Here is a 144,179-nt window from a genome sequence, read left to right on the forward strand (position 1 = left end):
GTATACAAACACGTTTACAGTGATGATAATCTGTAAGGAATCATCATACACAGTGTAACTTATTACTACACATACAACACACAAATACATGGACAATAAGCTCGTTCATTAACTATCATAAGTGTATCCAATCGTTACGAACTTTAATTAAGACTTTGTTGTTTTGACTAACATAGTACTGTCCAATACATTGACATCACAAACCACTTATGTTAACACTTTTTCCAGACATTTTTTACTATAGAATGGACAGGTGGTTACTTCATCATCACTTTATGTTCTTCTACACATTAGATTTTCACATATTTTACTCATCTTCCGGTGTTAACTTGCTTACATTGTCATCACATCCGGGCATCCTGCTGGACGTCGGCCACCTTCACTCATTAATCTGTAGATAAAATTCTACTTGGTCAACAAACGACACCTATGTAAATCTCCCTAACAGAGATGACGGCATCGCAAGGCCTTGTACCGTCTTATATAAAAATATAAAGAAATTGGTAGATGCCTTATAAAATATGATTCCCTGTCACCCAATGGTACAATCGATCTATAGAGTGAGAAAGACGTGTTTATGTAATGTACAATACACACTCTGTTATTTGACTAGTATAGGTAGAGTAAGAAGTATCATATATGGATAGCAATCCACGTAATTTTCCTACTATGAGGTAAAAATCGGGATATCAGGCTACCCCGGTCATTAAGTTATAGAGATTATGTGGACTTTCGGTAAATCTCATTTTAAAGACTTTGTAAATAATCTACATGTTAGATAGCAAGAAATGGCTACTGAGGTTTAGTCCTTAATTCTAACCGACTTTGCATACATCACACGAACACACAAACAGATTGGCATGAAGTAAAAAAATCTTCACAATAAGATAACACGATAAAATTGTGAATCCTAAGTTCAATATGATTATCAGTGTGCTTTGGTACTGGGTATATCATGTGTACAGTCATCTTTCTGCTTAGAGCAGTTTAGATTGTAAATCTTTGAGGAATGAAATAAGCATGGACAATGACTAACGCCATGATTGATAAATAGATATGTTCTAATTGTTGTTACTGACGATAAGGACAGAAGAAAAGTTTACTGAAATCCGACATTGATTGATGTCATACCATGTAACTTACACCTCCGTATATACAACACAATGAGTCACCGACAGGTGATACGGTTGAGTAACTTTACGTAAGTGGACGACAAAGAAAGGAAGAGTTTACATAAGTCACTCATCAGGATACCTAATCTGTCTGGTCTGCTCACATGTAAAACCAATTAAAGAATACTCAAGTAATTCTTATAGAATTTTACAAACGATTCACACAAAACTTGAAAAGCGGTCAAGGTTATTTATTTGAGCTAATTTTGATAGCTCTTCATCCCAAGCATTTTGACACCAAATTATTGGTCATTTATAGAAAGAGTGTTAACAAAATTGACTCGTAATAGCCCTTCACTACAACATGCTACTGGTAACATATATCCTTTACATTTTAATTGGAAAATACTTGGCATTATTTCAAATTCAATTAAGTATCAATCGTACACATTATATATATAAGATATTATCTTAGGTTCTCTGATGAAGTATGACCGATAGTAGAACTCTCTACACCAAACTAATACACGTTAACGTGACAAGGTAGCTTGGTAATCCGGATCGTTAGAACTCTCTACACCAAACTATTACACGTTAACGTGACAAGGTAGCTTGGTAATCCGGATCGTTAGAACTCTCTACACCAAACTATTACACGTTAACGTGACAAGGTAGCTTGGTAATCCGGATCGTTAGCACTCTCTACACCAAACTATTACACGTTAACGTGACAAGGTAGCCAGGTAACCCGGATCGTTAGAACTCTCCACGCCAAACTATTACACGTTAACGTGACAAGGTAGCTTGGTATTACGGATCGTTAGCACTCTCTACACCAAACTATTACACGTTAACGTGACAAGGTAGCTTGGTTATACGGATCGGATCGTTAGAACGCTCTACACCAAACTATTACACGTTAACAAGGTAGCTTGTTATACTCTCTACACCAAAATTACACGTTAACGTGACAAGGTAGCCAGGTAACCCGGATCGTTAGAACTCTCCACGCCAAACTATTACACGTTAACGTGACAAGGTAGCTTGGTATTACGGATCGTTAGCACTCTCTACACCAAACTATTACACGTTAACGTGACAAGGTAGCTTGGTTATACGGATCGTTAGAACGCTCTACACCAAACTATTACACGTTAACGGGACAAGGTAGCTTGGTAATCCGGATCGTTAGAACTCTCTACACCAAACTATTACACGTTAACGTGACAAGGTAGCTTGGTAATCCGGATCGTTAGAACGCTCTACACCAAACTATTACACGTTAACGTGACAAGGTAGCTTGGTAATCCGGGTCGATCAGGAAAGAATTCCCCGCCAAAATTATTGTTTCTCTTTCAACAGAATGAATAATGGTTTACTAGAAGACCTTCGGAGTGGCCCATTTCTAACCTCGATAAAAAATCTTCTTCCTACAATATCTGTTAAAAAAGGTTAAAACCTAAGTAATCATGAACGTCAAGGTGGGATATAATCTGCCCGGTAATTCATCTAATTCATACCAGCACGTGTTTACCATTCATGGTTTAGAGCTCTGGTCTGATCTACCAGAGGGTACCAACTGCGCGCGAGACTAGCACCCGCTCAGCACGCGCCTAATAGACAACGATAGACAGGGAAACCTGTTGTCCAGTAATGGTGTACAGGTCGCTCCCTGCCAACAGGATGCCGTGGTTCTCTCCGAAAATCAAAGCCTCCGACCTTGTGAGCCATTTTGGTAGATGGAAAGACAACATTGACGCTGTATTTAGGATTTAGTAGGAATAGATACGGATTCTCGCTACAAACAACATCAAAGACTGAGTGGCCATGTGTCATGCATATGCAGAGAAAGTCTAATCACTACGGATGTCCTTCTGTGATGGTAGACAGGGAAGATAATTACTGCTCGATACCACAACATCAAAGGCCTTGTCAAATGAATTCTTCGGGAGGACTTGCTCCCTATTAAACGGTGTTAATTATGCGAAGGAACTGTGAGACATGACCTTTCTGCCTCTGTAAAGATAACGCATGTTTGCACTTCATATCTACCGTATTTTAATCCAAATCTCCAATATTCGCTTCTATTAGTGTACGTCATCCGTTCATTTGTTTTGTTTCTAAGGAAATGTATTTTCCAATGATGCTGATTTTCAAGCACACTTTAATCATATCATTTAAAGGTTTTTAGTTATTATATGAAATGTCAATAAAGGACTGTATAAGGATGAAAGACATAAAAAACAAACCCCCAAAAAACGTTAACATCCCTGTCAATGATTCATTTGCATGATGACACGAGCAAACGAGCAGTGACCAATGTCTCAATGTAGACAAACGTGATAATATCTAACAGATTCAATGTCAGATGTCAATGTCTGATAGGCTTTTAACTTCAGAACCACTGCTGAACTTTCCCTTCTGGTAGGAGTCCACTAAACTGAACTGTAGACGAACTAATGAAATAGCATTGCTACAGGGTCGGATGTCATGGCGGCCAGCCGAACGTGTAACGGATCACATTCATGTATAACGGCTGCAATATGTACACATTTCCGTTTTAGCGAGGAAAGGTTACCTCCGCATAAATGTAAATATGACTGTTAAATTATCTGTGGGCCATAATTCTTGATTGAACTATGCCAATAATTGAGAAAACTGTGAACGGTGTGGTCTGCACAGACAACGACACCCTGCCATTAGTGATATTCGTACGGTATGAACATAAATAATTGATATATACTCTAGAAAATGTCCTACAAAAACGTATGTGTTTTCCTATTCCGCTGTGGATGTGGAATTCTACGAATGTAAATTAGTGAAAATGATATGCTTTCTTGGTGGTAATAAAGTACATAGCCTATTAATTTCTGGAAAACATATTGTCATGTAGCCAGTATATGTAGTAACCGGTGTTAAGGAGAGCATATTCTGGTAAATCAGTACATTTTGTATGTCTCTCATAGACAAACAAACATACAGTCATACAAACAAACATCGTTTTCCGTTAAGTCATTCATTTGAACAAATCCATGTGATGTGTAGGACACACAGTACACCGCAGTTAACAACATCATTAGATACGAACTTAGTTCTGGTTTGGTATACCTTTTCTACTGAATAACGAATACAGCTGTTTTGTAGAACATTTCAGTGATGCTAGGGACAAATTTATTGGAAACTGGACAAGAAAGTAATAGACCTATAATATTCAGACGTGGAGATGCAAAGCTAACATTATCATTTAATCAATATTGTAAATTCAGGATATTGAATAATGTTTTCACGAGAGTCAAGTACAGATGCATACCATGAATGTCAATGATTGATTGTAATCGTACTGATAAGAAGGTATAAACTTACACAATCTGATACGTTTTGCTTTTAAATCTGGAATTTGTTATATCGTACATGCCTTCTTTGTTATATCTATGGAAATCATACATTATAGAACATGCGGGACATCTATAGAGGTAGCCATTATATAAATAGGCCCGACTGTGTAACTGGATATGTTTATCACCGGCATCTAATTAAAATAATCGACTATTAGGGATGTTTAAGACAACCACCAGTCATCAGACGCATTGTTCTAAACTTTTCATAAATGGTTCAAAATATGTATATTTATAAAATATTCTAACGAGCTAATAATATAGTTTGTTGTTCATAACATGATAGCGATTATAAAAATGATGTTCATCAACACAACAATATACAGCATGTTTAAAAAAAACCCAAGAAAATATCAACATGTCAACATAATCAGAAACCAAACTCAAATCCAATAAAACTAGGACTAGGTGTCTTCAGCAACAACACCCATCACGTGATCTTAACTAATCAAAGTAAGTAATGCCACGTTCTTAAGTGAGAACAATGTATACAACAACAATGTAGAATATGTATTCACTACAGTGTACACTATGACGATCACAACAATGTAGAATAACACAACATATGTACATATGACGATCACAACAATGTAGAATATGTATCACTACAGTGTACACTATGACGATCACAACAATGTAGAATATGTACACTATGACGATCACAACAATGTAGAATATGTATCACTTCAGTGTACACTATGACGATCACAACAATGTAGAATATGTATCACAACAATGTAACGATCACAACAATGTAGAATATGTATCACTACAGTGTACACTATGACGATCACAACAATGTAGAATATGTATCACTACAGTGTACACTATGACGATCACAACAATGTAGAATATGTATCACTACAGTGTACACTATGACGATCACAACAATGTAGAATATGTATCACTACAGTGTACACTATGACGATCACAACAATGTAGAATATGCATCACGACAGTGTACACTATGACGATCACAACAATGTAGAATATGTATCACTACAGTGTACACTATGACGATCACAACAATGTAGAATATGTATCACTATCACTACAGTGTACACTATGACGATCACAACAATGTAGAATATGTATCACTACAGTGTACACTATGACGATCACAACAATGTAGAATATGTATCACTACAGTGTACACTATGACGATCACAACAATGTAGAATATGTATCACTACAGTGTACACTATGACGATCACAACAGTGTAGAATATGTATCACTACAGTGTACACTATGACGATCACAACAATGTAGAATATGTATCACTGCAGTGTACACTATGATCACGATAGAATATGTACTACAACAATGTAGAATATGTATCACTACAGTGTACACTATGACGATCACAACAATGTAGAATATGTATCACTACAGTGTACACTATGACGATCACAACAATGTAGAATATGTATCACTACAGTGTACACTATGACGATCACAACAATGTAGAATATGTATCACTACAGTGTACACTATGACGATCACAACAATGTAGAATATGTATCACTACAGTGTACACTATGACGATCACTACAGTGTAGAATATGTATCACTACAGTGTACACTATGACGATCACAACAATTAAAATATGTATCACTACAGTGTACACTATGACGATCACAACAATGTAGAATATGTATCACTACAGTGTACACTATGACGATCACAACAATGTAGAATATGTATCACTACAGTGTACACTATGACGATCACAACAATGTAGAATATGTATCACTACAGTGTACACTATGACGATCACAACAATGTAGAATATGTATCACTACAGTGTACACTATGACGATCACAACAATGTAGAATATGTATCACTACAGTGTACACTATGACGATCACAACAATGTAGAATATGTATCACTATCACTACAGTGTACACTATGACGATCACAACAATGTAGAATATGTATCACTACAGTGTACACTATGACGATCACAACAATGTAGAATATGTATCACTACAGTGTACACTATGACGATCACAACAATGTAGAATATGTATCACTACAGTGTACACTATGACGATCACAACAATGTATGTATCACTACAGTGTACACTATGACGATCTCAACAATGTAGAATATGTATCACTACAGTGTACACTATGACGATCACAACAATGTAGAATATGCATCACTACAGTGCACACTATGACGATCACAACAATGTAGAATATATATCACTATCACTACAGTGTACACTATGACGATCACAACAATGTAGAATATGTATCACTACAGTGTACACTATGACGATCACAACAATGTAGAATATGTATCACTACAGTGTACACTATGACGATCACAACAATGTAGAATATGTATCACTACAGTGTACACTATGACGATCACAACAATGTAGAATATGTATCACTACAGTGTACACTATGACGATCACAACAGTGTAGAATATGTATCACTACAGTGTACACTATGACGATCACAACAATGTAGAATATGTATCACTACAGTGTACACTATGACGATCACAACAATGTAGAATGTGTATCACTATCACTACAGTGTACACTATGACGATCACAACAATGTAGAATATGTATCACTACAGTGTACACTATGACGATCACACAACAATGTCACTACAGTGTACACTATATCACACAACATGTATCACTACAGTGTACACTATGACGATCACAACAATGTAGAATATGTATCACTACAGTGTACACTATGACGATCACAACAATGTAGAATATGTATCACTACAGTGTACACTATGACGATCACAACAATGTAGAATATGTATCACTACAGTGTACACTATGACGATCACAACAATGTAGAATATGTATCACTACAGTGTACACTATGACGATCACAACAATGTAGAATATGTATCACTACAGTGTACACTATGACGATCACAACAATGTAGAATATGTATCACTACAGTGTACACTATGACGATCACAACAATGTAGAATATGTATCACTACAGTGTACACTATGACGATCTCAACAATGTAGAATATGTATCACTACAGTGTACACTATGACGATCACAACAATGTAGAATATGTATCACTACAGTGTACACTATGACGATCACAACAATGTAGAATATGTATCACTACAGTGTACACTATGACGATCACAACAATGTAGAATATGTATCACTACAGTGTACACTATGACGATCACAACAATGTATGTAATATGTATCACTACAGTGTACACTATGACGATCACAACAATGTAGAATATGTATCACTATGTATCACTACAGTGTACACTATGACGATCACAACAATGTAGAATATGTATCACTACAGTGTACACTATGACGATCACAACAATGTAGAATATGTATCACTACAGTGTACACTATGACGATCACAACAATGTAGAATATGTATCACTACAGTGTACACTATGACGATCACAACAATGTAGAATATGTATCACTACAGTGTACACTATACACTATATCACAACAGTGTACACTATGACGAATGTAGAATATGTATCACTACAGTGTACACTATGACGATCACAACAATGTAGAATATGTATCACTACAGTGTACACTATGACGATCACAACAATGTAGAATATGTATCACTACAGTGTACACTATGACGATCACAACAATGTAGAATATGTATCACTACAGTGTACACTATGACGATCACAACAATGTAGAATATGTATCACTACAGTGTACACTATGACGATCACAACAATGTAGAATATGTATCACTACAGTGTACACTATGACGATCACAACAATGTAGAATATGTATCACTACAGTGTACACTATGACGATCACAACAATGTAGAATATGTATCACTACAGTGTACACTATGACGATCACAACAATGTAGAATATGTATCACTACAGTGTACACTATGACGATCACAACAATGTAGAATATGTATCACTACAGTGTACACTATGACGATCACAACAATGTAGAATATGTATCACTACAGTGTACACTATGACGATCACAACAATGTAGAATATAAACACATATGATAACAACAGTGTTGAGATATTATACAATATACAACGATCGCCATAACATAAAAACAAAAGCGACAACGCCCACATGAAAATACAAAGTTGGTACAAAACATCACATAGTGTCTACAACTATCACAGCAATATATACATTTTGTACAACAATCACATCATGTATCAGTAGTACAACAATGTACAATATATACAACGATAACAACATTGTATAATGTACAGAAAAATATTCATAACATTACAGTGGTCACATGAAATGTAAATTACTGTTTTATTGGCATATAACAAGCATGGTTAATATATAATGTACGTAATTACCATAAGGTATATGTTCTTTTTCTGCACTGGAGCAATCTGAAAGAGTCACAACAGTGTTATCTATATGAGTAAATCATATTATGTTAATATGGATAAACCAACTATCGAACTAACTGAAACCATGTGTGGAGTTGTTAATTACTGTGGGAAGATAACAATAGGAATAGACTTGAAACAAACTAAGACTTATTTGTAAATTATCAGCGGTAGCAGGCCTGCGTTGTCTGGTGAATTAGACCCACTTGTACACATACTTAGGATGAGTGCCCGCTCTCTTGAATATACATCTCAACCTGTTCCTCGCCCTATAGGAATTTTGCACATACAAGCCGAGACATGTAAATTGTTTCTCTCTACACAAACTATAGAAGAATGGCTAAAACATTTCCTCGCTCGTCATTAATCATCAGGTGAGATACCCCTGGCAAGCCCTGTATTCCTGGATGGCAGCAACAAAGCAATGTTTCAATGGTGGATTGAGGAAGGAAATAAATATGTTTTGTTGATGTATATTCATTATTTGTCAATAACTTCAAGAAAATGAACACGTTGTGAGATGAAATGAGTACATTATACACACACTTCCGTTTGCGGTTACCTTATATTTGGCATGTACATAATTTTTTCAGGGAAAACAATGTGTGATTCTACTCAAAGATAAATATTCCACAATGACAAATTACAGCAATACAGTATTTAAGACCCCGATAAAGAAATGTTGTGTAAGTTTTAGACAATTTTATAAGATCTAAAAACAGCAATGCAATTTATTGTCGGGAGAAAGTTAGCTACACAATAATACAATACGATGTATATGTGAGTAAACTGCTGCTTCCATGTATAAAACGATTTGTCATTATTAATACCTCGTCAGGAAAAAGAATGCGCTGATCAGGTGTTACTGATTAAAGTGAAATGGAGTTACATACACGTCTGAAATATGATCATAGTTTATCGACAACTGTTCTTCAAATATATTTTTGTAAGACATTAGCCATTTTTTCTAAGCAATATGCAAATCAGTTTTGTTTTCAATAACATTATCTTTTTATTTTAAAAAAATCCGACGTGTATTCGATGAATACAGGTAAGTTTGTAGAAAAGAATATTTTAAAACGAGATGATGGAAATTTTTTTGCGGACGTCAGGTCAAATATCAATATCATCAAGTCGAAACTATAAATAGTACACAGCATTAAGTAAAAGATTGGCATGGATTTATATAAGTGTTGCAATTTAATGTGTTTATCATACAGTTTACCAATATCAACATTAGGTTATTCAGAGTGATCGTTGATCATGGTTAACAAATTTGCGTTCTTAAATCAATAATTTCAAATTACTATTAATAATCTTAGATATCTAAATCTTCCATTCCATCATTTAAAGTGAAGTGATTAAAAACAAAATCGAACGCAAACCACGAATTGACAGAAGGTTTTACATCAGTCAAGAGCTAAATGGATTTATGTCATGGTACAGCTTCTGTTGTCAACATTCTCTTTTAAAAGACTTAGCAATAACCAGTCAAGTGAATAAAAGACAACTTAGCTGCTTGGATGAAGCCCAACAAAGTCTTGGAAAAGAGATAAGTTTGGCCCATATTCAAGGTAACAGATATCAGATATGTTAAAACATTTATACTTCTTCTGATTGTCTTTACTTGTCTTTACAGATTCCAGAGAATAAGCTTGACATTGTAAATGAACAAAACACTAGATTGGATTGATTAAAATTAATGGCCTAGTGCAGTACCACAGCTGGTTTAAGATATTGATTTCGACCAATAAAGGCCCTCAGCCTCACTGTCCTAGAAGTACGAAACAGCTTTATGATTCAGTTTTGAATGTACCCTGCCTGATTCTAAATTTGAATTGGAAGGCGACATTCCTTTGTGGGTCTTTTGAACTTACCAAAATATCACATTTTCCAGTGAAAAAACAGACATACTTGTTAAAAGTAAAGAGCTATACCCATGTTCATTGTAGACATAATTTAATTATTAACAAAAAGACCTAGAATGATGATATTTGGCTTGTAAGTTCCCAGTTGTGAAATGAAATGACTTTCTCTCTTATTCAAGGCCTCACAGCGGTCAAATTTACTACGTGTAGTTATAACACTTTAACTTTTTTTTCGATTAACCGAAAGTCCTCGAATCATGATATGTTTCTAATAGGTTTCTGATATTAAGCGAAAAACATTTAGCTCTACTCGTCAAATTCATTAATACATATAAATTAACTACCTACAAACCTGCAACGTAAGCATGCTAGAGTTCAATGTTTGTCTAAATTTATCAGACACAATTTGAACGTTAATGACGCATAATGTTAATATTTTTTTAGAAACCATTAACAACATTTAAGCAACACAGGCCCATTTGACATCTCCTTTTATTTGTTCCCTATGCGTCAGTATATATATATATACACTTCTTATAAGGACCAATTTGGATATAATAGTTTTGTTCACTGTTAACGAATCGTATTATTCATCTTTTCTGTACAACAGGGAAAACTCATCTATGCCATATTTTCAAATAAAAGTTTGCCTCGAATGCATGTTGAAAATTTCTTTCAATGGTTGATGTAGATGTATAGTCAGACAAAACAAAACACGGAGTCTGGAGCAACACTTTATTTTCCCTTTACAGACACGCATGTCGATTTAAAGCAAAGAATGGTTACAGTTGAAATGTACGACTGATTTCTATCACCTGCATTTATGTACATGCAACAATACCACAATAATGAATGAATGAATAAAAAAAATTAATATAAATCTAAAATACATAACAGTCGATATCCTACAGTGATATTAAGAAATGAATTATTGATATACTAAACTTTTGTTATTTCTAACTAATTTGAAATAAAAATCACATATTAAACGTCCTACCGAATCATATAATCAGTAAACAATGGCTTAAAAGTAATGAATGATTGGGCAAATGAACAATATTCTTCTAGGGCAACAAAACCTTTACATGAATCTGAAAAAGCAGTTGCTTGATAAACACAGTAATTGCGATGGTTATGATACACCAATGTAAATTGTTAAGGATCAAATAACGTTACATTTTTTCGACTTTGAACTAAACTTTGTAGGCTAAACTTTTCTTAGACATGTGAGGTTTTCGTACCATCACTTTTCTATTATATCTAGCACCAATACGCTTCAGGTGGTCACAGAAGTAAACCAAAATGTAGAGAAGTAATCATTTCATATCTAATATAATCACTGTATAACATAACCTGGACCTGAATATCTAAATGAAATATTTTCCGTGTCTTAAAAAGGAGGGGGGAAATGTGAAAATCAAAAACACGTCTAACGTCTGAAAAACTCCACCAAATTATTACTTCTTAGAACATGCTTTATTTCTACCGGATATGTATGAATGTTCACATTTCAGGAAATATGTAGAAACATACTGAAAACATTCCTGTCAACGACAGTCTGCAGAGGGAGACAATTCTTATATATATTCAATTAAATGCGTGTATGGTTCTGAAGATGGATTTCAACTGCGTGAACACCAGAATGATTTTTTTTCTTTCATCTATGGTTATCACGATGACACTTTGAGATACAATATCAAATACATTACGCGGACTCTTGTGTTCTTTTGTACTCATAAACACTGCCGCGCCCCACGACACTAGATGGTACGTCCACCTTCCTCCTTTTCCTTCTGCCTTCGTCCTCATCAATAGAATCAGCACTTTCTTGGGTACCATACCCTCCTCCGCCGGGAGTCTGCAGCAGGAACACGTCCTGAAATATACATGAGCAGTTTGTAAACCATAGGAGCTGATATCAATTCACTCTGATTCTTACTGTCAAGATAAAATGGATATTATGTATTCTTTTCTGCCAGTTTTAATCTGTAACAAAGTCATCGTTGGAGGGAAATTGTGGGAGCAGTGTATAACATCTATAAATGAGGACAATTATGCAAAGAGGTCTATCTTGTAAAGCCCATAAGGTATATACATGTTTCTGAAAAACGTGCAGGAAAAATAAATATTCAAGTAAGCATTATGTATTCTTTAATAATATACACAATTCATCACCAGTATTTCCTTGACATTCTTAGCTAGATATAAAATCACAAGAATGATAGATGCTTAAATAAGTAAAGACAGCGTTTTCAGCACCTATAATGCCGTCAGATAGATATTCTTACGAGCAAAAGTTACATGGTAGGACAAATGGTATGATGCCCAACTAGAAAAGTGTGACGCCCGATCTTACCTGTAGAAAGTAAAAGTAAGAAATAGAACTCTCGCAATGCCTAACATGCTTAGTTATCTGCTTTATGAAAAGATAATCTCACTTTTGTGAGATTCACAACCAACGGAAGAAGGTAAAGAACGAGTTTTACCTGAAAACAACGACAACTAGAAAGACGAGACAACCATATATATCAGAATTCCATCTATCGTATAATTTATGATAAAACCACGACGGTAATAACACAAAAGCCCTTTATCACGACGACCTGAGTTCGATTTTCCGACGGGCTTGAATATGTATTAGGTCACCTATCTGACTCCGTGGAACTTCCCCGTTTGTACAGTAAGCCTACATGTGAACTTCCATCGGGAACAAAATGTGATAATGCGTAACGGATGCGAGAAAAAGTTAAATTTAATGACAAGTAACCATTATAGAATGTTCGCAGCCAACAGCAATCCGTGTAAAGGAACATGTACACGTGTTACTATAATAACCTGCCAATTTAAAGGCACTTCCACCGTAAACGTAAACAAATTTAAATTGCCTGTTTCTGCTATATGTAGCTTGGTGTGACCGATTCCATCCTGTCTGATGTTTCAATCAAACATGAGTGCCGCGCAATGCATGTGATTTTTGGGCAATGGTAACATGGATGGAATACTTGTAAATCTGGCGAAATGTAAATTTGCACGGAACGTGAATTTACATTTGTGTATTGGTTTTACATGTGCCCGTGTATAAAAGAACATGCAATGCTCTGCAAAATATCACAGCCATTCCAAAGTGGTCTTGTAAACCAAATGTGCAGATGTGATAAAAATATTTGTAATGCACGTAATTTTGTATAAATAGCAGAAGAAACCTGAACATGTCATGAAAATTTCAGCAACGAACATATAATGCATGTTAACTATTTTACCTGACAAAACTTGACGGCTTGGAATCTGATTTTTAATATCTCATGAGAGTTTTCTTTATAATTTACATTGATAAAAATGTTATGCTTTAATTAATTCCCATATGCTCGTTATAGAGCTCAGGTATAAAGTAGTTGAACGGTTGCCAAATGTAAATCATAAATCTGGTACAACCGCAAGCGCATGTGTGCATACAGCATAAAGATATAATTAAGACGCTGAACAGATGTCAGAAAAAATACGTTCTTGAGCATCTGTAAATTGGTTGTGGCTATTAAACCTACACGTGAACAATGACACGGTGATACTGACTTGGCAGTAGAGGGCGCCTCATGTACCTCTTATCAGTCAATTGTACCTGTTAGTGTGCAGCAATACAAACGCAAAGAAGATACAGAAGTAAAAAAATGGTGGTGATGGTACAAGACGACACGTGCCATTTGCAGTTGAAGCTTATAAATTATCTTTTCCTTCTGCAACTTTCGAGGACCACATATGACTTTCTTAAATTTGAAAATATAAAATCATGCAGCTTGTGAAAAAACAGCAAAACAAGTAAACGAAAAGGCCACTTGGTTTACATGATTCTATAGAGGACCGATGTAAGAAATCATGTAGTAATGGTGTCAATTTGAAATATTTTCCGTTTCACTTCATATTTTTTTCATCACAAGCAAAGTGACCCAACTCGTATAAAAAGTGACCCAACTCGTATCAAAGCCAAGCTCGTTGCAGATATAAGCTGAACAAAACATAAAATCATAGTTTTTTCCGCGTATTAACTCTACTAAATATGATATTTCTATTTCAATCTGGTATGACTCTACTCATACGCCGTAAAATTGAATCGAATTTTAAGTAGATTAAATAAAACTAAGAACATTCTCTATAGCGCTCTAGCTCGTAATAAGAAATAAGATCATTATCAAAGCTCCCCTATCTATAAATAGAACTAAGGTGAATCCCTATAGTAGCCCGTTGTACCAGTAGCATAAGGACAGTTCCCTTCCGTTGCCGGTTATGCAAGTAGTACTACAATTTCCTTTCGTAGCCCGTTTTACTAGTAGAATTTAGACAATTCCCTATCGTGGCCTCTTATACCATTTGAACTAAGACAGTATCCTATCGTGACCTGACCTGATATATCAACAGAAGTTGGACAATTCTCGACCATGGCCTGTTATACCAGTAAATGAAGACAATTCTTTATCGTGGCCCCGGTATGTGAGAAGATTGCTGTATAAAAGACACACACGCGAATTATATCTTCTAAATAACACATATTTAGAATAAGATTCACCCGCGCCAAATCGTGTATGAACTGCTTAATACAGTTGTGTGGTCCTTCTAGAACTCGTCAGTGATGCTAAGGGCCTAAACCTTTTAAACCTAAGGCAATTCCCTAACATGGGCCGCTACACCAGTTGAATTAAGATATCCCAGTATACAAGTACAACCCAGGCCGTTCCCAAAAGATGCCTCGGTTTACAAACAGAACTAAGATCGTTACTCTTTCCTTCCATTTGAAAGATTGTTTATGAGTTCCAGTTAATGATTTCGCTCGTCATTTATGTTGTACCTTCAACTAATTTGTCAAAGCACCAAGCACCAATTGAAGCTACTGATGGACAAAGAGGAAAGTGCTTCTCGGTAATTGTTATGGAAGTGCTTTCCACTCATATGTTTTATAAATGTGTCCGTATTGCCATGTTCCGTTCTGAACACGCCAGTGTGTCTCTAAGGAAGCTGCGTGTGCCAGACTTACGGTAATCATGTAAACAGCCAGAACAATAGTTTTATACACGCCGATCTGGAACAAGTTGGAAAATCCCTTTTTCTTAACAAATGTAAAAAAAAAATATAAGAAATAATCTTTATAAACAATACCATAGAAATGTTATGGAATATTTTATTACGTCATTACTAATGCGTGAGAATCCCGCTGATAGATAATATGCCACCATAAAACATCAACCATCATGGATGTACCAAATACAGAAAGCAAATGTTATATGCCTTAAATAATCTAGTTTTAGTGCGATATTCAGTTAGACGTAGTTGCTGCTCGTTAATATGATCGGTGGTTATGCCTAAGTTTTTATATCGACTAATTATGTATTCTTTTCTCTTGTCCTCGCTGTCGTTATATATTATTTTGAATAACCAGTACACAACTAAGGAAGTGATTAAACATCACCTAGCCACTGTTGTCACAGTGACGTCATACTCAGTACGACTGTTAAACACCGTGAATCAAGCCTAATGAAAACCCCATCTGTAATGAATTAATATGTTATGATGAACGATATCAAGAGTTCCTGGTATCACCATCTAGCTGGCATTCCCCATTTCAGATCCACCTGCTCATAAAAGATGGATGCACGTGTTTTTCTGATATATGCCTCACAGAACAGACGACCCGACAGGTAATAACCCCACTTCCTCCTTTAAAACATGCGCTCTTTAACAGAGTTAGCTTAACACATCTTAAAAATTTAAAGCTAAAAATCCCAGTTATTAATAATGTTGCCACATGAAAATATGAACCTCAGCTCCCATTTTCCTTTTGAAATAAAACAAGTTTTGGATAATGCCAGTTTACTATAGTTTTCAGACCAGTCAATCTTTTTGTAAATGTTTAAAACAGCTTACGTTCAGAGGTAGGTTCCAGTTAGTGTCTGGATTAAATTTGTATCAATCAAGTGTTAAATAATGAGGAACATGTTTGGCTTTGAAAACTGATACAGATTCGTTTCGCCATCTTACACTTAAAACTTCCATTACTCTTCAGTAGTCTGTTGGATGTGTTACCAGGCAAAGCTTTTTAATGTAATTTTATCATCGACAATTATCGAAACAAATAATGATTCTACTGAGGATCATTTCTAAAAACCCAGCACTCATTATGTTGTTCATGTCAAGGTCTTAAATCTTATTTCAAGAGAAATGTTGTAGACCTTATCTAGAATTTACAAATGCCATATTTTATAGGGTTTTTAAAAAATCGTTTTTGTTAAATTTCCTTCAAAACTTATTCTTACAACCTGAAATTAAGTGCAATGGATTTAGAAAAGTATTTATATCATGTATACATAGAACTATGACTAACACCAGTACGTAGAAATACCAATGTCGTACGGCATGCATAAAACAAATCCAGATCAAACTGCAGTTTAGATATAAAGAAATGAGCATAAGTATATACTGTTCTGAACATGAGTAAATAACGCTCTGAACATAAGTAAAATGTTCTGAACATAAGTAAAATGTTCTGAACATAAGTATATAATGTTCTGAACATAAGTATGTACTGCTCTGAACATAAGTATATAATGTTCTGAACATAAGTATGTACTGCTCTGAACATAAGTATATAATGTTCTGAACATAAGTATATACTGCTCTGAACATACGTATAATGCTGTGAACATAAGTAAATAACGCTCTGACATAAGTATATACTGCTCTGAACATACGTATAATGCTGTGAACATAAGTAAATAACGCTCTGACATAAGTATATACTGCTCTGAACATAAGTATGTACTGCTCTGAACATACGTATATACTGCTCTGAACATACGTATATACTGCTCTGAACATAAGTATATACTGCTCTGAACATACGTATATACTGCTCTGAACATACGTATAATGCTCTAAACATAACTATATAATGCTCTGAACATACGTATAATGCTCTGAACATACGTATATACTGCTCTGAACATAAGTATATACTGCTCTGAACATACGTATATACTGCTCTGAACATACGTATATACTGCTCTGAACATAACTATATACTGCTCTGAACATAACTATATACTGCTCTGAACATAAGTATATACTGCTCTGAACATAAGTATATACTGCTCTGAACATACGTATATACTGCTCTGAACATAAGTATACTGCTCTGAACATAAGTATATAATGCTCTGAACATAAGTATATACTGCTCTGAACATAAGTATATACTGCTCTGAACATAAGTATATACTGCTCTGAACATAAGTATATACTGCTCTGAACATAAGTATATACTGCTCTGAACATAAGTATATACTGCTCTGAACATAAGTATATACTGCTCTGAACATACGTATAATGCTCTGAACATAAGTTTAATGCTCTGAACATACGTATAATGCTGTGAACATAAGTATATACTGCTCTGAACATACGTATAATGCTCTGAACATAAGTTTAATGCTCTGAACATAAGTATATACTGCTCTGAACATAAGTATATACTGCTCTGAACATAAGTATATACTGCTCTGAACATACGTATATACTGCTCTGAACATACGTATATACTGCTCCGAACATACGTATATACTGCTCCGAACATAAGTATATACTGCTCTGAACATAAGTATATACTGCTCTGAACATAAGTATATACTGCTCTGAACATACGTATCTTGCAGTTCTTTTGTGTGTGACACACATTGAATATACTGCTCTGAACATAAGTATATACTGCTCTGAACATACGTATATACTGCTCTGAACATAAGTATACTGCTCTGAACATAAGTAGATAATGCTCTGAACATAAGTATATACTGCTCTGAACATAAGTATATACTGCTCTGAACATAAGTATACTGCTCTGAACATAAGTATATACTGCTCTGAACATAAGTATATACTGCTCCGAACATACGTATATACTGCTCCGAACATACGTATGTACTGCTCTGAACATAAGTATATACTGCTCTGAACATAAGTATATACTGCTCTGAACATACGTATATACTGCTCCGAACATAAGTATATACTGCTCTGAACATAAGTATATACTGCTCTGAACATAAGTATATACTGCTCTGAACATAAGTATATACTGCTCCGAACATACGTATATACTGCTCCGAACATACGTATATACTGCTCCGAACATAAGTATATACTGCTCTGAACATAAGTATATACTGCTCTGAACATAAGTATATACTGCTCTGAACATACGTATATACTGCTCTGAACATAAGTATATACTGCTCTGAACATACGTATATACTGCTCTGAACATAAGTATATACTGCTCTGAACATACGTATATACTGCTCTGAACATAAGTATATACTGCTCTGAACATAAGTATATACTGCTCTGAACATAAGTATATACTGCTCTGAACATACGTATATACTGCTCTGAACATAAGTATATACTGCTCTGAACATACGTATATACTGCTCTAAACATAAGTATATACTGCTCTGAACATACGTATATACTGCTCTGAACATAAGTATATACTGCTCCGAACATACGTATATACTGCTCTGAACATAAGTATATACTGCTTTGAACATACGTATATACTGCTTTGAACATACGTATATACTGCTCTGAACATACGTATATACTGCTCTGAACATAAGTATATACTGCTCTGAACATAAGTATATACTGCTCTGAACATACGTATATACTGCTCCGAACATACGTATATACTGCTCTGAACATAAGTATATACTGCTCTGAACATACGTATATACTGCTCTGAACATAAGTATATACTGCTCTGAACATACGTATAATGCTCTGAACATACGTATATACTGCTCTGAACATACGTATATACTGCTCTGAACATACGTATATACTACTCTGAACATACGTATAATGCTCTGAACATACGTATAATGCTCTGAACATACGTATAATGCTCTGAACATAAGTATATACTGCTCTGAACATAAGTATATACTGCTCTGAACATAAGTATATACTGCTCTGAACATAAGTATATACTGCTCTGAACATAAGTATATACTGCTCTGAACATAAGTATATACTGCTCTGAACATAAGTATATACTGCTCTGAACATAAGTATATACTGCTCTGAACATAAGTATATACTGCTCTGAACATAAGTATATACTGCTCTGAACATAAGTATATACTGCTCTGAACATACGTATATACTGCTCTGAACATAAGTATATACTGCTCTGAACATACGTATATACTGCTCTGAACATAAGTATATACTGCTCTGAACATACGTATAATGCTCTGAACTTTAGTATATACTGCTCTGAACATAAGTATATACTGCTCTGAACATAAGTATATACTGCTCTGAACATAAGTATATACTGCTCTGAACATAAGTATATACTGCTCTGAACATAAGTATATACTGCTCTGAACATACGTATATACTGCTCTGAACATACGTATATACTGCTCTGAACATACGTATATACTGCTCTGAACATAAGTATATACTGCTCTGAACATACGTATATACTGCTCTGAACATAAGTATATACTGCTCTGAACATAAGTATATACTGCTCTGAACATAAGTAAATAACGCTCTGAATATCAAGTCTGCTTACATCACATTAAGAATTTTGTTTTAATATTTAACATATGTTTTCATAAACTGTTGGTTATTTCTACAAATATGACTGTATGTGGTTTCTCCAAATGAACCCACTTTCCCAAGACAATCATAATGGCTTCATGCAAATAATTATTCCAGCAACCTTTTCCATAATTCGTTACAATTTAGGTTAATTAACCTATCTGACAAACAACTACAAATCAGGGAAGTTTCCCATGACACAGATATGTTACGTTCAGTCACACAAAGGCAGTGCAGAGCCCATCACAAAGCCAGAGTATACATATATACATTCAAAGGGTGTGTTTATCAGACTGGGTAAACTTGTTGATTCACACTGATGATTAGTGTAGTTACGATATCGCCGTATCACCATAGAGAATGGTATCATAAGTCTTTTGCGGTGTATCACTAGGGAAATATGCATATCAATGGGTATACAGTGTCACACTGGGTATACGTAGTGTCATGTAATTTATTATCCGATTCTTAAACATATATACGTGTGCAAACTTTGTGTGTGTTTATTCTTTTCACACTGGGTATACGTAGTGTCACACTGGGTATACGTAGTGTCACCCCGAGTATACATATATACGTGTCAAACTGGGTGTGTTTATCACACTGGGTATACGTAGTGTCACTGGGTATACGTAGTGTCACTGGGTATACGTAGTGTCACCCCGAGTATACATATATACGTGTCGTGGTGTTTATCACACTGGGTATACGTAGTGTCACACTGGGTATACGTAGTGTCACTGGGTATACGTAGTGTCACCCCGAGTATACATATATACGTGTCAAACTGGGTGTGTTTATCACACTGGGTATACGTAGTGTCACACTGGGTATACGTAGTGTCACACTGGGTATACGTAGTGTCACTGGGTATACGTAGTGTCACTGGGTATACGTAGTGTCACCCCGAGTATACATATATACGTGTCAAACTGGGTGTGTTTATCACACTGGGAATCTGTGTCACACTGGGTATACATATCACTCTTGGTATTAATGTCACCCTCAGACCACGCGTCAAACAAGGAATACAGTTGTGTCACTAAGACTATTTAAAGCCAAACTCACATGAAGAACATATTATACGCCGCAACAAAAGTATAAACATATATTGTTCACTTTAACATTAGGTACATTAAGCGGTAAATGCCAGTGTTTGTAGTAAGTTCAAGATTTACACCAATTTTCAAAATGTCAGTCAATCTGAATGGTAGCATTCCCAGTGGTACACCTCTGTAGTGATGATATGGTCCCGAACTACACATGGTCGATGTGTGGTCCGCGCTTGATTTGTTGTCTGCCTTGTAACCTGTAGGCCATAGGTCAAAAACTGAAAAATAATGTTCCCATACAACAAACTGTAGTTGTCACATATGACTTCCTTCTTAGGCATATGTTTAATCTAACTAGTGTGTCTTTTTTTAAAACTTTTTGTCGTCACAATATTTTGTGTACCTGTCAAATAAAAGTACTGTAAAATCCTTAATGTTCGTTGGATGTTTTGTTGGTGTTGATGATTCCATGAGTACTGTTAATTCATGAATCCAGAAAGCGCTGACATTGCTATCAGTAGACAAATAATTATATCCTGGCTTTAAGTAACCACGAAATCAAAAGATCCACGAAATAATTATTTTTTGAAAAATCAAGCAGTTTCAGCCAAACATTTTTGAAAAAGTCAAGAAACCCGAGCCACACATTTTTGAGAAATCAAGAAACTTGAGCCACATATGTTTCAAAAAACCAAAAAACTTGAGCCACACATTTTTGAAATAATTAAGAAACTTGAGTCACACAATTTTTAAAAAATCAAGAATCTTGAGCCACACAAAAGTGTAATTTTACAGTTACAAAAGTGCTCAATATTGTGCGAATAAACAGTTGTTTTTTAACTGTTAATGAATCGAAGCGTATCATTTATCGAGGTTTTACTACATATCAATGACAACATATTCCGTAGCAGGACTAAGTTATCAGTCAACGCTTTTTATGAAACGGTAACATCTAGCGAGTACTTAGTATTCCTAAATATCAGCAAACATGAAGGTTATGTTCTTCAGTGTAATCTGTAAAAGGCAACGACTAGTGACGATACATCACAACAAACGGGACAGACATACCGTCCGCTGTGATAAAAATACGTCCGTCACACAAAACGAATGACAATGTCGATATCAAATCTTTCTTTCAAATCTAGTGATGTGAATCTACTTTAACACCCATATTACACAGTAAGGATCCGTTTATATATAAATACTTGTACGGATGTCTAAGAAAACAATAATTGTTAATCTTTGTAACTTTTAACACATCCATCTGCTGAGTTAGAATAACGTAATAAAATGTAGTCAGCACGACTCTGAATCATTCTTTCCACAAACATGGAAAGCCAGTGAATCCGCAAAATCAGGTTAAATGAATGACACCCGTACAGGAAACACCAAACATTCATGTTGTGTAACAGGCGATTATGTCCTGTCGAACAACATTTATGGGTGTGTAAAACGGAAGTCACAGGTTGCTTGTCATATCCTGACAAACATTAACACACGTGTGGCAAAGTGTCGGGTTTATCGCTGAGGTTCTGTCTGTGTCATGGTGGTTGTGAGAGACAAAAAGCACGAGAATATCAGATCAGTGAAGAAAGAACTAGAGCAGATATTTTTTAGCGATTAAAAACTTTTTCAAAATTTATTATTGCTGAAACGGCCAGGCTGTAAAAACAGCTCAAAGATAACAAATATTTCAAATTGAATGGTATAAGATAAGTTAATTTTGCTAAAAGCACTTTGAAGTAAAACAATAAACACATGCATAGTGTTGAGACATTTCATACTTAAAAGCAACGAAATCACAAGGCATACCAACAAATCGAAGAAGGAAATAGAGTATTCTCCAATGGGATCATTGTGACGATCATAAAACTTCTCTATAATTCTGATCAATATGCATCTTTCGAAACTCCGCATTTTTCATGTATCTTTCAGCTGTCGACATCTTGTACGGAATTCGTGATACTGAGTACAAATCGTTGAAGATCGGACTGACCCTGACATGCATCACAACAGGCAAGTCGAACTCACATCGCTTATCACACAGTAAGGAGGTCGAGATAAGCGTTAACGTAAAAGAGTCCGTCGGGTCCTATTTTTCTAATCCTTTTCGGTATATGAGATGGTCATGATCAACAAATTTCTTGACACTGTAGGACTTTGTGACCCGTTTTGATAAGCTTTTCGATAAATTCAGCATCGTATAAAAAGCAAAACCAAGTAAAACAGGAGAGAAGCGTAGTTTGTTTCTATAAGTTTGTAAATAGAATGATCGGAGTTCCTACCACCAAACTCGGCGAAGAAATTGTCAACCAGAAACTCGATCATTTTCACGATTTTACCCTCAGTATTTTTCCTCTCGGGTTTATACGTACTTTGAAATAAATACGCCTCGTTATATTTCGCAACCATCTACTTGTACTGTCGTTTACCTTTCACTGAGAAGGCATTTATTTTCAGATCGAAGAGTTATAACAGTATACAGAGTGGAATAACTAAATGCTGTGATAGACGTATTTTGGTTCCTACTTTTCACCATGTAAGACGCCATAACGCTTTTTATGTCGGTATTTTTCTGAAAATTTGTTATTGACAGTTAACTGTATCGCACATATTCACATACAAATATATGTGTTTAAAATAAAGCTTAATTGGCAAATTATGTTAAGTACGAGAACGTTCTTACTTATCTCTTCTCCTATTCCAGCGTTTCTAAAATCGCGAAACGATTACTATTTTCACACACTTTGTAGAAATACATATGACGCCCTTTTGACACTTTGTATGCTGGTAGAGAAATTCCGGAAAGACATTTCAGTTAGCAGTGGCAGATGTGAATCTACATCAAATAGACTGTGAATGCGCTTCAATGAAAACCTTCACGGAAACTGGACCATTTTATTTCAGACACGTTTCTCAGATCTTTTTGTCTATGGTATGGTAATGGTGTATCCTAGATGTTGAGAAAAAACAGACAATTTTGTACCTCGTTATTGTTTGTTGGAGGAGAATAAAAACCTACTCGGGGAAACAATTTCAATTTCCTCACAATTACTAGACAGTGTCTTTGATCGGATGTCTGAGTTGTGTCAGAGAGAAGGGTCTGTCCGAACAAGTGCGCACGAGAACAGCTTCAGTACTGACAGATGAACACCAAACATTTCAACAAAGTATACAAAACTACAGAGTAAAATACAAACGTACAGATACCCAGGTCACCTGGATTTTATCCGTATGTTCATGCACACATTACACGCTCGAGTCAGTTTATAAAGAAATCAGCCATGTTTTTCTAAACAATTGTAAATCTGTACAGACAGTTTTAGAAAATCATTTTTTTAAAGAATTGGCAAAACGTTTTATATCCCGAAAAAACTAACATACGATAGGAAGTCGTAGTTTACTGTAAAACGGAGCCATACGTTAAGGTGATGTTTTTTGTAACGAACGGGAGAGCGAAGGACTGTATAAAAGTAGGTTTAAATACATTTTAAGTATCATCTTCAATCTTTCAAATATATGACCTGATGAGAGAAGTCAGTGAAGGAGGGCACAGAGGGAGTGAACACGTAAAGCAGAAAAGGCCAGCATATTTGTAACACATGTGCTGATACAACTGGGGATTACATAATATAATTCAATGTCCCACTTCTTCTTTCAGATAATCCGTATCCTTGGTAAAATCATCAATGTTACATCACAAACATCTCATCTGGTGGGGCGTGGAGAATGCAGATTCCATTTTTTTTTTGTAAAATGTGTTTCTAACGGATAATACAAGGATTAGTGTCGTTCCAGACAATCAGACCAACGACAATACATACCGCTATAAACGGATTTCACATATGTAGAAAGCCACGCCACCCTTACCACGGAAACAGATTTACATGATGTAGGTAGTTTTCTGGATTAAGGCCAATACATTCAGCAGTATTTCTTCTGATTGATAATCCACATATATGTTAAAAGTTACAAAAGAAATCTTAAGATGCCAATCCCAACTCTTAAAAAACCCCTGAATTAACATCTACAAAGATAGTTAACCTTCACACGGAATATCATTTCCTATTGACTTTCAAGTTTGACTCTTCAGTGTTACCTTATTAAGAATGATTTACTATTTTGCAGAACACAATGAAAACATTGGCTGAATTCCGAATTAATTTGTTAAAATTTTGCTAGAATGACGAAGCAACTGTATGTAAACTTTTTAATCTGCTGTCTTGCTATATTTTATCTAATTCTTTCGTCCAATTATCAAAGCTTTAAGGCAAAGTTATGCAATAAACCTACACATACAACTTAGATATGCAAAAATCAAATGCATCAATCCATCTTCTAACAGCAGTTCCTTATCACACCTACCACTCAGCAGTTCTCAAATCCAACAGGGGAGTCGACGCTTTAAGACAGTGAACAACGCATACGTCAATTCATCCCTAATCTAGGATTTAATATCAGTTTATTTTTTCATTTATCAGTTGTACAAAAAGTGACATAAGTTTTTCTTTTCCTGTGTCTCGGACCACCCTCAATAATGTACACAGCTATCTGAGTAATCCAAATGTCCATGACTTCATCAGAATGGTGTAGTTTAATGCTGTCCGATTTGGTAAAAGCCTTTCCTGTTTTTTAATTAAAACCTGACAAAGCTACATATTTATACACATACCAATGTCAAAACCTTCTTCAGTGTAAGTAAGAGACAAATGCTTTGTATCCCGGAGTGTCGTCTTTAGAGAGTAAGGCGTTAATGCCTGCTGTGTGATATTAGAGGACCACCCTCATTCATACTCTAGATCACAAAACTATCTCCTGTATTCAAAAGGAACATTGACAGATTAGATTTAGTGTTTATTTGTTTTTTAAGATGTCATTCAAAGACAAAACAAACTGCTTGCAATCAATTTTACCAGTTTTGTTTACTTTTTTATTTTGATGTTTATTTCCACATCACTAGTCTTACGTTCATTCACGTTTGCATGTGTAGATAAGGTATAACAGGTGGAAAAATGATTTGTAAACAAGAAACGATCTATTAATTAATTAATATGAGAAAATATCAACTATACATTGAAATCGTACCCCTTAGACACTAACTATATTAAGTTTGCTTTGTTTCCCCGAATTCAACACAGGAAGGTTCGTTTGCAATCAAAGGTCAACATGCTGCAAATATGGATTTAGCTGACGTTTCGATATATCGATATATTCATGACAACTTACTATCTTAGTGGATTATCAAGGTGTGAAATACATGACTTCGTCTTGTATGATTTTGTATAAAGACATTAAATCAAATGACCCAGCGATAAGCATGTTATTTTCATATTTAGTTTAAGTTCATAGAATAAAAAAAAATTATAAGACAACAAAATTTGTCTATTTCAAAATAAAGGATATGATAACTTTCCAGTTTTTAGATTCATGTTCATATTATACAGACAGAAATATACATGTATGTACCTATTTTTGCGTCAACAGTCCATTTCAGAATGTGTTGGTTCGAGGCAGGCAAGCGCAACTTTGTGTATTACTATAGCACATCGACTATGATTTGCAAAAAATGTACCCATATTTTGGTCTTCATTTTCAATACTGGACCACCGTAGTGGTATATAGCGTTAAGGATAATGTTTTATTTTCACTAAAAATACCGAAGTTCGATTCCCTAATCAAACATGAAATGGCGTGATGTCATCTGCAACAGCACGTGTGTTTTCAATGGGTTTTCCCATAGATAAGAAACATCGTAAGCTTTCATCCGGTCCATCGATGCTAATTAAAACAATTATGACAACAACGTGTCTCACAAATGTAACAAAATAAATTATTTATGTAAATAAAAAACATCCAACAACAACACAAATCCTGTAAAAAAATGCTCGCTTACTAAAGTAGAGTTTCAGTAACATGTCTGCTTATGCAACACAACAGTTGTAATCCACAATAAAGACGGAATATGTCAGCACCTATTTCTTAGCTGTAGAAAATGAGAAAATATCCTGGTTTGTGTTCATGCCAGGTCTGCAAGACTACACAAATCGACATCTAGACTTTTGCTGACAAGCAGCTTCCTCTATAGGGGAGGCTCCGTCAACAAAAAAAGAAGATTAGCCCTGAGGTAAACTGTTAACACTGTAGGCTATTACAGCATAAACGATAACATTAAAACAGCATGTGGAAAATAGACAATTAACAGATTAACAAAACATGTTCGTCTTTAGGAACATCAGAAACAATTGTTTTAAACATCTTAAGGTTTTTAATGTTTACATTTACTTTAAAACATATTAAAATCACAAGAAGCATACAGAGAGTGTTTAACATGCAATATGCAGTTAACGTTAGATACAATCAGTTTGAGTACGTATTTTAGGAGGCACTGACGCATGCGTAAACATGAATATTAAGTAAAGACACTGAGAATCTTGAAACCATGAATACATAATTGTACTTTCTTCAATACTTGATCCAAGGTCCGACATAACTGTACATGGCGTGCATAGAGAATCTACATCTTCTATTTCACTATTCGAATTAGCAAAAAGTGAAGGGTGAACATATATAATCGAAATCTGAAATTTCTAAATGGACTTATAATGAAATGATTAAACTTCTACTTGTCGACACCAACATTAACAGACATGCATAACCGGTAACGGTATTACGGTTTCTCACACATTTCATTTCACGTATTTGAAATTTGCAATGCGAACTGAAATTTGCGTGATACATCAACAATTACAAGTATCCAGTCGTTGATAAGATTTGTTGCCGCAAAGTTTACCTGGTCACATGCACATACGCTCGTAAAATTAATCACGTACATCTTAACTTTATTCAAGGAACAGGTTTCAATATCCCAATCAAAGTGATAGATACTCCCTGGTACTTGAATCCGCGGAAGGCATGAAGAAGCACACGCATCGCTTTCTCGTGTAGTGATTGTAAATGTAATAATATCATGCAGATGATCACAAGAAAATAAGGAAATTGTTAGTGAATGTTGAGCACCCACACTTGGTTTCCATCTGATTGTTAGTCAATAGCTTTGATAGAAAACGATGCCTCTTCATTTAACGAGGAATGTTAAGAACATTGTACCGGTATTGTGAGTTAAAATATCGAGTTCATTGAGAGAAAAATACACACTGCACCTGATAAAATCTATAACGCTTTCTGAAAAGACCATGATATTTACATAGTACAAGCAAAATGTTGCTTGCAACACACGGTGTACTATTTTACAAACTGGGAGAGATTAGATTATCGATATCACATGAAGTAAAATGATGCAATGTTACCTTGGAATTATATCTACTTTGATGACAGAAAGAACTAAATAAATAGTACTTAGGCTAACAGCACCAGAACTGGATCACCAAAACATCATTCAGTAATTAATTGGAAGTTCAGAAGGTGCATTTTTCGTTCCCTAAAACCATAGTTGTTTCCTAAACGGTTAAAAACCATAAGCCTTACACAAAAAGATTTTTATCGAGTTTCCATGATTTATTGTAGTCACAATGTACAGTTATTTCTGTTTTAACAAGTTTCTATCACAATCTATGGCTATCGTGAAATGTTATTCCCTCCGTTTTTACATACGTCTGTGACAAAACGTATAGAAAAATTCGGAATCTAACATCAACGAGGAAGGTCCGCATTCATTGATATGTACTTAACAGAAAAAAGTAAAATAAAGATATTCGATTGATATATTTGTCTTCGTTATACTTATATCAAAATGTGTATGGAGAATTTTCTTGCTTATCAAACAAACTTTAACGTTTTGTGATTAAAAACAAATATTGCGATATTGGATGTCTGCGTCCACAAACAGAATGGTATATTCATACGGAATTCATTCGATCTGTTTTTTACTTTTAACGTTTACTTCCTTTCTTACTTAATCCAATACATTTCACCAGGCATAAAAAACACGATATCGGGTTTTTGGATGAATTCCTCCTGAGGCTCATCAATCACTTACCGTATAACTTTTTGATATGTGAAAAGCTAGATCTACCAAAAATAGATACCATCCAGATGTTAGCTGGTATAGAAGGTATTAAATGATTTTGATATTATCAAATTCAATTTATCCTAATCATTGATATCTATCTTGATACCATCTGTATTTTTATCTTCAACCAGTTGTGTTACTTACTCCTTTTTTCTGTCCTGACTTTCCTTCAGTGGCTCCGTGATTATTCACCAGATACAAATTTAGATTTAGATACAGGAGAGTAAAACAATAATTTTACTGCATCATACAACTCTTTCGTCCTTCTAGGACTCTTCAGTAATATCAAATACCTATATTTTGAAGCCTTGGGGGGAAATGAGGGAAAATCCAAATTGAAAAAAGAAAAGTCAAAATCTAGATGGGGAGGTGCATTGGTCCCAAAATTCAGCAAATTTCGTTATTTTCATACATGTACATATTGTGTATATATATGTGGGTGCGTGTAAATTCTAAACCGTGCCATGCCTTCACAAATCCACCAGCAGTGTCTACCACCTGCAATCTCGAAGATTATACAAAAGACACGAAAGCGAATTGGACCTATATATGACGTGAATGTTGTTAAACTATATATAGGCAATTATTCTTACCCTAATACGCCGTTTCTCATATTCCTAAATGTATCTGTCCGACATGACTTATGTAGAAACAATCAATTTCAAAAGTCGAGTCTAGCACGTAATGTATCTTGTATATGTATTAGTCAAAACATAACTTTACTGTTGATTGATCCTCATTATTTGTTCTTTGTAATCAAGGACAAGAAAGACGCAAAATTAGAAAATGTAATTACAATTTATATGTAAATAGAATATTAACCACCAAATGCCAGATAACCATATTTATCATTGAAGTGTATACAGCTCTGCCAGACCTATGGCATATATCAACCTAACCACCATCAAATGTTAAGTATTTACGTTGTAGACCACTAAATGAAATATCACATATCATTCTTATTTGGATAAATAACATATAACTAATCTCTCTTCTACATATTAGAGACATTAGAAGTGTGCGTCTACATCGTTAATTATAACTTTTAGATATAAAGTGAATGTCTACATCGTTAATTATAACTTTTAGATATAAAGTGAATGTCTACATCGTTTATTATAACTTTTATATATAAAGTGAATGTCTACATCGTTAATTATAACTTTTATATATAAAGTTTACCTTGTTCAGTTTGCAGTATTATGCAGTAAATTTGTTATACTTTTCTTTTGCCATGTGTCCCATCAATAAACATCAAGAAAATATCAACATGTCAACATAATTATAATTCAAACTCAAATACCATAAAACTGGGACAAAGTATGAACAAAAGAAAGATTTACACAGCGACTCCTGAAAAAGTACAAGCACAATAAGACGAGGTGTTCCGGAAGAGTAAGCATCTTCTGCTACATCGATGACACCTGCCATGTAAGCCTTGGTCAATTCATATTGTGTATTGATATCGTTATCTACAACTGCAGTCATGATATGTCTGTTCAGTACTATGGGATATTGCGCTATTTCAAGCCAATAGCTGCAACACAATTCGCCACTACTCAGTTGTTATCGATTTATACCTTATGCGTGATAAAAACATTTCATTTTCCCAGTTTCATGTTACATGGGCAAAACAAACAAAACACCGCAATCGTATGTCATTACGTCAGACAACATAACGGTTTGTGTGTATCATTTATAATACCATTTTCTATACTGATAGCTCACCTTTCTACATTAATGTGACGACAAATATCTGGTAAAAGTCCCATGGAGTGACCATCAATATATATTAAAACAGAGTTTTGTAAGTGTTTTGTCTTGATATGTAGAATAACGGAAGATACGCAATGGATATTGATCTTTTTGACCCTCCAGGTATGATGACCTGAACAAAACATAAATACTTTTATTTCTTTTTCGGAAACCAAAAACAGTTCCTACACTCAAATATGAAATCAGATGCCATACACTGTATTATTGTAACACAAAAATACATCCACGTGACAAACCCACGTGATCTCATATAAATCTACCCTGCAGTCATTAGGCACGTGGTAATCACAGTTATAAACATTTACCCTCCTTATTTACGTATAAGATGAAATCCAGACTATCGACCAGACGTTAAAATCACTTCTTTTTTTATTTTGTGTAAATTCAAATAAGTTACTACGAAAGTGTATATAGGTGCACCTGATGCCATGTTAATGACATGAGTCTGTTGTTTTCAGAAACAACACACGAGGGGGTGGTATGGTGGCTAATTATGTAACGACACACGCGCCCGCCAGATGTAAATGTCTAATTACACAAAAAATTAATTTCATGCTGTTCTCTGTGGAAATGTACTTTCTTACGTGTGCTAAGGCAGTAAATGCTATTAGTATTATATTAAAACACCATAGTGGAAGTCACCGAACAGCTTTCTGGTCACATGCTAAAAGCTTTGTTAATTTCAGGACAAAATCTAATCCATTTTAACATTCTTAATGTGTTAATAAACGATATAGTTCCTTGTGTGGATACGACTTTCTCTAATCGTGTTTTCAATATAATTATTAGCATTAAACTAAATAGCAGAGTTAAAAAGCAGCATTGATGATACAAAACTTATAGGACCTTTCAAGAATCGCAAAAAGTTTTGAAGAAGAAAAAATTTAAATTGCAATACAAAATTTCTGTTTTACGACATCCTGCATGAAAAGTCAAATACATGTAATATCAGTTTCTGGAATTGTGGATCGGTGTAATAGCTAGGTCTCACAGTAATAAACGTCTTTAGCTGTGAAACATCTCTTAGGCTAACAATAGTTTTTGTTCAAAGTCATTACCTACATCTACTTACATTTCCTAAACTATGTGTTGCAAGTTTCCATTTAGCATCTAACACTTGCAGTAACCATGAAAACGTTACATTTGGAACCAAATGCAAAAATGCACGAAGAGTCCATGGTATTTTAGTCACCACTCAACCTTAATAGTGTTAGGATAAATGACAACCCACTACTACATCGTTCACTATTTACGTAAACAATCTTCCCCATCCTAGCTTATCTCTTTAGGCCAAGAACTGGACTATTTTAAAAGATGCTTGCAAAACCATTAGCTATTTCGCTCATTTGTTTCAAAACACTAGGAATAATTGTGTTGTCATTTAGTCAATAATGTTATATGCATCAGTTCATAAGACTACTGTCTGTATACGTCAACCAACAAAAAAAGTTGTCAATGCGGTTTTATTTCAAGAAGAAGAGGTTTACCCATCGAAAATACTTGGTCTTATTCTCCTTGCACTTTTTCTAGAGTCTTCGTGTAAATCTTCAGTTCAAATTTCACTCTGGTTTCGTTGATTTTGAGTTTGAATTATGATTGAGTTAACAGGTCTTTCTCTAGTTGTCTCTTAATAAATACAGTGTCTGATTGGCTTTTTGTAAAACGCAAAGTTTCAAAATGTTGTATCATACTTACATGCAACCTTTCAGTCAGTCTTATCAAAATATATACCTTAATTTACCACTCAAATATTTACCCTAAATAAACAGAGAGTACTCAAGTGGTAGATTAATGTCCACATTTTAATCAGATTACCTTTCAGTGAAATGGTTCTTAAAATAGCCCTTCATTTTCCCATTACAATTCGACAACCGGTGCTTTAAGGGATTGGAAAACGAATAACTTATTCCCTCATTCTTCCCTCCATCAGGAATTTTATTGAATCGCGTACTATCATATGTAGCAATATTTATTTTCCTTTCAATAGATATGCTTGTTTAATTCGTGGACAGAAAATCGTAAACATCCAAACACTGACAGTATGGGAGGTAAATAAATAAAAAAACCAGGACATCAATAAACTTGCTTATCAATCATAATCCATTATGAAACAATGCCAAACACTTGAATTGGTTTCTTTGATGTCGGGCGGTTTAGAATGTATAAATCAATACCTTTAATGCAGACTGATTCATGCATTAAACATCAATCCAAGGTGCATCCAAATACAACAGTAATGCATCACAGTATACCTGATGCAATAATAATTAACCGTGTACACATATTTAACCCTACAATTAACAAAAAATGTATCCTATCACAGTACCCATACCGCATGGTTTATCGAAGGTCATGCCAACACAAACAGAACTGCTTTGTTAAGATTTACATGAGACATAGGGTAGTATGTGTGCTATATGCGTAAGAAGTAAAGATAACACCGATTTGTCATCATAGTTGTAATTCAAACTCAAATTCAATGAAACTAAGACGAAATACACAAGGGTCCTTGAATTAGCATAAGAAGTACAAGAATAAAGCCTGGTGTTCCGGATGAGTAAACATCTTCTGCTCCATCGACGATACTTGCTTTAAAAAATCTTGGTAAATCCAAGTAAGTGTTGTCACTATCCCGAATGCGAAAAAAAATAACACTGAAACCACCGGGCTTACTTACGATAATCGAAAAAAAGGAACAAGAAAATACAAATATGTCAATATATTGATAACCCAAACGCAAATTCAACAAATCTATGACAAAATATGAAAAGAAAGACCTACATTGAGAATACTGAAAAGTATTAGGAGAATAACATCACGTGTTCCGGATAAGTAAGCGTCGTCTGGTTTTTCGTTCTTAAAAGAAAACACGGTATACAACAACGGTACCAACAGGCAAACTAGCGAGCATCAAACAAGCCCAACTTTATATCACCCAAAGAACTAGAATTTTATTCAATAAGATCACTACGACAATTGTCAAACATCCCCATGAATTTTATCAACCTGCATCTTTTGAAACCTTTGTTATGAGTTTGTCCGTCAGTTAACGACTTCTTCAGACCCTTGAGTATCGCATCGACTGCGATATATAAACACCATACGATGGGGAAAAAAAGATGCTGCTATCCAGAAATGGAAAATTCACAAAAGGGAAATTGAAATTATCATGTTAATCATACAGCTTTATGGAAAGTTGTCCATGCTGGTTTCCTTGTAAGAAAATATCGAGATAATCAGCTTTTAAAGAAGAGTTTGCCTTGTCTCTGTCCATAATTTTCAATTCTGGTGGGCATATATGAAAGACGTGGTCACAAAATCTCTTGTTATATAGAGACATCATCAATATATATGAAACTCAGATTAAACTACTTTTGCAAGGTCTTTGTGACCGGTTTTGATATGCCCTTTGATAATTCAGCCAGCAGAGGGGCACTGCTTGTTTCCATAGGTATGCCAAGTCTTTTGTGGAAGATCTCTTGTCATCAAACTCGACGAAATGTTGTCAACCGGAAACTTAATATTTTTTTTATGAATTCATCTCCCGTATATTATAGTTTGGACGTATTTTTCACGAAATAGGCTTCAGCAAAGTCTTCAACCACATATTTGTACCGTTCACCTTTCTTGGAATAGAAAGCTCCCATTACAAAAGAACGGTTTCGGTTTAGAATTGGACATGGTGGTGTACAGAATAGAAAATCAACTTCATTTTGGACAAAGAAATATTTCTCATTGAGGTAATTTCGACGTTCATAACATACATCTCTCGAAACCCTGTGTTGTGAGGTTACCTGTCAAATGTCGATATCCTACTGGTAAATTGATTGGGCACAAGTCTTTAAATATCGAATCAACTAGGTATGTAAATACCATAGATTGGTGGAACAGGGATATAACCAATCAAAAAAGGAAAATTCACAATATTGATATTGAAATCATCACGATTATCATATAGCTTCCCTCATACAGCTTTGTAGAAACCTGGTTTTGTTGCCTTCTTCGAGGTAAAAGTATATGGAAAAGAGACTATCGTCCCCTTGATTCCATTAGATTCCGAAGCGTATATACAATAAACATGGCCAGTAAGAATATTGTTATTTAAAGACAAGACATCATCAATATATTCAAAGCGAAATTAAAAGACTTGGCAAGGTATTTGTAATCTGTTTGGGTAAGCTATTTGATAAATTGTATAAAAACAAACACAAGTCAGCCAAGAGACGGACTTAGTTGAAAAATCAATTTCTTACCAACTGACTGGACAAAAGTAAAACCAAACAGAAACAAAATAAAAATCGCTTTGACGATTTCGTGCTAAACACATTTCTTCTGTAATATGTAAGTACAGATGTATATTTCTCGAAATACGCTCAAGTAAAGTTCTTTAGTTAACAATCATGCACAAATTTGTATAGTTCTTTAGTTAACAATCACGCACAAATTTGTATAGTTTTGTAGAGTATGAAATGAAAGCTTTAGGTTTTCTTCAGTTTAGCAAGGGGTATAGTAGTAGAAAATGAGGGGATCTAATGTCCTTACAGCAAAATGTTTGTTGGCAAAAAGAGTAGTCAGAATTGGTCGAGAGCTCTTTGGAGTTTATGAAAATACACATATTATTAATTCCACTTCCTGAATAAACAGTACCACAGTAATAAGACCCTAACCAGGAAGTGATAGGATAGTACTTAGAATGGTAGTAAGAAGCTTTCATAAAACACTGTGTAAATGGATTCTTGTTTAGTTCTGCAATCCAAAATAAATGAGGGAGGTCCGTGTCTTCTTCATTAATTGGCAAATTAAATGATTATAATATTGCATCATTATTTTGGATAATGTGTAAGCAATTGTTAATATCAAACAAGCCAAGTTATCAATACAATGCTGTATGCGCTCAGTTCACCAACTCCAAAGCATAGATTTTCCACGGAACTTTTAGTTTATTGAAAATCACGTTCCAATTATTGGAAGAAGCTTCACGATAGTTTGGGCCCTTAACAAACAACTCTCAAAGCTTTACGTTTCAGATAATGGTGATATGGCCAAGAAGTATGTGTCTGTCTGGACAACAGTGATAAGTTTTAGAATAGGGACATGCTGAAAGAGAAGTAGTTCATTATCAATCAGTTGTTGCACTGTACATCACCCATACTCCGTTCTATACAACAACCAGCATCTTCTACCAAGTACTCCACACAAGCAATGGTGGGATAGCCAGATCACCAGCAAAACACAGGAGTATATTACCAGAGATGTGGAAGGATGTTTTTTTCAGTACAAAACAAATGTTGATAGAGACAGATCCCCATCACAGTATGGGGTGAATTAATTGATCCAACAGTGGTAATGAATACCACTCGTAGTTAACATTCTCGTATAATCTTTCATTTTACATGGTCAACTTAACCATTACACTACACCGTACAAATTAACGTATAAATCAACCCACACGAGTGAAAAGATTAGTTTATTTCCAGACAGCTATCGGGCAAACATGAAGAAAGTTTACTACTACAGAAAAATAGGACTAAACAAACTTTGCTTTGTTATTTTGTTTCCGTTGATAATTTTGTAAATGTTTCCCATGACAATATAATACAAATGTAAGGACGACACCTTTAAATAAAAGTGATATATCAATTAAGATTGCAAGGTATCTCCGTTATCTCTTAAATGACATTCCATACCCTATTGCTCGTTTTTGGTTTTTGTTTTTGTTTTTTCTTATACTAGTATTCCTGTCTGTACATGGTAATAAACTTCTAGCACTTGTATGTACTGATTTACACTACCAAGCTAACCAAGTCGGATCGTTGCTGTGTCTGTAATGTGTTTTAGTCAGCCTGGTGGTAAATACATTACTGGTTTATCCTCTGACCTCATCTGTGGTTCACCAGACCTGGTATATATTAGCCATCCCACTGATGAGGCCTCTGTTTATCCATCCCTTCCAGGGGAGGGACAAACCCTTCGGATCAGGCACGAGCCCCGACCGTTAAGGAAGAGGTCTGCATCCCCAGGGGGCCAAGTTAATAGCAGTGAAGGGGCGTGGCCTTGATTAGTAAACAGTCTAAGTGGACGGAATGGAATCACTTTCTTCTTTGTCATATACAATATAACTTCTTACAGACGTTTTTAATTTTCATACGGTCATGTTTTAGATGAAGGATGTAACAAAATCAAAGCTTTGATAAGTCTGGTAGTAACTCTACATCAAATCAAAACCATTTCTTCATAAGTGCTTGAGAATAACATAACTGAATTTAAGAACTGAATAAATCTAATCGTTGTGATTTTGTGATGTTATTTAGTACAATGATAATTAATGAAAGTGGCATACATTTATAAGAAACAATATTGACTCTCGGGTTGAACAAACATGTCATGTCACTTATGTTTGGATCTTATGGATTTGTGAACTGAATGCCCTTTTTAGTAATGATGTGACAACAAACGGTTCTAATTTACTGTAAATCACATCAATTTCGAGAATACTTTATTTTGCGAACTAACCTCTTCAGACATATTCGCGAATACATGATTTCGTAAACGGTGATCTTGAAATGACTTTAGATTCGCGAATGATGGGGTTTTCAATATATCTCTAACCAAATCAGCATGGATTCCATATAGAGTTACTCTCGTATGAATAATCATGAGGAATTTGATTTCGCGATTGACTCTCCTTGCGTAATAAGGCGAAAATAAATTCCACGCAAAGTATAAGTTAATTACAGCACATATTTTACCATATCATCAGTAGCAGAGTATGTATAAATTGTGTTAGTCATGTTCAAACGGATACCAAAAATATTGAAGTTTCCATAAGTTCTGAATCATACCGAAACTGACTGCAGGTGACACATCACGTTTAAAACGCTTCATGTTTTACAACTAGATATTGTTGAAAACTAATGATGTACCGTTTCTTTGGTTCAGTACATTTAATTATCACCTTTCTGACTATGCTCCAAAAGAGTATTATAGATCAGACTCTACATTTGGTTGTCAATTTCATTCTAAGAAATATTCAGTAAAATATCAAGCAAAACTTGTCAGTTTGTCAGGAGATCGTGAAGTGAACTGTGCTCCAAGAGTACAAGTCAACAACTCTCATAACGACCCTACACCAAACAGGTGCAGAACTTCCTGAACAAAGCCGAGATCAATGACGATTGATACCAAGGTCATTACTCCAGCCTTAATGGAGGCCTCGTGCTGACAATCACCTATGGGCTTATAGGTCATTGCTGGAGTTTTGTTGCTGATTACAAAAACGGAAAAGTCAATGACTGAAAAAAGGATTTTAGCAAAGTGACGTGCTCTTAAAAATAAGTTAATGATTACATTTCTTGCTCCTTGTTCTTGTTCCTGAAGATAACAATAAACAATTGACTTTCTCGACTGGTGAAAGTACTATGTATTAAACTTTTTCACACATCCTTTATCCTAATTTTTTGTGATGCCACAAACACACTTCATACTCTAATACAATCTCCTGCTTATCATGGTGAACCTGATCGATGTATCCACATTTTCTGAGTAGCTGGCAAACATGAAATCATATTAACCAATAACAAAATTAGCCAATATTTGAGAAATGTGCTCCTTGTACAGGATGTTTTCCCTTTTAACCAGATAACATCTTAAACAGTGTCTTTGCCTCTTGACCAATATGTTAAGATTTTTTATATAAAAGGTCGCAATCTCCTAAGAGCAAATGCCTTGATATTCATCACAATCTGTTATCATATTACATGAATAACAATTTTCCATGTGATTGAATGCATCCTAAAGTGACACCAGTGTGTTTATTACTTCTATGGAAGTACACCAAACAGAAAACTGAGAAAACGGATCAAACGTCAACCCTTTGGTAACAACTCGTGCCGAATCAACAGATAAAATATCACTTTCCTGTGGATAGTAGTCAAAATGTAAGATCAAATGCTGAAATCATGATTGGACAAACTGCTATCATTGTTTTAGATTAAAAAAAACCACCCTGGTCTTTTTTATAACCCCCATGTCTATCAGTCCCATCAGAGGTCGTCGATTTTCAGGTTTGTTTTGATCGCTGTGATAATCCTGGTTGTTTCTGACACCCCAATCTAACACCTCGATTTTGCAATTTTTTCCGCAGGAAGATAGAGGGGAACTGATATAGGTGGTGTCGTACACTAAGCTTACTCACTCACATGGATGGTTCTCTATACGTCTTTCATTCTCACGTTAAATCTTCCGCTCCAATTATATCATACATACTAAAAAATAGAACATATTTACAGTGCAGAGAATCCGTAATGAAAATTCAGAAAGCACAGAATTCACATCGGAAGAGATATATCTTGAATGGTAAATTCTTGGTTTTCCCTGAAGTTGTAAATGCTTCTGAGCTGGAAAAATTTCAAAACACATTCCCTATCATGTCAGTGTGTTCTACACCCTCCCTGGGGCCTGGGGCATCAGCTAGTTATAAACTGATTGATTTTTGTCATTTACAGTTTAAAAATAGAGTGTAGTTTTAACATTTTCTGATTATTGTATAAAGCAAAACATGACTTTCATTGCCCAGTTAGTCAGATAGCAGCACCTCCTTTAACCTTGTACTGATTCTGTCCATGATAAGCACAAACCAATAGGAAACCAGAGACATGTGCCACCCTACCAGTCAGTCAGTGCTGATAAACACTTCTAATCCATTGCTGTCTCCGTGTTATATACATAGTCATACTCTCAGCCAGACTTCCATAACCATGAGTGTGGTATGATTGAATATCCCGACCACTGATATACAGTTGCCGTGGCTAAGAACTTCGTATTTTAAGGGTGTTGGCATGATAAAATTGCTTTGCATGAAATTCCGTTTTCTATTCATTGCAATATCAAAGAATTATGAAACAAGGTTACCTAAACTGGTAGTTAAGTCTTTGTCCTGTCTATGTTTGTCAGCTAGATTAAATTCAGCCCTTGATGACTAACATTGACATTTACATGTCACCGTTGGCTCATCAGTATTACAATCCATCGCTGACAGCATATTCTTCCTTCATTACACCTTTGTATTTTTAGAGTTAGTTTGTTGGTATAAATTTCAGGTTAGGGGTCTAAGACCTTGACCACTATGTCGGTATCTGCTTTCTATCGAGTCCAGCTATGGGGTGTAGAAAAGGGGCTGATTTATAGCTTGTTATCTTGGCTGCAGAAAAAAACTTCAAACTGAATGTGAAACTGATTGGTGTAATGGAAGTGGTCAATTTCTCTCTCATCACAGCTGGGTGTTGGCCAATAAATCGTGACCCCCATTAGAGACCCCCACAGATATGGGGACCACACGGAATAATAGCTACAGATATATCCCAATTACAGAAACAACTCCCCGCTATATTCATGTATGGATCTGGTCCACTTCAAAGATTATTGTACAATTAGCGCACTGATAATTACCAGTCTACACAGTTGCTTGCTGCTGTTAATGAGGATGGAAGTCCATCTCAGCATTTTGACGAATGTGTTGATATTATTCAAAGTTGGTGTTGTCGTCACGTGGAAATAAATGGTGGTGTTAACTGTGATATGGATGTGGAAACTTCGCCAATTTCTTTATAGATAAAAACATGGGAGCATTTTATCTTACTAAGTTTCTATCCTGTTTCGGTATGAACATTATTGTGATAGCCCCACCCTCAACATAAGGAACAACATCCAAACAAGGTTGTTTATGGCAACCAGCTCTAGCTATCAAAACATTGTAGTACAAAGTTGTATATGACAGATGACTATTTCACCTTCTGTAAATTGTTGCTAGCACATCATTTCAAAATAACATTTGCATGTACTATTGACTTAAAATTTGTATCACACGTATGTGTTGATTTTGTTCACTTGTATCACCTATATAATGCTTTACTGTGTATCAGAAAGAACAGAAAGAAGGCAAGACAGGCCATCTCTCTTGTCCAATAGAAGCATGATGAAAAATGATCGTAAAGGCAGTTATTATTTGATGATGACAGAATCTTCAGTCATATTTACAGACAGAACTTCTTTATTTTCACATTTATTTTTATTTTTGTTAGGAATTCTAGAATTTAATGTCAAGATACTTTTGTGACTTTTGTCAATGTTAAACATATTCTATGTTTTCATGTTATTTTCAAATAAGTTACTAAATCTATCATTGTGGGATAACAACAAGAGAGAGGGATGACTTTTTCCAGGGTGCAGGCATACATGGAACGATCTAGAGTAAGATGAGTGTTCCTCTGTAAATATTTCTGTACACCAAAGAGGAAGCTCATGTTATCTCCAAAGCCTGGGAGATAGACAATGATACATTTAAAACTTGACATCTACACAATCTGCCTACAATTATCTACATCTGAATCAGTGCCCAGGGAATCCTACATGTTCGTAAAAACTCACTGCACTGCACTGTTACTGTAGGTCCCTTCCAGAGAATGGTTTATGTAATCACCAACACACAAACATTATATAAACAGTGCAGAACTGTGGAAATTGAAAAACTTCATTATAAGATACAAGCCAATAAGCACATGGATATTTACATATTCATATAAAAATATTTACGTTGACAAGACTAACACATCAGATACCTAGTTCTGATAATTAAAATTAACAGAATTGTGAGAAACTCTATTTTTAATTTCGACCCCCATAAGGAAATCGAAATATCCATAAATCCTCATCATTATAATAACAATTCACTAAAATATGATTTTGAAACACAAGAAAAAAAACTTTATGTGGCACCAAAAGTGATGATAATGAAATACAGATGGCGGAAAACTATTGTTTTCCTAACAAAATATTATGATTCAATTCCCCTTCCATACTGTGTGTTTGTCAGAACACAGGAAAGGTATATCTGGAAGTGTTATGGAAGGAAGGGATAAACCCGTTTAACTTTAAATAGATTTCCTCTGACAAAGCAACATAAATCAATCAGGGATCAGTTTCTTCATTTGTTTAACAACATGTACCATCAGAATAGAATTACAAGAAATTACTCTAAGGAAATTAACAGTGATTCTGAAAAAATCATTGAAAAAACCGTGATGAATTCCCTTAGGTGAAGAATGTTGTAGAAACAAAGGATTGGTTTCTTGTGTAACAACAATTAATACACTCTACCTGGCATGTTCTATTTAGGCTATTATTTATCACTCTACTCTAATAGATATAAAGACAAAATATCAAAGTATCAAATTGGAGCCAAGTCGAGAGTTATTTGTACTTTAATGATCTGTGATTCAGATTTGGCAGGTTTTGTTAGAACATAAAGTGACTTGCACCACATAGCCTCCAGGACCTTCGATCCATGCCAGAGAGCTCTCTAGTTATACAGAATCTCATTGAAACAGTTCTACGACAACAGGGATCCATCATTTACCTGTGTGATGTTAAAGAGAATCGTTAAGTGTGAATAACATGATGGCTGCTTTTGTAGCTACCAACAGAATCTTTAACTGCATCACAAAGGAAAAATATAGCTGGAAGAATTGGCCAGAGTTGGATAATCACCAAATGATCTCTCTCTGGTATACTGCTGAAAGTCTCTTCATCATTTTGAGAAAAATATGTTTTTTTGTTTTTCTAAGTAAATAATATGGAGTTCAAGAGTTTTAATTTTTATTCAGACTATAGATCCAGGTGAAAAGTTGAATCAAACATTTTTTTATAAAGTTTGTGTAACAGGTTATTGATAGGATGAATATTGTAGTAAACATTACCATGTTTCCTAACATTTGTCTGTGTTTCAGTCACTTGAGAATCAGTACGGCTTGGTGTTTTTCTTTGATTGATCTTACACTACTTTATTATAACCTCAATTTTAACTCTCCAGGAAATCTTTCCAAAATCAACGATGGTTTTCTTAATATGAACATTCTGTTAGGGCTGGAATCTCACTTCAAGGTTTCTTAAATGATATGTATCATATAAAATATTGAATTTTTTTCCAGTCAAGGATCATTTTTTTCATTTTGTTAAAGAACAAGTACTAATAGAATGTAAAACAATGGATATGTTATCTAAACAGTTACCATTAAACTGAAAAAGATGTCCATTCTACTGAAAGCATTTAAAACCATTTGATCAAGTGCATGTACCAGATTGGCTGTAATAATTATACTAACAAAATTAGAATAATATGTGAAATGATAATACAGTGAAAAAACTGTTTCAATTTGCTCTGAATTTTCAAATATTGAAGTATTTGTATATATTTACACCTGCGTTGCATTCTCTCTAAATGAAGTAAGCCCAACCCAATGTTAACAATTTTCGATATTTACGTACGGTGATTAGGCTTGCACATTGATATCAAATAAAATTTAAGAACTACATGTCCAAGTTGCGAACACTACAAAACGAGACTATGGTTTATGTCGTTCGGAAAAGTAAAGAAAAATGTCAATTCACCGATGCCCTCAGAAAATACACAACCTAACCTCAGTTTGAATTATTCTGCAATGTAAATAAAATTTGATGCAGCTACAGAAAATAAGAAACAATCCTTAAATGTAGATCTACTTGTCTTACTTTTTGTTTTAATATTTAAAACCTGTTTTCAACAAATACCACAAGATAAACTTGATCCTTTTTGAAGAAATTACTGTTTGTGTATATCTTGTACATGTAAATTGCCATGCCAACAAATAACAGTCTATTGTTGTTTATCATCATATTTACCTCCTGTTATAAACTACCCAGTGGAAGTGCACATGTCTCTTTAATGACTCTACCACAAAAAATCCATTAGCACAGTACTGTTGGACTAAAACAATGTTTGGTTATGACAGGTAGTACAGATTTATGTGTAGACAACAGGAAATCTTTAACAGGGGACTCCCATAATACCTAAGGTGGGTACAGGGCTGTAGGAGATGTCGAGTTAAATCACACACAATGATGTCAGCATGGATGGGGGTGTGCTTGTTCACCCAGTACAACAGGGTCCATGTTTCTCTGAGTCATTATATAAAATATAAAACGTATTACTATGTTACACTAAATCCCCCACAACCTATACATATACATGGTTTTTATATCAACATATAAATCAAGACACTTCCGTAGACTTCCTCTAATAACCTCTAATTAGCTCCCAAGACGGTTTTATCATCCCTAATAGACACATCTCAAAACTCCCCCGCCAGTAGATAATGCAAATGTACATATTACACAGAGCAACTTGCACAAGTTTTTGTCGACATAAAATACTGAAAAGAAAATTTCTCCAGGGGAAGCCATTTTGATTATTTATCCTTCACAGTTCATTGATCAATAAATTCATACAAGAAACCTTAAAACATGATATCATAACGTGTCTATGTATGTTTGTTGTGAAAAGATGTAAGACAATTAAAGGGTGACATTTTCAAATTCCTCAACACATTTCCAAAAGCAATGTGATGACTTGACTGTCTGATATTGCTCAGGAATAAAGAAGAAACTTTCAATGACATAATTTATTCTTATTTCTGGAAGCAAGATGTCTCTACTATAAAGAAATTTACGGAGAAAAAAACATAAAACTTAAAGGAAGTTAAGTAAAATTCTTCAGAGAATTGTTCGCCTACTGCAGAGATGGAGGTTGGTCTCATCTAAATATCATCTGGTTAATGTTTATTCTATCATAGTCTATCAGGCCTTGTTATCGGGTTTTGCACACACAATTACCTCCCCTGACAGGACTCTCCTGATATTTACATTTCACAGGTAGGACAAACTCCATGAAGTCCCGTTTGATGGATGCATGATGTCTATTCCATAGCACCAGATCAAAGGCCATCTGCCGGGATATCAGGGGTGAATCACTCTCACACACAGCAAAAAAACAGCCTATGAATGCCGTTCAAATATCAATCTCTGATCCCTATCTCTATCCCTGTAAAATCAAACCTGCACATCAGTTTTACTTCTGACAGGAAAAAAAGATACAAAATCAAAACATATATTCAGTATAACTATGACAAGAGATATTAAAATTGTACTATACACATATGACCTTGGCCCTAAATATAGATAATCAGAATAGTTGTGTAGTCAGTGTGCTGTCTCTAAACACTTCATTAATAAATAATGCGCTTGGAATTATCATAGAAACATTACTTAAATATCTGGGAAATAGTAACTGTAGGACCAGTTTTAAGGCGTCACATGACTTTTGTCCTCATCAAGGGTTATCAATTTTAGCATGAAATGAAATTATCTGTCTACTGAATGTATATCTCTGATGTCAGTCACTCAACAGAGTTTTAAAAACTGGTAAAAATCTGTACATGATGCACACAATCCTTGATACTCCAGGGGTTTCAATTATTCTCATTCTATGCACCTCTGGAACAAGTTGTGGCAAAACTGAAGGTTCCATGTAAGACACCTTGTGGACAAGACAAAAATACTAGTTTGATCCTATGATGTACGTCAAACCAATCACAAGGTCGCATAATAGTATATTGTAATGGCTTTGAAGCTGAGTATCATTCCTTCATAATCTCTAAAAAGAGCATATCACCCTGTGATTGGTAATTTTTTCTCTCCTGGATCCAATGAAATTACTTTGTTTTGATATGTGAGGAGAGTCAATTGCAAATCCCTTCTGATTAAAAAAGTTGAAAAAAAAAGATATTTTTGTTTTGGTAAGATGATGATACTTACAATAACATACAAAATATCTATTTTTATAACAGCAGTCAATGATATTATGGCTGGAACAATTACTGTGAACTAATAAGTATAAAAATCTTTTAAAATGTATCATTAAATACAGCACAATATATCTTGCCTTTTGAAGCCCTGTCATCTTCCAAACATGGTGATTTCACATAAACGGGCATTAGGATTTTTTACCTCCAAAACCTTTACATCGTATGTTTCTTTTGACAATTATCACATGCACTCAGATATGTACAATGCAGTATGGACACAGCATGTATCACATGACTGAAGCACATGACCTTGCAGGTAGTCACATGACTCAGCAATAAAATGGCAATAAAAAGCTATTAGAGTTTGCCAAAGTGCATGTCTCTGATAGCCCATCAACAGGACAGAGGAACTACAAACAGTATCCAAATTTTGACAAGGAATAGAAAAATATGGCGATGAGGTATCATATCCCCAAGGAAACTTTTGTTTATAAAACAATACATACCCCTGCTTGGCAATCTACCGAGGTCTTTGACCCAAGATTGACAATTCGTCCATCAGCATAATACATCAGATTTTTTCCTAAGTGTCCTGGCTCACCACCTAAAAATCAGTAAATCATATATTATTATACAGTAACACATTACACATACACCAACTACATCAAAAGAAAAGGGTAACCTTAACTCATTAAACATATACAATATTTTACTGCAGATCTAAGACCCCTCCATACATGCTGACAAATGACTTATCAAAAGTGTTAGGGGGCTTATTTTACAAGCAGTATAACTGTTCCGTCCCTATCTAATAATTTCCAAATTCTTGAATAAACACATAAAATGTCTACATTGTATTCTGTTAGACATTTTGAAAGTTCTGTATCCTCCTAAAAAAAATTTCTTATTCAGGCACAGATATGTTAAATACATTTTTAAAGCTGATTTTTCTCAACAAAGCTAGGGATTTACCCCACAATGTTTTAAACTGACGGTAGTATTGTGATCATACTATCATAAAGAGTGCCTCATTGACGACTCATTGCAGAGCACTTTCAAAATTATAATCACAACACACCAACTCAAGTTTCTAAAAACACTGTAAAGCCAATACTTCTCCTTCAAACTGATTCTAACAAACAAAAACATTATATTTTAATACTGTTTTTGTCCATCATTTCTCAAATATTGCTTAATTTATTCCAGGATTTTTGAGAAGCAAAAGTTCATGTTATTGTTCCGGCATCATTTTCATGATATATCAAGGTCATTCAAGGTCAATGGTGTCATGAACAAATGCATTGTTGCTGAGAAATTTGACGGTATTTCCAGATTATACTACCAAAAAATATCTTTGGTGACAAATCATATGTTGTGTTAGAGAATCAATATTGTATATCAGGTAATTCTGCATGAATCTAAGTGCTATGAATTTAACAACCCTTATGAATTCACAAAATATAATGTCGTAAAATTTGCGTCTCTTTTCCATTCGAATTCCATTTATAACACGTTTTTATGTCCAAACAATTCATTTCTTCTAAAATGAATTATGTAAATGCTGACTAAACATAACTCGAGGCGCCATTAAAACATATGTACATGGTGTTACATTTTACGTATAGTGAGTGTGTTACATGTACCTGTATCTTGACAAAGAAGATTGCGGTAAATGTTATTGAGATGTGAACAATTAGTCCAAAGTGTCCTATATACAAGGTCCTTCATGCTGTTGGAACAATCCGAGTTTTGTATTTTGACACAGGTGGTAAGAGTTGTATTGGACCAATAAGCAGGCTGAATACACACTAGACCTGTTATTAATTAAACAGATCTACCAATCAGGCCCTAATCCTTTACTGCCTATACAACATATTCCATACGACTTTCCCCTTTCACTGTAGTCTTTGATTTCACCAAGATTTGTTTACATATGAAGTGTACTGACCATAAAACAAACAAACGAGAATATAAGTTGTGCACTTTGTAGACAAAAATGTAGTCGGTCACTGACTTGGGAAGAACTTGGTGAAACATCTAAACAGCAAACTAAACTGGAGATGTGTACCATCATCAGTATTTTATCCTTCTGCATTTGACCAACTGATCTAGAATGAACATTTTTACACCTTTTCCTGATTTTTATCTAACAGCAACAAATGTTTGAATGTCTGACATTGTTAATACTGTATATATCCTAAAGAAAGCCCAGGGGGCCAACACATTACTTCAAACACAAAGTCAATTAGTGGTCCTATTATAGGACTGTTGTAGAGCTTTAGTTAACACATTAACTCAAAGTCAGTGGGTGGGCTTATTACAGGACAATGATATAGCATTGGTTTCAAATTTTACATGTAAATGACATAGGGTGGGCTTACAACTAGGTATGGGTGTTGTTGGATGGTATTTGGATAACATTTATCACAGATATTTTACAATGAACGGTTTCTGTCCAATATTTTTACTGACAATCTTTGCAATTTTCATGTAAAACTTCTATTGCCCTGTGACTTATAGATATGAGAAGAGATGTTCATCATGATACCCGACACCATGAACTGGTAAAATTTCAAAAATTAAGTGGCTAGGCTTTTATATCAGTTAAAACCAACACATAGGGTGTGTTTTCCTGTCTAGTTCCTGAAAAATAAGCACTGATTGATGATATTGACATGCGACATATAGTTTGTATGTTTATCAGAATTGTTTGTCAATTTAAAGAAGTCATGTCCAAAATCAGTTGGACAAAATGTCCCTAAATTTAACCACCTCTACCAACAATGGTAGGATTCATGGAACGATGTCAATAGAATAAAGAAAATTAAGTTCTTAATTTGATATCTTATCATAAACTCTTACAAAGTTATTCCTACACCATCCTACTTAAAATATCTTGTATCTAAGTTTTTTTTTTTTTTTTTTTATCTAAGTTTATCTGGACACTTAACTCTGAAATACAACCTGCGAACATAAAGTACAGAGTAATTTTGGAATTACTCTGCCAAATATTACTTCATAACATTTTCAACTGATACTAAATAATGTTGAACTTCAAGAGAAGGTCAGACACAATAGTATAGGTACAATGAGAGGACATGGGTTTGGTAGAGACAACACTTGTATCCCTCCCTGGCTCAACCCCAAATCAGTCATACAGGTGGTGAGACAGAGCAATTAAGGTGTGTGTAGCTGAGAATAGCAGAGAAGCCAAGAAAAAAACCCAGGAATTTATTGTTAACTATGGGTAATACAAGTGACATGTGGGTGTAGGTTACACTTATATTTGTACTGTAAGTTAAAAACAGTTCCCCCCTGTAGAAATATCTGCCAACTCCATATACCTGCCACTGGTGTCAGTAGCAATATATACCTCCACTGCATCATTCCTGGTGACATGCACTGTCATAGTCATGGTAACTACTGCAGTACAGAATATGGCTGTCAAAACTAACTATAACTTTACACAGCATCAGTATGTAAACGGTGTGCTATTGTCATCAGTACTATTGATCTTGTGTGGTGCACCTGATTAACCTTAAACAACATGAATTTTTCAAGGTCAACTGTTGACATTCACCTTCAAACTCTTGTTGACAACCACTTCAAGAATGCCTGTATAAATTTTGAACTGCAGGCTAGCTCGACAACCTCCTTGAGAAAGTGAGTAATCATGAATGTAGACCAACAGTTTGCAAACTGCTATATTAGGGAAAGTCTGAACATACCACAACCTCCTGAGATAGTCTGAGTCACCTTGAATGCAGACCAACTATTGACAACCCCTTGAGAAAGACTGGGTCACCTTGAATGCAGACCAACTATTGACAACCCCTTGAGAAAGACTGGGTCACCTTGAATGTCGACCAACTGTCGACAACCACTTTGAAAAAACCTGAGTCACCTTGAATGGCGACCAACTGTTGACAACATCTTAAAGGTACATCTGATTGATGTTGAATGTAAGGAATGTCCAACTGCTGAAAACCTCCTGGGGAACGACGCAGTGACTCTGAGTGTACAACAACTGCTGAAAACCTCCTGGGGAACGACGCAGTGACTCTGAGTGTACAACAACTGCTGAAAACCTCCTGGGGAACAACGCAGTGACTCTGAGTGTACAACAACTGCTGAAAACCTCCTGGAGAACGATGAAGTAACTCTGAGTGTACAACAACTGCTAAAACCTCCTGGGGAACGATGAAGTAACTCTGAGTGTACAACAACTGCTAAAACCTCCTGGGGAACGATGAAGTAACTCTGAGTGTACAACAACTGCTAAAACCTCCTGGGGAACTACGAAGTGACTCTGAGTGTACAACAACTGCTGAAAACCTCCTGGGGAACCACGCAGTAACTCTGAGTGTACAACAACTGCTAAAACCTCCTGGGGAACGATGAAGTAACTCTGAGTGTACAACAACTGCTAAAACCTCCTGGGGAACTACGAAGTGACTCTGAGTGTACAACAACTGCTGAAAACCTCCTGGGGAACCACGCAGTGACTCTGAGTGTACAACAACTACTAAAACCTCCTGGGGAACGATGAAGTAACTCTGAGTTTACAACAACTGCTAAAACCTCCTGGGGAACGATGAAGTAACTCTGAGTGTACAACAACTGCTAAAACCTCCTGGGGAACGATGAAGTAACTCTGAGTGTACAACAACTGCTAAAACCTCCTGGGGAATGATGAAGTAACTCTGAGTGTACAACAACTGCTAAAACCTTCTGGGGAACGACGAAGTAACTCTGAGTGTACAACAACTGCTGTACACCTTCTGGAGACAATAAGTGACCTTGGATGTAGACCAGTTGCTGATTATCTCTGAGGAGTGACACAACATCAACCACTGTATCGCCATGGAAAGGAACAAGTTGCCAAGCTTCCATCACTTAATCAATTACATTATCATTAATTATGCTTAATACAACATATTCTCTGCAATATTGTACAACGACTTATAAATTACCAGCCATAGACATGATAACACATTGTATGGTATAATAAGTATCATGTGCCATTAGATGGCACCATTAACATGTATAAATGACAGTGTGCACAACAGGAGCATTGTCATGTAATTTATACTTTATATTATATCTAATATGCTGATACATTTCGTTTTAGATATGGTCGTCAAATGATAAGAAAATTCAATTTGTGAGCCAGCAGAAACGTCATCCCGATGCGACATTAGCGCTTTTGTATTACAAACATACATACAATCAGTATATATGTGGGAGTATAATCAGTTGGCGTATACAGCAGAGTCTGTCAAAACACAATCACAGGAGAGGCTTTGCCAACGACAAAGCAGTGAATAGATGGATATTGACAGAAACTAGTTCCTTCATTAACAAATTATCTACCAGGAATATATTGGACAAGTATTCATAATTTAATGTTTTTCTTTTATTACCAATACTGGAAAGCTTCATTCGCAGTTCTGCTTTGGCTTGTTTTTCTCTTGTTATTGGAAACAGGGTAAAAATTTGAAAATGAGCTAAAGTTTACTGCTAGAGCTGTAAAATGTGTTTCCATTAATTTTATGGTAAATATAAAAATAACAATGACAGAATATATAAAGTTAGATGACATGGAATGGAAACCAAGAGGAAAGTTAAAGTCTATCCATATACAGCACTACATCATAATTTTAATTCAATAAAAAAGAAAGAAAATGAATGTGCCAATTTTTTAGAGCACACAACACTACAACCTGTCAAGGCCTTATTATTACAATAATACTAATCTTTATGCACTTATTATCTTGAATAGGCTTTATACAAGAAAGAAACAATTCGCAACAATTTCTTTTCAGATTTTCTACACAACATATAGTCTTACAGTACCATATAGTACCCATTAGTCTGAAGTTTTTAATACTTCAAGTTTTTGAAAGATTTCACAGTTGAAATGTCTCATTTTTCTCTGTGATATAGAAAATGGTTTATGATTTTTCTTTTTATTTTGAACTCTTACTTTTGAAATGACCTACAAAACTGAAGTTTATTCTGTTAACGATGTCATCTATTTGTGCATGTATGTTATTAAGGTAAATCTTCCTCACTTACATAAATCATGTCAAAGTTTCAAAAATTAATGATAAGAAAAAACATTCTACACCTTCCTGCAGTGAGAATAGAAATTTTTCTCACATATATGTACTTCCATATGTAAATATGCCATAACCACTTGTGCCCCTGGGGGTGTGATGAAGAACCCACAGAGCTAGGGTACACCACGTCACTGCGGGACCCACAACAGTACCTTCTCCAAAATCTACTGTTACAGAGGAAAGAAAAATTCCTGAATTCTACACATTATGTAAAAATCTAAATGTGTTATGTCAACTGAAAGTGTAAGAATTCTGAGCGATACAGCATCAGAATCCTATAAGAAAACACTGTCTTATTGTTCTAGTCCAGAAAGTGCTGAACACCTCAAACAACAAACACAAATAAATGTCACAAAGGATTTCATTTCCAGCAATACTTTATCCTGTGAGTGTTTTATACCAACATGCCTGTAATCAGTGTAGGAACATATTACCTCACTGATATTCAACCAGACATTAAGTCCTTCACTAGAGCTCAATTTAAATCAAAGAACCGCTATCAAATTCATTTTCAATTAATTCAAAAAGATGAAAAAGCTTTTATCTGAAATTTTATTCCATTAAGCATGCATGATGAATCTTTCATGAGACAGGTGATATATTCTATATTTCAGTTATTTTTCATGTTATCTGAAATTTTATTGCTGTGGACCAGCTTTATGAATGTTTCATGAGACAGGTGATATATTTATCATTCTAGATATGTTCAGATATTTCACAGTATATTGTTTTTTCTTTATCATTATGATCAATACCTTTGAAATCTGAGAACCTGGTCCACATCCTTCAAAAAAAATCTATAAAGGTACATAATGTATGACCTTAATGTACTGGAGCTACCTTGAGTATACTCACCATCCAGACCATAAGGCTTGAATACTCTTCTCTCTGTCAATATAGAGAGGGTCAGCTGCTTCCTAAATAGGTACTCCCGTATAACACCATCTCCACCATTGTGCTGCCCCCTACCCCCTGTTCTGGGGTTTAAGTGAAACCGCTTCACAATCACCGGGTATCTACAATTTTTTTTACAATGTACTGCATACAAATGAAACTATCTATAAATAGATATCAAATAAATTAACACCATGTTTCATTAATTTTGGTGGATAGAAACTGTGACCTTGACATTAAAACCTGTAACAAGAACATATCCAAGGTTTTGTTGACTTTTTGAATCAGGAAATAAGGCTGACAGAGTGACGCCAATGAATGAGAGAGTGGTGTCCTTAGGGAACACTATTTATACTTGGTGGGGACATAAAAATAAAATTCCTCATACAGTCAGAAACCTTTGTGTAAAACTATAATGGATAGACTGACTCAGGTGCTTCAATGAAGTTTAATTAAAATTCCTAAAGCTATCAGTACTGTCTGAGTAATATTGTAACAGTTATTATTTTGAATTGGGTCTATTTTCAATATTTTCCAGTACGGAATAGATTTGTGAAAAAATCAGTTACTTAGAAGGAGAAAAGTTTTAAAAAGACATCTTAGCCCTTCTATCATTTCCACAAAGTTCCTCTGTTTGCTTTAAGCTTTTCTTAATTTGTGAAATATACAACCATGGCAGTAACTGACACTTACTGAATAGAAGACAAGTATAACGAACTGGATGTAAAATTTAGAAATCTCGTATGATTACTCAAAGTGTAAAGCATTTTGGTTACTTTTACAAATTGAATTTCTGAAGTGAGAAAACAGTGACACTTCTGTAGAAGTCAATATCACCTCCTCTCCAGAATCTCAACATCTGTGATCCGTGTGTTGGTCATGTGACTGTGAACGCCACTCCTTCCATCCCAAGTCGCACCCTGCAATTATAAAACATTACATATTCACACTGAGAAGTAAAGCATGATGTTAGTGAACAACACAGGAAGAAATTTTAAGTTGATTCTATCAAGAGAACATTTTCTTCTTCTTTAATTCATTAACTGAGCACACCACAGATTTTATAGTGGTATACAAATTAAAAATGTTTGAAAATTATGCTATGGATTCTCTTTTGTATACTGAATTTCCTTTTTTTTTTTTTTTTGCAGTGAATGTTTTGGCTGTACTTTCGGTCTCTTCCTGGCATCTATGAAGGCATAAAATTAACATACAAACCTATATGCATTAACCTACCAGATGTTTAACATGCTTTAAAATACAAACCTTACGATCACCATTAAATATTTAGCATTAAAATCTCTATAAATCAAAAATAAATATAACACATGGCTTCTTTTTCTTTGCATAAGGGAAAGTTCAAAAGTGTATGAGAATGTAAACTAGTGATGTATTTGGACATTAATGAGTGATAATAAGGAGTGAATGAATTAAGACCATGTTGTCTACACACTGAGCTGATAATCACACATTCCAACACAAAACATATCCAGGTGCCTGAATGCTAGCCTCGGCTACAAAACCCCTATCAAAATTTGTCATAATTCAGAGAAATCCATGTAAATCAGCACTTCCCTTGCACCTCATACTTCAATATGTCCATGAAGTAAGTTTCAATTTGTAGCCTTGAAAGTAATACTTACCAGACAGACCATATCAACTTTACTTATTAATTGACTTTGAGATGCTGCAGTAAATGTTGCTTTAACTTGATGTTATTTTTTCTAACTCTTGTAATTTTTCACATTGGATCAAAAGCAGTTTTTCAAAAACTCGTCTTCTTTTTAATGATGAAAGACAAATCCAATCAGAATTGCTTTTACTTAATTAATATTGCATGTCAGCAATTTTAAACATTCTATCGTCACTGTGATGGAAGGTTTTTATTGTTACTGTTCTATATTGTATCTACATTTATTACAGGTCTACTCTAACCATAAATACAGGAATAAGTGGCCTCTGAGGCAGATATCATATGTAGTTCTCTCTCACTGCCAGTCTCATCTCTAGAGGCACCAGTTGTAATTTGATGTTATTTGTAAAACACATTTACCCTCAAAGTAAATTGTTTACAATTCAAAGTTTCCCATCAAACCAAAATGCTTCAACTTCAAAGGAAACCAGGCCCTGTTATTTGACAGTATATCCTAGGATTGCCACGGAGATATAATTAATTAAACATCTCCTCATTAAACATTTAAAGTTCCTCTCGACACTTCACTATTTTATATAGAAAAAAAAATACAGAAGAAAAATAGCCTTGCATCACTATAGCAGAAATCTATATACATTTGTGCAGCGAGATGTAAAGGATTTTATACCTTCTGGCTGAGATAGATTCACACACAAAGACAAAATGTGAATGAACTGACACTATTAATGGAAGTTTCATCAGATAGACTTTAAAATGGCTACCTGATTCAGGTGATAGAGTGTCAGGATTAACTCATCTCAGTAGACTTAGTAGAATGCTCTACAAACTAGGGTCTGATAAGTGTTATTAGGACATCTCTAAGGTGATAGAGATTTGACCAGATAGAGAATTCTGAGTCAGAAATTTGCCTAAAACCTCAAGTGCATTCACTTGTTTTTGTGTTAAATGGAGGAAAAAAGACTTTTAGAATGAAGTTACTTTGATTTGTGAATTCTATGAGGAAGTGAATTAGCTAAGTGCACCAATGTTTGTCTTAAATGCATGATTTTTTGCTTTTTTTCTTATAACAATTTCAAAAACATTTACAATCAACATCTTAAATGTTTAGTTAATTTTTGCCAGCTTCTCATCTCAGTGACATAACATATTGTTGGGCATCGTCTCACCAACAAACATCAGTGTTCTGGCAATGTTCAAACCTGTAAATCACCTATCCTAATACAGTACATGTAAAACGTGCTGAGTTAAATACGATCTTAATGTACCTAAAAGTAGGTTATCATACCCTAGTTTAATAAACCAGTATATTGGTATATGATGGTGTGATGGTTTGGACAACAGGAACACTAATTACAGAGAAGTACACACACTGATTGTCTTAAGTATATGACAACAGTGCCATACAACAGGTAACCACACACAGATCTCCCTTTTTGATGGAATGTAGGTCGTTGTGACCTCGTGGCACTGACACTCTACTCATAAGACAATCCACAGCTGATTTGATTCTCATGCTACCTTTAAGAAGCATAGGCCAGCTGCTGTATATATAACAATGCTATCTATGTAACTTGTAATGAAAATTTCAGGTTCATTTCTTCTCATCCTGATTGTAAAGCTCTCTTCTCTGGGATATTTTTCATTACACACACAATTATTAATTCCCCTGCTAATAAACCTATAGGATTTGTACTATCTCTATTGTCTCTATATTGTAATCACTCTATTTCATGGTCTCCTTCACCTGATTAATATAATGGTTGTCTCCCCTAACTTGAATCTTTTATGATTTATTTGTTGTCTTCCCTGACTTGTAGCAGCATACTTGTTATCACTCTTGACTTGAAGTAGGAGTCGCCCTTGACATAGTGGTTGTCTTCCCCTGACTTCAAACAGTTGGTCTCTTCTGCAATATTGGAAGCCTGACAGTCCCTAGATATGTCTTAATACTGGACCATGCACCTGGACAATCCATTTAAAGACATATTTCTACTTCAATATCTTGTTTTCTTACCAAACAGGGTAGGTAAAAGAAATAAATTCAAGCATGACACTCACTAAAGGTTCTGTGGTGTGTGGTGATATCATATGACATGCATGAAATTTATTCTAAACACTTACTGCCCCTGCTCCTCCGGCCACTGTCTCATAATGTCCAAATGCCTCATCCCCAAAAGTGATATTGTTCATACAACCCTGAAAAAGTGATGATAAATTTAGTATCAATCTCATCAACTACAATCAGGAAACAAAGGGCAGTATTTTCTGTGTTGACTGATGGGATGGATAGCAATGCATATTTTCTGGCTACGCTGCTTCACTTGCAATTTAAATTGACAGAAAATTTAACACTGCAAAAACTATTTCTTGCAAACATTAAATTCACACTTAGCTGTACATCAAATCTTTTAAAGTTGTATTATGGTTATTGTTAACACACTACTTAAATCACACTAAAAATGGATGCTTTTAAGGGATATTAAATAAAATTAGAAAATGGCTTGAAAGACATAAAGGCCCCCATTTCCTGCAAATAAATACCAACAATAGACTTTTCTATAAATGATTAATTTGACCTTAACCTTTGAGCCCCATAATAGGAACACATCTTAGGATTTTTATATGACACCTGCATCCCATAAAATGGCAAGGACATACAAAATGAAGTAGGGTAAACTGCAATCCCATTGTAGACATTTCTATGCTATTCTCTGTAGTTGGTTTTCCCTAACCATGGAGGAATCACAACCATACTGAATTTTTTTTAATCTCCTTTAATTAAGTTCACTCCACTAACAAAGTAAATGAAGGTGTAAGGAAGGAATTCAGCAGAACACAAATCAGTACAGTAACTCTGGGGTCAATTTAGAACATGTAAACCAAATGATGATGTAGTGACCAGATAAACAACACAAATACAATAAAAACTAGCGGTATACCTGGACAGATTTAGACAAAACAGATATTCCTGGATCTGTGATATGTTACTTAATCACCATAGAAGTATTTAGTTAGTTACAATAATCTTCTCTTCCTTTAACACAAAGTTATGCCCATGCTACATTTTGTAGGTAATTTGTAACAAATTTTAAAATGTCAAATTTAAACCAGATTACTCGGCTAAGGAAGATAAATGTGTGAGAAAATTATGCTAAAAGGCAATACTTTACCAGGAAGGGTACCACTAATGCAGTTTAAATGAGCTTTGACAAAAACATATTTTTCATGTCTAATCCTGCAGGTTACTGGTATGGAAATGGATAGGAGTAATGGTGTGAGGGCAGGGGGTAAAAGAAGGATCAACTGAAGGAAAGTAGGAGGGAGTGAGGAGTTAGAGGGAAAACGGAGAGGACTCACAAGATTTATTGAAAAAGGGAGGGGATAAGAACTGATATTGTTATAAGTGGAAGAGGAAAAGCAGTATCAGTAGCAAGAGGCAAGAAGATCACAGAGACAAGAACAAGAGGAGGTCAACAGGGACAGGAATAGGAGCAACAAGAGGATCACAGAGACAAGAACAAGAGGAGGTCAACAGGGACAGGAATAGGAGCAACAAGAAGATCACAGAGATAAGAACAAGAGGAGGTCAAAAGGGACAGTAATGGGACAACAAGAAGATCACAGAGACAAGAACAAGAGGAGGTCAACAGGGACAGGAATAGGAGCAACAAGAAGATCACAGAGACAAGAACAAGAGGAGGTCAACAGGGACAGGAATAGGAGCAACAAGAAGATCACAGAGACAAGAACAAGAGGAGATCAACAGGGACAGGAATAGGAGCAACAAGAAGATCACAGAGACAAGAAGAAGAGGAGGTCAACAGGGACAGGAATAGGAGCAACAAGAAGATCACAGAGACAAGAACAAGAGGAGGTCAACAGGGACAGGAATAGGAGCAACAAGAAGATCACAGAGACAAGAACAAGAGGAGGTCAACAGGGACAGGAATAGGACAACAAGAAGATCACAGAGACAAGAACAAGAGGAGGTCAACAAGGACAGGAATAGGAGCAACAAGAAGATCACAGAGACAAGAACAAGAGGAGGTCAACAGGGACAGGAATAGGAGCAACAAGAAGATCACAGAGACAAGAACAAGAGGAGGTCAACAAGGACAGGAATAGGAGCAACAAGAAGATCACAGAGACAAGAACAAGAGGAGGTCAACAGGGACAGGAATAGGAGCAACAAGAAGATCACAGAGACAAGAACAAGAGGAGGTCAACAGGGACAGGAATAGGAGCAACAAGAAGATCACAGAGACAAGAACAAGAGGAGGTCAACAGGGACAGGAATAGGAGCAACAAGAAGATCACAGAGACAAGAACAAGAGGAGGTCAACAGGGACAGGAATAGGAGCAACAAGAAGATCACAGAGACAAGAACAAGAGGAGGTCAACAGGGACAGGAATAGGAGCAACAAGAAGATCACAGAGACAAGAACAAGAGGAGGTCAACAGGGACAGGAATAGGAGCAACAAGAAGATCACAGAGACAAGAACAAGAGGAGGTCAACAGGGACAGGAATAGGAGCAACAAGAAGATCACAGAGACAAGAACAAGAGGAGGTCAACAGGGACAGGAATAGGAGCAACAAGAAGATCACAGAGACAAGAACAAGAGGAGGTCAACAGGGACAGGAATAGGAGCAACAGGTTTATTAGCAGAAAAAAGAACAAGAGGAGGTCAACAGGGACAGGAATAGGAGCAACAAGAAGATCACAGAGACAAGAACAAGAGGAGGTCAACAGGGACAGGAATAGGAGCAACAAGAAGATCACAGAGACAAGAACAAGAGGAGGTCAACAGGGACAGGAATAGGAGCAACAAGAAGATCACAGAGACAAGAACAAGAGGAGGTCAACAGGGACAGGAATAGGACAACAAGAAGATCACAGAGACAAGAACAAGAGGAGGTCAACAGGGACAGGAATAGGAGCAACAAGAAGATCACAGAGACAAGAACAAGAGGAGGTCAACAGGGACAGGAATAGGAGCAACAAGAAGATCACAGAGACAAGAACAAGAGGAGGTCAACAGGGACAGGAATAGGAGCAACAAGAAGATCACAGAGACAAGAACAAGAGGAGGTCAACAGGGACAGGAATAGGAGCAACAAGAAGATCACAGAGACAAGAACAAGAGGAGGTCAACAAGGACAGGAATAGGAGCAACAAGAAGATCACAGAGACAAGAACAAGAGGAGGTCAACAGGGACAGGAATAGGAGCAACAAGAAGATCACAGAGACAAGAACAAGAGGAGGTCAACAGGGACAGGAATAGGAGCAACAAGAAGATCACAGAGACAAGAACAAGAGGAGGTCAACAGGGACAGGAATAGGAGCAACAGGTTTATTAGCAGTGACAAGAACAAGAGGTCAACAGGGACAGGAATAGGAGCAACAGGGTTATTAGCAGAAACAACAACAGTGGAAATAAAGGAGCAATAGCCACAGAAGTCCATGGCTTTTCCATGGATGTTGTCCATGGAATTTATTTTGTCCGTGTATTTTCCATGGAATATACCAATTTTCCACAGAAAAGTTGACTTTCCATGGAAATAAGTTTTTTTCTTTGGAAAATGTACGGTCGGACAGGGAAGGAAACAGATACAACACTAACCTAGTAACAGACAGGGATGTGAAGAATTGGGGAACTTTGTACATAGTGATAAGGTAGTAACCCCAGTTACAAGGACAGAGAGGGTGGGGACCAAGATGGGGAGATTCTGTAACTATTGGTGATAGAGTATGGTTCCTAGAACTAGTAACAATGGCAGTCAGGCAGGGGACCAGATGGGGAGATTCTGTAACTATTGGTGATAGAGTATGGTTCCAAGAACTAGTAACAGTGGCAGACAGGCAGGGGACCCAGATGGGGAGATTCTGTAACTATTGGTGATAGAGTATGGTTCCTAGAACTAGTAACTGACAGACAGGGAGGGACCCAGATGGGGAGATTCTGTAACTATTGGCGATAAAATATGGTTCCTAGAACCACTAACAGTGGCAGACAGGGAGGGAACCCAGATGGGGAGATTCTGTAACTATTGGTGATAGAGTATGGTTCCAAGAACTAGTAACAGTGGCAGACAGAGAAGGGAACAGATTGGTAAATTCTGTAACTATTGGTTATAAAGTATGGTTCCTAGAACTAGTAACAGTGGCAGACTGGGAGGGGAACAGATGGGGAGATTCTGTAACTATTGGTGATAAAGTATGGTTCCTAGAACTAGTAACAGTGGCAGACTGGGAGGGGAACAGATGGGGAGATTCTGTAACTATTGGTGATAAAATATGGTTCCTAGAACTACTAACAGTGACAGACAGGCAGGGGACCCAGATGGGGAGACTCTGTAACTCTTGGTGATAGAGTATGGTTCCAAGAACTTGTAACAGTGGCAGACAGGCAGGGGACCCAGATGGGGAGATTCTGTAACTATTTGTGATAGAGTATGGTTCCAAGAACCACTAACAGTGGCAGACAGGGAGGGGAACAGATGGGGAGATTCTGTAACTATTGGTGATAGAGTATGGTTCCAATAACTAGTAACAGTGGCAGACAGGCAGGGGACCCAGATGGGGAGATTCTGTAACTATTGGCGATAGAGTATGGTTCCTAGAACTAGTAACAGTGGCAGACAGGGAGAGGAACTGATGGGGAGATTCTGTAACTATTGGTGATAAAGTATGGTTCCTAGAACTAGTAACAGTGGCAGACAGAGAAGGGAACAGATTGGAAAATTCTGTAACTATTGGTTATAAAGTATGGTTCCTAGAACTAGAAATAGTGGCAGTCAGGGAGGAGAACAGATAGGGAGATTCTGTAACTATTGGTGATAAAGTATGGTTCCTAGAACTAGTAACAGTGGCAGACAGAGAAGGGAAAAGATTGGAAAATTCTGTAACTATTGGTTATAAAGTATGGTTCCTAGAACTAGAAATAGTGGCAGTCAGGGAGGAGAACAGATAGGGAGATTCTGTAACTATTGGTGATAAAGTATGGTTCCTAGAACAAGTAACAGTGGCAGACAGGGAGAGGAACTGATGGGGAGATTCTGTAACTAGTGTTGATAAGAGTATACTGCATCTAGCAACAGACAGGGAGGGGAACAGATGGGGAAATTCTGTAACTAGTGTTGATAAGAGTACTATTCCTAGTAACAGACAGGGAGGGGAACTGATGGGGAGATTCTGTAACTAGTGTTGATAAGAGTACTGTGCTTAGTAACAGACAGGGAGGGGAACTGATGGGGAGATTCTTTAACTAGTGTTGATAAGAGTACTATGCTTAGTAACAGACAGGGAGGGCAACTGATGGGGAGATTCTGTAACTAGTGTTGATAAGAGTACTGTGTCTAGTAACAGACAGGGAGGGGAACAGATGGGGAAATTCTGTAACTATTGTTGATAAGAGTACTGTGCTTAGTAACAGATAGGGAGGGGAACAGATGGGGAAATTCTGTAACTAGTGTTGATAAGAGTACTGTGTCTAGTAACAGACAGGGAGGGGAACAGATGGGGAAATCTGTAACTAGTTTTGATAAGAGTACTGTGTCTAGTAACAGATTGGGAGGGGAACTGATGGGGAGATTCTGTAACTAGTGTTGATAAGAGTACTGTGCTTAGTAACTCACACAGAAGGGGACAGATGGGGAGATAATTCAATACAGCTGTACAGATTCCTCTTAAGTACTTCTGATGTTCCTGACAATTTGTTTAAATCTAAAGTGATATCAATCTTCCAGTTATTTATATCCATCATTATTATACAATTTCTGGGAGATGATTTGATTACAGTAGGAAGCAAGGTACCCACAGCAGCATTGAGTTATCTCAATCAGAACCACACAGAAAAGGCAAAAAGTGCCAAAATATTCAGTTCTTCATCGCTAACTCAGACAACTGATATAAAACCTTGAAGTTTATTCTGTTTGATTTTAGTCTTATCAAATAATCTTTCATTTGTCATAGTAAGAGTAGTCTAATACATCCTGAAGCATAAAATGAGATATATAACGTTGTTGATTCTGAGAGAAATATATTCACCGATGTCTTAATAAATAACTGCAATGCCCTTAAATTGTTTTAACTATTACAATTACTTCCCATGGTGTTTTCCAAATCCTTGTAAACAACAAACCAAAATGAATATACAAACATTTGAATCACTAGAGCTGTAATCCCCAGGATTACTAATACCCCCTGCAGAGGTAACGACCTCTATATAGCAAATTTGGTTGAAACCCATTGGAAAAAGAAGTCAAAAACTGTTTGAAAATTTAATTAGGCGATTCCAGTATAACACCCCCTCCCCACAACACCCCCACCCCCATACCACCACCACCAACTTAATTGCGGGGGGTGGGGTTGGGGGATGGGGGGAGTCAAGGGGAGATGGGGGGTGGGGGATAGGAGGGGTGGTGGTTTTAGTCAACAAACATTATTTTCAGCTTCCAAAATTTTATTAGATTATTAACCATCAAGGAAAAACATTAAAGATAAAATTGAAATCATGGCAAAAGTTTATCATCGACTAATGGAATACAAATAACAACAGCCAGCCTTACTAAAATACACAATATTGTAAACTCATATGATATAGATTACTTCAGTGTTATGTGTTTCAGCTGTCACAATGTTCTGATTTCTACACAATCACTTATCATGTAGACTACATTACAGGTGTAACAAGCTTGCCTGCATGAAAACTTGAAAAGAAAAGATAGTATTCAACTTAAGATACACAAGCATACTGTAGTATGACCAGGGAGGGTCAAGGACAGTTTCTGGCAATACAACATCAAATGTTGTGTCTAATCAATTTATTAGTTAATACTGATCCTTTCAAAATAATGGCAAAATTGGAATGTTTAAAATTTTTGAAAGTTGATACAACAAGCACACCATTGTCAAAGCTTTTCAATTATTGAACATGAAATGTCCTAGGAGAGATCATCTTATTCTGTAAATCTTTGTTTTAAAGTTAACATCAACAACAAACACTATAGCTTAAAGAAAACAATTATCATGGGTGGTGCAGCTCAGAAAGTTGAAAGCACTAGAACTTTTACAAGTGTTGAGGAATAACTATGTGGTTCAGGATATCATTGTATCAAATGATATTTCTGTGTTTTTAAACTGCTTTGATATATAGCTATATAAGAAGTAATACACTAGTGTTGCATGTCTGTAGATAAAGCTTTAGATGAATATTTACATACGAAGATCAGGCTTGTGTAATAATGTAAGAATTTCTAAATTTCATATAAACTTGTAAGATGTCTAGATGTATTTGCAAAAAATTAAATAACAACAAATGTAATCATGTAATTATGTGCTCTTGGAACTACCTGTATTTCGTTATCAAGGCGTTGTCGATGACAACCAAGTAGCACTACCTACTACTTCCTGTATAATTTCGCAGTTCAATTAATATCATCACAGTTCTAATGATGTCTAAAAAGCACTTTGTTATTTTTTTATAATGTTTATGAAAATATGTGGTTAACAAATGTAAATTAAAGGAATGTTGTTTATTTTCAGTAAGTGCATCAAAGTATACCAACATGTGTGTAACTACATACGTTACATCCATGTTGCGCTAAGGAATTTATCACCTTCAGTAAGTCTAATCATCCCCTTCTAACATTAACACCAGGGGATTTCAGGATTTCCATCAAGTAAATGCTTTATTTGAACTTTTATATTGAAAAACTGGTTTGTTAGATCTTAATACCACTAGTTTAAGTTTAATAGTTTAAGAAAAATTTAAGCAGCTTATGAAATATATATTTAAGTCACATTATTGTTCTATGTTACTATAAAAAAAATTAAATATATTACTCTCTGGTTTTTCTTGTTGTTATAAAAATTTAGTGAACCTCTGACAAGTGATATTCACTTCAACAACCCTGCAGTGAATTATGCTTTTCTTGGGTACATAAATCCCAGTCTGAATCTCATGTAAAGTCAAAGATTGTTTAAAAATATAGGATCTGACATTAGACCACACACAAAGATCCTCGCACAAATCCATATTGTGGTTGATTATAGAATTACTGCCAGTTAATACTCTGCTATATTGCATAATTAAATAAATTTGACAAGGGGAGTGGAGAGTCATACAAATTTTGGTTAAAACAGACACCCCCTTCCGAAATTTGAAAAAAACACCTGAAAATACGAGCCTGGTGTAAAATCGAAGAAAATGATAAATACAATCAAATGTACATCCTTTATCATATTATATATTAATTAACTTGCAAAAAGCCCATGGGGCAGAAATATTATCTTTCATTCAAAGTTTAAGGGTTGGCTTATTAAATCACAGGATTTAAATTAATGTTTGATTTTCATTCTACACAACAATTAAAGTTATTGACGGGTTTATTTCTTGGCATCGTCTGTAGAAATTATTTTCCGTAAGAGCCTTGTGTTTCCTTTATCTAACACCAGTAAGGAAACGTGTACACAACCATCAGGATATTGGCAATACAAGTTTTTAAATCTTGTGTTGATTATTAAAAATTACACATGAATGCCAACAAATTTTAACTTAAATATATGAGCAAATAAAACCAGGACATAGTTCTGTAAAGAAATAGAGTTTTGTGCCAAAGGTTTTTATGGGTGATATGTATTGAATGTAAAAGTTTAGAAAACTTTAACACTACAAAGACCGCAACGTTATTATATAAAATTCTGCTTCTCTGTGAAACTATTTCACTTAATAATCCCTGAGATTTTGGAGGTAGTAAACTTCAGTCTGCATTCCCACTACACACCACTTGTGAGTGGATTTTAGTACAGAATATAGGTTGATAATGATAAGGTGTATTAAAATAAATACCATGTTTTACAGTCAATACACCCATCATCTTTTGTATACTTGTGTATTACCTCACTAGATGTTGGCAGTAAACCTTGGTTGATGAAGATGGTGAGGTGGTGCAGTGGCAACACCTTCACTTTTCATCGAGGTGATCTGAGTTCAATTCCTCATTCATATAAGTGTAAAGTTTTCAAATTGTTGTAAAATAAAAGTTGATAAATTGAAGTTCACGATTTATAAGATCATGGCTCTATCATTTGGTGATTAGATGTAAGAGGTCTTATCACTGAACAAGGGCTGGATAGATACAGTTCTTTTATATCTGGACTAAAAAAGAAAATGGCTGCAGATGGGTTGAGAATAGAATTCTTCATTTTTCAACTGATTTGATAAAATTAATTTCTGCTGGTGTGTATAAAGGGAGATAACTCCCGCAGTCTAAATTACCTGGGAGGCAGCACAAGCTCCAAATGCTTTAAGTATAACGTCCACAATTCTCTGAGATGTCAGAACATTTCCCCCAACAACAGCTGCGTTCTCTGAAGGGTCAAGAATACTCCCTGTTGGTATGATGGCTTTGACAGGTTTGAGACAGCCCTGTGTGGATACAAATGTATTCCATATCATTTCAAATTTTGATTACAACTGAATATTATAATTGATTAATCTAATTAAAATTTGATGTTCAATTTAACTCCATATGGATTTATATAATGGTAAATTGACATCCATTTTAAGCTACATATTAACACTTACTATAAGTTTATTCATATATCATTGCATTAACAAAGCTGGTAGCTCTTCCATTCAGATATGTTGTCATATGAACACAACATTCAATCTAAATTAAGGTGGAGAAAACACAGTTGTGCATAAAATGTTAATTTTGTAGAACAAACAGATCAAATCTGCCTGTGTAAAGTAGAAACTAGGTTAATGTATTAAATCTGAAAATAAGAGATCAAAGTTCTTTCTTTTATATAAGAGCATTTTTCTTGAACTTGAAAAAGAATGGTTGATCAGTGATGGCTTACTGCATGCAAAACAAAATTAATGTACCTGTTATATATTTCATAAAACCTATTATCCTTATATGCATAATTGGTGCTAACTTTACCTGGTTCAGTGGAACATCATGGCCAACCATACATCTCAGACAGTAGATCAGGGCAGACAGAGTTACTGCCCTTGGAGCATTACAGTTGCCATGGACTTCAAATGACGTGCCACTGAAATCAATCATTCCTGTTCCCTGTAACAACAAAAGAGGAGAAACTTCACTGTGAGTTTGTTGTAAAAATATTCCAGAACAATCATCTTTTATTTATTGAAGAAGATTAAAATGTTTCCTAAAAAAGAATTAAAATGATATAGTCAATGTTAAATTTTATCAAATAAGCTCAACAATACAGAATTTATGACTATTACCACACAATAGGCCTGTTGTCAAGTGAATTCGCCCATTTCATGTTTTTGCCACTAGTATGATATACCCTGGAGCATTTTGGCTACACCAGTCAGAAATTGTATAATGTCATAATATGGATAATGATATTATGTCATAAATTGAATAAGTGCAACAAAATAGCTACCTCCATCAATTTTTCCCTCCGAATTTTGAATTTAAAACCTTATTTTTCTGAGCTATGTGATAAAAAGTTTCATTTGTTGTGATTATATGAAACTCGGGAGATGAGCATATCTGTGGATATGAATTAATATTTGATTATTATTCCTCTGAAAAGTACTAATGGACTTATCACCAGAGGTGGGCTTATTTCTGGATAGGTACGATGTTGTGACAAACCTTTCCTTCATCTATTTCTACATCAAGGGAAATCTTTGACCCATCATCCATGAATTCCTCAGCGGTCAGTCTGGACTGACCAGTCTTTTGTTTGGTTTTACGAGCAATCTCGCGCAACATTTCTTGTACGGCTATCTCAGCGTTTGTCTACAACGAAACGATAATTAACTGTATAGCAAAGTGATTTACAACACCAATACAGTATTTAATTCAGCTTTCATCAGATCTACATATAGTAATATTTCTAACGATGGCTTGTAACTTTTTAGTATTTTAGTAACTACATGTATAAGTATACTAGAAGCAAACACTTAGAGAGGTTGTACATTAGTTATAAAAAACTCTCTCCTTTTGACTTTAACAAAGTAATACCTACGTGTGGCAAAGGTGTGTAACATACACAAAGGTATAATTTAATGCATGCTAGTAGCTATAACAGATGGTACCTGTATATGGCCCATGTAAGCCTGCACAACATCCAGACCGTACTCATCTATCAGCTCATTTATCAGCCGGATGCCCTGTAAAAAATATGTATCTAGTCAAACCTAAAGCATATAAATGGTTTTGGTAGGGGATGCATTTTGTGGGCGAAAGTGACCATATGATAAGGGAGGGTTATTTCTTGCATGTTGAAATCTGCATGTTGTCCTAACACTTAATGGGTTTCACATCCACTATCACAGCTTTTCAGTGGACGAGATGTTGTCCTGTTATATCCTCGTCTAAACTAGTCAAAAAAATGTTCAATTCATGAAGAGGTAGCATTGCAATTATACACTAATACACAATGCTTTCTGTAAGAAGTTTGATTATGATATGATTATGTAATGATGAGGATGAAAATAATGTTTTACAGTCATCATAAAGATATAAATGGGAAATATTGTATTTCCTTAAAAACTATGAACAAGTTTAATGTTTGTCTTATTTGATAACATAACATTGGTTACTTGGATTGATGAAGATTTACATGGCAGGTGTTGTTGATGAAGCAGAAGATGCTTACACTTCAGAAATACCTGGTTTTATTCTTTGAATGAATTAGAGTTTGTATTATGATTCTGCTGACATTTTGGTATTTTCTCCACACACAATACAACGTAATTTATGCTAAGAAAAAGCAATGAAATAACCAAAACCCACAAATAATTTCCGTTCCAATGACTGACCTTTTGGTTAGCTGCTACCTGGGCCTTGAGGTCACTCAGGTTGTCATGGAGATTCCTGGTACCACTGCTGCCTGGATACCTGCCAGGCTCCATGAGAGCTGCAGTCACCTCTACAAGTCAATGAATTAAGATGTCTATACCCTATATTAAAGGTTTGTTTTAAACTTGACTATCAAGAGATATGCATATCATTTACAAAATATCTTTAAAGGGAAGCTTAATTGACATCAATATCCATACCATAAAACCACATTGTTTTTATCTTCCTGTTACCTTAATTGGCATTTTTCCACAAGAGTCAGAAATAGTATTGGTTATATTTACATCCAAACACTAATTACTGTTATTTTTATTCATCATTGATCATTGGTTCATTAAAAACATACATGTTCACACTTTGCCTGATCACAAACTTTTTGTTAAGTAAATAAAGTAATTAAGTTAACAGATAAAAAATTTAGTGAAGAAACAGCAATTGAAAACAAATTATAAAGCGGCTTCACTTTACCATTGGGGGTGGGGGTGAGTCATATCACCATAATGGTGAAATGAACCGTAGTTCACTTTACCATGGGGGGTTGGGGGTGGGTCATTTCACCATAATGGTTCACTTTACCATGTGCTTCACTTTACCATACTACACCCAAGTATTTGTCATACATATATTAGTATACTATTGCAAATATAGAGGACCAGACAACATCGGTAGGAAGAATTTGTTTAATATTTCGGCATGCTAGGTATGCCTTCCTCAGAACCTAATATGCTGAAACATGTCAACCATTTAACGGTTTTAATTCTTCCTACGAATGTTGTCTGATCCTCTATATTTGCTGTTTACACATCTTTGAGCCAGACTCCTGTATCCCACTAGGAATCTATCCTAGGTAGACTGTCGATATTACTGAGTCTACCAGACCAGATGTTGGATCTCGATTTCTTTGTTTTAGTATACTACTGTAAAACAAAGGTGTACACACCAATATGGTTTTAAACAGTTATACTTAACATGACTCTCTTTACCTTCCTCCATGAACACCCCTCCTTTCACTAGCATGAAGGATTTAAACACAGCACCTTCTTCGTGTATAGATTTTGAATGTGGTGGCATGGAGCCTGGAGTTATCCCCCCTATATCTGCATGATGTCCACGGCTTGCCACAAAGAAAACAGGTCTTGGCACATTATGATAAAATACCTGTAAGATAAGGACAAGCAGTCACATAACCTTTTGTCTTCTTGTTTGTTTGCTTAACATTATGATTACACACTCTCGTTTCACACACTGTAAAACTGTCCTGGTGCACATACAAATCACACTGTGTCATTAGTATCACTTACCAATCCTTCCTATCCAGGAAAAAGATTCCATGCTCCCATACAACCACAACTTATCTGATACACTTTTTATCTGATATCAAAAACATCACAGGAGAATTTCCTGTTATAAATATCATATCTTAACACAGTGTATTCCCTCTAGCCAGATACACTTTTGCAGATTTAGAATCTCACCTCATCCCAATACCGAAGGATTTTGCAGGGACAATTTTAGGGAGTATATTCACGATCAGAAAGAAGCCAGTTTAGAGTGATTTGATTATAGAAATGAATTTGGACAATGTGAGATCAGATGACGAAGTTGATGTTTTTACCGGTGTGATAACAGTCAGATCGGGCAGGTGACTTCCCCCCGCCTGTGGATGGTTTGACAGAATCACATCCCCATCTTGTATACTTGATCCGAGCTCTCGAAGCTGTCAAGAGAAAAAAAAAAGTTTAAAAAGTCAACTAATGCTGTAGTGAAAATGTTTTTTTGTTTATAATTCAGAGATAAAGCAATTTCTAGTAGGTTACTCATTGTCTTAAACTTCATGTTGCAATATCAAAAACCAATTTTTCCAACCTGTACTCTGACTACAAATATAACATACAGTTGATGTATTCCCACTGAAAGGTTAGGCCTTCAGTGGATCTCTATTGACGATGTCCCATTAGGTTATTGGACCAATTAGTTAGAATTTCTGTCTATATACTCACCTGGTACTGAACTGTCTCCTGCATGGCTCCCAGGTGTACAGGGATGTGTGGAGCATTGGCCACTAGTCCCCCGTCAGGACCAAACATAGCACATGAGAAGTCCAGTCGCTCCTAAATACACATTCCAGTACATCTATTAAACTAAAAGTATCTACCAAGTCATAAGCATATGTATAACTAGTTTTCAACAATGTTATAGGCCTGTTGTGTCTCTAGTTTTATAATGTAACAGGTCTGTTGTACCTGTTGTGTCTCTAGTTTTATAATGTAACAGGTCTGTTGTACCTGTTGTGTCTCTAGTTTTATAATGTAACAGGTCTGTTGTACCTGTTGTGTCTAGTTTTATAATGTAACAGGTCTGTTGTACCTGTTGTGACACTAGTTTTATAATGTAACAGGTCTGTTGTACCTGTTGTGTCTCTAGTTTTATAATGTAACAGGACTGTTGTGTCTCTAACTTTATTGAAGTCTTACTGAGTTTGGGTCTACAACTGTTTCCCAGTTCATCTTACCTTGATATTAGTGGAGATGGATGTTCTCTGTAGTACCCTGAAGAAGTACAAATAACTTAGACACAACACTTAATCATATAACATTGTGATAGATTATATATGTATTAACAATATTGCACATTTACAGGTATTTCATCACAGATAACAAACATACTGAGTATTGCTGAAGCAATACATGTCCCCTACCAGCCCACACAAACTATTACATTGTGATGATTTTAAAAATTTTCTAAAAATAGTAAGTGTGACCTTGGCCCTGACTCCACAACTCTGAAACTTAACCATGTCCAAGATAACTTGATGCTTAATAAGTGTAAGAAATTTGATGAGAATTCCTCAAAAAATGAAGTCGCTAGAGCCTTGACAATGATTTTCTAAAAATAGTAACAGTGACCTTGACTTTAACCCTAAAACCCTGAAACTCAAACTTGTGTAAAACATTTTGATGTGTATGAAGTTTGATGAGAATCTATCAAGGAGTGAAGCCCCTAACCCTCCCCCAGTTTCACCAGTAGGAGACTAAAAAAAAAATCAATTTCCTTTTCTATATAAATGAGGCTATAATTACAGTATATTTTTAAAGATATTACTTAATAAAATGAACATGAAAACTTTAAGGAGTAATTGCAAAGTGTATAATAAATATCAAACCATATATCTTACCATAATACACAAATGCATTTTACCATAAAACATCATAACATATATATTAAAATCTAAAACAGAAGCTTAATATCACATCTAGTAACATTTCCTGAAAATAAATTATATCATCTTAATGTACATAACTGACAGCAAATCATTGTGCAGTCCTAGAGTCCGAACAAAATATGTGTCTCTGTGTATGTTATCAAACTCTAACATTGCATCTCACTCTTGTTCAGTAAAATTACACAGAAGACTGTAATGTGTACTTTAGGACTATCTCACTTTGATTGGAATCATTTAGGTATAAAATATTTCTATGTAGAATTTCTCACCTTCCCATCTGTTCTGCAATACTCATGAACCTGTTGGAGAAGATGGACAGCTGAATGGCATCAAGCTCTGGACCAATCTCCTGCAACTTTCCACTTCCAATCTAGACAGTGAAATATATCACACATATTTATTTTTTCTGTAGTAAAAGGCACATTTGACAATAAATATATCAAAATTAGAAAATGAATATTAATCTTTATAGGAATATTACTCAACTTTTTACTTTATTGAATAACCTACAGAGTCCTACAACATCTCTATAACAACCTACAGAGTCCTACAACATCTCTATAACAGCCTACAGAGTCCTACAACATCTCTATAACAACCTACAGAGTCCTACAACATCTCTATAACAACCTACAGAGTCCTACAACATCTCTATAACAACCTACAGTATCTCTATAACAACCTACAGAGTCACTATACCATCTCTATAACAACCTACAGAGTCCTACAACATCTCCATAACAACCTACAGAGTCCTACAACATCTCTATAACAACCTAAAGAGTCCTACAGTATCTCTATAACAACCTACAGAGTCCTACAACATCTCTATAACAACCTACAGAGTCCTACAATATCTCTATAACAACCTACAGAGTCCTACAACATCTCTATAACAGCCTACAGAGTCCTACACCATCTCTATAACAACCTACAGAGTCCTACAACATCTCTATAACAACCTACAGAGTCATACAACATCTCTTCAACAATCTACAGAGTCATACAATATCTCTATAACAACCTACAGAGTAATACAGTATCTCTATAACAACCTACAGAGTCCTACAACATCTCTATAACAACCTACAGAGTCCTACAACATCTCTATAACAACCTACAGAGTATCTCTATAACAACCTACAGAGTCACTATACCATCTCTATAACAACCTACAGAGTCCTACAACATCTCTATAACAACCTACAGAGTCCTACAACATCTCTATAACAACCTACAGAGTCCTACAGCATCTCTATAACAACCTACAGAGTCCTACAGCATCTCTATAACAATCTACAGAGTCCTACAACATCTCTATAACAACCTACAGAGTCCTACAACATCTCTATAACAACCTACAGAGTCCTACAGCATCTCTATAACAACCTACAGAGTCATACAACCTCTCTTCAACAATCTACAGAGTCATACAATATCTCTATAACAACCTACAGAGTCCTACAGCATCTCTATAACAACCTACAGAGTCATACAACCTCTCTTCAACAATCTACAGAGTCATACAACATCTCTATAACAACCTACAGAGTCCTACAGCATCTCTATAACAACCTACAGAGTCCTACAGCATCTCTATAACAACCTACAGAGTCCTACAACATCTCTATAACAACCTACAGAGTCCTACAACATCTCTATAACAACCTACAGAGTCCTACAACATCTCTATAACAGCCTACAGAATCCTACAGTATCTCTATAACAACCTACAGAATCCTACAGTATCTCTATAACAACCTACAGAGTCCTACAACATCTCTTCAACCATCTACAGAGTCATACAATATCTCTATAACAACCTACAGAGTAATACAGTATCTCTATAACAACCTACAGAGTCATACAACCTCTCTTCAACAATCTACAGAGTCATACAACATCTCTATAACAACCTACAGAGTCCTACAGCATCTCTATAACAACCAACAGAGTCATACAACCTCTCTTCAACAATCTACAGAGTCATACAACCTCTCTTCAACAATCTACAGAGTCCTACAACATCTCTATAACAACCTACAGAGTCCTACAGCATCTCTATAACAACCTACAGAATCCTACAACATCTCTATAACAACCTACAGAATCCTACAGTATCTCTATAACAACCAACAGAGTCCTACAGCATCTCTATAACAACCTACAGAGTCCTACAACATCTCTATAACAACCTACAGAGTCATACAACATCTCTATAACAACCTACAGAGTCCTACAGTATCTCTATAACAACCTACAGAGTCCTACAACATCTCTATAACAACCTACAGAATCCTACAACATCTCTATAACAACCTACAGAATCCTACAGTATCTCTATAACAACCAACAGAGTCATACAACCTCTCTTCAACAATCTACAGAGTCATACAATATCTCTATAACAACCTACAGAGTCCTACAACATCTCTATAACAACCTACAGAGTCCTACAACATCTCTATAACAACCTACAGAGTCCTACAACATCTCTATAACAACCTACAGAGTCCTACAACATCTCTATAACAACCTACAGAGTCCTACAACATCTCTATAACAACCTACAGAGTAATACAGTATCTCTATAACAACCTACAGAGTCCTACAGTATCTCTATAACAACCTACAGTATCTCTATAACAACCTACAGAGTAATACAGTATCTCTATAACAACCTACAGTATCTCTATAACAACCTACAGAGTCCTATACCATCTCTATAACAACCTACAGTATCTCTATAACAACCTACAGAGTCCTACAACATCTCTATAACAACCTACAGAATTCTACAACATCTCTATAACAACCTACAGAATCCTACAGTATCTCTATAACAACCTACAGAATCCTACAGTATCTCTATAACAACCTACAGAGTCCTACAGCATCTCTATAACAACCTACAGTATCTCTATAACAACCTACAGAGTCCTATACCATCTCTATAACAACCTACAGTATCTCTATAACAACCTACAGAGTCCTACAACATCTGTTTATGTTAAGCCTACCTTCATTTTGACATCCCCATTGGCTGTTATTGATGCTGTGCAGGCTGGTTCTACCAAAATTGTACTGTAAAACAATCAATAATTATCAATTATAGTCAGTCATATAAAATAACTTAAAAACAGACAAAAAACAAAACAAATGGAGTCAATTAACACATGTGGGTTAGGTAAAATGATGAAGCTTGTTTTTATTAAACATGAGTCATCTCTACCTATAGTCAACTCTCTATACAGTTAACTGTGGTCGATAGGTTAACATAATTAATGTTAATATGTTTGTAAACAGGGGTCTCCTTGTAACAGCTGGTGGCTGACCCACAGAGAAGGAGGTCTGTCACTTGTATGCCATAACTTGTAATGAAGGTAAAGCATCCTGACAAAGTTGACAACCAGGACAACACCAGTCAGTTTCTCAGCTTCCAGAGAAACACAAATTATCCTGGGTAGGAACTTCACCTGAGGTTATGTGGGCTAACATTCTACCAGTTAAGTACCACTCCGTATTTAAACAGTGAACAGCTCCTACGTCATAAAATTTCATTCATGTGACTATGTCAAAGTCTGAAAAGAGTGTTGCTCAATAATTACCTAAACACAGGAGATTGACTGAATAAATATAATATCATGTATGGAGAATAAACCAAATGTAAAATAGGAGTCAACCATGTCATATTGATAAGAATCGTACATTCAATTTGTCAATTAATAGATATATTAACATCCTGTTTCCATGTACATTTTTTTTTAATCATATGCAAAATTGCTCTTCTTACAAGAATATTGGCACAGTGAATTCATTTATTTTTTTAATTAAACATATTCTGACAGATCTGTTTAATGTATCATATCTCAGTCAGTGAAGACCTATACAGTGCCCAAAAGCTGCACTCCTATTATAAAGAATGATCCTAAAAATTTTTAAAAGAATTAAATTTCTATGAAAAAGGCGTTCCTAACATTGCTGATAGACTATAAGATGATAAAACAAACCTGTTTCCGTTCATAATAATGGCTGGTCCTTCAATCACATGACCTTTCCCAAGATCCTCCAGTAAGTACACGTTTGTGTTATAGTGTCCATCCTCAAAATAGCAGCGAGTGACCTTCAACAGGAAACACACTCTTGTTACAGGTTATGGGTCTAGTACAGGTAACATAACACAGTTCTGATCCGAGAAAGGTTATGATAAAATTTTCATCTTTTCTCTTAAAATAAAATAAAGTTGACAATTAAGATGATATTAAATAAATTTTCAAAATTTAAACAAGAGGCCCAAGAGCCTTAACAGTCATCTGAGAACAAAACTTTCAACAAGGAGAAGGGTTATTTTTTCTACTTTGAATGTAATCTTACTAAGAAGCTGTTTTCCATGATGCTGATGGTAGTTTTGGTGAGGAGTAGGTAACTGTAACAAGTGTTACCTATTTTTTGACAGTAAAGTATTCAGACAACATTCAACCCTAAATCTGAGTCCGTTTCCTGGGTTAATCCTGCCTCCTATATATAAGAAATGTGTCCACCCGCAATGATATTTCAGGAGTAATGTTTGGGGCCCTGGCCTTATTTCTGCCTCAATTGATTCAGAAATAATTGTATTTTCCCAATGGTGTTTACAATCTGTGGCCTGAACCTTACAACTAGAGATACCATGGATGCAAAAGTCATCCATAACCACCAGCAATGTTTTAAGGAAAAATGGACTCTAAACAATGTATTGTTTCAGTAGGAAAAATGGACACTTAACAATGTATTGTTTCAGTAGGAAAAGTGGACTCTAAACAATGTATTGTTTCAGTAGGAAAAATGGACTCTTAACAATCTATTGTTTCAGTAGGAAAAATGGACTCTTAACAATCTATTGTTTCAGTAGGAAAAATGGACTCTTAACAATCTATTGTTTCAGTAGGAAAAATGGACTCTTAACAATCTATTGTTTCAGTAGAATTACAAAAGTTGAAGTACGAAGTATGAATTAGACTTTAACATATGTGTAGCTATATACCACACATATACCTGTATTTATATTTTATTACATAGATATAAACTGGAAGCATGTGGATACAAGGAACTAATTTTTTTTTAATGTTGGAAAATTAAATCAAAACCTTGTCAGCAGTATTATTTTGGTATATAAATGACCATTGATGAAGGGAGATTTTAATAGCCAACCATGTGATAATGATGGCCTAAATCTCAAAGTTTAGTGAAAAGTTTTGAACTCGACCATGATTGGGTAGTATATATAAGATAAATATTTCTTATGATCAACTTTAATTTGGTAGTGACTTGTGTACAGTACTTTGTGTATTAAGAATTGTTTCTAGCTTGTGATAGTAAAGTTTTAAATCATTTAAATTTTACTTTTTAATTACAATATTGTTACAAATGGTGTCAAATTGATATGTAGTATGTATTTAAATTCAAATTTGACAGAATTGAGCAAGTTTTGACAAGTTCAAAAAATAACAATACTTTGTTGGCTACCTTTCCTTAACATTCCCACCAGTTTTTAGCTCCATGGCATAAGTGGAACTGGATAAGAAGTTTAAATATGTTTATCAAGATGGTGGCCATCTTGGATTTCAGACTGACCTGAAAATTAACAACACTTGGACAGGATCATTTCAGACAAGTGGGAGCTCATTCCACTGGTAAAACTTGAAAAGAAGTTTCGAATTAGGTGTTGCACATGAAAATCACATGCAATCGTGTTACAAGATGGCCTCCCTGGCTGGTTTTGACAAGGTAGAAAATAACATCTTTGTTGACTACCTTTCCCCTTTCCTTATCATTCCCAACAATTTTTAGCTCAATGGCACCAATGGAACTGGAGAAGAAGTTTATGCATGGTGGACGGTGGATGGCACATGGCGCACTGACGAATCATAATGGCTATAGGTCAGATGAGCTAGAATTTAAAAAACTGTCTCAGTCTGGTATCATATCTGTTTGACAGCAGAATAATCATTGAAGACAATTTTTTTTCATTACAAGCCCACTGAAATATTTCATTTAGATAATTTTTACGTGAGATGTGTAGACACCTTTTCCACCCTTGGTGGCTCTGTGAATTCGGCTGTTGATTCTTCTAAACTGACAGACGTTTTACCAACTCCTCGCATCCTGATGTCATCTATGATGATTGGGCGGTCAGGTATAGTGAAGCCAAATTCAGTCTGATACCTGTAACACAGAAGGTATCAACAGGTTTTCAATAAATACCTGTTTTATTAAAGGTATACCAGCATTAAATAGGTCAACATCACATCTATGGTGACCACGCTACATCCAAGTATTCAACAGATACCAGATATTTAAAAGACATATTTTCCCTGATTTTCAGTATTCTTTGAAAACCATAAAATAATTCTTTCTAATTCCTCCCTACCTTTCCTGAAATGCTTTGCGGAAGTCTCCGTATTTACACGTCCCTGGCCCAGCAGGATGTCCCTCTGAGGAGATCATAAGAGCACAATCTGTCCGGTCATACCGCATGTGTAGGAAGGGTTGGGTCTCCACCTGTTTGCTGATAAGAAGTACAGGTGTGCTAAGAAGTGATACTTATCAATACAACAAAATGAAATGAAAATAAAAATCAAACAGAAAAATTTCCTTTTTACCACTTTTTACCATCTCAAGGTCTCCTTCTCTTTCTGTTTTTTTTTTCCCCAAAATTCAATTTTTTTCCAACAATACTTATTTATACAGCAAAATCTAACTTTACAAACAGCTATATACACATCAATACCTGCTTCATAATAAAACAAAATATGTCAAAAGCCTGCTTCAACAAGACCTTTCAGACAAGAAACTGAGTACCAAGGAAAATCTACTTACTTATCAAATCCTTGTTTCAGAAGTTCTTTAGAACATACATCACTAAGGTATTCAATGCGACTATCAAGGTGAGCAAAAGAGCCTGCAACAGTAAGAGTGATAGGTCAGAAACACATACTGGATACTTCCATAAAGTTTCACTTAAATCCATCTGTTTATATTTGAAGTTAAATCAAAATCCAAGCTGTCAAATGATGATGGACAATTTTTTCTGTCAAACAACAAATAGAGAAAGACAGCAAAAGGTCATATACTCCTTCAGCTCATGTTACAAAAACCAATGGCTGCCATTCTTGTAAATACAGCAGTAACACAAAACTGTTCTTTGTACTTTGTCTAGGACTAAATTTTGGTCTAAATCAGTAAGGCATTCTGATATAGCCACAAGTCAGCATAAGCTCATCAGTCCTTTCAACCCAGTGACCCAAGCAAAAACACACAGGGACATGCTTGACACTGACATAATGAACAAAAAAGTATGGCATAATAATAACACACTACTGCACATCGCAGTCTCTTACATACTTTGATCATATTTTCCTGCACAAGGTTCCTGTGCTTCATGGACCACATCCGCCAAAGCCATACCATAGGCCGACAGGATACCAGCATATCTAAAACAAGAAAATAAGTGAAACTGATGGGTTATACCAAACTTATAAGTTATTGAAATGTACAAGCATGTTGTATATATTTTGTGTGTCAATATTTGATGGCATGGCCTTAACCTCATTATCCCTTGAATTGACTTTAGGCATACTTTTAAGTCTATAGCATATACCTTACCTGTGTACATATACCTGTGTCATCCCCAGGGACCTGGCTATAGCACAAGCATGTTGTCCCCCTGCTCCACCAAAACAGGCAAGAACATGGCGTGATGTGTCGTGACCTCTGGCCTGTTGGAAGGTATGAGATACAATCATAAACTCAATCATTTTTCAATTGTAATATGTCATATTTATTTCACATATTTTACACTTATTGTTATAAAATCATATTTAATTTGAATACATAATGTATATGTTTAAATATTGAAAGTACAATTTGTACAGAATTGATGCACTTCATGATTTTTTTGGACTTATAAAATACCTGTACGTACAGCCTATTTAGGATATTATTGTTCTGAATATGATATATACAAAGTCTCTTAATTACAAACTTTGTGAATAAAAAGAAAATAATGGTTACTTGTGTAAGAGCTCTGATTGGTCGACACATGGTCTCGTTAGCAACACGAATAAAGCCCATGGCAATCTCTTCTTCCGTCATTGGCTGGTGACTTTCTGTGCTGTGTTGATGTAACAGAAACTCATTGACCTGAAAAGAAATCCTACCTGTACATAATTCATCAGGAAACTTTCCTGTCAAACTTGAACTTACATCACCTCAAATGATTTCATAACAATCGGTCACAAGAAACTTTTCACCTGTGTCAAATTAACTACATGCAATCAGAGCAAAAATTATCTACAAATAAAATTAGAGTCAAAGTTTTCCAAAGTCCATGCTCACCCTCAACATATTCTACTTCTTAAATATCATATTGTATTCCAAGTGTTTTTTCTTTGGGTTCATTCAAGATTAATTTACATGTAGTTTCATCATGGATTTCAATGTTATTCTACAGGGTTTAATTAGTCTATAACTTGGCATTTACTATCTTTAATAAGATAGGAAAAAATTCAGCAGTTTCTTCCTGAGAATGTGAACTTGGAACCCTACAGGACCACATTCACTTTCTCTATGGTGATCACACAGTCCAGATTTGTTATATATCAACAACAGGACACTGATTCCAACTCTCAGACAACAAGTATACAATGATATTAATTGGCAGTATATTTAAGATAAACATACCTCCCTGGTCAACTTTTGGAAGGCCTTTCGTGTTGACTTTTCATCAAGAGGCTTATCTTGTGTCCGCCCAAAGATTTTAGGGAAATAATCTGGCAGAATTCTCCCCAAACAGAGGTTTGCATCCGTGATGGTCAGTGGTCCACCTACATGTACAGATACATTCAACAGATAATTCTACCAAGACATAACAGAAAAGTTAAATATCTACCTATATATTCAATATTTGTGGAGGAATCTGAAATGTTAATACAAGAAATGATAAACATTTATACCTTTCATGTAGCAAGTTGGCCCAGGGTCTGCTCCAGCTGACTCTGGACCCACAACAAACAAACCAGCTCGGAAAAACAACATTGACCCTCCACCTGCTGCCACAGTGTTAATGTCCAGCTGAAACAGACCAGTCTGCCATTTCAAACAAGACAAAAATGCCAGTAAGGTATTGCAGAAAGGGAGACTAAACAATCAGAGCTTTTAGCAATGGAAGCACACCAGCAATGTATAAATAGAGATAGATAAGAGGCCAACAGGCCTTAATGGTCATCTGACTGTAAAGATCTCTATATTTGAAAGAGGCCAAGTATGCCTAAAACAAATTGCTCCACTACACTACAGCTTATAACGAAGAACTGATTGGTTCATAAAGACTTTTTTGCAAACTTGAAATCATATTCTTTATTCATGCACTGCACAAATGCCATTATTCCAGACATAATGCTTGTTGAAAAAGCATGCCACAGGCCAAATAACAAAACCCTTGGCCTTTTGGTTATTAAGAAGAAGTTGCTTACACATTCCAATACATATGACCCCTGTGTTCTTGACAGTAGGTCAAGGTGAACAAACCTTGTGACCCTTCATCTCAGCATGCTACAGGACCAATATCAGCACCATGGACTTTTTGGTAATTGAGAAGAAGTTATTCAAATATTTCAAAACATTTTTACCCATGTGTCCTTGAAAGTGGATCAAAGTAATTCATTTTAGCAAACATGGTAGCCCTTCATCCCAGCATGCTACAGGATCAATATCAGTACCATGGACCTTTCAGTTATTGAGAAGATGTTGTTAAAATGATTATACTAGCTGTGGTAGACAGCTTCAGGGTCTAATAATTTCTTATCCTAACTCTTATAGTCTTAGTTGAAATATATTCAGAAGCTGACAGACAGAGATAGGGGCCCATCTAGATTTAGCTCATGTTAGGATGATTTTCAAGTCTGTCAAATGCCTTAAAAATAATTGTATGGTCTGACACTATGCCTAGACCTCTGGACTGTTGATATCACACCTACTCTTTTACGCAAAGCCACAGAGGGATCTTCTGCATGTGAGAGTGGACAATGGCTGCCATACACAGTATGATAGTAGAGGAATGCAACTTAAAACTACATGTGCTTTTATATCCTAAATATTGAATGATATTTATTAAACAAGACTATTTAGGGCATTTGAATGGGAAGTTGAATATATGATAAGTAGAGAAGTATTAGAGTTCAGTATGTACCTCATACAATGCGACACAATGAGGACCATTGACCTGATCTGTTGACCTTAAATGATTACTATTATATTACAAAAGGTTAGTTAGTGTTAGTTGTACTTAGTCGTGTCTGACGTGTACAGTTGGAGAGGTGTTTGTTGAACTGAGAATCTGAAGAATGCACTCAAAACACAACACAACAAAGTCCTGAATCCAATGATCTTCAAGAATAGCATTATCAGCACAGAAAAATCCAACACTCCGTAATTTGAATGTAAAATGAAGCAATCTCAAGGACAATATACAGGTGGCTGTCAGAGTTTATATATATATATAATTAACTATTAATTATCTCCACTGATGATTATATATTATAATTTTTGTGATATTCATATTTCAACAAAACTCAGCTAAGGCCCTATAACTACATGTATGTTATCACTGTACAACAGAAATATCTTTGGAGTCGAGTGCTGGTGTCTAGTGCTGGGGTCTAGTGCTGGTGTCTAGTGCTGTGGTCTAGTGCTGGGGTCTAGTGCTGGGGTCTAGTGCTGGTGTCTAGTGCTGTGGTCTAGTGCTGGGGTCTAGTGCTGGGGTCTAGTGCTGGTGTCTAGTGCTGTGGTCTAGTGCTGGGGTCTAGTGCTGGGGTCTAGTGCTGGGGTCTAGTGCTGGGGTCTAGTGCTGTGGTCTAGTGCTGTGGTCTAGTGCTGTGGTCTAGTGCTGGTGTCTAGTGCTGGTGTCTAGTGCTGAGGTCTAGTGCTGGTGTCTAGTGCTGGTGTCTAGTGCTGGTGTTTAGTGCTGGTGTCTAGTACTGGTGTCTAGTGCTGGGGTCTAGTGCTGGTGTCTAGTGCTGTGGTCTAGTGCTGGGGTCTAGTGCTGTGGTCTAGTGCTGGGGTCTAGTGCTGGTGTCTAGTGCTGTGGCTTACTGCTGTGGTCTAGTGCTGCGGTCTAGTGCTGTGGTCTAGTGCTGTGGCTTACTGCTGGGGTCTAGTGCTGGGGTCTAGTGCTGGGGTCTAGTGCTGGGGTCTAGTGCTGGGGTCTAGTGCTGTGGTCTAGTGCTGGGGTCTAGTGCTGGGGTCTAGTAGCCAGAGAGAGGTAATGGGAAGGTGGCTCGGGGGTCAGGTAAGAAGTTGATGTATTGTGACAGTGAATCAAGTCTATGTACAGCTATAATACTTGCTGTACCTGTGGAGCCTGAATAGTCACTCCAGCAGTGGTGGTCTCAAACACATGTTCATAATGTCCAGCATACCGACTCACATCAGTCGACGTTCCTGTAAAGATGAAAATATTTTGGGATATCTCACAAAAATGACCATTTCCATACAAGTAGATCTACAGCAAGCATCAACACAGAATTTGTATGTTAATATAAACAGATTTTTTTTGGCTCTAATTCAAGGAATGCAATATTTTTTTTCATTTAACTTGTATTTAAAATAATGTTTTCTTTAAATATTCTGTTACAACAATTCAATACTGTCAGACCAAAACTTACCTCCCATATCAAACCCGATGACTGGCAGGTTAGACTCTTTCTTATATGTGGTGAGGGCATACCCTACTACTCCACCAGCTGGGCCAGATAGAATCGCTCTTGACCCGTTAAATCTATATATATATATAAATATCACTTTATACATCAGCAAAACTTGTATGGAAATGCAGTTTCATCACACTCAGAGCTCACATTACCTATTGTTAACCCTTGTGTAGACCATGTAATCAAAAATGATACTATACATTGCCTACAATGATGTTGTTTTGTTGCTTAATTATCAGTACAATTTTTGTATTGACAGTGGAACATTAAGGATAGAAAGTAAAAGATTATTACATTATGCATAGTTAGGAGATGTTTTTAGCAATCACTTTTCATACCTAACAGTTTCACAAATACTTATTAAGGAATCAAACTGGAAAACTAGAGATCCCCAGTATGAGTTTATTTCATACACTGTAGATTGTTGGTTATGTAATTTATATTCAATCATGTTTAATCATCTAATTACACTTTTATGTAGTGTAATCAACCCAGTTTCAGTGTAAAACACATTCTAAATGAAAATCTGAAAAAAATTTATTTCCAAATATTTCCAGTTAAGACCAAACTTTTCCAGTTTAGATTGCCAAATTGACCGAAATAAACTGCAGGCTCCAATTTAAAACTGGAGGTTTAACAGGTAAGGTTTGTATATCAAATTACAATCTAGTGACACGATACTATAAGATTGTATATGATTCATTTATTTGTATATCGGCAATGCATATAATATAGAGGAGGGGTAATTTTTGTTGCTTTGTTTGACTTTGTTTAGTATAGGTAGAAAATGAGTAAAATCTTACTTATCCACAGGGGTAAGTCCACCATCAGACTGCATGAACAACACACGAGTCCCCTGTAATTAAGTTATAATCACAAATTTGACAACAAATTAGTACCCCATTATTAAGATGAAAAAAATACACACACCACAACTAAGTGCAATATTTATATTTTTCCGAAAAAAAACCCCAGTAACACGTGTTCATTTCCATGTCCTTTTTGTTGTAATTATGTATGTAAGTCTGTGAAGTGATAACTTCTGGGGACAGAATTAAAAAATTGAAGGAAGAACACACATTTCCCTCAACTTTTCCATTCCATTTCTATGTCTGTGCTACATAATCTCAGGAGACACCAACAGCATGCTGATAGAATACTCCTTCCCAGACAAAGATACAAACCAATTGGTCACAAGTTTAAAGAGTGACTCTCTTATTGCTTGGAACAACTACAAAACAAAAACAAGCAACCTATGAACACTTGTCAGTTGAAATGTTGAATGTGAACATGTATATTAGTTGTAACAGGTACCTAAACGTAACAGCAGGAAACTACAATGATAAAAGTCACATGATTTTTAGTCATCCATTGATGTATTTGACATACTGTTAAGTCAAACTTTTGCAAACTCTGATAACTCAAAGACCTCGTTTGGCTCAAAAGTATCTATCAAGTCCATGCCAAACAGTCTGTCTTAATCTCTGATCTGATGAACTGGAACACTCAGATAAACCACAACATGTCAACATAGAAATAACAATGTTTGATTGTCTGTAATGTGGTAGAGGATTATAATATTATATAGATGAATGTTCAGGAAGTTTTCTAATTTTTTACCTGACTCAAACAACTATTGGTGAATGGTTCATTGCGACCAGTTAAGCCTCACCTGTACTCCACCTTGAAAGCCAGAGGCAAACCCTGCCACATAGTTCTTGATACATGGTGTCAAATAAGCGTCTGCACATGCTGTCAAAAACAGAACAATGTAGAACAGCAATGAAGAAACCATCAAAATTTTAATGCATCATTGACAAACATAATTTTTTACCAGTATATCAGTATCTTAACCAATGTCTAATGTTTTTTTTACATTTACTATATAACAGTTTTTTTTACCAATGTCTAATTTTCACTATTTTTTCCATAAGAATGAGGGGCAAACATTCAACTAGCAAATTTAATTTAGTTCCTTCCCTTCAGAGACTAAAATGTGATATATAGTATGATTCTGGATTTTACATCAACTGGCAAGTTCAATTTAGTTCCTACCCTTCAATGACTAAAACGTGATATATATAAAGATTCTGGATTTGACATCAAATGGTGAAATTTGTGCCTGGCAAAATTATCCTGTCATATATATGGTATTACAGATTGCTAGGTACTCTGTCAAGAACACAAGTATGATATGTATTTGTTTACAGAACACATACATGTAACCACTTAATTGGTCAGGGGGTTTTACACTGAACTGAAATCACCATTTGGACATCATCAATTCAAAATACCTGTGTAGCCCCGAGGGACAACTCTGACCATGGGCATGACGTCTGATGACAGTGACACCTGGTGGAAACCCATCTCCTTTGCCACACGTCCAACTTCCTGTTCGTGGTCTGCAAATCTGAAAAGGATAACAACTGATGATAAGAAGCAATGAGTTGTGTCGTCATCAGAAGAAATTACCAACTAACCTTGATCTTTTATCCACATTCATTATATAAGATGCAAGTTATTGAAATCTTTGAGCTACCTGATTTAAGTTATTGTAGAGGTGCACTCTGTATTTATCAAGTAAGTGGCCTGTCCCTGGTAAATAAGCCTATCTTTATCTTTTTCTCATACATAATTTTGTCAAAACTGCAAACTTTCTCAACTTTTTTCACTTCCATATTTTTCTACTCAATCAGATTATCTCCCTTTTCAGTATGTATGTACATTAGAAAGACAATTGAATTATATGGACAATCTGATTATCTGGCACAAGTTATCACAACAGGTACCAAACAGACCAGATATGATAAAGAAAATCTATCATTGGACAGTGTGTGAGATTTTCCTGTCTCATATACAAGATTAATAAAACAGTTCACCCCCTTGGAGGTGAGATAAGTATATCTCAAACTGAGGGCAAAGATGATTAAGCAAACACAAGGTTTGCCATGTACATTGATAATCACTACATCCTATCTGTATAGATTACCAATCACTACATCCTATCTGTATAGATTACCAATCACTACATCCTATCTGTATAGATTACCATCACTATCTGTATAGATTACACAATCACTACACTACTATCTGTATAGATTACCAATCACTACATCCTATCTGTATAGATTACCAATCCAATCACTAATATCTGTATAGATTACCAATCACTAATATCTGTATAGATTACCAATCACTACATCCTATCTGTATAGATTACCAATCACTACAATATCTGTATAGATTACCAATCACTACATCCTATCTGTATAGATAACCAATCACTACCTCCTATCTGTATAGATTACCAATCACTACATCCTATCTGTATAGATTACCAATCACTACCTCCTATCTGTATAGATTACCAATCACTACATCCTATCTGTGTAGATTACCAATCACTACAATATCTGTATAGATTACCAATCACTACATATCTGTATAGATTACCAATCCTAATCACAATCACTAATATCTGTATAGATTACCAATCACTACATCCTATCTGTATAGATTACCAATCACTACATCCTATCTGTATAGATTACCAATCACTACATCCTATCTGTATAGATTACCAATCACTACATCCTATCTGTATAGATTACCAATCACTACCTCCTATCTGTACAGATTAGCAATCACTACATCTTATCTGTATAGATTACCAATCACTACATCCTATCTGTATAGATTACCAATCACTACCTCCTATCTGTATAGATTATCAGTCACTACATCCTATCTGTATAGATTACCAGTCACTACATCCTATCTGTATAGATTACCAATCACTACATCCTATCTGTATAGATTACCAATCACTACAATATCTGTATAGATTACCAATCCTATCTGTATAGATTACCAATCACTACATATCTGTATAGATTACCAATCACTACCAATCACTACTATCCTATCTGTATAGATTACCAATCACTACAATATCTGTATAGATTACCAATCACTACATCCTATCTGTATAGATTACCAATCACTACAATATCTGTATAGATTACCAATCACTACATCCTATCTGTATAGATTACCAATCACTACAATATCTGTATAGATCCAATCACTGTATCTGTATAGATTACCAATCACTACATCCTATCTGTATAGATTACCAATCACTACATCCTATCTGTATCTACCAATCACTACATCCTAGTATTACCAATCACTACATCCTATCTGTATAGATTACCAATCACTACATCCTATCTGTATAGATTACCAATCACTATAGATTACCAATCACTACATCCTATCTGTATAGATTACCAATCACTACATCCTATCTGTATCTATAATATCTAATATCTGTATAGATTACCAATCACTACTACATCCTATCTGTATAGATTACCAATCACTACAATATCTGTATAGATTACCAATCACTACATCCTATCTGTATAGATTACCAATCACTATAATATCTGTATAGATTACCAGTCACTACATCCTATCTGTATAGATTACCAATCACTACATCCTATCTGTATAGATTACCAATCACTACAATATCTGTATAGATTACCAATCACTACATCCTATCTGTATAGATTACCAATCACTACAATATCTGTATAGATTACCAATCACTACATCCTATCTGTATAGATTACCAATCACTACATCCTATCTGTATAGATTACCAATCACTACATCCTATCTGTATAGATTACCAATCACTACATCCTATCTGTATAGATTACCAATCACTACAATATCTGTATAGATGACCAATCACTACCTCCTATCTGTATAGATTACCAATCACTATAATATCTGTATAGATTACCAATCACTACATCCTATCTGTATAGATTACCAATCACTACATCCTATCTGTATAGATTACCAATCAGTATATCCTATCTATATTGGTTCATATTAATTACGTGTAGGAGTGAAGAAGTACAACTGCCAGACTCCGAATCCCTCGGTCTAACAAACGTTGTAGGTCTTGTCGTAACTGTGACACATCCACAGAGCGCCATACCTCCAACTGTGAAGATACAACTTATAAAATTAGCACTTTCTGATTAACTAGAAAAGTTACCCTGTCTGAATCTCAGAAGACAAATGAGTAAGACTGAGCACTTGATAGTGACAGGTTTATAAGATACTAACATTTAATATCAGGACATAAACATGCCTTGTTCTATCAGATGAAATGTAAATACATTTTAAGTCTAAATTTTACCGTTGGAACTGTAGATGAAAACTGTTGCTCATTTTGGTAGTGCTATACCGGTAAGCTTAAGACCAAATATCAAGACTTCAGTATTTTCAAGATTCTTTAAAATGGCCTTCAAAAATATTTTTACGCTTTTTCTGATGAACACAATGCATCCCTCAGACACCTCCATAAAAAATACATTGCCGTATATAACTCTAAGTTGTGAAATAGCTACATGTAAAAACTAGTCATGCTTGTAGATTTTTTGCTTTTTGAGAAGTATAGAAACATGTCAGGTGTCTAACGACTTAAAGTGACGAGAGCTGATAAAGAAGAGAACAAATATGATAACATTGATGGCATGATCTTCAGGATAGCTGTAGTACCATTTGTCACATCAGTGAGCCAAGGCCTTTTTACTTACCTTTTCACCGGTCGTACCAGTCACAATGGGACAAGCTTTCTTGATCTCACATCTATCCTGCTGGAACACAACCCTCTCTTCAACCTCGATCACCTCCTCATACAGCTGGTCAGGTGCCACAATTTCCTATGTGATATTATACTTTCAATTTGAATAAACCTTCACACAAAAAATGTCAACTTTATGAATATAAAATATACACAAATATTGTGTGACTTAAATGAGTATGAAAAATACATGTACATCGATTCTGAGACAATTTACAAACACATGTAAACTTTTCAAACATATTTTTGAGTTTATTTAATTCTATTATTCACTAGTGCATCAACAAATAATAAGTTATGCTGCACACCTATCATAAGGAAGAATTCACAATAAATTACAAACATTCATGTGTGTATGCTCTTCTTAAAAGTTACAAAGGTTCTGGTCCCTCAATGCCTGGAAATATGTAATTTACAAAGGCACTGGTCCCTCAACACCGGGAAACATGCCATTTACAAAGGTACTGGTCCCTCAACACCAGGAATCATGCCATTTATAAAGGTACTGTTTCCTCAATGCCCAGAAATATGTGCAATATGAGCAAATATCTAAATGACTTCACAAAACAGAACTATGAAGTGAGGACCTACATAAGAACATCACAAATTAAAAATTAGCATGAGCATTCTACTAACCAATAACATCCAGCTCATTGCTTTGGACTAAAAATTGTGAAAATGTCCAACTCGCATAATAAGAATCATTCTGTGAAATGTTAATGAAGAGTAGAATGTTTCTGCTAGCACAGTATCAGGTAAGAATATATAAGGTTTGATATCAGTTCAGTGGTGGGGTGGTCAGTTGGCGCAATGGTAACACATTCGCCTTTCACCTAGACGTCCAGGGTTTGATTCCTGGAATGGATGTGAATTGATATGGGGTCACCTGCCCGACCACCTGGATTTTACCCTGGTATTTAAGTTCTTACAGTGTGTTTCCATTCAGGCCAACAAGAGTGATTAATTTAAGTTGGGAAAACTTGTTTCATAACTGTTGTAAAATTATTACTATATCATTACTATATATTATCAGTTCAAATTACAAATATCATAAGGAGATTTTGATGGACTTCCAAAATACATAATATGCCAAACTACTATAGGTTTGAAGGCTCCTTTTTTCTTGTGTCAGCATGTCATGTAGTTGCTTGCAGTTTAGAGTTCAATAAGGACAATATTACGTCTTGGAGTTGACCTCTAAAATATAACATTAGGTCATAAGAACACTAGAATGGTTGATTCCATCTTCATCCACGTCACATAATGCTTTTCCAATTCTACTCACTTTACTATTTTTTCTCATCTACTGAGATGCTGAGAGGCCACCAAAAATAGAACAAACAATTCAATGGCAATGTTTACCAGGTCAAAGATGTTTGGGCGGGCTTGGTTGCCGATGTGAAGTAGGTCTCTAAAACCCTTAGTGATGGCTAGTGCCATACGTTCCCCTTTCCTCTCCAGCAAGGCATTGGTGGCCACAGTCGTTCCCATCCTGATCCAGTCAATCTGGGCAGAATCTATCGGCTCATCTGGCGGGAGTGCACGCCCCCCAACCTATCAATCAAAATTCAACAGAATATGATATAAATTTTACATACACTTGCACAATAAGTTCAGCATTATGTATTCTAAAGGACTATCACATTCAAATGCTAATGAATTCAAATAATTTTTCCATTACAAATCTGGAAACATTACAAAACATGTCTACAAATGCTAAATCAAGGCCATGGAAAAAGATACCTTTCATGGTTGGTAACATTTATATAGAAATTCAATGATGCATTGTTTTACAAACTGGCATAAGTAGACTGGGATTTGTTCTTCATTGGTATACTGTGCATGTGATTTAATAAGCCTGATGAGGCTATGGCTGCTGGAGAACCCTCTGATTCCAACAACAATATTCGCTGGCTTTAGGCTTGTTGATATATATAATATTTATAATATTTACCTCTTCCATGATTCGCCGAATTCCTTCCCTGGGGGCATCTGGGTAGTTCTTTGGGTCGACAGACAGCAGTTTCATGACCTTCACTCGACCTCCAGGACATCTTGCCCAAATATCTGTGAAGGTGCCACCTCGATCAATTGCAAACTGGAACTTGTCAGCCATTTCAATCGTCACTAGTACTGTAGGAAGCAAATTTATAATGAAAAGTCCTCTGAATTAACAGAATAGTAGGTAACAGCAAAGTAATTTAAACACATTTGATTCGTCAAATATTTGCTAGAACACAATCCAGTATTCAGTTTTGGTCTTGTGTCTTGTTATTCTCATAATAAGGGGCTCATATGTATATATAATTACCCGTCCTTGTTCTTCACCTCTCTTTCCGGAGCTGTCAAGTTATTTTCTTTGCTGAAGGTTAACTGGCTAAAGTCGTAGATTGTGTCTCTTACTCAATTCAGAATGAATCAAAATATGCAACTGTATATTGCAGTGGAATATACAGCAAAGGTAATTACCTAACCTTGCCAATAAATAGAACTTGAAGACCGGAGCAACAGCTGGGGCCTGTTCGTTTACTCTCTACTGTAGACAAAGCGGCTCATATATTCAATGCTGCATTTCTGGCATAAATCAGGACGAACCAGCAAGTATTAGTGGCCTTATACATACCTTGAAAGATTTTGTCGGTGATCGTCAGCAAACAAAAAGGAGATCAGTAAGTCTGTCCTTAGTTCGCAAAACGAACAGTATATATTTATTTCAGTTACTTCCCTTACAATACTCTTCAACAAAGTGTACGTAAAATGAAAGTAGACATCCAAACGGTTACATACTAGCCATTTAGTAGTCTCATAAGATGTCAGTCAGGTTGACACAGTTCTTCGGGACCTATGCTTTTAGGCGTTTCGTAACTATAAAAGGCCACATAAATGGAATGCAAACCAGCTTCCAGACTAGGAGACAACTTGCCACAGGAAATGCCGACCCTGGGTATGCTTACAGACGGAGAGTACTGACAGTAGCGGTTGTAATCATACAGTTACACAGTTACCTAGGTTCTAGATTAGAACACATGCACATGAACGTAAAAGTCATTCTCATATCATTTGTGACAGTTCAGTCTCATATCGTTCTTTGTGACAGACCAATCTCACATTCTCACTTGTGACAGACCAGTCTCGTATCCTCACTTATGACAGACTAGTCTCACATCCTCACTTGTAACAGACTAGTCTCACATTCTCACTTGTGACAGACCAGTCTCACATCCTCACTTGTGACAGACTAGTCTCACATTCTCACTTATGACAGACTAGTCTCACATTCTCACTTGTAACAGACTAGTCTCACATTCTCACTTATGACAGACTAGTCTCACATCCTCACTTGTAACAGACTAGTCTCACATCCTCACTTGTAACAGACTAGTCTCACATCCTCACTTGTAACAGACTAGTCTCACATTCTCACTTGTGACAGACCAGTCTCACATCCTCACTTGTAACAGACTAGTCTCACATCCTCACTTGTAACAGACTAGTCTCACATTCTCACTTGTGACAGACCAGTCTCACATCCTCACTTGTGACAGACCAGTCTCACATCCTCACTTGTGACAGACTAGTCTCATATCCTCACTTGTGACAGACCAGTCTTCTTCATAATTTCATTACTGAAGTCATTTTGGCTCTCTGTCTCCAATGAGGTCATAATCAGCAAGTAGGCCTATATGATGTCAAATCATTATTATTTTATGACATTACAAAAGATCATAAAACACTTGTTCATATTCAAAATATTGAATATGATGCAATATTACATGGTTGTAATCATACTCATAGAAGATCAGAACACCATGCATTGAAATTATCTGAGTGGTCAGTATAGTATTGAACAGCATTGAATAATTGTTTGCTATTTTCCTTTCAGATTTTTTGCTCTGATGCAACATGCAAGGGCAAAACTTCCAGAAAATGAAAAACAATGGTAAAGTACAAATTATAAATTATAATTATAAACTATCAAAAGAATAAATAAAGTAACTATGTTTCTGACTTCCAATGCCTCCAGACTGACTTGCTTGTCAATATTCTATGTGTCAACTTATGTTCCCTTATATATAAGCACCATCATATGCAGTGAGCAATCTACAGCTATTTTAACAAATCCTTTCCAACATTTATTGCTGAAAACAATAGTCCCATGATGTGAAATTTCAAGTATTTCCAGAAATTCTATGATTCCATCAAAATTGCAGAAGTAAAGGTCTTGGAACTTGCTTTATATTTATCATTGCATATGGCAAGGATCATTTAATGAATAACAGGAAGATTTTCAAGCAATGTTGAAAAATGGCAAACTATCAAATATTCATAGTGAATCCTTTCCCCAAAAACTATTCTATATCTAATCTCTGTACCTGTATGGATACACAGGCAGTGATATCTCACACCTATATATATTTTCTTTATTCATTCCAATGTCTTGTAAATTCAGGTGATAATTGTAAATAAATTTTTACACTTCTTGATTGTTTCTATGAACAAGATATGTCACATGCCTGCATTCAAAACTACTTTCAGTTTTCACAGAGTAATTTTTTTTTCATCTGCCATTTCAGTGCAATCGTGTCTCACAAAGAAAATGTCAATGGTGTGACCTTCCACTTTGAGACAACAGGAGATGGCCAAGAAATTGTCCTGCTTCTGCCAGGGGCACTAGGTATGTAACAGTACTCCTGCTACAGGTAGTACTAGGTACATCACTGCCAAGCTCCTCTGCGGAGCATTATTTATGTAACTAATGAACTCCTATGTCACTGTCCAGCTCCTCCTGGGAACACTAGGTATGTCACTGTCCAGCTCCTCCACGGAGCACTAGGTATGTCACTGTCCAGCTCCTCCTGGGAACACTAGGTATGTCACTGTCCAGAACCTTTCAGAGATTTGACATTGTTTATTTCTGCAGGATCAACTAGAACTGATTTTGAGAAGCAGTTGACTGATTTTAATAAGTCTGAATACACATTAGTTGCGATGGATCCTCGAGGTTATGGACGCAGCATCCCTCCAGAAAGGGACTGGCCTTTAGAATTTCTTCAGCGAGATGCTGATGATGCTCTCCAACTATGTAAGGTAACAAGTTAGAAATAATGTTTTCTGCAGAAACGTGTCACTATTTTAGGATTGCAAGAAGCCTAGCAATAATTGTCTGTAGATTAGGACTATTATGATTTCTAGGTTATGACAAATAACGGGATCTGTATATCAATTTGATAGTTTTTGTTCCTGCTCATAACTACATATATATTACTGTTTCATGCATTTTTTGTATAGGTGTTCATGTAAAAATATATTTATCTTATGTGACATTTAACATAAAAAATAGTCTTCCTACTTCATAGATTATTATTGCTTACAATTGTTCTTGACTGGCAAACTACCTATGACTTTGTACAATGATTTAGTCATTGGCTTTTTCTGCAGAACTAGAAAGCCTAAATTCATTACATTTTACAAATTCTGACAAAGGCAGAAGAATTCCTACAAATGAATTAAATTCTTAGGCTTTCTCATGAAATATTGGCATTGGAATCTTTTAAACTAGGGGGAAAAATTATTAAAAAAAGGAAGAAAGAAAGGAGAAAAGCAGAACTGTGTATCTTATAGAGATTTAAGAATGGATACTTGCTTGGTTTATCGTTGATTGATTGTCAAGTTTAAATGATATTGTTATGTACATGTATATATGTAAGTAAAATTATGAATGGCAAAATTAGAAGAATCAAACTGATGTTTTTAAATGCCTTGGGTTTATAATCAGGTTTTTGACATACATTTTTATCCCTAACACTTCCTGGATGAAAAAACCCAAATAAGAACAAAATTGTTTTAAGAAAGTATCTGGTACAACTGTCAAGTATATATTACTTTATAGAACTGTATCATTTCTATCACATACACAAGCTGTAATACTTTCCTATTCATTCTTATAAGGACATTTTTTACATAAATGTAATAATATAATATCACCAAGAGTTATCTTCCCATGTTCTGTATCCTGGACTCCATACAGGAGAATCCCATAATGTTGATAATAAACAGGACGTAACCTGACATGCGCTTGTTATGTGATCCCTGCAACAGACGCTCACAATTACAACAAATACCGTAGCAATAAGTGTTGACTTATATTAATAAAAAAAGAGCCATCTTTACTAATAAAGCTTATATCTTATGGAATTTTTGTGATCACTTTAGACCTTAGGTTTCCGCAAGATTTCCGTATTGGGTTGGAGTGATGGAGGAAACACAGGGATGATATTAGCAGGCAAAGAACCTTCCCTGGTCAGTAAGCTTGTAGTCTGGGGAGCCAATGCGTTTGTCTCAGAAAAGGACATAGATGCTTTTGAAAGTAAGTCTGAAAATTCTGCAAACTGGTTTGATTTGAGTATACAATTTGTAAATGATAATTTTCTTTTGATTTATGATCAGAAAAAGTTCTCTTTATAGACTAAAACATATAGTCCAGTTATAACATTTATAATCAGGAAAAGTTATAGACAAAACATATAGCCCATTTATGACATTTAAAATTAGGAAAAGTTCTCTTTACAGACTAAAACATATAGTCCAGTTATAACATTTATAATCAGGAAAAGTTATAGACAAAACATATAGCCCATTTATGACATTTAAAATTAGGAAAAGTTCTCTTTATAGACTAAAACATATAGTCCAGTTATAACATTTATAATCAGGAAAAGTTATAGACAAAACATATAGCCCATTTATGACATTTAAAATTAGGAAAAGTTCTCTTTATAGACTAAAACATATAGCCCAGTTATAACATTTATAATCAGGAAAAGTTATAGACAAAACATATAGCCCAGTTATAACATTTATAATCAGGAAAACTTCTCTTTATAGACTAAAACATATAGTCCAGTTATAACATTTATAATCAGGAAAAGTTATAGACAAAACATATAGCCCATTTATGACATTTAAAATTAGGAAAAGTTCTCTTTATAGACTAAAACATAAAGCCCAGTTATAAATTATTTCTGATAATACAAACAAAATATTCTATCTTAACTCAATTTCAATTTCACTCCATAGATAGGATTCCATTTATTGTTCTGTCTATATCTTGAAGTAGTAAAATTCCTTTTCTTTACATCTAGTAATGCTTGCTCACATACTTTATGCCCCGTCCATCCTCACATAATTTTCCCTTTCAATTTTGAATTTGATGGTTGTTTATCGATTATTGATCAATTTTTTATTTATATCCATCCTTGTTCCAAAAAAAACCTTTCGTTATTTTCCTTTGTTTTATTTACTTAACAATAAAATTGATTAATAAATCATAATAAGACCACATGCCTGTGTTTACCAATGCTTGTGTTTGACATTCTGTATCGTGAGGTTGTATGACCAGTAGCCAGTGTATAGACTATTTGTGCATGTAAGTTTGGCACACTGTGTTCTCCAAACCTGATACTAATTCCAATACCAGTATGTGAATATTATTATTATTTTAAAGCTTAATACTTTTCTGCAGAAATTCGGGACATTTCATCCTGGAGTGACCGTATGAGGGAGCCGTTTGTGAAGCTATATGGACTAGAGTATTTTCAGAAACACTGGAGTTTGTGGGTGGATGGTTATAAAGCTTACTACACTGACAGGAAAGGTTAGTTTAATAAAGATTTCTTAATTATACCCCAGCCCCCCCAACTCGGGAAGTGGGGAGTATATAGTTATTACTTTGGCTGTGCATTCAAGTGTGAATGTGTGAGTGCATGCATGAGTGCATAAATCTGTGATAATCTTGTTTATTTCATGATGCCTGTAACAGATTTGGTTCACATTTCACACCATAGCGTAATACCACAAAGATCTATGTCAGATTATATTTTGGTGGTCATTGGTCAAGTTTAAAAGTCAAAGATCATCCTTGACTACTTATGTACAAGGTATCTCATGAACACCTATATAGATTTATGTCAGATTCACATCCTAGCATCATAACACTAAGGTCAACTCTAGATCAAATTTTGATGGTCATTGGTCAAGTTTAATGATCAAAGTGACCTTTTACCTCTTTGCAAATAAAAAGCTTGTGCACATGGTCTTTTTGAGTACCTACTCACTTTGTTTTAAATTCTTTACCTTTTTTATGATACAAAGTATTGAAGGTCTTATTACTTAAATAACTTACAGACAAAAGATTTATTTTAGGTTTTGTCAACGTTTGATATTATATCATAAATGTGTAAACACTTTCTCCTTGTTGTCATCTCTTATGTTTTAAGTTTTTGATGCCCTTTATATATTTTGCCCAGCTGACATTTGTATGGGTGACTTGAAGAACATCACAGCTGAGACTTTGATTATCCATGGTGTGAAGGATGCACTAGTGGAGCAGGAACATCCAGATTACTTACACGCAAATATCAAGGGTTCTAAGTAAGTGTTAATTCCCAAGGGGAGATAATTTCAAACTCATTGGCTGACAGGGACTATGCTTGTTTTGTTTGGTGAGTTTATCACCTTATGAACAGCCAGGGTCATATTGCGGCAGGGTCTCCTTGTGGTAGCTGGTCGCTGTCCCACTGAAGGACATGCGGAATGTCCATCACATGCCTTATCAGTAGGTTGAGACAGTGCCAGTTACCACTGTTTGCCTGTTTATAGGCTTTAACAAGAAAACTGTGGATGGTAATTTACTATAAATAATCTACAACTCCTTTGTGGGTATGGTATAAGGCGATATGAATAATAAATGATGATGTGAAGTGTTGTGTTAAAGTCAACAACTGCCATACAGACTTGTTCAACATTAGGATCAGCATTAAACAGGGATGTTTAGCTTCACTAACACTTTTTTCCTTGTATCAAAATGTCATCCATCTCAACCTGTAACAGGCTCCTGATTTCATATAGATGTTGTAAACATCAAAGTTAAAAATAGATATCTCGGGCTCTGGTTCGATGACCACTTAACATTCACTTGCAGTGCAGCAACTTGGAAACTCTGCTAGTTATGGCCTAGAAGTTCCCATAAGTACTGTAGAGATTATTACATTGTTCCTCAGTGTCAGAATTTTTAGTCGCTTGTCTGACCTATACTTATGTATGGTGCTAGTATATGAAGCCTCTCAGAGTTTTTTTCATGTCAAGAATATACAGAAGTGTGCTGTCAAAATATCCCAAGGTCTGAGAAAACATGCCTCAAATATTGGAGTCTATGCGGATGTAATTGGGCTGGTCATTTTTTTTATCAAAACAGAAAGCTTATAGAATTTACTCTCACATTAAAAACACAGATTTACATAGAATTTTACACAGTGTATATTCATGGTCATTAAGAAAAGGCCATTCTTAGGGAGCATGTGTGGAAATAAGACAATATCTAATAGTACAGTCAGGGAAAAGATGGACGATATTTATATCACACTCAACTAAGTGGATGCAGTTATATGGTTTACTATGGAAAGGTAAGCTTAACCAAGGAAAATGAACTCAGAACTTACAGATGTTTTTAAGAATGATAACTGTCCAAAGCATCATATTACATTACATATTCCACATCACTACCACAGTAAGTTGTCCAAATTACCGGTAAACTAGAATAACTGCTAGCTCAGTGAATATATGTTTCCCTGATGAAAATCTTAGTTCTTGCTCTAGATAAGTAAAGTATGTAGACTAGATATAGCTGCTAGCTTAGTGAATATATGTATCCCTGATGAAAATCTTAGTTCTTGCTCTAGATAAGTAAAGTATGTAGACTAGATATAGCTGCTAGCTTAGTGAATATATGTATCCCTGATGAAAATCTTAGTTCTTGCTCTAGATAAGTAAAGTATGTAGACTAGATATAGCTGCTAACTCTGTGAATATATGTATCCCTGATGAAAATCTTAGCTGCTATGCCAAGTGCCCAAGCTGTGACAGGATCACACTCAGCTTTTTGCCTTACAATCAGATTATAAGATGTAATAAGTTACATTGTGTTGTTTTATTTACTAGGCTCCACCTGATGCCAGAGGGAAAACACAACCTACACATTCGTTACTCAGAAGAATTCAACACTCTAGTCGAAAACTTCTTGAAGAAATAAGTCACTGGCACATATACACAAAGGTGTCTGATTTCACATGTATAACTATCTTAAACAGAATTTTATAACATAGAATGATAAAATATACAAGAATGAGACAGTAGTTCCCTCAATCATTTTGTCAGTTGTTCTCTTGCATTTTAAAAATGAGTACAATGTTTGTATATATTAATGATTTCTGCATTTTTGTATAGGTTTATGTGAATGAAACTTGTGATTCAAATGAATAGAGAAAATCCTAAATAAGGTAACCTTTAAATTCTTTATTTAAATTATAACTTTGTGGCGGTATAATTCCCTGTCCTCAAAATATGTAATAGCCTATTTTTTTATCTTTATTATGGGAAATTATCATAATATAATGTAATGCTTCTACGCCTCACAATGTAACCACTATTTTGCTATTTATGTAAACATGTATACTTTCTGCTCGTCAGATCATATTTGTCTATCTTTACAATATTTGTATATCAATATATAAAGGAAGTTCTTTCATACACTCAATTCCTCTTACAGTATGGTCTCTAGGTTTCAATATCTCAAGTTTTTAAATACTTTTCTGCTCCTCAAAACATAGCGATACCTATTTGTAAACATTTTATCTACAGTGAGAAAACATTTGATTTTCTGCGTCTCAATCTGTAACATGTTTGTGTAATTAGGATATATGCATTGTATGTAAAACAGACATTAAATAGGTTTATACAACTATCATGTGCTGATGGTGAAGGTGTTGTTACATAGTAGTGTTATGTCTTGTATACATACCAGGTAGTTCATAGTGTGAGGTATACATAGCAAATATTTAGACATAAATCTAAAATATTACGCAAATATCTGATCTCACATGATCTAGATATATATTTTGCTTGAAGTGACATTTTGAAATATGGTGCTTTGTATAGCTGAGATAAAGGATGTCATTGTTTTGTTTGTTGTTTATGTTTGGTATACTCCGTCCCACATTCTGTTTTATCATTGTCACAATGGTAGCCTCACCATAGTTACTGTCAATTCCTCTTTTTTACACCTTATGCCCCATTATATTCAGTAAATTGATTGACTGCAGCATAACATTCATTGTCGTTTCATCTTCATTAATACTTGCTATAATAAGATATCTTGGAAAATCAAAATATTTGCATCCTAAATTCAGATGCTTTATAATTAGAGAGTTGTGGCCATTTGTTCATTTGTATGCTTTCTATTTCACCTACACTCATTAGATCTTGAGAAATGGAAGAAGTATGGAGCTACCTTTACTTCAGAAAACATTTTTTGTTTTACTATCATTTGGAATATTATTTAAGGAAAGCAATCCTCTTACACAAGTTTTACCCAGTAAGATATTGTATGGAATATTTTTTTTCTTTTAGATTATGTATAAAGGATGCTGTTATATATCCTTCATTTATTGAAGATGAATTATTTTTTCCTGATTTACTACAGCTATCTTCTTCTTACCTTTCAAATACACATAGTATGACTCTGAACATACATGGAATGTTAAAAGAATTACTTGTAGTCTATGACTAGTGGTAGGCATTCCAACCGATGTGGTTGTCTTATAGTGTTTATTTTATCTGTCTTATATTCTAACTTGATCAAATCATGTCTTTGTAATTTAATTCACTTTTTTGTCAAAAAAATCATAAATACATTTAAAATCCTAACAATTTTTTAACAAAACTTAAATGACACATAAAATGGGTGTACAGGGGTAGAACTAGATATTTTGAAGTGTTATAGGATCTTAATCTTTAATGAAATGAAATCATAGAATCATTTTTTTTTTTTTTTTTTCAATTTACAAAAATTAAAGATATTGGGACTGTATATATACTCAATTCATAGTCTTTGTTAACATGATATAGAATTTATTATCCATGTGGTGGAAATCTTGTTTTGCCAAATAAATTGTTACATCAAGTTTGTGACTTTTTTCATACTTATTTACTGCATTCGCCAAGATATCTTACATAAATGATGTTACAGCTCTGAAAAAAAAACTGAAAAATATGAAAATGAAAAACAAAGGTTGAGACATGAAAAGATAAATATATATTTACCAGTATGTATCCACAGAGGTAATAATGACTGGTCTTGTTCACCAGCCTCTCAGCTGTTTTCTATGAGGAAAAGAGTTTGGGGAAACACCCAAGAGGCTGATCAACCAGACTTATGATGACAGTGTAGTCCAAATTGTTTTTAAAATTTTCAGGTATATCTGCCTTTTTAACAAGATGACCCAGCAATTACCAAAACATACACATGTACATTTTGTACATAAAAAACAATAAACAATGTGACAAAATATGAAAAAATCAACTATCTTATCAATCAAGTCAGGGTTAAAATATCTGTCACACATTTCACAAGGTTGGCACATATGTTCCTTGGCAGATGGGGGAGAGGGATTGGGATTGCTTGTTGGATGGGGAGAGGGGGAATCTGATCATCTGAATGCATTGAACAACCTGATGGGATATATCTTTATTTTAACTTTTTTGGTTTCTTTTTCTCTGTCACTGCATCTAACTAAGTATTTAACAGTGAACAAGTAAAAAAAGTTGACATATTACACATTCTCGACACTGTGATTGGTATTTTAGAAATAACTTTTGATGAATAAAATACATCAAATGTTTGTCTCTATTTCCAAATATAAGTAACACCTTCAATAAATATAATAAAAAATAATTTGGAAATTAATGATGACATAATATATAAATCCATCTTCCCTGGATTCTCTGATAACTTTGAACATGGTCTTTGATATAGAGATCTATAGTGTCGTCCATACTTAAAACCAGTATAGGATATGTTTAGATGCACTCTGAAATCCCAGAGTTAACGCCCTTTGTTTCACAATGTCAGTACGTTATGGCATAAGCTTGACAGACGATAGGGGCAGATTGGTATGTATGCTCCAGATACACCATAAATATCAATCAAAAGTTAAATGAAAATATCAAACTATCATACAGGTAATTAGTGCCTTTCTATACATAGAAAATAGTCGCGTTAAAAATCAGGCAAATGACATTGTACTCGTAGATTTCAATTTCTTCTAAGATTATAATCTTAATTTTAATTGTAGTTCTGTTATATGACACTTAAAATGAAGGAAGATATATTATGGATAAGGAGAAGAGTAATTACCATTTCTTACAACCTTGTGTTTACAGGAATATTTCAAAATATACCTTCAAAAGTCTGATTGTCAGAACAGAATACTATACTGTCATTAAAATACCAATTGAGCTGGAAAGTAATAATAAAAAAACCACTATGGGAAAATGGTGATAACTCAAATCAGAAAAAAAGAATGAAGTTTCTGACTGTCCACCTCAGTAAACATTTTAGTGTGTATGGAAATTATTTCTGTGTATTTAAAAATTCATATGTTCTACTAGCTTGGAATATGTGCATCACTTAGTTCACAATAACTTACTGACAAGCAAATCAAGGAGACAAAATCACAATCTACATACAACCAGTCCTCTTCACAACACCATTTATAAGTGATAGATGTAAACTTTGCTGGTTCATCCCTATTGTAGTCAAATGTTTCCAGGTCCCTACATTAACGTCTGTGTAACTGGGAAAAGAAAAGGCATGACCTCAAAAACTGTTTTCCAGAATTTTTTATAATGTGCTATGTGTATTATTGTTGATTAAAATATTGTTATTGTTCAAACAAATTTCTCAAATAAGTAACAGAGTGATTTTGATTCGTTTATCGTTATCTCGCCGTGCACTTATGTAAACCAGACAAAACACGAGACAGGGATAATGTTGTCACATTTTTCATGTTATTGCAAAAACATGTACATCTATAAATTGTATATAATCAACTTTGATTTAGAAGTCGAAATATAAGATTGAATTGACTTGATTCAGGAAAACGTCCCTCTTTGGAGGCTAAATCATATCTTCACTTACCTACTATCGTGTGTATCACCGTGCTACACTTTAGTGTATTTAATGAGAGATAAAGTGTTTTTGGTCTGTATCACTATTTCCAATATAAACTTGTTTTAAAAACCGTTCTTTGTCCCGCAGTAGTTTTGAATTCTTAATAGATTTTCTAATTTCTTTTGTCAATTTCTAAAATTATCGAATCAGTTCTGAAAATAAGAATTATAAATATGGTGAAGTAATAGGGAAAATAATGGAAGTAAGAGAAAAAAAAAGTTAATCTTTCATATTTTATTTTTAAATATTTTACCAATTAACCTCTTGAAATGTTTTAACGTGCAATATCTTTGACAATATGACATTTATTGACCGTCGTCTGAAACTGTCTTTTCAGTCCAGAAAACGCCCTGCTCCAGACCAACTGTCGGACAGTCCATTGTAATCCCTATTGTTGTGCAATCACAATCAATAATGGTCAGTCGTACCGTGGTGATGACCCCATTGTTTTAGGCAGGCGGAGTCGTCGACCCGTGAAAATTGTCTACCTGGTATACCCGTCGACCTATGTGACACCTTGCCTGTTCACGGTACACTGAATATGGGGAAAGTCCATGTTAAGACTCGCAAAATAGGATCCAAATATTTCTAAAATCATATTAAAATATAATTTAAATTCGAAAATGATAATTTTTCTGCTGTAACTGATATGTGGAATTATTTAAAACATTTCAAGACTCCAATATTTCGAAAGAGCGAAAATTTGAAAAAATATAAGTCTACCGACACTAACCTTACCCTCCCCCAGTGTGGACCCGTCTAGAGGATAAGGTGGGGTCAGCATCACCTCAAACTCTATCTCACAACTAACTTTTCAACTAGCAACGGCAGAAACGACAGATAACAAGAGTTCTAAGGAAAACGCCGCACCGACGGACCAAACAACTGTCTAAAGAAATGGTCAGTAGTAAACCAGCGATGCAATAAGAAAATAAAATACGTACAACTTGATTCAGTTTGAGGATTCTATAATAGATAAAAAAAAATACCTGGTTACAGTAGAGCAAAAAAATAGTACAAAAATCAACAATCAAGAAAAACACACCGCGGGTCTTTTTATTATTATGAAAAATCGGCATATTTTGCATTTTTTTTTTTTATTTTGAAATTTATCCATGATAGAATTAGTTTGATAATAATACAATTTGTAATGCTTATTTTTCTGTCTGTGATGACTGATTTATTCGACAAATCTTTGAAAAATGTCTCGTTGTACGTATTTTTGTTGTAGTATGAAGTATTTTGTTGTTATTGTGTTGTATACGTTGTGATATACATTAGCATTGATTATCATTCAGCGGATTCCTATAAAATAAGATTTTATCACTATTTATTTATTATCTGAGGGCGATTTCGAAACCACGAGTTATTTCCCAAAAACATGACAAGGCCTTTTTTACTCATTCACGCTGAATTCTACAGAAAAAATAAGTATGATGTAAATTCCCCTTCAGATTTTAAAATGCTGGTCTATATTATAGGATATGATTTACTATTGTAATATTTTGTGACAATATAAAAATTAATATTTTTATCATTTGTCTTTTACATTTAAGTTTGTTTGATGTTATTTCATTAAAACATAAATACAAAATGTTTTGTCATGAATATACAAGTCAGACTAACTTTGGGGGTTGTAAGTTTTTCTGTAATGATCTGGAATAAGAACATGAATGTATTGTTCAATGTATATGTATATATCAGAATGAAATAAAGTTTATATTAACGACAAACAAAATAATTACGCGTGACAAGATAGGTCACTTCACGAGATGAGAAAGTACTAACAAGGTTTCTATTTTAGTACATTAAAATTAATAATGTGAATTTTTCTTTGATATTGTCCTAAATTGTTTAGGATTGCATGAGCAGATTTTAAGCAGTCTTTATAATTAATATTTGGATTTTTAATAGTAGCGATACACTTTAATATTAATATTAAAGATTTCTGTACTAAGTTTGGATTTTGTATTGCAACATCGGGAAATTAAATTGTTTTCATCACGGAGTTCTGTTCGGGACAAGAAAGGTCACTTCACGAGATAAGAAAGTTTTCTATTTGAGTACATTAAAATTAAAAATGTGAATTTTTCTTTGATATTGTCCTAAATTGTTTAGGATTGCATGAGCTGATTTTAAGCAGTCTTTATAATTAAAATTTGGATTTTAAATAGTAGCGATACACTTTAATATTAATATTAAAGATTTCTGTACTAAGTTTGGATTTTGTATTGCAACATCGGGAAATTAAATTGTTTTCATCACGGAGTTCTGTTCGGGACAAATCCTTTACTTTCAAAAGCAAATTCTTTTTATTTTTTAAATGGTAAATATGTATGAAAACAATTTGTGTATAAATATGTCACATCGACGCTGTCTGAATACCATTTTGGTATAAATACGTCACATCGACGCTGTCTGAATACCTTTTTGTATAAATATGTCACATCGACGCTGTCTGAATACCTTTTTGTATAAATATGTCACATCGACGCTGTCTTAATACCTTGTTATAGAAACTATCAATATACAATTTATTTTATTTATATCCACAAACCTTACTAATTCTATTTTTTGTTCTCAAATACTAAGGTGTATCCATTATCATTTTTATCCACGTGGACTTGTTCGTACCAATTAAATCTGATTTGTTCCCTATCGATATAGTTTGCCAATTTGTCTATATAAACTATTGCGTAATTTGTTTATATTTATCACGTGTGGCCTCCAGAAATTATGTGTTCTTATTTCGTTTCAATGTGAAGTATTTTACTAGATGTTCTAACATTGAGTTGCGGTAGTCTAGTCAGGCTTTGTAAATGTATTCTTTATATGTATTTACAACATCCTTTCAAAATACAAAGTCTAAAATCTCCTAGGTTACCTAGGTAACGTTGTCCGTCACCAGGACTTCATACTACAATCCGGCTGCTTACGGAGTAGTACATGCATGTGATTTGCGCGAACGTGCAGATTAGGAAGGGTTACGACAGCTAAGACAAGATAAGTTACGTAGAAATTGATAGGATGGAATTATATAGGATTGATTAAGTTTTGAAAGGCTTCTTGACTTCTTTATTAAATTTACCCATTAATGTTGATCCTCTGCATCGACAAGTATATAACGGGACATATAATTATCTATATTGATAATTGATAAAAGTCGTAATTATTGATGCTTACCTTTAAACAAAAATTTACTTGTGATTTATTACTGGACTATATACAATTTACGCTGATCCATTTGTCCGACAATAAAATTCGTCTCTGATCCATTTGTCTGAAAATAAAATTCGTCTCTGATCCATTTGTCCGACAATGAAATTCGTCTCTGATCAATTTGTCCGACAATAAAATTTGTCTCTGATCCATTTGTCCGACAATGAAATTGGTCTCTGATCCATTTGTCTGACAATAAAATTCGTCTCTGATCCATTTGTCTGACAATAAAATTCGTCTCTGATCCATTTGTCTGACAATAAAATTTGTCTCTCCATTTGTCCGACAATAAAATTGGTCTTTGATCCATTTGTCTGACAGTAAAATATGTTAAAATCGTGATGCTGATATAAAAGAATGATCACTCCTGAAGAAATCTGAGTGGATAATAAGACGTGTTTATCATGTTTACTCTTACAGTTTATCAATTATGTTTACAAAATCTTCTTTATTTTATCAGAATAAACGTTCTTCCTTTCATATCAACATTCACTAATTGTAAATGTTTTTGTCCATGTGGATTTTGTTGAAGAAAAATTATCTATATAATATAATATCTATATATTTTTTAGAGTTTGTAAATTCATTAATGTGGTATGCGATTTTCATCTTTTCTCTACGTGTCCCCTTGCCCCATTCTTCTTCACTGAAATAGTAAAGAGACGACATAAAAAGCATGAGGGTTTTCCCTTCAGTTTCATTTCAAGCGCTTGAAATTTTCGACAACGTAGATCAACCAGGAATGTCTACCGTAACTACATACACTGTATATATCTATGTGTCACATTATTTATATCATGATAAGATTTAAGAATAATACATCTGTTAATGTGAAATTTTTCATCAATTTATATTGTGGTAAAGAGTTCGCTACTCATCTACTTTACTTAAATACGTGTTTTTACGTACATTTTCATAAAACTATGGAAACAGGACATGAAAATACTGTACAACAGTTAAATATAGATGAAAAATGAACCTAGAACAAATAATAATATTTTCGCCTTCGTTTTCCAGAAAAAAAATCTCCCAATTATTGTAAAAGGATCAATCAGGTTTCCTAGAGTTACTTCCCTTTGTTTCACTCGGAATCAGATGATGTGCCACCTGATAGGGACCAAGATAACCTAGATAACATGCTTTGTTTCTTCAAATACGTTCGATTAGAGTTTTGATATTATTTGTTATTTTTTGACAGGGAATTTGTTTAATATTGATATTCACCGTTATAAAACTACTGTTACGTCAAATGTCAAAACACAAGACTGCAAACAAAACAAAAAATCGAAACGGCCACTTTGTTATTTTATTTCATTATGAGAAAAATGCACGAACTTGTAATTTACAAGGCTGTATGATAGAATTACACCTTACGTTGATTTATTCTATTCTGAGAAAAAAAATATCATTATATAAAGTATAACACATTCAAAAATATCTTTAAAAAATCATGGACCAAGCAAAAATATCCGTGGTCCTTACTGTATACTTGATATCTTATAGACAGTATACCTACCGTACAATGTTGTTAATAGATGTTCTTATTATATAATGTTGATATTCTAGTAACCTAGTTAGAGTGTTGATACGTCACTGTTCTTTATAGACTGTATACTTTAAACAGAGTGTTGATAAGTTAGTGTTCTTTACAGACAGTATACTTTACACAGTGTTGATAAGTTAGTGTTCTTTACAGACAGTATACTTTACACAGTGTTGATAAGATAGTGTTCTTTATAGACAGTATACTGTACACAGAGTGTTGATAAGTTAGTGTTCTTTATAGACAGTATACTTTATACAGTGTTGATAAGTTAGTGTTCTTTATAGACAGTATACTTTATACAGTGTTGATAAGATAGTGTTCTTCATAGACAGTATACTTTATACAGTGTTGATAAGTTAGTGTTCTTTATAGACAGTATACTGTACACAGAGTATTGATAAGCTAGTGTTCTTTATAGACAGTATACTGTACACAGAGTGTTGATAAGTTAATGTTCTTTATAGACAGTATACTTTATACAGCGTGTGGATAAGCTAGTGTTCTTTATAGACAGTATACTTTATACAGAGTGTTGATAAGCTAGTGTTCTTTATAGACAGTATACTGTACACAGAGTGTTGATAAGTTAATGTTCTTTATAGACAGTATACTTTATACAGAGTGTTGATAAGATAGTGTTCTTTATAGACAGTATACTGTACACAGAGTGTTGGTAAGTTAATGTTCTTTATAGACAGTATACTGTACACAGAGTGTTGATACGTTAGTGTTCTTTATAGACAGTATACTTTATACAGCGTGTGGATAAGCTAGTGTTCTTTATAGACAGTATACTTTACACAGTGTTGATAAGTTAATGTTCTTTATAGACAGTATACTGTACACAGAGTGTTGATAAGTTAGTGTTCTTTATAGACAGAGTGTTGATAAGTATACAGTATACTGTACACAGAGTGTTGATAAGTTAGTGTTCTTTATAGACAGGATACTTTACAGAGTGTTGATAAGCTAGTGTTCTTTATAGACAGTATACTGTACACAGAGTGTTGATAAGTTAGTGTTCTTTATAGACAGTATACTGTACACAGTGTGTGGATAAGCTAGTGTTCTTTATAGACAGTATACTTTACACAGTGTGGATAAGCTAGTGTTCTTTATAGACAGTATACTTTACAGTGTTGATAAGCTAGTGTTCTTTATAGACAGTATACTGTACACAGAGTGTTGATAAGTTAGTGTTCTTTATAGACAGTATACTTTATACAGAGTGTTGATAAGCTAGTGTTCTTTATAGACAGTATACTGTACACAGTGTTGATAAGCTAGTGTTCTTTATAGACAGTATACTTTATACAGAGTGTTGATAAGCTAGTGTTCTTTATAGACAGTATACTGTACACAGTGTTGATAAGCTAGTGTTCTTTATAGACAGTATACTGTACACAGAGTGTTGATAAGCTAGTGTTCTTTATAGACAGTATACTTTACACAGAGTGTTGATAAGTTAATGTTCTTTATAGACAGTATACTTTATACAGCGTGTGGATAAGCTAGTGTTCTTTATAGACAGTATACTTTACACAGAGTGTTGATAAGCTAGTGTTCTTTATAGACAGTATACTGTACACAGAGTGTTGATAAGCTAGTGTTCTTTATAGACAGTATACTTTATACAGAGTGTTGATAAGCTAGTGTTCTTTATAGACAGTATACTTTATAGTGTTGATAAGCTAGTGTTCTTTATACAGTATAGTGTTGATAAGTATACTTTAGATAAGTAGTGTTCTTTATAGACAGTATACTGTACACAGAGTGTTGATAAGATAGTGTTCTTTATAGACAGTACACTGTACACAGAGTGTTGATAAGATAGTGTTCTTTATAGACAGTATACTTTATACAGAGTGTTGATAAGATAGTGTTCTTTATAGACAGTATACTTTATACAGAGTGTTGATAAGATAGTGTTCTTTATAGACAGTATACTGTACACAGAGTGTTGATAAGCTAGTGTTCTTTATAGACAGTATACTTTACAGTGTTGATAAGCTAGTGTTCTTTATAGACAGTATACTGTACACAGAGTGTTGATAAGTTAGTGTTCTTTATAGACAGTATACTTTATACAGAGTGTTGATAAGCTAGTGTTCTTTATAGACAGTATACTGTACACAGAGTGTTGATAAGATAGTGTTCTTTATAGACAGTATACTTTATACAGAGTGTTGATAAGTTAGTGTTTTTATAGACAGTATACTGTACACAGAGTGTTGATAAGATAGTGTTCTTTATAGACAGTATACTTTATACAGAGTGTGGATAAGTTAGTGTTCTTTATAGACAGTATACTTTATACAGCGTGTGGATAAGCTAGTGTTCTTTATAGACAGTATACTTTATACAGAGTAATACTTTATAGACAGTATACTTTATACAGTGTTGATAAGATAGTGTTCTTTATAGACAGTATACTTTATACAGAGTGTTGATAAGCTAGTGTTCTTTATAGACAGTATACTGTACACAGAGTGTTGATAAGTTAGTGTTCTTTATAGACAGTATACTTTATACAGAGTGTTGATAAGCTAGTGTTCTTTATAGACAGTATACTTTATACAGAGTGTTGATAAGATAGTGTTCTTTATAGACAGTATACTGTACACAGAGTGTTGATAAGTTAGTGTTCTTTATAGACAGTATACTTTATACAGAGTGTTGATAAGTTAGTGTTTTTTATTTATGTACACTTGATATAGACAGTATACTTTATACAGTTAGTGTTACTTTATACAGTGTGATAAGCTAGTGTTCTTTATAGACAGTATACTGTACACAGTGTTGTAGTGTTCTTTATAGACAGTATACTTTATCTAGTGTTCTTTATAGACAGTATACTGTACACAGTGTTGATAAGATAGTGTTCTTTATAGACAGTATACTGTACACAGTGTTGATAAGTTAGTGTTCTTTATAGACAGTATACTGTACACAGAGTGTTGATAAGTTAGTGTTCTTTATAGACAGTATACTTTATACAGAGTGTTGTATATACACAAGTGTTGATAATGTTCTTTATAGACAGTATACTTTATACAGCGTGTGGATAAGCTAGTGTTCTTTATAGACAGTATACTTTATACAGAGTGTTGATAAGATAGTGTTCTTCATAGACAGTATACTTTATACAGAGTGTTGATAAGTTAGTGTTTTTTATAGACAGTATACTGTACACAGAGTGTTGATAAGTTAGTGTTCTTTATAGACAGTATACTTTATACAGGGTGTTGATAAGTAAGTGTTCTTTATAGACAGTATACTTTATACAGGGTGTTGATACGCTAGTGTTCTTTATAGACAGTATACTTTATACAGAGTGTTGATAAGTAAGTGTTCTTTATAGACAGGATACTTTAAACAGAGTGTTGATATGTTGGTGTTTCGGATAGACAGATAACTTTATATAGAGAGTTGATGTTAGCGTTCCTTATTTACAAATTCTCTATAGACAGTGGTTATACAGAGTGATGTCCCTTGTAAACAGTAGTTTTATAGACAGTTGTTCCCTGTAGACAGTTGGTACGTAAACTGATTTCCCACGTAGAAAGTAGTTATACCGCCAGCTGTCCGCGATAGACAGTAGGTATAATGACAGATACCATATTGACAGTAGCTCTATAGAACAAAAATCAATATAAAAAAGAAGTCAGATAGACCGGGGTTATTCAATTCTAAGCACTAAAAATTCATGCATTTGTTTATTACAGACGGATCCTCGCTTTTTCACACCTTACGACGGCTACATGATGGACCCGTACAACTATGAGCAACAGGATACCAAGACTAAAGCCACTGCCTACACCCGTTACCCAAAGCCGCCTTACACCTACTTGGGAATCGCCGTCATGTCTATAGAATTGTCTCCAAGGAAAGCTCTAACCCTGTCTGGTATTTTCGACGCCATGTATGAGATGTTTCCCTTCTTCAGGTCATCCTACATAGGATGGAAAGCATCGCTACGTCACACGCTGTCTAAGTATGATTGCTTCGTCCGCAAAGAGAACGGTGAATGGAGCGTCGATCTCACCAAGGTTCAGTCGTCCGCCTTTCGTCGGCAGGACACGATCGTCGCCCGTCAAGGAAACTACGCCTGTGATTTACACCGACAGCTCAACGTACCCAGAGTGAAACTGCCATCAGATATTCAGAATATGCCGACTTCGAAGTTTGACTCATCCTCAGATTCTTCAGAAGCCATGTCGCCGAAAATCGTTGTAGACGGATCACCAGAAAAACCGACGCGTAAGATCGACATCATTTCTCTTGACTCTGGCAAGAAGACTGAACATGTAAAGAGGCCTGACCCGTCAGTCACCAGAGCTATTAGTTCTTGCCCACGGATCACGGTAGCCACCTCCTCCTCTGCCATGTCTTCAGCACCGCCGGTCGTCGATCACTACATGAAGAAGTCGCCAGTCTGGTCAACGGAGGATGCATACCAACCATTTTCGATGACGTCATCTCAGTTTTCACCGTCGTCAACCTCAGAACGCAGCAGTTGTATGCAAAATTATTTGCCTTCATTCAACTCTTTCTTCGCTGGAACAGCACAGGATATCTCGCCATCACTTTCTCCGATGTGGAACAACGCGTTACTGCTAGATGATGATTGCGACAACTCTTTCAGCCAGCGCGACATGCCAGATTTGACACCTGCTTGGAAGATACTGAGTCAGCCCCCCTCCACAGACGCTTCCAGCGACTACCGACCAACAACTTCCCCCATCTTCACCGACCTGACAGCGCTAGTCAGTACCTCTACGCCAGTGGAGAAGAGAGCAAAAAGTACCCTTCGTCTCCCTTTGCGGCCAGCACCTGAGAACCAGACGACAAAGTTTCTCATGGACGACATCCTAGGTGAGCGTGACGGACCAGCAGATCGTCCGTGCACAGCAAAGTCGACTTCCCCGACGCAGTCATCACCGTCTAGTAGTTATCTGACTGTAGATACAAGTCTTACCGTCGACAGCCAATCTCGATCGCCAGACTGCCAGCACGCAGAATTCCCCACAACTTTATGTTCATTCTCATCAAAACTGTCTTCATGCCAGATGTTGTCCTCGTTCATGACCAATGCACCAGGAAAGACACTGAAGAGGAAGAGAACCAAGCCGGCTAGGAAAATGAGTCGTTCAGACCAGGCAGATCACAGACCCGCATCCCCTTCTACTCTACAGACCTACAACCAGACGTCCGCTATGGATAATCTTCAACGACTTTGTCAAAACTACAACGTCGGTAGCGTCAATCCTTACAATCCATCATTCCTAAACCAACAGTACGCTCCAGTTCCTGCGACTTTTGGCCATGGTCTCCCAGCATCATCAGCGACACCCTTCCATTACCCTCAACAGCATAACTACGTCGATTTCCCTTGCGCTGGCTACTACAATCAACAAATCACTCCTTACCAAGGCTATCCGTCCATGCATCTGTCACAAGACGCGTCAGGTCACGTTTCTATGTTCCCCCCTTATTTAGCGCATGCTTACTCAGTTCAGCGACCGGATATGCGCCCGATGGACCTCAGTTCGACAAGGAATTGGGTGACGCAGTAACGCATTCTCCTGAATTTGTGATTTTTTCATTTTCCATTACAACTATTACAATTGGAAGTGAAACCAATTAAATTGTGTTATTTAACGCTGTTTTATCACGTGCATACCTGATTCGGTGGGCAAATGTTAGTGAACTAACTTGGACTTTATATAAGTACATGTATGTGCCAGTGTTACGCCGTGAGGATATTTTACTGCTACAATGTATTATATTGGACGGTTCTGATATTAATGTGGTTCTTGGTTTTACTGTGTTAAGTTCTCTGATGGCAGGTAATACTAAGTATTGATATCAGTAACGGTTAATGACAGGAAATATTAAGTATTGCTATCAGTAAGGGTTGATGACAAGTAATATTAAGTATTGCTATCAGTAAGGGTTGATGACAGGTAATATTAATTATTGCTATCAGTAAGGGTTGATGACAGGTAATATTAAGTTTTGCTATCAGTAAGGGTTGATGACAGGTAATATTAATTATTGCTATCAGTAAGGGTTGATGACAGGTAATATTAATTATTGCTATCAGTAAGGGTTGATGACAGGTAATATTAATTATTGCTATCAGTAAGGGTTGATGACAGGTAATATTAATTATTGCTATCAGTAAGGGTTGATGACAGGTAATATTAATTATTGCTATCAGTAAGGGTTGATGACAGATAATATTAATTATTGCTATCAGTAAGGGTTGATGACAGGTAATATTAATTATTGCTATCGGTAAGGGTTGATGACAGGATATATTAAGTATTGCTATCGACAATGGTTATATGGATGAACTATATCTGAGATGTATAACAAAGTATGTTATTAATTTCAAATGAGAAAAAATAAGAAATTTTAAAACGGATATTTGTTTTCTTCGCTCTTTTTTCTTTGTATGTTGATAGCGTTAAGAATATATGGGAAATTACACTGGAGTAAAATGTTAAAATACAGGGCATTTAGTTAGACAGACAACCGAATACAATTTACAATCAACATTTATATTCAAGTATATTTACACTGAGCAATAAGATTCACTGTCGAGGTGTCTAGTATGACTGTATATAAGCTTTTGAAACTAATCGCAAATCGGATGAAGAGAAATAATATTTCCCTTTTCCCTTTTCTAGATTGTTTGGAGTCGTCTCCTATTTCCATTTGAAGCTTTAAAGCATATTTGTAAGCCAGGCTTTTTTTTGTAACCAATCAACCGGCTAGAAGGTCAAAGTCCGTTCTGCGATAAACATACCGGCTCAAGACTGATCACATGCTTTTCTTAATTCTACCTTTGTTTTCATTTGATTCTACATTTAAAACACACTACCATAAAGCGCTACACTTACTAATAACAACAAAACATACCACTGACTGCACACAAGTGTATTCTTTATTTTTGAATAAGTCGAGTTAGCAAACTTTACAACATATCACATCCGGTCTGATTTGAAGGGACAAGTAGGTTGACCTGAGCCCCCAGGTCTGTTAAGTACTTGTACAAACATTTCTTTCTTCTACGAGGTTGTCTATTCCGGGACAATATAAATGCCCATTCTGGAATGAAAGAATAAGAAACGTCATATATCTGTCGTCAAAGATGTTGTCAAGCGTGTCGTCATATATCTGACGTCAAAGATGTTGTCAAGCGTGTCGTCATATATCTGACGTCAAAGATGTTGTCAAGCAGCACGTTATATTTCTGTTGTCAATGATGTTGTCAAGCATCACGTAATACATCTGTCGTCAAAGATGTTGTCAAGCATCACGTCATATATCTGTCGTCAAAGATGTTGTCAAGCATCACGTCATATATCTGACGTCAAATATGTTGTCAAGCGTGTCGTCATATATCTGTCGTCAAAGATGTTGTCAAGCGTGTCGTCATATATCTGACGTCAAAGATGTTGTCAAGCGTGAGTAACGTCATTTATCTGATGTCAAAGATGTTGTCAAGCGTCACGTCATATATCTGACGTCAAAGATGTTGTCAAGCGTGAGTAACGTCATTTATCTGATGTCAAAGATGTTGTCAAGCGTCACGTCATATATCTGACGTCAAAGATGTTGTCAAGCGTAAGTAACGTCATCTATCTAACGTCAAAGATGTTGTCAAGCGTGTCGTCATATATCTGACGTCAAAGATGTTGTCAAGCGTCACGTTATATATCTGACGTCAAAGACGTTATTATATGTTTTAACTTGCTTTTCCGTTAAAAATATAATATAAAGATTAATATCAAACTATCTATTTTCTGGGTGCGAAAGCATACGTGATTGAAATATATATTATATTTGACGAGAGACAATTACATATCCTTTTATCGAAGCGGTTTCTTCATTATTATGTTTTTTTTATTAAATTTTGTTTTTCTTGGGGAAGGCTGGGGGTTCTCATGGGTTTAACATCAGTTATTAAGGCCTTTCAGCAAATGTATATCCTCATTATTGCTGAAAAGCATAACTTCACAAACGTGTTCGTAGTGTAAGCATTACGAATCAAGGCGTACTAAAATCACTAGAGATAAATAGTTATAAAAAATGCCGTTCGTGTTGTAGAAAGTGACCATCTTGATCTTGACAAGGGATTTCTGTACGAAACATAACACCACCAATTGAAATTAGGTGTGGACACCTTGACCGGTACAATAGGTTCAAGCTGTATTTCACCAGGTATTAACTTGGTTAATACTAGGCCGATCTCGTTCATGAACACTCATTGGAAAGATAAAACATTTCTCCTAAAGGTAATAGTTTTGTTACTCATGTCCCTTAGAAGAATGTAAAAAAAATTATGTTTTCCATCTCAGGAGTTACCGCCCTTGACTATACATCGGCTGTGTGTTGTGAGTTCATGCCAAGTACTTATGTCACAAATGTATGAAATATTACAGATATACACTTGTTATCTACCGCTATATATGATGGATAATATCTTATTAAAATTCCTGTGGTGGTTACTACGTTCATTATACACACCTAGATTAGTGGCGTCGTCACAGCCATACAGCACGGCATGTCTTTTGTAGTCCGTGTAGATGACGTTTTGAGCCAGACCCCCTGTTAGTAGAATAACAACATTATTTTCGATTATCGATTATACAGATAATGTGACCACCTATTCCCATTTGTTATCATTTCCTTACTCACTCTGAATTTAACGAAAAATCACTATAGTATGGTTGACAAATAATAGACCAATCGAGCACTGCTTTTTCACAGTGGTATGGTTCAGATTTGTACTTACGAATGGCTTCGAGTGTAAGTTTGAAATAGTTAGGACGTCGAGCATTTACTTGTCTGAGGATGCCTCTCGTCGTTGTTTTATTCCTTCAGAAGAGAAAAGACACGACCATTTTTACTTCTATTTTGAAGTTGTATGCATATCTACTTATATATGAAGTAATCAACAAAGTTAATAAACACGTTTTAAAATGCCAAACTCTACCATCATTTATACACATAACTTACACTGACATCTCCAACCTAGTGTACGATACCCTCATGTTGCCGTTCCGTCTTGGGAAATATTTGTATGAAATACACCTTGTGTCAACCTGCAATGGATTGTCAAACCTTTCGATCTCGTACCATGTGCCCGCATACTGTAAAAATAGAACAAATCTGCTGTTATCTAGAGGTTAAAAGACGAGACACAAAACACCGAAGCCAATGCTGAGATGGACGGGAGGTTTTCACTCAGTGTTCCAGGGGTCAGATCGTTTTCGGTCTCTGCACCCCTGGAACATGCCATGCTAAAATTGAAGGTTCCATGTGCGACACCTTGTGGACAATAAGAACGACTAATTAGATCATTTGGTGTACATCAGACGAATCCCGGGGTCGCATTACGGTATATCGTAATGACTTTGAAGTTGAGTGTCGCTCTTCTGTAATCTTCAAAAGGAGTGTATCAGCCCGTGATTGGTCATTTTCCCCTGGAACCAACCAAATTACTTCGCTTGTGCCTTAATTTTGCTATAACATGTTCTGAGTGTGCTGATCGTAACAACCAATAAAAATGTGATTATGAAGTACCGACAGCTTGGAAGAGAAGGACCAACAGTGTCACTGATTCAGTCAGACACATACTGCTATGCTGTATGTAAGACACCGATAATGTATGTTTTATTACAGTTCCCGTCGTACTTCAATATATTTGTTAATGAAGGCCATGTGTGTATCCCTGTCCGTGAACGATTGATGTTGACGTTTATTGGGCCGCATCACTACCAGGATATGTGTCAGTTCGCGGCATTGTGACCACAGTGTAAATATCGTGGTTATATAGAATTACTATTTCACCCGAATGCCCATCTATGCAATACCACGAACAAAATTTATTTATCTAATGATTGTTTCGGATTATGACAATTGAATCATTTTCGGTGATTTGAACTTTGATTACTAAATGAAAATACTGGTAAAGTGATACATAACAGAAGTCTGTCCTGCTTTGGGCTCTTGAGGAATGGAGACCGGCCGTTGTTTGGGAAGATAAATGCTTCTGTGTTGGCTAATTATATACCAGGTATTGACTTCATCAGGAACTACCTCAGCAGATCGGACTGGTTTCTGATGAGTTAATTGTTAATCACGTCCTATTTACAGCCGGTGTCATTTCAGGAAGTGCCAGGTTTGGTGGTGTAGGAAAGCCGGAGAAAAAAAGTCGACCTGTGGCAGGTACCTGGTAATTGCATGTGAGGATGAGACACCTTAATCACCGCGGCTGATGTGAAGAATGTGGTTCCACAACGATCTATTTAGGACCTCTTGTTTGAAACAATTTTTATTAATTATATTTTCTACCTTTGTACACTAATGAAATTCATATATTTATGCTCTCAAGATATGTGATAGGTAAAATTTGTTTAGAATAAGATAACGAAATTGGTTCAATTTTAATGGCACCAAAGCAATCCAGAGAAATTCTAGAACATATATTTTGGTCTGATGTTAACAGTTCTGTTATATCTTCTGATACTGGAAGCTTGGAGATAACATTTGAAGTTTGTGTAACATTGCTAGGTGTTGATATCGTTTTTGTTTTCCTATCTCATATATCCTCATATGTTCATATCTCACTTTGTCAAAAATGCTTCAAATCAACTTACTTTCTTAAAAAGACACCGAAAAACTGTCTGATTCTGATATTGTCCACTTGCCCGGAACTTTTGAACACTGGCAGATATTAAGGAAATGAATGGAGTACAAAAGTGGTTATTTCGTTTTATAGAATTATAAATGGACACAAATTTGACTTTTTACTTGTACATGTAACACGTATGATCAAACTGACATTTCATCATTTACAGTATTGTACAGTATCTTGCTGAGAGGAAAGAAGTATTCTATAATCTTATAATTACCAGGTCAAGATCGTCGGAGATGAAAGCAAAGAAAAAATATCAAGATGTCGACAGAACCATAATCAAAACTCAAATTAATTCAAACTAGGGCAAAATTGGAACAAAGTCCGATATCCATGGACACTTCTTAGGACGTTTAAGAAAAGTAAGTGTTCCAGAAGAGGAAGCGTCTTCTGCTTCATCGACAACACCATTCATGTAAATTTTTGGTCAATCCAAATAATATCACAAATGAGAATACTGTGAACAACATCGGAATCCATAAGTATACTAACAAAAATCAAATTTCATATCGCACAGGAAACAGAATATCTCTTAATGACAGGCGTAAAACGTACATACTTTTCATTAACCTCCATTTCTCGAAACCCTGTGTTATGCTGAGTTTGTTAATTGCTGACATCTTGTAAGGGAAAAAAACATTGAACCATTAGTTGAGGATACAGGAATTTTGCACTCTAGCGATGGAAAATACGCTTGTCATAAAGCTTGGTAAAAAGATGTCCCTATTTATTTCGTTGTAGGAATAGATTAAGGTAAGCGACTTGTGCCTTTCCAGTTGTGCCACAACCTACCAAACGAAATTAAATTAGCTGAGAATGCAAAAAGCTTGCTGAGATTGATAAGACACTTGGTATGTTGAAATAAACTAATGTTCTTCGCAAGAAAGATATTTTGCTTTTCGGATGACTTACCCGGTTGAGTGAAAATGAATACCTCTTATATGGTAAGTGTGTCGTGTCACATGACGGATCATGTGAATCACTTACCCGTTTAATGTTGAAGTCAGAAATGACAGGAACGTCTGGGCATTGTAATCGCGACACAAATGGGGCTGTCACGCAGCCGGTAAACACAAGTATGAGAAGTACATGAACGTGGACAACCATTCTCTTCGCTGTCGTGTTACAAATGTCGTCCCAATTAACACGGGTTGGACTTAAATATGAACGTCTCGTGCCTCAGATCGTTTGGAAACTTAACGGGAAAGATCAATTCATTACGGACGCTTCAATTAAGTTGACAGATCTATTTAGTCACTGAAGACTTTGACCTGCCCCAGGTGAGATTCTCGACGATGTGAAATCGCCTTCAATACACCATGTCCTAATTGATTTTTCACGTAAAGGAGACATATTTGTTCCTTAAGGAAATATGGTAATTTAGTCTGATTTCATTTTCGTTTAAACCATTAACAGATGTTTCCTAAGTATAAGGCTAACATACCTTGATTTATGTAATCACAAGAAAAAATACGGAGAAGGGAAATCTTGTCGGAAATACGTAAAACTGACATTTGGTCTAGAAATCGTGTTAAATAACATTTCAGAAATTTAGTTGAAGCTCCTTTGGAAATCACTTCTGGTACAAAGAGTATGGTGCTTTAATGATTTTTTTATCTAATACATTGTGGGTTTACCACCATTTTATTTCTGTACTTGTCTGATTGTTGATTTTATCATTAACAGGTGTCAGGTAATGGTGTACATAGTTCATAACATAAATGTACAATTAGCTGTGAAAGGTACATATAATTTACTGGAAACAGGTAAACTTACACCAGAAAACGTACATATAATTTACTGGAAACAGGTAAACTTAAACCAGAAAACGTACATATAATTCATTGACAACAGGTAAACTTACACCAGAAAACGTACATATAATTTACTGGAAACAGGTAAACTTAAACCAGAAAACGTACATATAATTCATTGACAACAGGTAAACTTACACCAGAAAACGTACATATAATTCATTGACAACAGGTAAACTTAAACCAGAAAACGTACATATAATTCATTGACAACAGGTAAACTTAAACCAGAAAACGTACATATAATTTACTGGAAACAGGTTAACTTACACCAGCAAACGTACATATAATTCATCATTGACAACAGGTAAACTTACACCAGAAAACGTACATATAATTTACTGGAAACAGGTTAACTTACACCAGAAAACGTACATATAATTCATTGACAACAGGTAAACTTACACCAGAAAACGTACATATAATTTACTGGAAACAGGTAAACTTACACCAGAAAACGTACATATAATTCATTGACAACAGGTAAACTTAAACCAGAAAACGTACATATAATTCATTGACAACAGGTAAACTTAAACCAGAAAACGTACATATAATTCATTGACAACAGGTAAACTTAAACCAGAAAACGTACATATAATTTACTGGAAACAGGTAAACTTAAACCAGAAAACGTACATATAATTCATTGACAACAGGTAAACTTACACCAGAAAACGTACATATAATTTACTGGAAACAGGTTAACTTACACCAGAAAACGTACATATAATTCATCATTGACAACAGGTAAACTTACACCAGAAAACGTACATATAATTCATCATTGACAACAGGTAAACTTACACCAGAAAACGTACATATAATTCATTGACAACAGGTAAACTTACACCAGAAAACGTACATATACTTTACTGAAAACAGGTAAACTTAAACCAGAAAACGTACATATAATTCATTGATAACAGGTAAACTTAAACAGAAAACGTACATATAATTCATTGACAACAGGTAAACTTACACCAGCAAACGTACATATAATTCATCATTGACAACAGGTAAACTTACACCAGAAAACGTACATATAATTTACTGGAAACAGGTAAACTTACACCAGAAAACGTACATATAATTCATTGACAACAGGTAAACTTACACCAGAAAACGTACATATAATTTACTGGAAACAGGTTAACTTACACCAGAAAACGTACATATAATTCATTGACAACAGGTAAACTTACACCAGAAAACGTACATATAATTTACTGGAAACAGGTAAACTTACACCAGAAAACGTACATATAATTCATTGACAACAGGTAAACTTAAACCAGAAAACGTACATATAATTCATTGACAACAGGTAAACTTAAACCAGAAAACGTACATATAATTTACTGGAAACAGGTAAACTTAAACCAGAAAACGTACATATAATTCATTGATAACAGGTAAACTTAAACCAGAAAACGTACATATAATTTACTGGAAACAGGTTAACTTACACCAGAAAACGTACATATAATTCATTGACAACAGGTAAACTTAAACCAGAAAACGTACATATAATTTACTGGAAACAGGTAAACTTACACCAGAAAACGTACATATAATTCATTGACAACAGGTAAACTTAAACCAGAAAACGTACATATAATTCATTGACAACAGGTAAACTTAAACCAGAAAACGTACATATAATTTACTGGAAACAGGTAAACTTACACCAGGTACATATAATTCATTGACAACAGGTAAACTTAAACCAGAAAACGTACATATAATTCATTGACAACAGGTAAACTTAAACCAGAAAACGTACATATAATTTACTGGAAACAGGTAAACTTAAACCAGAAAACGTACATATAATTCATTGATAACAGGTAAACTTAAACAGAAAACGTACATATAATTTACTGGAAACAAACTTACACCAGAAAACGTACATATAATTCATTGACAACAGGTAAACTTACACCAGAAAACGTACATATAATTTACTGGAAACAGGTAAACTTAAACCAGAAAACGTACATATAATTTACTGGAAACAGGTAAACTTAAACCAGAAAACGTACATATAATTCATTGACAACAGGTAAACTTACACCAGAAAACGTACATATACTTTACTGGAAACAGGTAAACTTAAACCAGAAAACGTACATATAATTTACTGGAAACAGGTAAACTTAAACTAGAAAACGTACATATAATTTACTGGAAACAGGTAAACTTACACCAGAAAACGTACATATAATTTACTGGAAATAGGTAAACTTAAACCAGAAAACGTACATATAATTTACTGGAAACAGGTAAACTTACACCAGAAAACGTACATATAATTTACTGGAAACAGGTAAACTTAAACCAGAAAACGTACATATAATTTACTGGAAACAGGTAAACTTACACCAGAAAACGTACATATAATTTACTGGAAACAGGTAAACTTACACCAGAAAACGTACATATAATTTACTGACAACAGGTAAACTTAAACCAGAAAACGTACATATAATTTACTGACAACAGGTAAACTTAAACCAGAAAACGTACATATAATTTACTGGAAACAGGTAAACTTACACCAGAAAACGTACATATACTTTACTGGAAACAGGTAAACTTACACCAGAAAACGTACATATACTTTACTGGAAACAGGTAAACTTAAACCAGAAAACGTACATATAATTTACTGGAAACAGGTAAACTTAAACCAGAAAACGTACATATACTTTACTGGAAACAGGTAAACTTACACCAGAAAACGTACATATACTTTACTGGAAACAGGTAAACTTAAACCAGAAAACGTACATATAATTTACTGAAAACAGGTAAACTTACACCAGAAAACGTACATATAATTTACTGAAAACAGGTAAACTTAAACCAGAAAACGTACATATAATTTACTGGAAACAGGTAAACTTACACCAGAAAACGTACATATAATTTACTGGAAACAGGTAAACTTACACCAGAAAACGTACATATAATTTACTGAAAACAGGTAAACTTAAACCAGAAAACGTACATATAATTTACTGAAAACAGGTAAACTTACACCAGAAAACGTACATATAATTTACTTCAACCAGAAAACCTTGCCTTCAATTTCCTTTTTCAATATATGTTTTCGTCTTCCAAATAAGTGTCGTACTGTTGCTTCTGAAATACTATTGTTTAAAGACCATGTCAAAAATAGCAGAAATAATCAAAATGTTCACAAGAGTCACAACAGTTGAAACGACTGCTGAATCTGGTCAAAGAAAGATTTTTACACGAATGACCTTAATAACCTAGATCTAAATGAATAGATTAGATCACCTTGACCTACACTGATAGCCTTTGTGGCTTACCAACATGTCTTTCCTCAGTAATATACAATTATATGTTAATGTTATACACGTATATTTAATTTTTTGTTAAATTTTCCAGAAAGGTAAAACTTTCAGACAAGTTCCTAGATCAGCCAATAAAATATTTTACGTGGAACACCATTATGACGTCATAACTCTAGCTAAAGAGACAACGGTACACCGCCATATGATTTTCCCATCCAACAGTCGGTCGTTAACAGTTTTCATAAAGTTTGACAAATATGGCAGGAAATGAAGACGTAATAACTCTTTTGTTATGTCATGTGTACAGATTCAGAATTATTTGTTTGCTCTTTCACGAGAGGTCATTTTACAAAGTAAGAATTGTAACATGGCTAGTTTTGACTTATTACATAACTACGGTGCCAACTTATGCATGTGTGTAATCTGATGGATCATAGCAATGTTCTGTCATTTACAACGAGTATAAACACCAAATTAAATGCCACTTGAAGCAGGAAATATATATACCGCAGGATTATCTAAGCTACACTGTCTGGTTTCTCACGTCAAGTTTTGTTAAAATATCAAGATTTCATTTCATCAACAAACCGTTGTACCACTGATATTGAAAGTTGAGATGCTTTGATAAGAACACTCTTATTCTCTCCACAACACTTATTATATGATTTCACGACGCATTGTTATGTTTAACAGTAAAAGACGCATATTTAGGTCTTCGTATCATTTGTCGAGTAAAATTCTACTTGTATATCATCCCATTACTATATATAGATCTATTAGTTATCAGTGCTGTACATCAATTACTGTAAGTATCCCGTATAATATCGATGAATAAACAGGCTAATTGTCAATTATTTACAAGAATTCAAATGTATAGAAGATTTCACTGCTAGAAGTCCTAGTTATCATACATTGCTGTCTATGATTGTATAACATGGGTTTAATGTTTAGACAGCGTTTCTACTTTTTAAAGAACAAACGCTTAGTTTAGGTTATCATTACATTTTTTCTATAGACTTTATCAAACTTTCTCGAAATTTGTATCGTAAGATTGTCCACAATAGATACCTGCTTCCAAAATCGATATATTTAGAACGAGCCAATAAATGATGGGGAAACAAGTATGTTGCTACCGAGAAATCAAACTTCACAATAGTGGCATTAGACTCGTTTTTCTTACATTCTATAATACCATTTAATGGTAAGCTATTCCGATTTGCTTCAATTTAAGTAAATATGTGTACTTATTAGAAGCTAGCGTCTGTGTTTTGTTTTTTAATCAAAACAGACAAATAAGAAAGCTCAGAAAAACAGTGAAACGTGTTTTGATAGTGATGCTAAGATAGATAACGTGTACCGTCAATCATTTTAACTATGAGAAAATGCGTGATGTAAACTTTTTTAATTTCACTTTTTCTTCTATAGCGAAAATATTCATTATATCAATGTTTATATATAAAAAGTTTATATATTATACGCGGAAAGAAAAGAATGCGTACAATTTCAACAGTTAAAGATGAATATTGGACGATATAAATTTAAAGTTCCAAGATAATGCTGATGGTAACTAAGGGTTTGCTCATTTCTCAAACATTGATTTAAACAGCGTTGTTTTAGTAGCGTTAAGACCAACTTTCGGATCTTGTCTTTTCACAGCCATCTCAAAGAACGTCGATGATTTGGAATTAAATCTTATCTACTCCTACATATTGTTTACTTCCTCAGTACTCTAGGAGTTACGATTACTTTCGCTTTCTGCATCCATGGATCATTTCATGGCAAAATTGAAGGCACAAGCGGGGTAATTTGATTGGTCTAGAGTGGGTTTCAGGAGAAAAAAACTGACCAATCATAAAGTGCATAATGCGCTCCTTTGAAGACTACATGGGAACCCACGTCCAGTGGCCAGTACAACAAACCGGTGTATGACCTCGCTAGGATCCAACTAGTCTTCGTTTCATCAACAGGGTGCTACACATGGAACCTTTAATTTTCCATGAAATGGTCCAGTGCAGAGAGCGATAGTGAGAGTTTCGAGGATGTATTGTTGAAAGGTCATCAACTAAGGCTCACTGACATAAACTAGGTCTTCGAACTTGTCTTAAACTTTTTCTTAACCGATGAACGATCACTAGATTTATTTATTGTCAAACTGAATGTAACCTGGACGACACTATAATTCGTTCGGACCTCCTGAATAGTTATCAGTCACCCACAGTGCTTTCATATTGACAATAATGTCCATCTGACGACCATTTAATTTCCAGGTTTTATTCTAACCTGTCGATATCATCAAACTATAGATTTATTTCCTCATAATCATCTTTATGATTACCGTAAATACGTGATATTTGTTATCTGAGGCGAAGTGTAAAGCTTGGACGTAACGTCGGCCAACATGGCGCCAAATGACGTCAACTTACTGTCTTATGATCCACACGCATGTAGAATGGGAGAGAGATGCAATAAGTAAATATAACAACAGAAAATTTATCTTGTGAAAAGGTTGGCTGGGAAATGATGTACCTCGTTTATATAATGGCTTCGAATCTGATGACGCCCATTTATCCGTCATTATGATATTGAAATTTTAACTGACCTGATGTTACTGCCAGTCACTTTAACTCTGTAAACAACTAGCCATTGTTCATTCTCTGTTGTATATGATAAACGATTAATCTGTATGGGGTAATGGTTGATAGCAAATAAATAGCATCCATTTAAATGCGCAACCAGATAGAGCACTCCATGTAGAACACATCCAATAATGAATTGTATTGAGCTTATCTGTATAACATATTTTATAAAAAGCTTTGTATAAATTTGTATTACTTGTATCGTATCCCGTTGTAAATGAAATGCGATAAATTATGTTTACAAAAACATTTTATTTAATCTACCGTCAATGACATTCTCCACGATTTAAAGACAACAGATAACGATTTCCAAGTTTTGATACAACTATATTTTCACGTACTGCTTTTTACGACAATAAATAATAATAACTTACTGGTTTCAGTGTACAAGCCATACGTGTTGTGGGAGTGAAAAGGTTTACAATATATTCTAATATGTATAATTCACTTCTGATAGTAGTTTAACACATCAAACTTAATATTTACGATATCTTTCAGATCTAAATCCTTCAATGTCGTTGCCATAGTTACCGACGATGGTAATATTTACATTTAGGCATCGATTTCAGATTTGGCACACTGTACTTCGAATCATACAGCAGACAAACTCTTGATGTGACGAAAGCACATGATTGACAGGTGGAGAGGCGGGAACATTTTGCCACACATCGTTGCACTGTGTTTATTTTGAAGCTCTCTGTTTCTTCTTTCACAGGAATGACATCATCAGCATGTTTTATATAGTAATTATCAGAGGACTTGGTTCCATGGCAACCTTCCCCTGACGGAGCTATAGGGAGTCCTGTGATGAAATATAGAGAACAACTTTTTAACGAACAAAAACGGATGTTTGGGTGTAGATATCCGATTTTAGGCATTTGAAAGGCCATGTCTTATCGACGGCAAGCCGTGTTTATATTTTTTCATTATTGTCAGATATTTTCTGTGGTAATGTTAATCATATAACTGTTTATAAATCTTCTCTAAAATAGGCACCATATAAAGATTTAAGTCATTCAGCTATGTTTTTATGACACGTATATCTTCTAATTTCTATAAGATTATTTTGATTTTTTTCATCATGTATCTTCACCCCTTAATGGTATATGACATGTAGAATTGTCAGATAACCTGATTGTCTATCGTCAGACGTTACCATTCGAACCTACCTTATAAAGCTACACGGCAATTTATCCACTGTTTAAATGATAATAATAAAACACAGGGTCTCACCAAAGACATATATCAAATACAGCGTACCTGAGAGATGTGTAACATCTTTGATACAATGTATCACTCACTTTTAAACCGCGTGTTGTAAATACAATGTATCACTCGCCTTTAAACCGCATGTTGTAATACAATGTATCACTCACCTTATAACCGCATGTTGTAATACAATGTATCACTCGCCTTTAAACCGCATGTTGTAATACAATGTATCACTCACCTTTAAACCGCATGTTGTAATACAATGTATCACTCGCCTTTAAACCGCATGTTGTAATACAATGTATCACTCGCCTTTAAACCGCATGTTGTGAATACAATGTATCACTCACTTTTAAACCGCATGTTGTAATGCAGTGTATCACTCGCCTTTAAACCGCTTGTTGTAATACGATGTATCACTCGCCTTTAAACCGCATGTTGTAATGCAGTGTATCACTCGCCTTTAAACCGCATGTTGTAATGCAATGTATCACTCGCCTTTAAACCGCATGTTGTAATACAATGTATCACTCGCCTTTAAACCGCATGTTGTAATACAATGTATCACCCGCCATTAAACCGCATGTTGTAAATACAACGTATCACTCATTTTTAAACCGCATGTTGTAATACAATGTATCACTCACCTTTAAACCGCATGTTGTAATACAATGTATCACTCACCTTTAAACCGCATGTTGTAATACAATGTATCACTCACCTTTAAACCGCATGTTGTAATACAATGTATCACTCGCCCTTAAACTGCATGTTGTAATACAATGTATGACTCGCCTTTAAACCGCATGTTGTAAATACAATGTATCACTCGCCCTTAAACCGCATGTTGTAATACAATGTATCACTCACCTTATAACCGCATGTTGTAATACAGTGTATCACTCGCCTTTAAACAGCATGTTGTAATATAATTTATTACTCGCATTCAGGCAAAATATTGTTATATGAATAACTCGCCTTCAGACAGCACGTTATAATTAACTATAAAACGTTCGTTTAGGCGGAACGTTGTACTAAAATGTATAGATCACCTTCAGGCAGAGCATTGTAATACAATGTATAACTCACCGCCAGACAGAAAATTGTGGTGCATTGTAAAATTCACGCTTAGGTGGAACATTGTAATACGATATAGTTGTTTCACCACCAGACAGAACGTTGTATTACATTGTATAGCTCACTTTCTGGCAGAACGTTGTAAAAATTGTGTAACTTACGTTTAGATTGAACCTTGTCATATAATGTCTAGCTCACCTAAGTCAGAAGCTTGTAATACTTTGTAAAACTAACCGTCAGACAACACATTGTTGTTCAATGTGTAACTGACCTTAGATCAGTACAGTATAGTAAAACAAATATCAAACCTTTGGGTGTAACGTTATTAAACAAGATAAAACTAATTAAGACATCTAATCGATTGACTTATCTCACCTGTAGGAAGTACGTTCCATACACGCACGCCCCAGAGGCAACGGTTCAGGATCGTTTTCTTCTGAGTGTATGGAACAGGACCTTGGTACAGGGAAAGACACGTGATCATACCCTGGAATCTTTGGGAGTCTTTATGGTCTGACCCCAGTCGCAGTTTTCCAGGCACTTCAATGTTCTTGGTAGATGCAAGACGAATGTCTATCTTTACTGTGTATGGACCATCGATTCCAATTCTGATGTCGCCGTTGAATAAATCAACTCCTGCCGACACAAATTGCCAAGCGTCCGGGACACATATAGTGGAAGATATTTGTCCACTTGTTACGTAACCTAAACAAAGAGTATTACCCCTTTCCATCCAAATCGAAACTTCTGTATGGTCATTTCCGCTTCCGGTAGCACGGTAATGCATTAAGTATCCTCTGGATGTAGCTTTAATGGCGTTAAAACTGAACGCGAAAAATACTTGATAAGCTTTCAAGCTCGTCTGACCAGAAGATAATTCGACGAGAAGGTCAACATACGGACGCGTGTGTCCGTCGAATTTCAGTGGCTGACAATGTAGGAAGGTATGGACACTAGTATCAAACTCTAATCCACATTGCCTATTGTTTTGAGGCTTACCCTGTCTTACTTCACTGAGATAGGTGTTGTTCGACAACGGCCAAAGCAGAAGAGGTGGTCCGAAGGAAAATAATTCCGACGCTGAGGCAACTTTAAAAAGAATGTTAATTTGAAAATGAAACTAACTAAATTGAGTGCATTGTGTACACAGGGATATTACCGTATTAAATAAACATTATTATCAGCCATAAGTGAACGGTTTTGCTTTAGTGATATTCTCAAAACGTCACGAGATACAGGTTAGGGTATTTGTCTTTCTCTAAACAATTTCTCACCAAATATAAGATGCTCTCGAAGAATTAATGATAAAATTAATTGTTAGTAAAAAATAGAACTTGCGTTTCCAGACCGTCCGGTAAAGTAATGCCATAGACAATATACCAATGATATGAATCGTATTTACCGACATGTATGTTGACAAGCAGTGCTAATAGTATCGCCATATTCCATTCCAACATCTTCACCATGGTCTTCTCTCGTGTCACATCGTCAGGTCTTTGACCGCACCACTGTAGCCCTACTATCATTAAAAACGGCCACCAATTATTATCAATTGATGGATAATCCATCACCATTAAACAGCAGAATAATATATATTGTCCTTCTCTTAACGACAAGTGTCCGACACCAAATACCACTTACAGTTCGTATGAGAAAATGCTTAAATGCATATTCCACTTTAGAAGTGCAGTTTTTGCATTCAAATTTACAATTCCAATAACTAACCGTTCATTGAAGTCAGTGGGGCGTTCACGTATAAACAGTGTACAGATGAAAGTTAATGGTAATTGTGCCACACCTAATCACTCATAAGTACAACTAACATAATCAATGAATACGCTTACTTTGATAAATCCTCCTCCATCAGTGTAGACAAATTATATTTAACACAATGGACTCCTCTGAGATCAATCTAACTTTTCATGTTTCATTTTCTCCGTCTGTTGTCTATTTGGTTGTTTTGAACCAGTCCGCTGGAACTTGATCGGATTTTAAGAAGGATATATACACCTTTATACCTATACACACAAACTTATGACAACCACTTGACTTTTTAAGATTACTAAAAACAATAGGTTTAAATTTGGAGATTGTTGCCGAGAAAGCATGACAGTAAAATTTATCCACTGGTACACATTATGAACGGCTAAATTCACCAACCACGTTGTCACCAGTGGTCGGCGTGATTACGTCAGCATTGTCAAGCTTGAATGGGTTTTTTTTCTGTTATCATTACGTGTTATTTTTGTTATGGCTTCGACTCACTCATTTCGTTATCACTTCTAAACTGTTATAACTTTCTCCGTGCATGAAACAAATTATCTAAATTAGCCCGATAACCCTAAACGTGTGTGTAGATGTCGACCAGGAGAACATCAGATATTTTTGCAGGATGTCGCAAATAAAATAAAACACTGCTTTACAGAAGTTATTTTATTGTACAAATAAAAAAAACACTGTAGTTTTATATAAAGGGGGAAGGGAATAGGCTTGACTCTTTTAACCGTATTGGAGAAATTCGCAGAAAAAATATACTGTGATATACTGGCATTTGACATATGTACAATACATTACAATATGTATGATATTGTATGTGATAGATACAAATAAAACAGACCATTCCGACAGGTTCTCAATGTCTCAAATATACATACTCAGCGTCAAATCAAATGTCAGCATATCAATGTTATGTTGTGTTACCAAGCTCTCACAAAGTCTCACGAGAGTTGAAATATGACTGACTACTAGTCCAGGCCTGTCAAAGAACTACAGATGCTGTTGTTAGTGGTTACGATCACGTTTACTCCTGGTGTTCATTTACATTGAGAACGACCACTTTGTGTTTACATAAAGGTTACCTCCCAGCAAAGCCGTAGTTGTTCAGTTATAAAATATGTAAGAATTCTGAATTAAAACGAAGTAATTTGTATTCATTTCTACTTCATAATCTGTGGACGACAGCTTTGTATCAAACAGTGAACATCCGTGCAGTGTCGAGGATGTAAATGATATACAGCTAAGATCTTTACAACAGTGACCGGCACACTGCAACACTTCAGTGACATTATAATGTATTACTGGTACAGCAACCACAGTTACGTTAACACTCTGTCTCGAAAAGCGGCATTTCGTCCTATCTATGGTGCCAGTTAACGGTTCCGTGGTAACTATTGCCGTTGATACTGGTTCCGTGGTAACTGTTGCCGTTGATTCAGGTGTTGATGTAGTTGTTAGTTCAGGTGTTGATGTAGTTGTTAGTTCAGGTGTTGATGTAGTTGTTGGTTCAGATGTTGATGTAGTTGTTGGTTCAGATGTTGATGTAGTTGTTGGTTCAGATGTTGATGTAGTTGTTAGTTCAGGTGTTGATGTAGTTGTTAGTTCAGGTGTTGATGTAGTTGTTGGTTCAGATGTTGATGTAGTTGTTAGTTCAGGTGTTGATGTAGTTTTTGGTTCAGATGTTAATGTAGTTGTTAGTTCAGATGTTGATGTAGTTGTTGGTTCAGATGTTGATGTAGTTGTTAGTTCAGGTGTTGATGTAGTTGTTAGTTCAGGTGTTGATGTAGTTGTTAGTTCAGGTGTTGATGTAGTTGTTGGTTCAGATGTTGATGTAGTTGTTAGTTCAGGTGTTGATGTAGTTGTTAGTTCAGGTGTTGATGTAGTTGTTGGTTCAGATGTTGATGTAGTTGTTGGTTCAGATGTTGATGTAGTTGTTAGTTCAGATGTTGATGTAGTTGTTGGATCAGATGTTGATGTAGTTAATGGTTCAGATGTTGATGTAGTTGTTGGTTCAGATGTTGATGTAGTTGTCGGTTCAGATGTTGATGTAGTTGTCGGTTCAGATGTTGATGTAGTTAGTTCAGATGTTGATGTAGTTGTTGGATCAGATGTTGATGTAGTTGTTAGTTCAGGTGTTGATGTAGTTGTTGGTTCAGGTGTTGATGTAGTTGTTGGTTCAGATTTTGATGTAGTTGTTGGTTCAGATGTTGATGTAGTTGTTGATTCAGATGTTGATGTAGTTGTTGGATCAGATGTTGATGTAGTTGTTGGTTCAGCTGTTGATGTAGTTGTTGGTTCAGATGTTGATGTAGTTGTTGGTTCAGATGTTGATGTAGTTGTTGGATCAGATGTTGATGTAGTTGTTGGATCAGATGTTGATGTAGTTGTTGGTTCAGATGTTGATGTAGTTGTTGGTTCAGCTGTTGATGTAGTTGTTGGATCAGATGTTGATGTAGTTGTTGGTTCAGATGTTGATGTAGTTGTTGGTTCAGCTGTTGATGTAGTTGTTGGATCAGATGTTGATGTAGTTGTTGGTTCAGATGCTGATGTAGTTGTTGGTTCAGATGTTGATGTAGTTGTTGGTTCAGATGTTGGTGTAGTTGTTGGATCAGATGTTAATGTAGTTGTTGGTTCAGATGTTGATGTAGTTGTTGGTTCAGCTGTTGATGTAGTTGTTGGTTCAGATGTTGATGTAGTTGTTGGTTCAGATGTTGATGTAGTTGTTGGTTCAGATGTTGATGTAGTTGTTGGTTCAGATGTTGATGTAGTTGTTGGTTCAGATGTTGATGTAGTTGTCGGTTCAGATATTGATGTAGTTGTCGGTTCAGATATTGATGTAGTTGTTATTTCAGATGTTGATGTAGTTGTTAGTTCAAATGTTGATGTAGTTGCTGGTACAGGTGCTGATGTAGTTGTTAGTTCAGGTGTTGATGTAGTTGTTAGTTCAGGTGTTGATGTAGTTGTTAGTTCAGGTGTTGATGTAGTTGTTAGTTCAGGTGCTGATGTAGTTGTTGGATCAGATATTGATGTAGTTGTTATTTCAGATGTTGATGTAGTTGTTCGTTCAGATGTTGATGTAGTTGTTCGTTCAGATGTTGATGTAGTTGCTGGTACAGGTGCTGATGTAGTTGTTAGTTCAGATGCTGACGTAGTTGTTTTACTGGTTGATGCAGTGAACCATGCAGGTGTCCGTACATTAGTAGTTGTTGAAGCCTTATATTGATCGGCAGGACTGGTTGTTAAAGAATCCCGTTCTTCCCTTCGCTCACTATCATATTGTAATTTTGTCGTGGTTATTGGCTCCTTCGTTGGTGAATAAGTGCTGAAATTTCCTAAATTATTGGAGTGTTCACCTCTTGTATATAATCCACACACTGAAATAAAGAACAAAGAATAAATTCATGATATGGACATTTGGGTTACTTCCGTTGATCACAATATTGATAATTTTCTTGGTTTTTCTCGTGTTTTATTTCATGCAGCTCAGTGTAAATCAATTCAAATTTAAATTAAATATTTTTTTCGATGAAATCTAGACAAATTCATTATAACTATGAAATCATTAACGACTTGGTACGCGAATACACCAATCAAAAAGAAACTGAACCAGTTCATTTGATGTATGGAAGAAAATTTCAGGTCGTGTTGGTAACTGAGCCTCACATTAATGAAAGTCTCGTGACTGAATCTGTCGCTGCAGTTGACCACAAACACTATTTCTGTTTTCTGCTGAGCGAAACTGGAACAGATGGAATAGCATGGCACCATGATGATCTGTCAAATGGGCATCCGTTACGAGAAAAATATTCCGTCAATTCGCTGTAACCGTTCAATGATTCATCTCGATGAGACGAAGTCCAAGTTCACTGTAGAATATACCTGTATTCGTCTCGATGAGACGAAGTCCAAGTTCACTGTAGAATATACCTGTATTCGTCTCATTGAGACGAAGTCCAAGTTCACTGTAGAATATACCTGTATTCGTCTCATTGAGACGAAGTCCAAGTTCACTGTAGAATATACCTGTATTCGTCTCGATGAGACGAAGTCCAAGTTCACTGTAGAATATACCTGTATTCGTCTCGATGAGACGAAGTCCAAGTTCACTGTAGAATATACCTGTATTCGTCTCGATGAGTCGAAGTCCAAGTTCACTGTAGAATATACCTGTATTCGTCTCGATGAGACGAAGTCCAAGTTCACTGTAGAATATACCTGTATTCGTCTCGATGAGTCGAAGTCCAAGTTCACTGTAGAATATACCTGTATTCGTCTCGATGAGACGAAGTCCAAGTTCACTGTAGAATATACCTGTATTGTCTCCAGCTGAAATGGTCAACGATCTTTTTTTTTCAAGTACTTTGTTAAACATGAATGTTTAACAACACAAGCCAACATCAGGTACATGTAGTTTATAATAGCAAAGATTTGTGTGCATTCATATCTAAAATTTGAAGTTAAATTTTGACATGAAAATCTAAACAAAAATTTAGCCGTTATAACGATTTTACTATATTTTATGAGATGAAACATTTTCAAGACGTACCTGTGTGCCAAGTAATATCGTAAATGTATTCTTGCCCTTCTGTAAAATCATTCGATATTTGGCAGTCATAATAGTTATTGAATTATAAATTTCTTTCTGCCTTGCTATTGACATTTTTTCTCGCCAATTTCGATTTTCCTCAGTATCCTCAAAAGCTACGAGAATCCTTATTCCTTATCTGACTAGTCCAAGGAGGGAGAACAGATGAATGGTGTATTTTATTAATTACTTCATAATGTAACAAGTTTGTATTGAACGGTGATATTCACTTATATATCTTTGCATCATTAATGAATCAATAAGATGGTAGTATCTCTCCTTGCGTAAAAAGAAAAAAAATCAAGCTGAAGCAGAGGAAAGCAGCTGAAGGTCTGGTGAAGTTTGTCCATTAGCCACCACGTACATATTTATGAGCAAAATTAGTTATATACGTAATTCATCTGTTGTAGTTGATGACGTCATTTAGTGAAGAACTAATGATAAAGACGGCCAGACGCTCTAAATGTAGCCATCACATCAAATAAAGATAAGGTCTTTATGGCACACTTAGGTGTGAAACAAAAAGTCACATAGTTAACATGATACGTGGTTAAATAGGTACAAAATTACAACATCTTCGGTAAATAATGATAATTTACTTTTGCATAATTATATAAAGAAGAGCCATAGCCTGGTACGGAAATTAAATTAATATTTAACCATGCTTTTCTATAAATCTACAAGTTTTTGTGGAGATGTTTACATTGAATATGTCGAACAAACATTGCATTTTAATTTCACTTGGATATGTGAAATAATAGTTCGATATAGATTTCTTTCTTTTACATTTTACTGCTTCATTTTGCCAATCAAATAGATAGTGAAATTCATCTCCAGTGTCGGAATCACCTTAAGTACAGGTTCTCTCTTGACGAGGAATACTTAACCATGTTCCTGTTTCTACAGATAAACGCATATTTGAACTTACACATAATTTTCCTATTAGTATTAAGCTTAACGAAATATTTTTCTTGTTCAAACGTTATCTTAAATATGAAATATGTCTGCCCTAGAGAGGAGTTGAGAATATCACCAGACAATTTCTGTATACAGGAGATTGACCATTCAGTCTATTTTTCTTTAATTTCATCTTTTGAAAAGGAACATGTAAATTGATGGGACCAGACAATGTTCAGTCCAGTTTGAAAAAGAACATTTTTTACATATGTGAGCCATTTAATGACATACAATAGAAATGTAGTTCCATTTTCTTTTAATGTATACAAGTCATTAATTTATAAATGGTACTTGATAAATTATTAAAGGTAATCCCCTTATGCCAGAATACTATTATTCTACATTTCAATGTCTAGTAGATGTCTTCGCAGCTCACCATAAACAACGAAATGTTTTTTCTTACATTAAGTATATTTTTTACAAAATTTCACATAGATTATTCAATAATGTCTGTATTTTCAACCCCCTCCATATTTCTTATGAATACGAGAGAACTAGCATGATTACTGGATTAAATATTTTCAATTGTAAATCAACGGGTTGTGATATTCTTCTTAATGTTTTATAGACAGTATAAACTCTGTCTGTACAATGACGTTTTCCCGTACTTTACTAGAGTTACAGTTAATGTTAAATAAAGCACCTACATCGGTATAGATACATATACCATTCAAGTATTTCTAATTCTATGTTACATAATGAAAACTTGGGAGTTCTTGTATATTTTCTATGTTAGAAAATTGACTAACTCTGTTGAGATTAGTTTTATTCATAGAATTATTCACTTTGTAGAATCTGGCCCTGGTTTTAACAAAATCTACTCTAAGTGACGTTCCTAAGCAAACTAATGCTTATTATCACACCTCGAATTCCATTTTCCAGGAATATAATTGCTACCAACACATGTTTAGAAGAACCCTGGAACAATTTACTAATTGAATTTACATTAATTTCATTATATGTTACATTGTTGTGTTGTTTATTTAATAGTTAATTTAATTCATCGTTAATTCTGTGTAGGTTTCCTGCCTTATCATCAAGTATATGGTTTACAAAATCTTTACGTGATATATAAGAGACCATTCTCTTCATATTTTGTATTATAATGATACCATCATCAAATATACTAAAGCTAAACGCTATTCTACAATGAACATCAGCCATCGAAAATATTAATCACTATGATGAGTGTGGATCCCATTTTCTCCCTTTCAATTTGAAATGATTCCCATTTCCAGGTAGATAGACAAGTGCCATCTATCCGCAGTGACTACATATATTTCATCTCGTCAGGATGGGATGAACAATACACATTAAATAACTAATACTTTTCAATAAATATTATCTATGTGGCGCCGTTTTAGTATTCATCTTCAAAATGTAATATTAATAATTCTAATTAGTTGTATGATAAAATATCCATTGATATAATTAAACATGTATTGATATCAAGGAATCGAATTATTGATATAATTAAATATTCCTATTTATTGACAACAATAAATACTCCTGATAATTGATATGAAATAGTCATAGTTATTGATATAATTAGATATTCCTATTTATTGACAACAATAAATACTCCTGATGATTGATATGAAATAGTCATAGTTATTGATATAATTAGATATTCCTATTTATTGACAACAATAAATACTCCTGATTATTGATATGAAATAGTCATAGTTATTGATATATTTAGATATTCCTATTTATTGACAACAATAAATACTTCTAATTATTGATATGAAATAGTCATAGTTATTGATATAATTAGATATTCCTATTTATTGACAACAATAAATACTTCTAATTATGAAATAGTCATAGTTATTGATATAATTAGATATTCCTATTTATTGACAACAATAAATACTTCTAATTATTGATATCATGAAATAGTCCTAATTATCGATAGTCCTAATTATGAAATACTCCTAATTATCGATATCATGAAATAGTCCTAATTATCGATATCATGAAATACTCCTATTTATTGATATCATGAAATACTCCTAATTATTGATATAACATTAAATAGTCCTAATTATTGATATCATGAAATACTCCTAATTATTGATATAACATTAAATAGTCCTAATTATTGATATCATGAAATACTTCTAATTATTGATAGCATGAAATATCATGAAATGAAATAGTCCTAATTATTGATATAACATTAAATAGTCCTAATTATTGATATCATTAAATAGTCCTAATTATTAATTATTGATATCATGAAATAGTCCTAATTATTGATATCATTAAATAGTCCTAATTATCGATATCATGAAATAGTCCTAATTATCGATATCATGAAATAGTCCTAATTATTGATATCATTAAATAGTCCTAATTATTGATATCATGAAATAGTCCTAATTATTGATAGTCCTAATTATTGATATCATTAAATAGTCCTAATTATTGATATCATTAAATAGTCCTAATTATAGTGATATCATTAAATAGTCCTAATTATTGATATCATTAAATAGTCCTAATTATTGATATCATCATAAATAGTCCTAATTATTGATATTATTAAACGATATCATGAAATAGTCCTAACTATTGATATCATTAAATAGTCCTAATTATTGATATCATTAAATAGTCCTAATTAATCATGAAATTATTGATATATCATGAAATAGTCCTAATTATCATGATATCATGAAATTAAATGAGTCCTAATTATTGATATCATTAAATAGTCCTAATTATTGATATCATGAAATAGTCCTAATTATCCATTAAATAGTCCTAATTATTGATATCATTAAATAGTCCTAATTATTGAGTCCTAATTATGATACATTAAATATCCTAATTATTGATATCAGTCCTAATTATTGATATCATTAAATAGTCCTAATTATTGATATCATTGAAATAGTCCTAATTATTGATTATTAGATTATGATATCATTAAATAGTCCTAATTATTGATATCATTAAATAGTCCTAATTATTGATAGCATTAAATAGTCCTAATTATTGATATCATTAAATAGTCCTAATTATAGATATCATTAAATAGTCCTAATTATTGATATCATTAAATAGTCCTAATTATCGATAATTATAAATAGTCCTAATTATTGATATCATTAAATAGTCCTAATTATTGATATCATTAAATAGTCCTAATTATTGACAACAATAAATTAAATAGATATCCATTAAATTATTGATATCATTAAATAGTCCTAATTATAAATAGTCCTAATTATATATCATTAAATAGTCCTAATTATTGATATCATTAAATAGTCCTAATTATCGATATCATTAAATAGTCCTAATTATCGATATCATTAAATAGTCCTAATTATCGATATCATTAAATAGTCCTAATTATCGATATCATTAAATAGTCCTAATTATTGATATCATTAAATATCCTAATTATTGATATCAATAAATAGTCCTAATTATTGATCCTAATTATCGATATCATTAAATAGTCCTAATTATTGATATCATTAAATAGTCCTAATTATAGATATCATTAAATAGTCCTAATTATTGATATCATTAAATAGTCCTAATTATTGATATCATTAAATAGTCCTAATTATTGACATCATTAAATAGTCCTAATTATCGATATCATGAAATAGTCCTCATTATTGATATCATTAAATAGTCCTAATTATTGATATCATTAAATAGTCCTAATTAATTATTGATATCATTAAATAGTCCTAATTATTGATAGTCCATGAAATAGTCCTAATTTTTGATATCATGAAATAGTCCTAATTATTCATTTAACATTATTGATATCATTGATTCGATTTATTGATAGCATTAACTTAAATAATTGATATTACTTTGGTGATGTCAATAATTTGAATACGTTTACATTTGGTAGATCAATACTAAAATGGCTCTCAATAAGTTTTCTTTTTTTCAAATGTAGCAAAAATAACAACTTGAAAGTTCTGATATTAACTTTAAAAGAACCATGACAGTAAATGATACTATATCACTCTTACCGTTGTTTTGAGAGGTACCAAAGATAACAAGGATGGCGAAATTGATGTACGTTAATCCCGCCATGTTGCTTCGCTGTGATTGCGAACGTTACATTTGATGAAGATTTAATCTGCGGATGTGTTTAATGATTTATCGATCTAAATTACTTCTAACTTCTAATTAGTCCATGGGTAATAGATGATGCACATGTCATGTAAGCTGAACTTCAAACAGTTGGACTAGAATAAGTTCACATATACAAACGACGAGAAATAATTACATAGGTGACAAACTGGACGCATTAAATAACAGTGTTCCTGTGTTAGCGTGATTTGAATAGGATAGAAGAAAGCTTCCATTAAGGTAATGAGTCAAAAGAAATTGGAATTTACCATACATTTAAAGTGGCTTGGTTCTGTTTACCTCTACTTACATAATGTGCAATAGGATACAATAGAATAGTTTATGGACGCGGGCATTAAATTGCCTCTATATCCATATCATTATTGGTATGCAGTATAAAATACATAGTATATTAGGTCATATTTCTGATGATTTATAACTGGCTAAGTGATTAAATTTTATCTCCCGATTTTTTCCAATAATTATCTAAATTAATTGCAAACTGTACTACTGTTTTGGATTTAATAACCGACTCAGGCAGATCATTCCAAATATCGACGATTCTAACTGTAAAGGAGTATTTTCGAACATCCATCTTGCAAGGTTGCTTTTCTAAACTTTTTTGAAATCCCTCTTGTTCTGGCGGAGGTATCAATTTGAAGTAATCCCTCTGTAACTTCTTCATCGTAGAAGCTGTTGATTATTTTAAAGACATTAATCATATCTCCTCTTAACCTTCGATAAATTAACGTTGGAAGCCCTAGTTTTTTAAGTCTGACACAATGTGATAAATCCTTTAGGCTTGGGACCAGTTTAGTGGCTCGTCTCTGGACCCATTCGATTGATTCTATATCTTTAATTATACGGACTCCACACACTGGAAGCATATTCTACATGTGGGCGGACTAACGCTTTGAATAGTTGTTTGAAAGTAATTTCATTGAGGTAGATAAAAGATATTCTTATAAGACCCATTATGCTATTTGCCTTATTTAAAATTTGTTGGATATGGAATGACAATATTAGGTCCTTGTCAATATTAATGCCATATACCTTATACGGCAAATTTGGTGGAATGCTTATTTTCTGGTGTTGTAACATGATATAAGATTCCAATTATTACAAAAGTCATAATTGAAAAAAGACTAAAAGAAAATTCGAGTTCAAAAGTTTGAAAATTCTGAATTTTCTGTATTTAGAAAATATTAATATCATATTCCAAACTAAATTTCAATAAAACTAAAATATGAACGAAAGAAAAAAATACGCAGAGATTCATGCAAATGCATAAGACCAGGTGCTCCTAAAGAGTAAGCATCTTCTGCTTCATCGTCGACGACACCTGCAATAAAAATCTTAGTCAATCCAAATAGGTTATGTCAGGTTCTCAAATGAGAACACATTTAACATCAAAAGCAATATCAGGTTTGTTAACGAGCATCAAACACGTCTAGCGTTATATCGCATAAAGAAGTAGGATATTTTTGACTTTTACATTTTCCCGTCATTTTCAACAACCTGCATCTCTTGAAACCATGTCTTGTGAGTTTGTCCGTTTAATGCCGACATGTTTTACTAAAAAAAAGTCGTGATATTGAGACCAAGCCTTTAAGTATCGAATCAACCCTGACATGTAAACACTATATAGGTTGGGGAAGCAGTGGTGTTGCTGTCAAGAAATGGAAAATCTACTCTAGGAATATCGAAATTACCGCGCTTATCATACAGCTCGGAAAAATCTGTCGTTGCTGGCTGATGTCGTTGCAGAAAATTATCGACATAAGCAGGTGATGTAGACGTGTTGGTCTTGTCCTTAATTTCCAATTCAAGTCGGTGTATAGAATGGACATAGATAGATGTCTTGTTTTAAGACAAGAAGTGATTAATATATCTTGAAATGAAATTTTAGGACTTTGGGAACTGTTTTGATAAGCTCATTGATAATTATGCCTCGTATAAAAATTAAGAAAACAAAGTCTGTCAAGTTTGTTCACAACTATGTATTTGTATCGGCGTTCACCCTGTTGAAAAGAAAGCTCTTGTAACAAGAAAACGACGGCGTTTCTTCACCTTGGAGTGGAATATGGTAGTGAACAAAGTTTCGGAATCCAGTTTAAACACAGGAGGTCCGTATCCTTGTCAATGACTGGCAATCTGTATGATTGTAATGCAGAAATATCTATTATGGCTTGCGTGTGCATTTAGAGTTGGCATTTAACATTCAGAACTACGGAGCCCCGGAAGGGACATCACAGTTTTTTTTTTTTTTTTTTCTGAAATCTGAAGCCTCGGTTTAGCAATTTGTGGTCTCGGTTAACTAATCCGTGGCCTTGGTTTAGTAATCCGTGGCCTTGGTTTAGTAATCCGTGGCCTTGATTTAGTAATCCGTGGCCTTGGTTTAGTAATCCGTGGCCTTGTTTTAGTAATCCGTGGCCTTGGTTTAGTAATCCGAGGACTCAGTTTAGTAATCCGAGGACTCAGTTTAGTAATCCGAGGACTCAGTTTAGTAATCCGAGGACTCAGTTTAGTGGTTCTGTGGCTTTGAGGTTCAGATTCTGCAACCAAATCTAATATTTTACAGAAAGAAAAGTGCCTTTGAAATGATTTGTTTAAAATCACAGTTTCTGCATCTTATTGAATATGTGGTGATATTTCAATAAAAGTTTATAAGTTATTGCTGTCTCGTTATATTTTATGTTGATATTGATTATACCTGTATCATAGAACAAAAACATTGTCCACACCCCGTGTCTAATTAATTGTTCTTCCACCAAAATACATCTCTATTTTCCAGCATATTTCTTACATGAAGCACGGTAGCTAGTATCAATATGCATGGAATAAGAACAAAAAATAAGATAATTAGTAGTTATGTGTTATTTTATTTTTTTTCTTGCTGTTCTTATCCCACACATTGCATTGCATTGATGAAGTGTTAATCACACGGAGCAGGCACGTCATCTCAAGTCACAGATTTAGACATATATGTATTCCTTCATCTACAGAAAACACCTCGTCTGGATCATGTTTCACCTGATTGAGACTATTTGACTTTGAAATGCAAGGCACAAGCTGACTGTGTATTGTACCATTAATATGGCAATATTATTTCAGTTAAATAAACATTGTTTTCCTAATGTCCCTTCCCGGGCTCCGCACAGAACTGACGAAATGTGAAAAATCTGAAAAAAACATGTATCCCCATGTTTTCAAATATATAGTCGTTCATGAGCAAAACATTTGCTCGAAATGGGAGAAAATTCGCGTTAAAAAAAGACTGATATTTAAAACTTTCGTTGATAAATCGTTGGAGTTAAGGAGTCAAACAAAGCATGAACACTCAGGCTCCAGGTAAATGTGATGTTTGTGATGTTTGTGATACTAAAGTCAATTTTAACAAATGTGTTATGTACTGTATCTTTGAAATGGTAAAAACAGGAACATTTTAACTAAATAATTTTGATTTAACTTTAAGTATTCTACGACAATATAGCGTACATAAAGATTCTAGAAATAGCTCTAATGCCAAAGTCTTCTAATGTTATCAACTTTAAATCCGTTTACTTGTGAGTAACATGCCTTGCATCTATAATGTATGTAGTAAAAACATTCCAAGTAAGACTTCTGAAATTTCTCGTCTTTGATGATTATTGATACAATCACAACTGATAGTCCTTAAATGGATATATCTTGATTACAAGTGCATGTGTCCAGTCATAAAATATTCAAAAGGAAAAAAATAAATATTTTAAATTTTATTAGAAATTTTACATTGAGATAATAAATATGACATATTATATAGACGATATGGTGTTTGACACTATCACATAGCAGAACCAAAATAAATATTTGTAATTTCTTACTTTGTTGACTTATAAATGATATTTGAGGAATATATCACAGTAAACAACACATTAAAATGTCGGAACACGTCAGAGTTACAAGCGATAACTTGTTGGAATATATCACAGTAAACAACACATTAAAATGTGAGAATATATCTGATGAACAACACATAACGATATAGTGATGAC

At 34.8% G+C, this 144,179-nt stretch overlaps 3 protein-coding genes across 3 annotated transcripts; 1 reads left to right on the plus strand and 2 right to left on the minus strand.

Annotated features, from left to right (window-relative positions):
* Positions 1-11,484: 11,484 nt before the first annotated feature.
* LOC132553576 (5-oxoprolinase-like) lies at positions 11,485-91,242 on the minus strand. Its single transcript, XM_060217832.1, has 34 exons — positions 91,069-91,242; positions 90,477-90,668; positions 89,068-89,193; positions 88,363-88,469; positions 85,741-85,856; positions 85,119-85,198; positions 84,250-84,302; positions 83,402-83,514; positions 83,089-83,177; positions 80,693-80,810; positions 80,421-80,563; positions 79,752-79,880; positions 79,344-79,456; positions 79,083-79,171; positions 78,558-78,639; positions 78,109-78,246; positions 77,765-77,903; positions 75,710-75,822; positions 74,720-74,783; positions 71,969-72,069; positions 70,989-71,025; positions 70,477-70,587; positions 70,092-70,193; positions 69,460-69,634; positions 68,437-68,546; positions 67,711-67,785; positions 67,265-67,411; positions 66,575-66,709; positions 65,905-66,054; positions 56,744-56,818; positions 53,806-53,888; positions 52,930-53,090; positions 46,459-46,556; positions 11,485-12,639 (listed from the first exon to the last, which is right to left on the minus strand). The coding sequence occupies exons 1-34, from the start codon at positions 91,228-91,230 to the stop codon at positions 12,469-12,471; spliced, it is 3,897 nt and encodes a 1,298-aa protein (XP_060073815.1). The 5' UTR covers positions 91,231-91,242; the 3' UTR covers positions 11,485-12,468.
* A 652-nt stretch (positions 91,243-91,894) lies between these two features.
* On the plus strand, positions 91,895-101,125 carry LOC132553574 (valacyclovir hydrolase-like). Its single transcript, XM_060217829.1, has 8 exons — positions 91,895-92,058; positions 92,998-93,054; positions 93,689-93,789; positions 94,036-94,202; positions 95,328-95,481; positions 96,637-96,768; positions 97,421-97,544; positions 99,111-101,125. The coding sequence occupies exons 1-8, from the start codon at positions 91,925-91,927 to the stop codon at positions 99,199-99,201; spliced, it is 960 nt and encodes a 319-aa protein (XP_060073812.1). The 5' UTR covers positions 91,895-91,924; the 3' UTR covers positions 99,202-101,125.
* A 13,801-nt stretch (positions 101,126-114,926) lies between these two features.
* On the minus strand, positions 114,927-119,762 carry LOC132553599 (apolipoprotein D-like). Its single transcript, XM_060217854.1, has 5 exons — positions 119,643-119,762; positions 116,975-117,108; positions 116,751-116,833; positions 116,483-116,563; positions 114,927-115,060 (listed from the first exon to the last, which is right to left on the minus strand). Exons 1-5 carry the CDS (start codon positions 119,760-119,762, stop codon positions 114,927-114,929), a joined length of 552 nt encoding a protein of 183 aa, XP_060073837.1.
* Positions 119,763-144,179: the final 24,417 nt, after the last annotated feature.

The sequence above is a fragment of the Ylistrum balloti genome, unplaced genomic scaffold, assembly GCF_031769215.1.
Source record: "Ylistrum balloti isolate Yb309-2 unplaced genomic scaffold, AGI_CSIRO_Ybal_v1 Utg370338, whole genome shotgun sequence".
NCBI lineage: Eukaryota > Metazoa > Mollusca > Bivalvia > Pectinida > Pectinidae > Ylistrum > Ylistrum balloti.

What these genes read in the sequence shown, in the direction of transcription:
- LOC132553576 (XM_060217832.1), bottom strand. Translation starts at nt 91,230, where the DNA reads ATGGCTGACAAGTTCCAGTTTGCAATTGATCGAGGTGGCACCTTCACA. An exon ending in TGCAGGAAAATATGATCAAA is followed by an intron (nt 78,640 to 79,082) that starts GTATGTAAGAGA and finishes TTACTGTTGCAG; the next exon opens with GCTCTTTTGCTCACCTTGAT. An exon ending in ATGATGTTCCACTGAACCAG is followed by an intron (nt 66,055 to 66,574) that starts GTAAAGTTAGCA and finishes GTATCCACACAG; the next exon opens with GGCTGTCTCAAACCTGTCAA.
- LOC132553574 (XM_060217829.1), top strand. Translation starts at nt 91,925, where the DNA reads ATGTCAGTCAGGTTGACACAGTTCTTCGGGACCTATGCTTTTAGGCGT. An exon ending in ACAGGAAATGCCGACCCTGG is followed by an intron (nt 92,059 to 92,997) that starts GTATGCTTACAG and finishes TTTTCCTTTCAG; the next exon opens with ATTTTTTGCTCTGATGCAAC. An exon ending in GCAAATATCAAGGGTTCTAA is followed by an intron (nt 97,545 to 99,110) that starts GTAAGTGTTAAT and finishes TTTATTTACTAG; the next exon opens with GCTCCACCTGATGCCAGAGG.
- LOC132553599 (XM_060217854.1), bottom strand. Translation starts at nt 119,762, where the DNA reads ATGGTTGTCCACGTTCATGTACTTCTCATACTTGTGTTTACCGGCTGC. An exon ending in CTGACTTCAACATTAAACGG is followed by an intron (nt 117,109 to 119,642) that starts GTAAGTGATTCA and finishes CTATTTTTACAG; the next exon opens with TATGCGGGCACATGGTACGA. An exon ending in ACTTACACTCGAAGCCATTC is followed by an intron (nt 116,564 to 116,750) that starts GTAAGTACAAAT and finishes TTCTACTAACAG; the next exon opens with GGGGTCTGGCTCAAAACGTC.